The 144,179-nt window shown below is 40.8% G+C and overlaps 4 protein-coding genes and 1 long non-coding RNA gene across 12 annotated transcripts; all 5 read right to left on the bottom strand.

Annotated features, from left to right (window-relative positions):
- Positions 1–11,447: 11,447 nt before the first annotated feature.
- atf2 (activating transcription factor 2) lies at positions 11,448–28,337 on the bottom strand. 2 transcript variants are annotated; one of them, XM_086145716.1, is made up of 12 exons: positions 28,278–28,337; positions 27,627–27,697; positions 26,422–26,518; positions 26,229–26,347; positions 26,026–26,151; positions 25,066–25,244; positions 23,780–23,894; positions 21,844–21,936; positions 19,485–19,739; positions 18,353–18,559; positions 15,788–15,893; positions 11,448–13,372 (listed from the first exon to the last, which is right to left on the bottom strand). In XM_086145716.1, the coding sequence occupies exons 2-12, from the start codon at positions 27,672–27,674 to the stop codon at positions 13,152–13,154; spliced, it is 1,566 nt and encodes a 521-aa protein (XP_086001842.1). In that variant the 5' UTR covers positions 27,675–27,697; positions 28,278–28,337; the 3' UTR covers positions 11,448–13,151. The 2 variants fall into 2 exon arrangements, with proteins under 2 accessions (XP_086001842.1, XP_086001843.1); XM_086145717.1 differs by lacking the exon at positions 28,278–28,337 and adding an exon at positions 27,797–27,928.
- A 647-nt stretch (positions 28,338–28,984) lies between these two features.
- Positions 28,985–31,248, bottom strand: atp5mc3a (ATP synthase membrane subunit c locus 3a). 2 transcript variants are annotated; one of them, XM_086145714.1, is made up of 5 exons: positions 31,190–31,248; positions 30,896–30,991; positions 30,068–30,142; positions 29,608–29,798; positions 28,985–29,499 (listed from the first exon to the last, which is right to left on the bottom strand). In XM_086145714.1, the coding sequence occupies exons 2-5, from the start codon at positions 30,932–30,934 to the stop codon at positions 29,385–29,387; spliced, it is 420 nt and encodes a 139-aa protein (XP_086001840.1). In that variant the 5' UTR covers positions 30,935–30,991; positions 31,190–31,248; the 3' UTR covers positions 28,985–29,384. The 2 variants fall into 2 exon arrangements, with proteins under 2 accessions (XP_086001840.1, XP_086001841.1); XM_086145715.1 differs by having other exon boundaries at positions 31,102–31,190.
- An 18,066-nt stretch (positions 31,249–49,314) lies between these two features.
- Positions 49,315–115,159, bottom strand: LOC147234977 (uncharacterized). Of its 5 annotated transcripts, XR_015106063.1 has the most exons (4): positions 110,487–115,159; positions 91,461–91,550; positions 73,284–73,492; positions 70,127–72,435 (listed from the first exon to the last, which is right to left on the bottom strand). It is a non-coding gene; the product is annotated as an uncharacterized LOC147234977 (long non-coding RNA). The 5 variants fall into 5 exon arrangements; XR_015106067.1 differs by lacking the exons at positions 70,127–72,435; positions 73,284–73,492 and adding an exon at positions 49,315–50,379; XR_015106065.1 differs by lacking the exon at positions 91,461–91,550.
- A 1,554-nt stretch (positions 115,160–116,713) lies between these two features.
- On the bottom strand, positions 116,714–128,353 carry lnpa (limb and neural patterns a). 2 transcript variants are annotated; one of them, XM_086144661.1, is made up of 13 exons: positions 128,194–128,353; positions 127,449–127,537; positions 126,988–127,029; positions 123,068–123,255; positions 122,919–122,977; positions 122,787–122,827; positions 120,104–120,187; positions 119,940–119,997; positions 119,631–119,852; positions 118,492–118,597; positions 118,242–118,312; positions 117,769–117,924; positions 116,714–117,631 (listed from the first exon to the last, which is right to left on the bottom strand). In XM_086144661.1, the coding sequence occupies exons 2-13, from the start codon at positions 127,473–127,475 to the stop codon at positions 117,459–117,461; spliced, it is 1,227 nt and encodes a 408-aa protein (XP_086000787.1). In that variant the 5' UTR covers positions 127,476–127,537; positions 128,194–128,353; the 3' UTR covers positions 116,714–117,458. The 2 variants fall into 2 exon arrangements, with proteins under 2 accessions (XP_086000787.1, XP_086000788.1); XM_086144662.1 differs by having other exon boundaries at positions 119,946–119,997.
- Positions 128,354–137,399: 9,046 nt separating this feature from the next.
- On the bottom strand, positions 137,400–141,544 carry evx2 (even-skipped homeobox 2). Its single transcript, XM_086144659.1, has 3 exons — positions 140,793–141,544; positions 140,320–140,561; positions 137,400–139,807 (listed from the first exon to the last, which is right to left on the bottom strand). Exons 1-3 carry the CDS (start codon positions 141,208–141,210, stop codon positions 139,193–139,195), a joined length of 1,275 nt encoding a protein of 424 aa, XP_086000785.1. The 5' UTR covers positions 141,211–141,544; the 3' UTR covers positions 137,400–139,192.
- Positions 141,545–144,179: the final 2,635 nt, after the last annotated feature.

Below are 144,179 nucleotides of genomic sequence, written 5' to 3'. Positions count from 1 at the left end.
TCCTTTGAAATATTTATCCCTCTAGTTATTCTGGATACACAACTATGCAGCAGCACGTGATTGTTTCAAACTTTTACTTACATTTATTAAAAATGATTTTAATTTAAAGGATTTTCAATCAATATTGAATGTAGAAACTCCTTATTTTTGTTCTTTGGTTTAATTTTGTATGGTTGATTACGTACAAAATCATGTCTGTACATTTATGTGATCATTATTGGTTTTCAAGTTGAAATAAAATACCAAAAAATTTAAATATTTAAATTGCAATTTTCATTTTGTTCAATTTGCATGATGCGTCATTGACCCGCCCATAAAAATTATGTGGCCCGCCAGCCAAAATAATTGCCCGACGCCGCTGTATTGCTCATCCTGTCTGTGCTGCAGGGATTTTGGTGCGTTCGCTAGTCAACTTGTGACTCTTGTGATGCTACGTCATGTGATTTCTTTCTTAATATTTTAATCCCTTCATACTAATTATGTCAAACAAAAAAAAAAAGGTGAGTGGTCGGATGAATGTGTGCAATGTGGATTCACATGTATAACGTGATGGGAGTCGGCGTCCTAACTGCAATGCCAAGTTGAGCAATTCTAGTCTGGCACCAGCAAAACTAAGGGAACATGTCTTTAAGCTGCGTGGAGATGAGGAATATAAGAACACAACGCTTGCTGAAATTAAGGTGAAGTGAGACAGATTCGATGAAAAGGCAACTTTGCCTGTTCTCAGCTTTGCACCCAACAACAAACCCATCCTCGATCCAGTAAAGAAGGGTTCGGTGAACGTTCATATGAAAGTGGTGGGGTTCGGCGCTTCCAACAAGGTTAAGAGCCACTGCTCTAAACGCAGAACGAATGGCATCTAGAATAATAGCCTTCATGCAAACGATGAAAGAACAAAAAAAATGAATACATAAGTAAAACAAAAAAACAAATGAATCATAGCAGCGCGGTTTTAATCAGGAAGTACGGGTTGTATTTCATTTTTCAAAAGACAAAACGCTTGAAAAGCTATGTTTTCACTTCGGAACAAACAAAAGTGAATAAGAGCGAAGATGTTTTACACACATGGAACTGATGTGCTTGTTGAAAAAAGTTATTATATTAGTTAAATGATTATCTCCAAGAGCCTCAGTCACACATCTGGTTGTGATTGTGCCTTCCGACCTGCTGGTGTGTCTCCTTTTGAATTTCAAATCGGCAGATGAATATCAAACCGTTCAAGATTCAATCGGACTAAGTGAGTGGTGGGCCGGTAAAGCGGAGGTCTTCCGCCTCATAACAAGAAGATCTCTGGTTGGATACCCACAGAAGTTTGCATGTTGCCCAAAAACACACAGAAGTTTCAAAGGGGACCCTCAATTTCCCTATTTTGTGAATAATAGCGAATGAATGTGTGCCTTCATATGTGAATAAAGTGTTCAACTGGCGACCGGTCCTCTCGCTCAGTGACAGCTGGGACGGGTCCCGGCCCCCAGCGACCCCGCAAGATAAGCGGTACAGATAATGAACGAATGAATGCGTAAGAGATGAACATCTGGTCAAATGGCGTCTGAGGGGGTTGCTTTTCTGTTGCTTTGATACAAAGACAATGTAACAGTCATTGAGGAAAAATCTGAAAAACATTAAACACAGCTTTGGTTTAATATTGCCATCTCATCATTTAAGACTGCCCGGATAAAAATACCTTGACCTTACATAGCATCTTGAATAATACATAACACAAGCGGAGGGATAACGAATGATGTAATCTTCCTGGGTTTTCAAACAGTTACTCTTTGTTTGCGACTGAGGTTGAACTCTGCTGCCCCCCCCCTCCATCTCCACACCATTATTATCCAACCTTGTTTATGAGTTCTCCGCACAGTGAGAATAGATCACACGCCGCTGAATAATGGGAACGTTTTCTGTAGGAGTAATTCAGCAGAAAAGATTGCCCCGAACCATTCCCCATTCTTTGAATTCCAGCCGAGGCGACGTGAAATTGTCAGTTTCTTCATGATCTCTTCTTGGGCTGTTTGAGTGAGCGGGGACAATCTCACTCATTGTCCAGCCGCTGCCTCTGGCTCGCTGTCCAATCTCAGCGGGCTGTATTTTTCTCCGGAGACCCGTTTCTGCGAGGGTCCTGCCCAATTGACGACTCTTTTCGTATCATCGGACGGGTGCGCGTCTTCAGGTCGAACTCATAATGGAGCCGTGCTGAAGTTCAAGTCACTTTTATGTAAGCGATGTTTCGTTGTTATCTAACAGTTCCCTGTTTGGCTTTTGTTCTCAGTCGCACCGGACTTCTGTCTGGAGTTGCCGTTTTATGAATAAAAAGCACTTTCATTATGCAAACTGTGCAGCTCAACCTTTGGTGTAATAAAATTATACAGCGTCTGAACCTTTTAGTGGCTGATCAGGGGGTCGATCGCGTCATATGATCTTCATTATTGATGATCGATGAGAGTTGTCTAATTTGAATGAGTTCGCTTCAAAACTTGATTCCCGACTTAAGAAAAAACACCAGCTCTTGGAAATTGTGTGCAGTAATCTGTCTTTTTTTTTTTCCCCTGCTGTTAATCTGTGTCAACTTTGAACTTGATGATTACACGCATCGACATGATGAAAACGCAATCATGACTGATGAAAAGAAAAAGCTGGATAATAGGGTTTCACTAAGAGAAAAAGAAAAACACAATTCCCACAGAAGGGACACAAGATGGGGAAACAGACTTGCAGAAAGTCTAAGTCTAAGGGGAGTTTTGCCAACTGTTATTTAATCTTTCTGATGATTCATGCCTCTCTAGTCTGGATAGACCCTGCGGATGGCACTCTGATCATCTATCGACCGATCGGGAAAAAAGCTCTGGCTCTGACCTGATTGCAAATGTTAGCAAGCGAACACCAAGAGAAATGCAATAAAAAGGGGAAGTTGTGGTATGAAATGAACAATTCACTGAGCGGGAAGTCTTTGTCAGGGCTAATGATCTGAATGACTGTGAATAAAGTCTCCCTAATCCCATGTTATTGCTTTTCTGTCCAGGGAATAGTGCAGAAGTGCGATTTTTTGATATTTGTCCTGCTGAAGGCAATAAAGTTTGCTCTTTGAGGAGACATGTAATAAAAGGGCGAACATATTGCCACGCATCTCGACAAATCACGCTCATATGTCACGTGGACCAAAAGTGTGTGTGCATACACGACGGATGTTGTGTTAAGAAAACAGTGTCACCAGTAAGTGATAGCGATAGTCTGAAACAACTGCTAGAGAATCATCAATATTAAACTATTTGTCAATTAGCTTGACAAATCCTCACATTATATCAAAACTTAAACTTAAATTCTGTGAACTTTGCAGCTCAAACTTTCCTTTCGCAGTTCTGCGAAAATTCGATATTATCAATCTTAACTCAAATCCCTTTCAGCACGGACCCCCTCAAAACATGCTAATATAGGTGTAACACCAACCCAATTAAACATTTATGAAATCTCTACAGCATAAACAGTAATTAGCCGTCATTGGTTTAATAGGGGAACGTTAGAACGCTGATTAGCACGTCTTTGTCCTCCTGATTAATTCACATGCCACGGTGAAAATAAGCAGCTGCACGTCTGCTCATCAGCGGCACCAATCACCGCGTCACAATCTTTTCACATTTGGCTGATGTGAGAAAACGATGTTCCCAATCTATCGATCGTAAAAATCTGAGCAGGGACGTTTATTTCCATATGTATATAGCCATGATTATTATCATCGCTTTGTTGCATGCAAATTTAACCCACGGCTTCTGTGCCAGGAGTGGATTTGTGCTTCGCGTGAATCACATCGATCACGATGGCGTTCAACACAAAGGGACAAGATGAGTCATGCGGAATCTGATAAACAGTCAATGCGTGGAATATTATTTTTTTCAAAATCACATTAACGTATTCCTTGTTGTCACAAGATGGCCAAATTGTTCAAGAGTGTTCGGATTTTTCTTTTGTCTCAAAGGGAACAAAGAATGGACTGGTGGGCAACGATGGCACGCAAGCGTGGCTTCTCGGAGGCAATTCAGCAAAATGAAATGTTATTTACAAACAGAAATAAACGATGCATGATCGCTTATTAATGTCTCCGGGAAATAAGGTAATTTCCCACTTTGCTGCGGGTGACTCGATAATCAGGCTGAGACAGTCGCACTTATCAGCACGACAATATTGCGACGACAAAATCGCCGAGGGGAAATCCCCATGGAATGATGCCATGTAAATCCCGCATGCTGGAGTTACAAATAGAGCGAACATGACAGAAAGGATCAATTGATATTTCAAACCACATTGACCAAGCTGGAATTTTACACAATTCACACATCACACATACAAAGTTTTTAGGAGTTTACAAGAAACGTCAAAATACGGGAAGTTATAGGCCTTACAAGCTTTCTGTGGTGATTTTTTTTTTTTTTAATAGCGACGCATTTCACACCCGTGGCAGTAACTACTATAGCAATTCCGACAATAAGCTCTCAGACTGTGATGATGATGATGATGCGAGATGAATGATTAGAAGTTGGTCGTAAAAATAAAGATAAAAAAAAGTGCGCTTCTTGACCTTGAGGATCACAACCTCATGACCGTTAATCCTTCGATGACACTAGTCTTTAAAAAGTGTTAACAATACGTTAGTTTCATTTCGAGTGAATAGTCACGTCCTGAAGCAACCCTGTCCTGTGAACAGTCTGCGCTTGTCTGTTCCTCTCACAGCTTGGTGTCGAGCTTCAAAGCTTTGTCAACAGCAGAGCTGAGGGGTTTTACTGTCTAGCCAGACACATCAGACGCGCAGGGAGCGCAAAACCGTTCACGGGCACAATATGCACAGGACCGACTTTAACACAATAAAAGCGGTGACCTCACAGTCGTAACTGTCATCAGATAAACCGCGGTAATCGCACTCCTCTTCATGTGTGATGAGAAGTGGCCTCATTAGCTCGTGCCGCTCTGAAATGTTTGATAGTTAAATCCCGGGTTAGCGGCTTCTTCTGTAATCCCATTAACTTCATCAAGCCCGGGTCTGGTCTATCTGCGGGAGAAAAACGGGTGTGAGCCGGCGCGGTGGCTCACAGAAACAGAACTAATTGTGTCAAATTGCGTAAGTCCTGAACCCATTTTCAAAGTCCATGTGTTGTTTTTTTTTTTTTTTTTTTGGAAATCCTCATCAGGGCGATGCTGTTTTTAAACCAATTTGGAAGATTTAAAGAAATCCCATTAAAGGGTGACTGACTTGAGTTAGCGCTGTGAAAACTGGAAGATGCAGCTGCGGTGACGGATTTGGACTCGTTCTCATGTCCGGCGACATGAAAAGCAAAAGTGCAGTCGGAGACTCGGAGGGAAGAATGTAAGGAAGGATGTCTATTCATGTGACTCTTAGCAGATAGGGATTTATTTTTCATACGCTTCATACAGCAGATGGGGTCAGAGCAAGAGAAATGAAAGAAAATGTTTTTTTTTTACAGTAAACTATTTAGAATAGAATAGACAAAGATGTAGCTATGATCTGGTACAGAGCTTATAGCTATTACTAATTTATACAATATACAACAACAAAACATATGTGATCAATACGTCAATAGAATGCCATAAAAGACCAGAAAATACATACATGCAATTGTCACAATAGACCTTGAAATGACACACATACTAACACTATATTAAGTTAATCAAAATATACATTGAAAAAACTGCATTGCTCAATCCACTACACAATCCCTCATTGTCATTGTAATAGATTACTCTGAACGGTATTCTGGTTAAAATGTGGGAAACGGGAGATGAGCGGTCACATGAACTATCACCTTTAAATGCAAGAGAGAAAAGAAGAGCGTGTCTCTTCCATATCGGCGCCGGCCGTGCATTTAACCTTGAATTTGGTTTGCTGCAGCTTTGGATTGTGCGTTCTCCAATGAAACAGGCCACTCATGGATATTTGCAGATAATTTCTAAGCTGCTTACTCCCTCATCACGTGAAATTATAAATGAAAACCTCCCCCACTCAATATGATGCCCAGACAAACAATTACTGAATAAATATTGAGCAGGATTCACTCACAACTTTGATACACTTTTGCATTTTGACTATATCCAAAAGGCCAATCATTTGTAATGGATTGTCCACAAGTGAGAGCAACTTTTTTCCTTTAATGTAAAAGAACTTGCTTTTTAAAACAAAATGAATTTGATTAAAAAAAAAAAAATAACGGAGAGGAAAAAAACGCTTTTATTTATCACTAGCAACTCTCCGTTTGGAGGGTTTGAGAGCCGGCTCGATAAAACTCTACGTACAATATGTCCCACCATGAAATGATCGACGGGGTAATGAAGAAGCTAATGAGGGGGATCAAGACCGCAGCCGGTCCAATAAATCAACACAACTGTGCTTACAACGATACGGGGGCAATCAGTAACACTGGTCAGTGCACGGGGTGCACGAGGTGGGGGGCAACGGGGACTAAAGGGGGAGGGGGACAGACAAGGCGGTCGACATTGTTATGCAAGTCAATGTCACGAGCGCATTGATGATGTTTTATGGGCTCTGAAAGAGCACAGTTCATTTTATATGCAGAATATTAAATGAACCTTTAATTTGCGAGATATAATAATTTAATTAAAAATGTAATAATGAATGCATATAAATATGGTAATTACTGGAAGTCATACCAATCCCTGTTGACATTGCTCGGGAGAAAAATCAATCTTCACGTCCTCACCGTGGTGTCGTACAATCAATACGGCTTTATACTAATCAGCAGTAAGTGAGGAGTTTTCTCTGGTGTAAGCATGTCGAGGTGAGGTTAATCAACATTTAAGTCAAGAAACACCTAGGAGGTGCCAAGATGGGGAAAAAAATGACAATGATAGAAAAAAAAGCACGGTATAATGAGAAAATAGTCCCGTTTTGTCATCTGAGAGCCAGCGGGCAAGCGTCATGAAGCAGTTTTAATTAAACACTCGACGCCAGAAAAAGAAAACCTGGAGGAGAAGGCTCCAGTTTTGGTCTGAATCTTTAGAAAGCATACAGTAATTACGAGGCTAGAGTGTAAAAAAAAAACACAATTCCTTTAAATTTGTTTAAAAATACCACAAACATTTTGTGAAATCTTGGTTTATACTTTTATGATCTACTCACTTGCAGTAAAAAACCACTGTCATATCATTGTCAGTATTAATACACGGTGTAAATCTTATAACTACGGTTAATATTTGGCTTCATCTTGACTAAAAACAATAAATAAATTTGAAGCTGTGCATCATGGACCCCATCCTGGGGAGGGGGAGGGGGGTTAGAGCCACCAGTGGGAAGTCTGTGACACAGATTCATGGTGTTGATGGGGGGATTTTCACAAAGCACATAACAAAATATGAATCTAAAATTATAATCAAATAATAAAAAAAACAAAAAACAAACAAAAAAATAAAACGTGTGAAATTACATTTTTCCACAAATCACTCAACAGGGTTGGATCCTTATTGTTATTACATTAAGTGATAAAATAAATAATAAATGTGATAGAATCAAATAAATGTGAATAAAAGATATTCGACTCGCTGTGTTCAAAAGACATCGAATTCAATGAGCACTGATCTGAACACGACCAAGACGCTGCCTTAAAACCTGCTCATGTACGAACGAAAACACAGAGTAGATCAACTACTGACGAAAAACCATGACAACAGGAAATATTTAAAGACTGGAAAAAAACACAAACAAAAGACACCAATTTAATGATAAGCAAGTTTCCAAAAGATCAGTTTCCAAATAGAAAAAAATGCAGTAATTGCCAGAAAACCCTGGAAATCAAATGGTTTAAGACATTCTGCATTTAACACAAATGGGTCTTCTACAGTCTTGACTTTAGCCAGACACCCGGAATGAACTCAAATGCTATTCTCCATCTGGTTTTGAAGGCAGGACAATTGCCTGTTTTGGTTTTACTGGTGCTGCATTGCTAATTTGGTGAATAATCTGATCACTTTTTCTTTCAAGGGCAGAATGTAATTGCCCACTCGAAAGGGCAGCGCCTAATTTTTTCGCACAAAAAGCGCACACTTGTATTTTCACCCCGGACAGTAAATGGGCCATGGTACAATATTGATATCAATCTAGGAAACTCAACGTGGAGAAGAGAATTGAGTAATAGAACTACTATCCTGACAAGACCTTCATGAATACTAATGGAGAAGACGTCCCGGAGCGTCCGCAGAAGGATGAAGCTCAAGGGAGGGATTGGCGGAGTTGAGCTCCTTTATTACACGTACACATGCCCACGGGGTATTTGCCTCCACCGGTGCACTTGGCGATGGATGATATGATACCCCCACTATTAAATAGATGCCTAACACGGGTTGGAGAGCCAGATGCCACGCCAAGTCACTCTGCCATCAGGCGCAAGTGTGCGCTTCGCGATTGTGAGTGGAGGCTAGCGGCTGAACACAGTGACTGTTTATCAGTGTTTATAGAGAAACATGTTTCAACAACATTTTCTACAGACCATGTGCAAATGAAATCCTCTTTTCCCTAATATTTGCATAAGAATGGAGACCATCTTTACTGGGTGTTGTCTGCAGCTTGCATTGTGCCGGTTTGGACCCAACCCGTATATTTACATAATCTGAATTAAATGTAAATCACGCCGTTTCATCTCGGCCTCCCCGGATTTGAGAAGCTGAAGCACTGGAGTAAAATTGGCATCGCTCAGAAGGTTTTCATTGTTGAGAAATCTGGAAGTTAAAGGCCTGAAGCGTCTTCTTTTCAGCAACCTCTGCGTTTTTTTTTTTTTTTAATCTACCACTGCTGTTCCCCTGAAGGAGAAAGGGTAGCCAGTTTGTATTTATGATACAATTCACATAAATGAGGCTGTTTGGCCTTAATCTTCACCTAATTAAATGCCAGTCTGCTGAGGCAGACTGCTATGGGCCAAAGCATAATACCTGTCAAATTACGGGAACAGCTGGAGCAGCCCGCCTGTCAGCAGATTATTATCCTGCTCATTTAGAAAAGTGAAAACAACAGTTCACTGATAGTGTTGTTGTTTTTTAACAGCTTAAAAAAAAAAAGCTTCTTTCTGTTTGTCGACATTTCTCCCGCCACCGCGAGCCGAGACAGCTGCATCTGAACTGACGCATCAATTAACGAACACCCTATCAATATTTACATTCAAGAAGATAAATAATGAATAATACAGCGCTCGGCCGCCCCGAGGGGGAATTTATTTAATCAAACAATCGAAACGAATCCGCATGTGAATTGTTTGAAAGGGGGAAAAAAGTTAAACGCCACTTTAACTTCAAAGATGCCGTAAAGCGTCATTCGGTCCCAGCGTTGTGCAAACCCAGCATCAGAGCCAAAGTGATGTTATTGGTGAACGCTGTGACCTACATAGTCACATTTCCAGTCCTCCCCTCTGTGATCAACGGTTGATCAAACCTGGCCTAGTTAGTCCCAGTTAGGCAGTGACATGTTGTTGGGGAAAATTCAGCTTGTGAGAGATTTAAAAGGGGAAAAAAAAGGGGAATAGCGTTTCCTGATGAGAACATTTAACAGAAAACATGTGATATCAAACTGCAGTGACACACTTTTCTATAAGCTTGTTTTTGTTTTGTTTTGTTTTCTTTTAAACCTCAATGGAAACTCTACTTGATAATGACACTTGATAGACTCGGTTTAGAGCGGAAACGCTTCCTGTCTTCTAAAGAGAAAAACCCGCAAGATGCATTAAAAACCCCATCGGTGGCTCTGGAGCATCTCGTCCATGAAGACGTGCCACAGCAGAGCTGCTGAACTCGCCAACCGGAGTGTGGAGCTGCAGCTTTTATGTAAAAATCCCAGCAGAAGAGGCTGGGGGAAGGGGGGGGGGGTTGAACCCAACCATGAAACAAATAGCCAAATGGCAGTGAAAATAGTCCACTGCTCAATTATTCAACTCATGAACCCCCACCTTGTCTATGTTACGCTCAAGTTTGGATGTACTGCCACCCTGTGGATGCTCTGACTAGGCGCTTGCAGAGAGGCAGGAAAATACTGTACGTGAATACAGGGTCATTGGATTTTTTTTTTTAAAAAAGCAGAAATATAAAACCTGCCACAAGCACAGGTGCTGTGAGTGTAAACATCTGCACAAATGCCAAACTGACTCAATAATGGTCAGTATTACGTATTAATTTAACTTTTAAGCTGAAATGCTTTTGTTGACGAAAGAAAACTAAAGATTGCTTGATTGTTGTTTCACACCTGTCTACATTTACACCAAAAAGTTTCTACAATTTTATTCCTTATCCCCGCCATGGCTCAAGTCAGGACAATGGTCTTAGGACTGTCTGAAAAGCAGCTAAATATCGTACTTTAAAGGTACTTGTACTTTAAAGGCCCACTTGAATGAGCTAAAATATACTTAAAGCTGAAATAAGCTAAGATGCCTTGCTCTCTCTGGACCAGGGTGCTATGAACAGTTAAATATACATACATATACACTGCTCAAAAAAATAAAGGGAACACTTAAAAAACACATCCTAGATCTAAATGAATGAAATCTTCTTATGAAATACTTTGCTCTTTACACAGTTGAATGTGCTGACAACAAAATCACACAAAAATGATCAATGGAAATCAATTGTATCAACCCATGGAGGTCTGGATAAGAAACACACTCAAAATTAAAGTGTAAAAACAAACTCCAGGCTGATCCAACTTTGATGTAATGTCCTTAAAACAAGTCAAAATGAATCTGTGTTGCTTCCTGAGTGGACACTATGATTTCACAGAAGTGTGATTGACTTGGAGTTACATTGTGTTGTTCAAGTGTTCCCTTTATTTTTTTGAGCAGTATATATATATATATATATATATATTTCATGTTAAACAACCCAAAAGTGTGCAAAGTAGTCAAAATGACCTGGAACTTTAACATCCACGGCAGAAAAATGTAACATGATATGAACCCAGCAGTAATAATGATCCACACAAAGCATCAAATGCACCAGGTACTTTGCACCTGTTACTCTTGATGATAGTACCTTTTTACCTTTGCAATGAGCAAGAAAGCACGAAAGCACATTGATATGCAGTACCAACATATTTCATAGATGATCAAAAATATTCACAGTTTGCCTAAATGAATAATACATTCAGAAACTTTGCGATTATTAAATTATTACCCCAGTTATGCCAATGCAACTGAAAAAATCTGAAAACAGGATGTGCTCCACACTGTCCACAAGGTGGCACAACAGACCATAATAATTCTCGGCTGCCAGCAGCAGCAGCAGCTGTGATAGGTACAAGGTAACTTAGCCTCAGCGTTTAACTGGAGATCAATATGAAGTGCCTTTATCGTTGGATGTTAAGAGAAGAATTGAAAACAAAAACCTTGTTATAGGAGTTTGTTATGTTAATATTGACTGCAGAATTAAAGCAAAGCAGAGATGGGTTTTAAAGAGTTATTAAAAGGTTTATTACAACATCTTATCAGTTCAAATTTTATACAGAACTTTCACAAGTTACAAGTAACACATTCAACACAGTATCACACCCCCCTTTTAACAATTAAGCCAAAGAAAGAAATTAATCGAAGCTACAACTCAAGTTGAGACAACTTGTTAAATGATATCCATCTGACTGAGACATTATCCAATAAACAGTTAAAATTCTCGCAGAGAATTGTTATCTCATGCAGATAGCACATAACAGTTAAATAAACATTTTTTTTCAAAATAAAATCATAATTTAAGAAAACAATGTGTTAGCATCTTGTTAAACTACACAGTAGTAAGCCAGTACAGAATGAGAGAAAGGCAGAATTGACGTCTTGGGTGGGATTTGTGTCCTACAATTATTTTGGTGAGAAAATCTGGTAGCTCGTACAAGCGGTGTTATTCCAATATTCCAACCTTTTTAGGCAACTTGTTGAACGGCAGAGCAGCGTGTGATCCCAGGTCACATCTGAATACTCTGAAATGTGTCGTGGCAACATATCAGGGACAGGCCTACCCTTGTGAGTTAAGTGTTAAGCTGCAAATAGAGAGAATAAGAAAAAAAAAGGGCTCAGCTAAAGAAACCCAGACTGTTCTCTGAGAAACAAAGTGCATATCGCCTAGAAAGATCATGGCCAATGTGGAATTGATGTTGTTTACAATGTTCTCTAAAACTCTAGAATAGCAATCAATAAAAACAGCATTATGCCCTTACATGTTGTGCATTAAGCTCTACGGTCACTTGGAAAGCAGACATTTTTTCCCTACTGAGCAAATCTGGCCATGAGACCCTCAAACTGGGCGGACAGCAATTCAATGATCTGCATAAAAAAATGACCAATTTATACAAAAACAAGGAGGTGGATTGAATTAAGTGGTGGACATGATTGGGAAACACAGAATGTACCGCAATCCTACAATCACTGCTTCAGAAAGAATCAGACTACATGTGGAACGTTAATGAAACAACACGCATTTCTAAACAGTCGGCCTGCTTAAGACTATTTTACAAGCGGAGGAAAGCGCGAACATTCAAACAGCACAATGCGACTACAGCTGATCTCAGCCACAGAGAAGTTGGCAAATTTAAAATCTGATTTCAGCCATTTACAATTGTTATGACGGTATTCAAATCTACTCCTAAAAGCTGCCACTACTCAATTGGTGGACTGTAAAACTCTACAAAGGTACACCCGTCATCTCTCAAACTGTGCAAAATGGAGAAAGAAAACCTTAAAAAGAGGTGACTGCTCCTTAAGAGACCATAAAGATAGTGCTTCTTGTCAAAAAAAAAAACAAATTACAGATGAGCCACAGCACACTTTGGTCATTTCAAACAGCTCACTGATCAGCATTGGGCATCACTTTCCAACTAAAATTTGAAAAATATCTAAGGATCAATAAATAAACCACCAAACTATTAACATATCTTGAAACTATGTGTTTCTCGACGTAACACCTAAAGTGCCTTTTCTTTTGTCTTCATCACTTCCAGAGAAAACATTGCATTGCCTATGGAGGACAAAATGGACTAAACATAGATACAGAATCCGAGAATAAATTATCAAAAATCCTACAGTTCAAAATGAAGCTGAGAGAGAATCCCTTTCCTCTTGTTTGTCAGGGAGATTGATGAGGCCACGGAGCTGAAGGACAGTGCGGGATGATCAACTCCCCGAAGGCTGAGTCTGGGCGGCGCCCCTCCGAGGCTGGCTCTCCTCTGTGCTCTGGTTGGACGTGGCGGCGGCGCTGGACGGGGCGGAGACGGCCGGGGTCGTGGAGGAGGAGCTGACCCCGTTGGAGGTGCTGACGGAGCTGTGCTGGATGGCCTCGTTATGGGGACTGCTGGGGACGGACATCTCTTCGCAGCTCTCCTCTTTGTCGGAGACTGTGAGGGCGAGAGGGGAACTGCTGGAGACGCTCGGGGCACTCGAGTGCTCGGAATGTTTACGGTTTCCCACGGTTTTATTGAACACCATTTAGCCGCTGTACTACAGGAAAGCTCGTGTGAAGCCTAATCAGATGTAAAACTGCTACTTGCATGTGGTGTAAGCAAACCATTTCATTAATCCCCATTATGCCAATTCGGCAGCTCTTCCGTTAATTAAAGCTCCAATGTCAATTTAAGCCTACATCATGAGGGTACATTACATTCTGGGGCATGCGGCTGCATTTCCTGGCCCTAACTGTATTCTCATTTGTTTTTTGTTACCTTGCCAACTACTGCAGCGACAGATGATTACAGCACCTGATTTTAATGATGCTCACACTAGAGAGTAGGGAAGAGTTGGAGTCGAAATGCCACCAGCTGTTAGGCACTTGCACTGAATTAATTGGATCCGGATGGGAAAAAAAAAAGAGACTACTCTCATGGTCTGTTTCATGAAGGAATAAGGAGCACAAAGAAAATTAATATTGTTAATGATACAAAGTCGGGCTGTTATGGCATTTTGTAATTAACGACTGAGTTTAACGCTTTAAAATGTAAAAAAAAACACGGATTCCAAATGGGGGAGATTCATCTGAATTGGAATAAAAATGTTTTTCTTGACTGGACTGACCCCACTGCTTAACTCCCTCGCTGTTTCACTGGATCAGCTCGAGTTTGTTTCACGTTCAAGTGAGCATCATCACTCCTAGCAACGTAAAGGGGGTAGCCGGTTGATGGAATCACAATATTTAAAAATTCGGGCTCCCTCGGCAGCCACAGCCTCTTCCTGCTCTCTGGGTTTGCAGTGAGCAGATGGACTGCTTGATGTGCCAAGTGAAAGCATGTCCTGGCTTGTTTGCGGGACAGTCTGTGTAATTTCCTCCCACTTGTCACAACCATGCCTGGTGCACGACCATGAAGGGTATTAACCAGGTCTGGAGGGCGGTGTAGTCTTGTGGGACATGTATCTCAAAGAGGGCTTGTGAGACTTTTTCGTGAGCAAAAGCCACGGGTCAGTCAGAATATACTAGATCATATAACCAGATAACTTTGTCCTGTTTCTCTAAAATGGAATGAGTATGTGTCGTGCAAATCGATAACTACTTCTCATCACTGGCCAAACAAACTGGTTGTATTTTGAATAGTGTGAAATGTTCTATTTTTTTCGAAATAGAGTAGAAAATGCTCTGAATTTCATATTTTGTCCTTTAACAGATGACCTATTTTGTCTGTGGAGCTCATGAAAAGTCGGACAATAGCGAAAAACTTCTGGGTCATGCAGGCCTACTTAGTCTGGAAACCATCAGTTCAGTTCTATAGTTCTACGATCAGGCACGAGTCCGAAGAACCACTAGACAACCAGGAAGGATCACAGAGGAGGATTGACAGTTGTGTCCCGTTGTCTTGGCTCTGAGGGCCAAAAGTCGCTGCCATTCGCAATGCAAAAGAGGTTCAACCAGCAAATACATTTGCTTCTGTAGCGAAACATCCAGAGCGTAATTTTAGTCAGACGGCTCAGTAGCTGCAGTCCGATACACCCCCTCACCACGTAGCGGGGAGGCTAGTTGTGTTACTTTTCCTATGAGCAACAACCACCCGCGTTCGCGTTTATGCCGAGGAGACGGCTCTTCACCTGAAGAGGGCAATGATTCTAGCCTTTGTAGGTTAACCGAGAGGCAGCCGTCAATGTCCCACCCTCCGCTCACATGGAAATTAGTCATAAAACAGAAGCCATACACTCCTCAAAGAGTCCTTAAAGATAAAGATAAGAATCTGTGCCGTTATGTGGCCACAAGAAGAAAACTCACTTGACGAGCTTCTGTCCTTGCTGCACTCATCGGTGAGCAACGTTGAGTTATGACCTTAGGCCTAACTAAGGTAGCATGTACAGGCGAAAACCTGAAAGTTTTTATGGCATGGCAAAGATAATCCTTAAATATACATTTTGAAATAACAAAACTCCAAGCCAAGCATTTGTTCTCTGCAAATCAGCATCCTTCCAGCAGCTTACGGTTCACAATTCAGCTGCATCGAAGCACGTTTTTTAGTTGGGTGTCAAATCAGGAGAGAACAATTGTTTGCTGGTGGATACCACCTGTGGCCTCCTGAAGGATTCAGACATTACTGCCAGAGAGAATTTGTCTAAAACAAACTAAAAAAAAAACAAAACGAAACACCTGCCCATAAATATCCCAACTTTTGGAAAGTTTTTCACGTTCTGTTTTTGAGGGGAAAGAGGGAAAGCATCTGATTGTCCAATAGCTCTTTTTGTTTGGCCATAAGTTAGCCATGTACTGCTAGTGGTTAGCCAGAGCTCATTTCTGAGACATTTTACTGGAAGCCTCGGGCAGAGAATAATAGAGCATTACTCACTGTGATAACCAGACTTCTTCTGCATGGCGGTTACCGGGCAATCTTTATGAGCCAGGAGAAGCTGCTTCAGCTGAGCCACTTCATTTCTCAGCAGGGTGACTTCACTCTTTGGGAGAGAGAGAGGACGTGACACTCAATACAGTCATCACTCTCGATACATGCACTGTAGTAGATGATGATAAAATGGCATTTTGAGAAAACCAAACTCAATTTCTCAAAATCAAATGTAGATACAGTGGATAAGTAATCTTCAATCTTCAATTCAGTTGTTGTCGGGTAAGTTTTCTTGTGTTTGTTTTTTCTTTTTTGGTTAGTGTCTACATTTTTGGGTGAGGATTCTTAAATCAACCTTGTTATTTGTCCTGGTTTGTTCTGAAGAGGAATAGCTCACATTGACTATAACGATAATACCTGAAAGGTAAAACTACATACATTGTTTCTTTGGAAAACACTGGGGAATAAAGATGATGTATCAAAACAATAAAGGCCATATATCTGCAAATTTATAGATAAATACAGCTGTCAGGTAAACAGCTACCCATAAATGTACATATGTTCAGGGGAACAGAAAAAACAATAAAGGCTTGAATGTGACTTTGTGGCGTGTTTACATGCACCTTTTTTTCCAGTCGTTTTTTTTTTTTACTCCAGTGCCTGCAAACAGGTCAAAGCTCAGGACATTATTTGGACAGTTACCAGAAGAACGATGAAAAGCACTCAAGTCAAAGGGCAGCGATATAATGAAAGAACTTGGAATACAGCATTACGTAATTCTTCAATTTTGTTTTTTTCACACACAATAATTATAGGCCTTCACTCGCCAATAACCAGTAAACCAGTAAGTGGTTTACTGTTTGAATTGTCACAGCAACTTTGTCCAAGCTGCAAAGATTTACACCGGTGTGTTGTTACAGCACCCAGGGGAGCTAAGGATTTCTGCATGTCGTAAAAGAGAGCCATATTACGCTGAAGGTGACTTTAACTGGATTTAGAGTGGCCAAGGGCCCGCGGAACACCCAATGGCAGATTTAAGCTCCTTCTCGTCTCCTTTAAAGGACTATGGGTGGTTTAATCTATTAGTGTAAAAGCAGCCAATTTATTTGACTCCAGCTGTTTATTATTGCTGCTGTTGGCAGGACTGAGTCAAGCTAAGACAGATTTAAACACAGCTGGAAGGACCATATGTATCGCGTGCAGCCAACTTCATTTTCACAGCGCTTCCACCATGACTGCCGCTTTGTAAAGCCAATATGAACAGATATTTGTTTCAAAGACTCTCTCCAATGCAATCCAAACGGTACATTAAACTGACAAAAGTCTAAAATTTTCAATGTGTAGTTTCAATAAGCTAATGTGACTTCCCCCACAGTACAGGAGTGAGTGGGTGACTTACATGGAGAGAAAACCTGATTTTTTTCTCTCTCTAAAACAGCATCAAACAGCCGCTGCCATGTCAACATTTATTCCAAAATCTATGCCATCACTGGCAGAACAGCCGCTCTTCCGGCAGCGGTGATGTAATTGTGCATACCTGAATTTTTTTTTTTTTTGTGCAAAACTGAACTTCTAGGAGCTAAACTTGTTTCTAACTTTGGGAATTAATGGAAACTAAGCAAATGGGCCTTGGATGATGCTGGGAGCCCAGTGAGCCGCATGGTCTGACACCTCATTAAAAAGCCAGTTAAGGATGATGTTAAAATAATTGTGCATCATTAGAGGCAGTTTCACTGATCAGCTGGGCCATGTCAGCATGGTTTTTTTTTTTTTTTTACAAAATCTGCACTGCTGATTAATGCCTTCATATAACAACCACCTTTTATTCTCCCACATGTTGTTTCCTACTGTGCATTTAACAGAGATGCTCTTTCAGTTTATAACCCTTTTCTCTTATTCGCTTCTTCTCTTCTTTCATCCTCCTATTCAAAATAAAATCTCAGATAGTGCTTCTGTGACAAGTTATGAGAACTTGTTTTTGAACCAGATATTGACTGCATGAACCCATTTATTTCCACTCCTGTCGATCCAACTCTCCACATATTACTCAGCTTGCACAGAAAAATAAGACTGAATAATAAACACCACAGCCAATTTAATTGTCTGGAACACCAATGCGCTGCACCCCCAGCTCACACTTATCAAGAGAGACAGCAGATACATGAACTGTTTCGAACTTGTCAGCATCAGATCCTAATTGCTTCTAGCAAAATGAAGGTTCAAAACGACACCTTTCCCTCTGAGATTTTTGAGGCCATTCAGAAAACTGCTGAGACAGAAGCACAGACACGCTTGTGTGCGGCTGACATCTGGAGGATACATCTTTATTGACAGGGACATATCGATGGAAAGGGCTCGCACACCGCTGCCGTCACTTGGAATCTCATCTTAATGGGCTTTAATGACTTAATCACCGCAGGAGGAGGAAAAGTCTGTATATGCGCTTACATCCACTGCACTGGAACATTAATGGACACAGGACGATATGCATACATATGGGGAAAATAATCCAAAGATGGATCGGTTTAAAGATGTCACTCACAGTGGCTGAGGTGAAGAAGTGAAACTCACCTGAAGTTGCCCATTCATTGAACTTAGGTCATCTGCCTTCTTCTCCAGGGACTGGACCCACACTTTCCTCTTCTGCCGACAGCGGGAAGCTGCTGCCCTGTTACGCTCCAGGAACTTGCGCCGCTTTTCATCTGGGTCTTCACTCGTGGTTCTTCGCCGCCGACCCCCTGTACTTGGAGGGTTTTGTGCTGGGGGCACTGGGGATGCCTGTACAATGATGACAACTATCATAATTATGATAATAAACAACATAACCAGCAGGAATAAAACTATTCAATCAGTATGATCTACCTTCTGAATATTGCATTGGGAGAACTGAATAATAATAACAATAATAATTTGTTCATTTATTAACCCCACATGGGGAAATTCATTTTCTTCAATTAACCCATCATGGATGAACCATGAGCTGCCATCCACCAACGCCAGGGGAGCAGTCAGGGGTTCAGTGTCTTGCTCAAAAACACTTCGACAAACAAGGAGGAGCCAGGAATCAAATCAAGAATGTTCAGTTCCAAAGACGATTGCTCTACTTCTTGGGCTGGGCTGCCCGCAAATGTTTGTGGTATTACACGTGTAACATTGCACTTTATATTGTTGATCTAATTTTTTTTTTTTTACTTAGTTTAGTCGCATTTACATGAGCAGGGAAATTTTTCTAATCACTTATGAAGGTTGGTGTGACGCAAATTTTTTTTAAAATCATAACTAAAATCATCGAGATGATGAAAAGCTAAATGAAAAGCACTGACATTAATTTGTCTCAAATGAAAAAGTAGGGAATAGGAAAGTTTGACGATGATTAGCGTTTTGCGAGATACAGCAGTTAGCGATGACAAAACACCTCCATCACCAGGACATTAAGAAATTTTATTCAGGGTTCACAGTGATGTGACATCATATAATTTTTGAATGTCAGGGCAGATGCCCCTATTCAGCTAAATGACTAAAGGGAATAGAAATTACTTCATTGACTTCTCCAGAACAGAGTAATACCCACTTTCCAAAAGATTTGGATAAAACTTACCTTAACCTTACATTACCTTGAAACTTTATGGAAAAAAAAAATGATTCAAAGAAACAGTGATTTCTTCCATTCTACGATGAATGGGAAGGAAGTGTGAACTCTTACAGGTGTCTCTGTGGTGGAGGTTGCTGGCTGCTGAAGGGAATGTGGAGAGGGTTCCTCGGTCGTCGGTAGGTTAGGAGCCGCTGCTATATTCAGGGTTGCAGTTGGGGCTGGAGCTGGAGTTGGGGCTGGAGAAGCAGGAGCAGGAGCAGGAGGCAGAGGAGGAGGAGGAGCAGTATGGGAAACAGAGCTGCTCTGGACTTCACTCCCCTCACCATTGGTCTGGGGAAGCTGATGGCTTATGGTAGCTTTCAGTTTCTGAAGAGAGTTTACCGCAAAAAGCCAACATATATCAACAAATATCCGTTCAAGGGAGTGCTGAAAAATACCAGATTTTCTTGTTTGTTTGTTTTTTTTTAATTTTTAAAACTGTGCGCTCATTGTGTCCATATGTTCACCAAGTTTAACTTGAAATGTTAAGAGATTATAAATCTCAGGAGTAGAAGCAACCTGCTAGCCAGACATGTTACACAGATGGGGGAGCTGGATTAGAGTGACTACTATTTAATGTGCATCTCTCTAAAGGCCAGAATAGTAGAAGTCTCAACCTACAAATAAACAGTCATGCGAGAACTCATTTGATGGGAATAAGCTGATGAAATAATTTGCATCTCATTAAGCATCTCAATACTCTACAATATGAAACATAATATTAAAACAAAGGCCATTTTTTCCAGGAATACTCAAATGCACCTTTTTCATTGCATTTGCCTTTATGTTAATCATAATTATCATACATTTAATGTCTACTTTTAGCTACTGAATTTCAAGAAGCAGCCACAGTGACGGTATTACAAAGGGTGTGTACTTGCTTGTCTAGCCTCATCAAGTATTGTGACATTTGTTTGACTGTTTCTCTATAACTACTTAAAATAAAAAAACACAAATTGGTCAATAACAATAAAAAGTCAAGGAAATACCCAAGTCAGTTAAACTAAATCCTGACAGTAAAGAGAAACGATCATATGAATACACTTACAAGGACTTGCTTTGCAGGCATTTATGTTGTTAACTAGATATTTATGGTGGGAGGTATCCAGGCGACATAATGTGACAGGATTAAGTCAAAAGTGTTAATATCTGAACTTTGATGAGTGTTGAACATGATCCACAAATACAGCCCATTCACAGAAACTATTTCTCTGCAGATCGGAGTCCGTAATTCACAGGCCAATTCCTCTAGCATCAAACCCTGAATAAACAAGGTGAAAGTGAATGAGCCTTTCGAAGCAATAACAAAGTGCGGGGGAATACATTTACATGAGAAAACAGAGGACTGCATTATTCTAACAACTACCTTTGCCAGACCAATCTATCTACCAAATTAGTTTATCGTGTAATACCCTTCCAGAAGCTCTTCTGGCAGAAACAAGATATTATTCTCTTGGAATGGCTCATAGACAGAGGGAAAAGCCAGTCAGATTCATATTTCATCTCTGCCCGGAAACCTCATCAGTGTAATAACCCTCCCTCTCATGGGTGTTATTCAACCATCTGCTACTATATTACTTATCTTTATTTTGCAACTAATTAACAGTATAATCTTCTAAATTCAGCAAGTTAATTATCATTATTGTGGTCTTTGCAGCATCATCAGTCCTTGTAAAGTGCCGTCTCTTCGCCCCCTGAGATCTGGGTGGGGGTGGGGAGCAGGCAGGTTGAGTAGGGGTCTGTTTCCTTGACGTGGGCTCATTAGGTGTTTGCTGATGAGCTGAGTGCGGTGGGAGGCACCAGGAGTAAGAGGGGGATGCGGGTCAGGCAGGATTCTGCTGAACAAAAGGTTCCATGCAGGGTGAGGCAGATTTAATGTGCCTCACTGAGCCTGTGCCAGGATGCCCCCAGCTGGCTTTTGCTGGTAGCCCCCTCTGATTGGCCCCGGTGATGGCGTGCTGAGCACGGCGCTGTCTTTCTGTTTGTCATCTCTGCACCCCATGATCCCTAACAACACCCCCCATCCTCCCCCCCATCAACAGTCAGGATCAATTCGACCCTCCTACACACACGCGCCTCCTGTCCACAGTTTATCTGTTAATTTCCACAGGCGAAGCATGCTGTGAACACTTACAGGTTCCGTGATATGTGCTTCATCATATTGCCACAGAACCCCCTCCCCACACTTCATATCCCCTATCTTCAACAATCACTTTTCACACTGAAGGAATTTGTGAAGACCAAATGAAAGGTATAAAAAAATATAGCCCAGGGATAATTGTAAATGCAGCTTTACAGTAGCGCCCTCATCTGGTCACAAGAAACCAGTCACTCGCAAAATGATTTTCTCCTATGACTTGGATTCTGGTATCATAGAGACAAACATGATGACATTCAATGTATATTGCATGTAATATAAGATGATAAATACCAGCTTTGCTTCTGATTGGGCAGGCTGTGGCTGTGGTGAGGGGGGTCCTGGGATCCCAGGGACGTTAGGCACTACGGTGACAGGTCTGACAAGCTGACAGCAGAGACACATACAGATCAGCACAGAGAAAATTGGACTTCACCAATAAAAAGGCGGGCAATATACACTCACTATCCCAACAGACACACAGACACACAAACACACACACATACACACACACACACACACACACACACACACACACACACACACACACGGAGCAGGCTCTGAGAGTTGCCTCATATCTCAGCCTCATTAGGTTGGATGGCCTGTTATTTTGTGGAGGCAGCGCCACATGGAGATGCAGTGTGCACGCTAATGAACCTCTGCCTGCGTTAGAGCATATGGACAGGGAAGCTGGAGATAACATGAGAGACACAAGTTGAGGGGCCAGGACTCTTCTCACAGCCACTGACAATGAGACGGGGGAGGAAGGCAGGGACACAGGGAGGCGCTGGAGATGCAGAGAAACAAAGGAATCGGAAAGCATCGCAAAAGTGTTGCTTCTTATCTACACCTGCCGTCCTTTAGTTGGCAGTGGCTTTCCCAAGTGCAACAGACTGAGAAGATAGAGGGTTTTTCCCTGCTGTGCTGCTATCAGGAGGTAATCATCTGCTGCTCTGTGTTTCACAGAGACCAGCAAGACTGTGCTCAATGACACAAGCTTTCACATAGCAGCTTTAAAAAAGCTTAAACGGGATCATCATTTAATATATATGCATTTCTAATATAGTCACAGATAGTACTTAAACTTGATGTCCAAACCATTCTACCACTATATCCTATTTGCTCTGCCAGAAACCACAAGTATTGATTGTAATTATACAGGGACAAATGTCATTGAAGTATCCTGGAATGATGCCTGCTGTGCTTCAGCCAATTTCTATGTCTTTACCACAGAGATGCAGAGTCCATTACTTCCTTCAGTCTCTTCATATTTGAAATGACTGACAGTCAGTGATATCAATGCTGAGAATACTGCCATCCAATAAAATAAGACAGAGAAAACGACAATATGTGGCAAAAATAAATGCCCGGTGTCAGTGTTATGGTGATGCGAGAATGCCTTTGGGATTAAGGATGCACAACAATAATATGTATACAGTTTTAATACAACCTTAATTTGGATATTTTTGAAAAATCAGTCTCTTCTCAATGGAAGATGATAGTTTGCATGCTAGTTTTGACCAGCACATTGCCAGGATGCAAAGGTGCAAGTTGAAGAAAAAACAAAACAAATGAAATAAATGAATCCATGTGTCATGAAGAAGTTCCAGAGTTTTGTAATGTGGGCATTGCTCCATGCCAATGCTACATATTTGTATCATCACCAGCAACCTTTACATTATGAAAATTAAATGTCCAAAGAAATTTTTTTTGAAATATTTTAACTCACTAGTTGTCCAAAGTGACACAATATTCTTGTGGATTCCGTCTCTCACAGGTACATGACTAGAGTCAGCCTTTATAGTGACCAAAAATGTGCAATAACTACCTTCTCACCTCTAAATCAGCAAAATCACAATCGTCATTTTATTCAGAATCAGAATTCCTCTTTTCAACAGAGCTTGACAGATTATAGTGGTGTGTTTTTTTCGATGTTACTAAAATTTTGAATGGAAAGCAAGAATCATAAGCCACAAACGTCTATCACAGTTGAATAAACCCAAACAGTATGGTGAAGTAAAGCCACAAAAAAGAAGCTACTAAATCACTAATTTGGTGTCAAATATCTAATCTTTTAACGTGCTTATTTGTGGCATTCAAATTTGTAAAATTAGTTGCATCAGAGTTTCTTTTTCTAAGACTCAAATATGACAAATAGCAATTGTAGGTTACTAAAGCCGCATTCTGCTTTACCTCTTGCTCAGAAAAGAAAGTGGAACTGAAAACTCACAGGGATGGTAGTTGGAATATGTACACTTGAGGTTGTAATAGATGCAGGGATGGCAACAGGCATGGTCTGGCCATTAGGCAGCTGTAAGAGCACAGGGAAGGTACCTGACACTGGGCTGTGGAATGGAAAGGGAGAAATCGCAGTTATTAAATACAATCAAATTTCAGATTAACTTATAAAATAAAATCCTTGACAAACTTATGGCATGGGTAAGGTGGCAACTTATAAACAACATTTTGCTCAACCCAAGCAACAAATAATGGGAGCATGACAAAGCACCCAGAGATGCAACTTAGAACAAGACTAAATAAGGTAAAACACACCTTCTCGACTTTCAAAGCTGAATTATTAAAAGAACATATTTGTCTGTTGTCACAACAGACCACAGTATTGCCTGGATATGAATATCAGTTTACTGTGTGATTTCTCGAGTGGTTGGGCAGTCTGTCAGGCTTTTCAATTTAAATCGAATTAATACAATATATAAAGATCTCCTTCACCTTTGGGTGGCTTGTCAAAAGTAAACAACATTTTGAAGACTCTTATCTTAACTTTTTTTTGTTGTTGTTTTTTAATAGGACAGCTATTGTTCACAAAAGTAATCAGTGTTTTGATTTAATTAGTTTAGATGCTGAAGTAAAATGCTGTGGGAAATCTGTTTACCACAGATATAATGTATATCAAGACATAAAAAGATACCTGTATGCAATTGCTTATTTTTGACAAATTGCTTCTTCTGTGACTATGACACCAAATGTATCTCCTAGCGGTGTGCAGATCAACTTTAGTCAAAATTCTCAAGTATGTTTTTATAAAAATAAAGGCCAAATGAGGCCATAAGAATATGTCAGCTTTCCTGAATAGCAGAAGGAGGAACCTTAAGTTTAAATTCTCTAGGTTGAAATTCAGGTAAAAAAAAATTTTTTTCATTTCAGGATAAAACATTCAATCAGCTAGATTTCAATAACTATAGCATTGAAGCTTCCATGGAATTTAACATTTTGGGATGTTAAAGAACGTAAAGAGGGGAACTGTGCAAAAACATTCCTTTCTACCACTCAAATTCCTTCAAAGGGCTGTTTGAGCAAAGCTGATACTGTTTCACAGAAATCAATGAATGACATATACAGCAAAAAATTATATGAAACTGTGAAGTGCACTGAAAATCAAAATCAAAACAAGCACATGCCTCACTAACACAAAACCGCACATAATTATTAAAAAAAGCAGAAATGATGAGTTGATAAAACTATGATTTTTAAAAATGGACATTTTGAGTTACTTACACTATAGGCCTATTAGTGGATGGGACTTGGGTAATAACAGAGCTAGATGTTGGCGATGGGAGAGCTTGCTGTATTACAACATTAGCCTCTGAGGTTGCTAGGAGTACATTGGGAACTTGGAGGGATGCAGGATGGACTATAGTGGATGTTGGCAGTGAAGCTGGCTGCAAAGATAAGTCCTGAAAACATCACACAAGATCTTAGCTGCATGAAGTGTTTATTCAACACCGTTCTAAACTTATTTGTATGATAAAATGTACCCAGTTTCTTGGATTCTCTCAATTGTAGGGAGCTAAGAGCTATGGATGTGGGAAAAATTGGGTAAAAAAATCTGTCCAACAACTAATTCTTAAAAAATTATGATTTTGAATTTTCTTTTTTCATGGAATAAGAAACAAGTACCTTCTTTACCTGTTAACAAAAACAGGGTTCCCACTTTCGTCTAGGGATCATTTTCCAGAAACTTTCTAGCAGCAGAAAGTGATTTCTGGCTAAAGTCGTTTTTCTCATTGACCAACATTTTTTTAAACTACTATGTTGTTCTCAAGAAACATTCAGGAAACCTCATGTTTATTTACAAGTGATTTGCTTATTTTTGGGTACTCATGAAACATTTTCAAGGTGATCTCTTGTTTATTCTCTTTAAACCTACTTCTACTACTAGTCTTATGATTACTTGGCTGTTAACTGAAGCTAATTTTCAATCGGCTTCTTGTTTATTCAAAATGGGGGTTGAAATTCATTTCCAGGACAACACAAGATTTTCAGGCAATTTGCAGATTTTGCAGGACACGTGGGAACCCTCATAAGACCGTAACAAAATAACCACATTATTACTGATGAATATTAGTGATAGTGTGTCTGCATATTCAAGAGTTAATTTCCAATCAGTGGTAGAAGGCTCCGTAAGTCACATTTAGCAGATGCTCTGAGACACCAAATAAACATTTAAGTGTTTACCTTGTCATCATTTGTCGTAGATTCAGGGTGAGGCAGAGGGCTATCTCGATGTGCCTCTATTGCTGTGGGCTCCTCAATTTTGTTGCGTATGACAGGTGTGGCGAGAGGTGACAGATCCAGTGGTAACTACCGAAAAATAAAGAGGACACTCATTCATTAGAAACAATGACATTTGACAATCTGCTGTTTTTAAAAAGAGCAACCTTTTTAATGTCATCTTCAGTGACTTTTTTGAAGTCATGGTCGAAGGGGCTCGCAAGCTCATTGAAGAGTCCAACTTCCTCGCAGTTTTTCAAGAAGCGGGTAGGAGTAGGTGTTTGGTCTGCAATTCAGTAAAACATTAGTAAACACAATACTGGGATATAATCCATTAGGTTAAAATTAAACAACTCTTACCAGCAATAATGACACTGTCATTTCTTGCCGGGCCAAACTTTAGTGTCATCTCATGTTTGTGCTTGTGGACAGCCAAGTGGTCTTCATTTGTAAATCTCTGAGAGGTAAAAATGAAGCTGATTAGCTCGCAATAAGGTGAGACAAATAAAGCATGGACAAAAGGAATTTCATCTACTACTTCATACCTGTCAGTGTGAGGCCCTTAATGTCTACAGTGCCCTTTTGCCAAAGCGTATATAATGTAATTCCCTTTTTTTTGTTAAATTAGGGACTGACTATGGACCTTTTCAAGAGCATTTGATAAATAAAAAAATTAAATATGAACATTAGCGACAGTCACTTTATACCAAGATGGCCTTTCCTCTGAGGTGATTGCAAGTTAGTGGACCAGCACAGACAGATATTCCATGGTAGAAACATAATTGCGATTTCATTTCACAACTTCTCCTGCCTACAAGAGTGATTTTGAACAGCATTTTGCAAGTTGTCTGTCCTGTTATACAAAAAGGAGTGTTTGTTTACAGTACAAGCAGTTGTAACCCACCCGGCAAAAGAGATTTTTGCTGACAAAAAGTAACACGTGGGTCCGAGGAGAGCCTCCTGGTTAAATTGTATTTTTTTTTTTCATTTTATAATATAATATGTTACCTTGTATGATTCATCATTTTGAATTTTTTGTGCAGCACGTTCTAGCTTTTGCAAAATAAATTTTTCCCACTATTAGGATGCAATAAAATGCAAGCAAAACAAGAGAGTATTTGAGAAATAATCCAGGACATATTGGGGAACTTCTTTCGAGGTTTTCCCAAATGCATTGGTACCCTGAGTCTATTATTGATGACAGTTCTCAAATGGTACAATTAAAGTAGAAAGATAGGGTTGATAGCATCAGTGCCGCTGGGTGGAAACAGCAGGTCAGTTTTGCCTCTGAGTCTACATGTGCAGAAAAAGATCTCAGGCACATCTGGATATCTCTTATTGTCCATCACAATTGCACAAATAGTTTCAAATATTTTATAGAAAGGCTTGCCGTCCTCCTCATCCACGGACCATCAGGACAAGATGTGTTTGAATTAAATCATTACAAGAAGGTTAAAAGCAACCCTTGCTGAAGGTCTGAGGAGACCACCATAATATCAGAGGATCCTACTACTTTCTTTTTTCAATGTCACTCACAACATACAAACAGTGCATAATTCACTTACTTGTCCGCAGCCAGGAGCAGTACATTGAAAAGGTTTATCATCACTCATATTAAGGGAATCCTGTTGTCACCCTGAAGTAAAACACAAGCATACACGGGTCGACATTAACATTTAACGTGTTAAGTAACGTACACTTGAATTGAAATCGAAATATGTTCTGGTTCACCAACCCTAAACATTGAAATCGTGAGGTCCTGAAAAAAGGGACAACCAGAGATACGGACAAAGCATATGGATGATGGGCGGCTGCTTTGGTTGTTTACACCTTGGTCTCATCATAGAAACACGACATTCTCGGTATATTTATTTTTGCTTCAAGTCGCGATGGAAGCAGCCACCTGACACTTATAAATCCTATTTACATTGTTTCAATAAGTGTCCATGAAAAGAAAGATTTTACACAAAACCCAACATGTCATTGCGGAGGAAGCGAGCATCTGTTCCAGTCGATTCCATGATATAGCCCGAGCCCCTGCGTTAACAAACAACCGTCGCCATATTTAGGTCTTAATATCCCTATCAACAGAGGATTGTCGACGTTTATTTCGAGGTAAATTCATTGCACCGTCGCAAAAGTCTCTCGCCGACTCAGAAATAGCGTCTTATCCAATCGCTTAATACCAATTCCCCCCAGTTTATATGGACACTTACCCCCACAGCCACAACCCTTGATTTCCAAAATCCCACGTCTGTATCAAAACATCGCGAGAGTTGCATGGAGTCTTCCGTATGCTTTGAGCGTGAGTCTCTATTTACAGAGGGTGGAGACCCTTAAATCGCGATGATTTACCAATGGTTTACGCTGACCGTAGGTGGGAGGTCTGTGACATTGAACCGATGTCTGAGTATGTAATGCACATTATAAATATCTATGTGTATATAACTGTATGTGTGAGTGGAGAAGGGGCGATGCATAGATAGCTTTCAATCTTGCATGTTGTGCAGCAGTTAAACCCACTTCCTGTACGAGTCTTTGTCACATAAGACAAATAAGACTTTTTAAAGTCACCAGTTGAAATAAACCACAAAAAAAATCATTAACCAGTCTATACTAATTATGTCTCAAGTGCTTATTTTCAAAACAGTTATTTGATAGGCTGATCAAAATTCAGATGCTTCTCTGTGAGATTCCTTTGCAGTTTTAAGAAAATGAAAATTTAAAAAACAATTTTAGAGCATGGGGGAAAATCTCCTTTCTGCCAATCTCCTAGCAGAGACATGATGTGTTGGGGGAAAAAAAACATCTCCAAATAATAATTTAGTTTGATGTTCATCTAAGTTTATTCAGTTGTAATGAGCTGAAGTTTTGAAATAATCCAACATCATGACTCCAAAAATCCATCCCATTTTCAGGTCAATTTAACTGTCTAAGATTTATTCATTGCCATTTACAAAAACAAACACTCTTGCCACCTAATTACAGCTCTACAGCTTCAGCACAACCAAGAACTTATGGTGAACCCCAAAAAGCTGGTTCATGGCAAGTCTAAATCAGAAAGATGACATTCAAGAAAGCTTAACACTTTCTTTTGCATTATGAAAATACAGACAAATTGCTGAGATTGTTAAATAGTCAAATACATGTATTTTAATCACGTAATTTCTTACATTTGTACAATACATGTTTTGCTTATTTTGACAAGTGCCTGAAAGACTTGAAAATGTACATGTCCATGACACCAACACGGAACAATTTTGGTAGCCACAATAAAATATGTAGTCACATCTGTATTGAAAGTATTGTATGACAGGAGAGTTTCACATAGCAAACAGAATAAGGAAAGCGACCATCAAACAGAACAGTCCCATGGCTTCAGACAGGGCGAATCCCAGAATGGCGTAAGAGAAGAGCTGTTGTTTCAGGGATGGGTTTCTGCCAACAAGAACAAAAAAAAGTCACTTGCATCTCGCTCCTCAAAAGGACACATAAATTTCATCCATCCATGCAATTATATATTGTTTGCAATACACAAAAGCTAACCTGGCATAGCCAATAATGAGACTGCCAAAGACAGTTCCAATTCCAGCACCAGATCCAGCTACTCCAACTGTGGCAGCTCCAGCACCGATAAACTTGGCTGCAGTGTCAATGTCCCGGCTGACAGCACTGGTCTGGAAGCTCCTCAGTGTGACCTGGGTGAGGGGGCTCTGTGGCAACACAGCTACAGTGTTCTGCAACAAGATAAGCAAAAGATTTTACTTTAAAAGTCCCAACATGCTCATAGATTGTTGAGATGTACGAAAGATGATTGTTATAGCTGGTTGACTGACAAGTCTTCATAACAGTAATTCCTTTCATGAGAATTGAGAAATTCCCAAAAACAAAATCTCAGTAAAAGGGCAACATATTGAGTAGACCTCATTTCAAGGTCTGACTTTGCCATTTTCAAGTGTGATTAAATGTAACTCCACATATACCCCACCAGAGAGTGAGATCTTACCTCTGATTTAATGTCAGGCCTAGACAGCACTGAAGCAGAGAGGGGTCTGTAAAGAGCCCGGGATCCAGCACGGACCTGCAACAGTACATACAAAGAAGTATTAGTTAGAGCTTCTTTGTAGAAACCTTTGTAGACACGCTCAATGAAACTTGAAACAGAATTTTTTTTCAGCTGAGGCAGCAATTTAACTGTGTAAGGCACCTTGACTGTCAGTTTCTTTGACATTCACTGCAACGTACAGAAATAAATAGAGGCAGAATACCCTCTGTCACAGTGCAATTTGTGATCATGTTAAACATCAGATGTACAATTTGATTTGCTAATATATGGAACTAGTTTCTTATTAATGAGTCTTATACTCACAGTTTGAAATAACTTTTACCTGACCCCGTGGCCAGAGACATGACCTTAGAAACCAATTAAAAGCTCAGACTGAATTTAAGTAGCGCTCTACAACATCCTAATAAGCTGCGCTATCATAGTTAACTGTGTACAAGGCTGTTAGCTGTGAAAGACCGGTGCTAGCCTTAGCTAACAGTCTAGATGACCTTAGCTAGCAGCCGTCGTGGGAAATATAAGTAGCATGTTGAGAAAAATGAAAACGCAGCATTTCTGAGGCACATATAGAAAATCAATTTCTGTTGTACTACCAGTGCAGCGACTGTTTCTGTCGTTCTTTGCTTTAGCATTAGCTCGCCAGCCCGCGAATACCCTTGGCTCCCAGCTATAGTCAAGTTCACCGAAAGGCCCATTTGGATTTTAAGCTCACATTGTGCACGCAGGATTTAAACTGCCTGCACAGAAAACGAAAATACTACGTAGACTTACCAGCGCCGGTGTGGAGACGAACTTTGCACAGGCGTACATTTTGTAATTCAGGTAGTTTTAACCGGTTTTGGTCAATTCTGGTTGAAGCCCGGGTCTCTGAGAAGGAGAGAACAGAGAAGTAAGGTCAAACGGGCGTTAAAATGTCCCACAGAGAAAATATAAAAATCCAGATGCACATTAACATTAGTTCTGCACGTAGCCCTCACTTGCACGCCAAGACGTGCAGTTTAACAAAAGGATGAGAGGGGATTTGTTATTAGAGACTTCTCATACAATCTGCCATGATACACTTACCGGCTGCAGAGGTCGAACCACGGTGGGACACGGCGCATGCGCAAAGTGACGTACGTAGAACCCCGGATGACGACGGAAGGTCATTTCAACCAAACTTTATTTGCACGAACAAGAACCTGCTGCAGGAGGAAATGTGGGTTGCTTTCTTTACGAATATATAAATCAGCAATCAAAATCAATACAGGGATGTTATCCAGAGGACTCTAAACAGACTACTGTCAATGGACTTAAAGACTTAACAACACACTAATTCTTTTGTAAATCTACAGAAGACATTTGGGGACAATAGCTAAACTTTATCGAATGATACTGACAATTAAAGAAAATAAGTTAATGATTTGGGGTTTTATAGTAATTATCAAACAAAGTGAAAGGGAAACGAGGATGAACCAAGCTTTTTATTTAGCTAGTGATATAATCTATAGATATAACACAGCTGCTGTATCAAACAAACACTGTCAATACCGGTGTGGATTTCTGGAGGCACGACAGAGACGGGTGAATCACTGCAGCATCAGTAGAAGTCAAAGTGCCACAAAGTGCTTGTTAGTAAAGAATTTTCTGAGGTGGAAGCAGAAGTGTGGCTCAGGAAATAGAATCAGCCTAGACCCTTGGGGTATCTTGGAATTAGAGCCACTACCTTTTTGGATACAAAGTGGTTTTGTAAAATAGGACATACTGATGTCCTAACATAATTCATAAAACATTCAGGTAATGAGTTTAAAGTTTATCTAATTCATTGATAAATCGAACACTGGAAAATTCATTTTTGCGTTGTTTTATTTATTATGTATAAAAAACAAGTTAATGATATTGTTTGATGGATGCTCCTGATTACACGTTCTGCCTCAAAAATATATCACTATCATTCATAACAACATGCACATTGAGAAATTTTTAAAAAGTAAAAGTGCTATGAAATATTGTGTGACTTCTTCTAACCTTTTAACAGTAAACTGGGGTTTCTCCCAGTAGTTACTCATTTTCAAGGCTAGACATTCTTTTATGTGCCGGTCACGGGGCAAATCAGGAAATACGGACATTTAAGGTAAGAATTACCACAAAAGACAACATAGCTCTCATTACTTTATACATTCATACGCTTGTGAAAAACAGCAGTAACATTTTTAGAGAGTAGAAAAGCTTTCAACCTGAGGCAAAACTAGATCCTATTTCTAAAATATATACACATATATATATATATATATATATATATATATATATATATATATATATATATACACATGTGCTGGTAATGAGGAGTAAAAAACGCAAACGAACCCCTCAACCGGTCTTGTACGGTTTGATATCATTATTTTGTATTGATATTGGCACCAAAGTTACATTAGAACATCTGAAAGCATTTCACCTACCAGAGTAGATGTTGGGAGTCCAGCATGAAACACAGTTTCTGCTTTGTTCCACCGCCCCCTTTTCCCAACATATCCCCCCTCCCCCCATAACAAAGCCTCCTGTACACATCCCCTATACTCTTCCCTGTTATGGTGAGACTTTAACACCGTGTCTGTAGGGACTGATAGCTTGGGTCAGTATTTGTGCATTTCACAGGCTGATATTGGGGCTGTACAAATATCACCAGAAGACAGATTTAAAATTGTGATGAATGATTCCATGGCAGCTGCTCAGTGATGGAAAGGTAATAAGCGTGAAGAGCCTGCTTTTGCTGTATGTGGACTTTAAGGAAAGGTTTTCCCCACTGGCTCTTCAGGTAGGATCTTTACAGTTATAAAGTTGACCAGATTCCTGACCTCATGAGTCTGTAGTTTTTCAATCTAATAGTTACAGTTAATTAAAATAACCTTAAATATTTTTCATTGTGTAGACTCAAACACATCGAACACTCATATGATATACGGACTGCACTTACTTATTATCACACTCGTGCTTCCACAATGATTACACCTCTTTGCATACAATCTGGTGTCAATTGGTTTGGAATGACAAACTCTTTCCAGTAATGACCCAGCAGAGGGTGCAATAGGGTCTAATGTGCTCAAAGCCTTGGGTTGTAATGCTAACTGAATGACAGTGAGTTGCAAATTTACATTTGATGCAAAACCGACTTGCATTTTTATCATTAGAAACTAAATATATAACCAAAAGTAATCCTGAAGAAGACTGCTGTGATGCTCTTACTGTTCGTCATGTGTCAGGAACTTCAAGATCATCATGAATGTGTGTATTCAGAAGTGCAATTAAAACTTTATTCTCTAATTCCTATTGCTATGCTTGAATGTGTATTGGGGAAGTAATAGTTTTGTTGATGTAAATCTGCCTCATAGGGGTGCATCCGCTTATAGGTCAGAGCTCACCATATGATAAAACATGAAATTTACAATGAATTAATTGCAAGACGGCACATATCAAAGTGGCCGTTAACTACCTGGGGTCAGTGTCATACTGTCTAATTAACCAGGCAGTGGTTCTGTGGTCCTACATGGCTCTGGAAAGTAGAGAGAGGAGCCCATCCCACGACCCCCACCAACCTTTAGCCACCTTTTACTTCCTCCTATTCAGAATAAAGCACGCACTTGCTGTCTGAGTTCTTGCATAGAACACTCTGAGACATTCCATTTGCATGCCCGCCCCATCAAGCTGGATGCACTCAGACTGGTAATAAAAGGCATTGACCCCCTTAACCTTTATGAATTACAATTTGTGCCTGCAGCACGTCCTGTCAGAGGCCTCAGAAAAGCAGGCATCTCAGCCGGTGTGTGTGCGTGTTGTTTTGCAGTTGTTAAGGAGAGGGGAAAAGGTTTTTACAGCTCCTCGTCGGAGCTCCTGACAAGAAGGGAGGAGGCGGTCTGACAGCCGAAGCAGGGTAGGGAGGGACTGCAGCGCGGCTGATGGCTCCATGCTAATTTTCATCCGAGAATGGTGCATGAAACTACAGAGGCACTATTCTCTCTCAAGACCGCACTTATATTCCTGTTCATCTGCGTTCTACATCTGACTTCTTACTCTCCCTCAGATCACTTAGCAAATCGTTCACTTAAAACTATTAAGGGAAGCCATGATATCCTGTAATGGAAACATCTGGATGGGATAACCGATAGATGAAAGAAGGTTTCTAAACATAGTTAGATCTGTTTGTGGCTGTGAAATGAAATACCATAAATTCTATCCCCTGTAATATTTTGGATTGCTTTTGCCAACATACAAACAAAACTCAAAGACTGACATCATTGTCATCCAGATTATAATTTGCCTAACGGCTTGTATTTGCATGGTGCTAGTACACTTTATGAAGCATTGTGGCACACACACAAATTAGACCCTCCCACTTATGAATCATGACCTTGTTTTATTCATCCGGTTCCTCTCTCATGTAGATGAAAATTCCTGGCAACATATTTCAAACATGAAGCATCACAGCAAGACAGTCCACTGAAACCAATACTCCATCACACAGAGACACTAACTAAATGGATATGACTGAAAAAATCTGCAAAGAGAATTTCCTTCCCATTAGAAGAATCAATTGGTTTAAAGTGAGTATTTACGCCTATAAAGAACAAATTAGAGATGCTTCAAGGACCCCTTCCATTTGTATTCCACCACACCTTGAAAAAAGAATAAATTTTAGTTTCCCTTATCTGTCACCGCTTTTGTTCTCATTAAAAGACGAAATCTTGCATTCACCACAAACTTAAAACATCACAATAAACGTACTTGATTGTGATTTGTTGATTCACCTACTAAACCCTTTGTACACCTCAAGCAAATTAATGATAAATAAAACAGTTGCACTACAAAAAAGAAAAGATAACATGGCAATATAGTAAGTAGCTGTACAGTATTACTATACAGCTACCTTAATATGTCTTGCCATTTTCTGAACTAATCCATTCAATTGGAAAAAAACAAAAACAAAACAAAACAAAACAGTATGGAGATAGCTTAAGCCACATGGAAAGAATAATGTACTTTATAATATAATTATCCTGATCACATAGTTAGGTAACAGAGTTTCACAACAGAACCTTTATCTGTCGCAGAGTATGCAACATAATATTAACGTTTTACAGGTTTCTGGAGGGCTTTGATAAATGTAGTGTGTCATATATATGCAGAAAAGGCTGGTAATATTAAGGAGTAGAAGTGTCTTAGTTGTACAACATTAATATAAAAAATCAAATTGTGGCTCCGAAAAACAATTTAGAACAATAATAACACCACCATTTTGACAATGACTGTAACTATTACTCGTGTGTTATTTTGTATGAGCATAGTTCACATACAATGGATTCCTACAGTCATTAATCAGTAATTCAATGGTTACCAAGAAAAAAACACACAATTATTGTCCCTATTGTTGTAGAATATAGCCAGTTAAGCATTACTACTTCTTTATAATGACTAATAAAGAGCCAACATGTACATTCATCTAAACAAAAAGTTAATATTGAATATGTGTGCACTATAAGAGGTTCTTAGTAGTATCTATTTGAAAAAGTAAACTGGGATGTTGGTAAAATGCAAAGTTAAATCGCAAGTTCAAGGGCTGCAAAGCATTTTAAATTATTGGTATAATGTAATTGGAAATCAAGATTCTAAATCCCCTGTCAGTTGTACCAAGTGTCCAGGATCCTTTTCATTTCAAGTATAGACAATGTGGTCCGATAATCCGAAGAAAAAGGGGAGAATGAATCCCGTCCATTTTACCGGACATGGCCCTGCAAAAAACGCACCCTACACTCTTTTTAACTCAATAGATTTAAATCGCATTAGTATTCTCAGAATAGATTTTCAATAAAACATGGATCTCTGCACCACTGGTTAGCACAGCTGCTGCGAGTGTTCAAGAAACGCTGAGATTTGTATTTAGTATCATTAGTCTGCTTCCTGACTTGTTAGCTGAAGGTATATTGCATCCATGGCTGTGGGATATGTTTCTGCGGAGCTGCATCAAAAAAAAAAGAAGTGAGTTTTACATTAGATTATTTCTCATCAGCAGGGTTGCATTGCAAATATGAGCTGCTCTTGAAATGTTTAAAAACAAACATTGTAGCCATTAAAAGACGCAAAGTTTAGTCTTCTTTCCTGCCTCTGTTTAACATCAGGAAATTCAGGCAGTGACTGTGTGAACAAGAGCGTGGCTGACAGGGGCAGCTGTGCGATGATTGGTTTACGGATCTGTGCTTTCTCAGGAGTCTTCAAGGTCACCAAGATTTACAATCAAATGGCTTATGACACTTCGGTAAAAGCCACTGAAAGCTGATGACAGAATAAGAAAACAACACGATCACTTTAGGACAATCTTCTTGACCTCATCCTGAGCTCCCTAACTACAATGTAGTTGTTTTTCCCCGACAGAGATATGCATGTTAGTTTAAGCAGACAGAAGGTTGTTAAGGACAGCAGATGGAGAACGGTTTTGACGGACAGAGAGTATATGGTGCTCGTACTATCGTAGATTAAAAGAAAGACGTTCTTCGGTCTCTCGCTCAAATACAGCTTCAGTCTGCTACACAAAGGGGGCGTTTAAATATAGTTGCGATTCCAATCTGTGTCGTGCAACTTCCAGCCCCCTGTTGAAGATCACGTCCTTTTGTCTTCTTTTGCAATTTCAGACTTTCGTGTAAAATACAGCTTCTGATTATGCACTCTTAAGATCATATTTGGATTTAGAGGCCGTTAAAGCTTGATTCTGCCGCGCAATGAAACAAACCTGTTGTTAAGACTTTTATTGCGTTCAGACATTTACATTCCCATTCCTGTTTAAATATCACTCTTGAACTAATGAGACTATTTTCAAAAATAAGTAATTGACAAAGCCTAAATAAATAAAAGAGGAATTTGTTTTTACTCACTGACTAAATGACGTTAGCAGCTCCAGTTACATAAACTGATATTCAAGGCATGTTTACTCTGAGCTCATATGGAGGGCTGTTGATTTTTTTATGGGAGGCATATGGCCGCATTTTATCGTGCTCAATTAAATCACTTTAAACAAGGATTACATTTTTTAAGAGGCAATCTATATAATATCTCTTTACTTAGAGCAGCAAATATCTCCTAAGCACAGCTCAGTTCAGAATATCTAATATGCGGCTGCCCCATCAATATTTAGTGAAAGAGTCCTTCCTGCCTTTAATGGCCTGACCTACATCCCAGTTCAGAGAACTAATAAAGGCAGTCTGGTGTAGGTCCTGGAGCTGCACAATGTCACTCACAGATGCCCAACTCAGCAAGACCTGGAATGCTCTATTAGCTACTTTTATAGGCACCATTAATATGCATTAACCCTCCTTCCAATGTACACATGCGGAGCAACAGTCACTGCTTGTGACCTATTGGCCAGGTGACACAGACCGCTTTTTACTTATTGCCTGAATCGTGCAAGAACAACAAAAAAGAATGCACAAAATAGAATAAAAGTTTCTGTCAGGGAAGAGGTTTGGAATACAAACACGTGGAAATGAGAATTTGGGAAATAGCGTGATCGTATCATATTCTCCAATTTAGCAAAAGCTCGCCTTACCGCGACGCAAAAATGTTCAATTGCGTGCGAATGCAATCTCGTCATGTGACGTTAATACAACATCTATCCTCAAAATGAAATACACAGTCAATTTCATGATACATTCATGATCAAATTGATGTGACATTTTCAATAGCGTTACAAATATTTGAATAGCCATCGGCGGAAAAACACGTAAGCGCAACCAACGCACATTAAGACTCGAGATGCAAAGATCACTGTATTTACATAAAAGTCTATATTCCCAAGTCTGCTCTTGAAATAAGCTAACACATTGCTCACCACACAATGTGGTACCACTCCTCCCACACAATAAACTGATCTGGCACACAGCAAGCTGAATCAATCATGGCACTTTATTATCCTGTCACTAGCGAGCTTCCTGCAAGTGTGTTTACCCTGTCCATGGCCCGGCGATTGTGGCTGTTCAGTGTACATTAAGACAGACATAATTGAGATTGTGGGGGGCCGAAAGTGCAGGGCTCAACCTGTTGTCGTTAATCTGTCATATCGTCTTGAGTCACAGCAGCGGTCACCTATAGGAGGCTCCACCTTGAAGGCACGGCTGATGGCGCTTTGTTGTTCATGGCAGAGGGCCTCACCTATTTTAAGTTTATTGGTTTGCCACCAACGGAGAACCCAAAGAAAGTGTGATCTATTACTCAACCTTTGACTTCAATTTATTTGCTCTGGTTCTAATCCACGTTAGGTACTTTATGATTGGGAGTGACTCCCTTAAAACTCATCACCTTTTTATCATTTGCTGTTACTCATGATTTGAGATCTGAGTTAGGTTGCAAGACAAAAAAAAAAAAAAAAAAAAAAATCAAGTTGCAGAACCTCAAGTAAATGGGATCTAAGTGTTAAGGAAGCTTAACACTGCTTTTTGTAATCTACTAAATTATCCAGGCAATCAATTTGAATTAATTGGTAAGGCAACAGATAGCAGCGGTCGCTCTTTAAATTACATTAGTGATGGCTGTGCTGAAAATTCGTCTTCACCTTGTATAAATTAAAGCTTGAGGAAAGCATTTACAGAATCACAAGATATAAATGAATGCAATTGCTCTGCTGGATAAGGTGCTTTTTAGAATCACGCAACGTATCAGAAATAATAGCTAAATCTCGCCACAGCGGCTTGTTATTAATTACCTGGCAAATGGGACCTGTCTGTTTTCAAACCGAGTTATCATGGTGGCGAGAGATCACCGAGGAAAATTAAATAGCAATCAAAGTACTTTTCTGTCATCATAATTTGAATTGTCAGGATCACCTTTCCCCAGATGGCTCAAAGCAGAATCACAAATCTCGTATTTTTATTAAGTGGCTCAATTTGCAGCTGTTCACATTTCATATACACGAAATATTACAACAGTGTCACTCATGCATGCGATCGTCCGGTTATTCCTGGGATTCAAACTGATTTATTAGACATGGAAATATGAGACTCCTACCGGAACCTGAATTTAATTGATAGTTATAAGAAATATGGCTTCTAAATAGTAATCGTGCCTAATACAGCAGCATGGTATATTTACGCCACGCTACGGCAGAAACAACAGCAATAACACAGAGCCGCTGCTAAGTTTTTATCACACCTTTTATCAAGCCTTGATTTTGGGCTGCAAAAATTCACAAAGCAATGACTTAAATCTGAAAGAGGGTGTAAGTATCTGGCTCTGAGTCTTCAGAATGGAGCTTCTTTTATAGCAGGCGGTTATATCAGCCTGGAGACCCATAAGTTATGAAATGTCAGGATCCTATGCATTCTAATTGAGTGTGGAACAGTTAATGGCTGTGGAAATTCAGCCGCTTGACGTCTTACTCCCCTGTGTGCCGTTTCACAGCCTAGCCCATGAGCCTCAATTAAATGACAAAATGGGCCCATTCTTGAAAATAACAACAATAAAACAGTAGCCTGTATGGCAATAATACCAGGTCTCACCTTGAATCAACAATGGTCACAGCTTGCAAATGGCCAAATGGATAAACGCAGACATGATAGAAGAGGTAAAAGGGGGGAAGGAAATGTTTTGCCGGAGCCGGGTATATATAGTCGTTATTTATTGTACATAATGGCGGGTAAACAGCACGTTCGACTGTAAGAAATATGGGGGAATGATGCATACGAAGTTCAAACTGACATACATACAGCGGTTGAAACTTTAGTGCGCTTTTACCCACAGGAAAAGCTTGACTTTGTCTCAGTCAGGCCTAGTTTTACTATGAAAGTAGATCAAGTCCTGAAATACTGAACAGCCCTCTAAAACTTTAACTTACATATCTGTTACTCAGTAAAACTTTTCAAATTCAAAATCAATAAAGCCGAAACCATTTTTTCCATTTTCAGCAGATGTGCGCAATCTATAAATACACACGGAGCATGTCCTATTAAATCCTGTGATATGGTCGGGGGCTGAATATTGACCTGCTCCTTATTGGAGTAGATTTTTTCACACCCTTGCTTATTGTTTTTATGACTCTTTGACTTCAAACCCTTTACCGCTTCACTGATTTCATGCAAAAAAAAAAAAAAAAAATTGCTTTTCAATAATTCAATTTATAGCTTGCCATAAATGGAATTCAAAAGACAATGCGGTTGAAAATGAACACGGGAAAAATACTTGGCTCTAGCAACATTCCGGTAGCGAGAGTGGAAAGGAAAAAGTATTTATTTTACGGTTCCCTCACATTCCTATTAAAACGCTGAAGCTCCATATCCAAGATTTCGGTATAAATGTAATATACTGGGTTTAAAGAGACAGATGGTGGAGTGAAATTCTCATGCGGCAACAGAGTGCAATGGTACCAGTGTAACCAGTGCCAATGAAGAAATCCACCGACAACATCCAAGGCCAGATTAGATCTATTAATACATGTTCAAGCGCCTCTTCATATATATATGTTGATGGGGGTGTCTGATTCTGCGCCACACTTGGCCACATCTCATTCATCATTATTTCAATACACACACACACACACACCCACACACACAAAAAACAATGTGTGATAGATCTAAGACAGAAACACAGGAATGAATCACCATCCTATTTATTTATACAGGCCTTTCTGTCAATCACGGCAATAATCAGTATAACTGATTCAAATTCGGAGAAATTGAAGGACGCTTTCCCTCCAATTTTCAATTTGGAAGTGGCAACTATGGCCATGATGAATGTCTGAGTAGTCCATCTTCTTCCTCTCATTTCTCCTAACCTTTCCTGACAGTTTAGATATTGCCTACCTGGTAATTTGCTCGACAATAATTGTTACTGTGAGATTTCTCCGGGCTTTTAACAAGGATTCTTAACACCCTCTGTAGGTAAAAAAATGCAATTACAAACACAAGTGCCCTATCGTGACTGGTCATCAGCAGCTGCCACCCAATTCCCCAGCCCAAACTTGTTCCATTAATGAAAAAGCAAACGAGATGCAGACAGATTCGGCAAACATTTGCCGCAAATAAAACTTTAATTAAAATATATGAAGCTGTTTTATTGATTAACAACATCAGTGATTAAAGTGTACAGCTGACATTTTTTCCAGGCTTGCCGTTTTGTTCCCTCTCAGAGATCATTTATTGTTGCGCAGGCCTGTTTATTGATAAGTGTGTTTGATGAATGCAGATGCGGCCGCAAGCTTGCTGATGGAGCGATCATATTGTGCGAAACACCAGGCTTAAGCAAGAACAGCTGTTGCAGCTCGATCCACTGGGATACCACATTTCACCACCGGCCTGACTACACAAGCCGGCGTTGCTGTAAAGCTGCAACGAACATAATCACAGCGCAATCCAAACATCTCTATGAATTTTATGATACTTTGCGCACTCCCTCATCTCTGTCCAGCATTAAAACCTTAATTATTGGGCTAATTGCTATGGCTGTATTCATCTCTCCAGTAATCCTTTGGTGATTATATTTTGTGTTCAATAGTAGGCTTATCCCCTAATTAAAAAGATTATTAACCTTTAAAATGTGGGATTACGCTCAATGTTGGTGTCAGAAACCTCAAAAAAAAAAAAAAACAAGCTGAGAATTCAAGTAAATTATGTATTACTTCTATCATTGTCAAAAGACTATCGACCGGCCAGCTGGCTTATAGCTGGATGTACTTACAACGGCAATAAGCCATCATCCTTCCAATTATAATGTGCAAAATGCTGACGCATTAAACTGGGTGTGCTCGGAATCGCTGCAAATACATGGATAACGATACAGTTCTGACCAGAGAGTATCTTAACATGGTGAGCACGGGGCGAAACAGCCAAAGAGTCAATGTGAAGAAACTAATTATGATATAGATAGTCGGCGGTGTGGCAAGCATTCAAGGCCTTCAGAGCAAGCGAGTTGAAAGTTCAATGTCAGTCTAAGTGGAACGTGATTGAAAATCTTTGAGAATCTCGGACCAGTAAGTGCGTGTTTGGCGCGAAACGGGGGCGGGGGGTTATAATGACACCTCATTGATCCGTACGAGGCCTCGTCACGAACGCCTCCGTGAGAAACACAGGTGCTGATTAGTACATGAATTCATGAATATTAAAGATGTTTGGCCGATACTGTCAGTGTCACAAGGCGATGCCTCGGACACCGAGCTCAACATCATTTTATCCGATCAATACGGGCTCTCAAATAACCTAGTGGCAACCCTCGGGCAAACAAACGGGCCAAGAGCAGGAGCCCATGATGCTGAGGTCTGTCAGAAGAGTCTACCATTTAGAGTCAAGAGCTGTTTACCCATGCCAAAGCCACACTGCATTATCCAGAGCAAGTCTTCATTTGAATGTCCTAATTAGTTAATTAGTTGGTGGTTAAGGATGATATGAGAATCTCATCAATCTCTGGATCTCTAAAAATAAACACCCTGGGATGTAGCTGGTGAGTCATTAGAATACTGATGACTGTGGGAAGTGTCTGTGAAGATGAGAGCCCTGCTTGTGACACTCCATATATCCACTTGGCTCCATAAAGAAGAGCCACCGCTCTGAGAGGTGTATGGATGACAGACCAAGCATGGCATAATGAGTTTACAGACACTGAGGAGCTTGATTTATGTTTTATCATATGCGACTTCTGCCATCATTTTTCTAATCACTTATGGATGCAAAATTAGAATTAGATACGAGAACAAAGATTTTTCTCTCATAATGCATAATGCCTATCACAAGATGCGATGAAGACCTTTTTATTGCCGTTGCTTTCGCCGTCACGACGTTCCTGGGAGTCTGCGATCCTGTCACAGCAGCGGGGACAAAGAGCCTATTCTCTATTTCTGCAATCGAAGGCGCGAAGGAGGAGCAGAAGGAAGCGAAGACGGGGAGCAAATAACAGGTTAAAAATAGTTAGCGTGTGGCAACTTATGATTGAGTTTCCAGGGCTCCGGAAATTCACTGTAATTATTCAACGGTATCCCTCTGTCATCCGTCCCTATATGCGTTCTTTTTGTGCTGGAGAACGAGTGACTCCAACTAATATACATAATTCTGCTACTTAATTGGCACGGATCCGATAGAAGTGGGCTAGGGATTCTCCTCGGAGACTAATAGGGGCACATATCATTGGCTCCATCAGAACAGTGGTCCCATTGGTGATGGAAGTCAGCAAATATTTCATGAGCTGTACTATCAAAGCACCTCACCTCTGGAGTCCTCTGCACTCCTCCTGCAAAGTACATTTTGAAACTGCTCTGTTGTCAGGTGTATTTATAGCAGGCAGGCCGATGACTGATGCTAATGCCATGGAAATTATGCAGTGCACTATTGCTGTCATAACAATGTGTTAGACTTAAACTGAAAGGTTAACTAAACTAGTCATTTAAGTTATAAGTGGGCCACTTGCGTATACCTGCATGCACAGATATGGATCAAACCCGGTGCTGCCGCTACCCCTCCCGATTCTCATAGGCGTGGTCCTAGATTGAGCTTTAAAATGATTTAGATAAGTAGGAGCTTGGGATTCAGGGCGAAATGGAAGTTTAAATTGAATCACTGTTGACGAAGGTTATCTCTGTGCAGAAGGTGGATTAAATAATTACAACTGCCCGAATAATGCGGAAAGATAAATTGCACAAGAATTCAAAGGCAAATGTTACCATAGGGTAAAATTGAACCTTTAAGGTTTAATGGTGCTTGACACTGTAAACCTGTAACTTTAAAATGAATACAAATGCATCGTCGTGTTATTCTTGTTAAACAATAAACACTTTCTTCAGTGTACTTGCTGACACACACCTATGAATTACTTGATGTTCATATCATTCATTTAGTTATTTTTCCATTTTTTTGTACAGTATGTACAGTACAGTATGTAAAGAAAATCCTTTGCAATGGATTTTTTCGGTTTTTTTTTTAAATGGAAATTGGAAAACATACATATCTCTGAGATATTTTTTGAACTCACAAATGTACTTTTTGGATATTGAAAATTGGCTAAATCCGAGCACAGGGTGGGGGTGGTGCGAGCAGATTTTTTGTGGGAGTCATTATATCTCATAATTAGTGTTTTATGGTTAGAGGGGATATGAGGATGAGTTTCCCATCGGGTGTCAGCTCTGTCCTATAAAGATGCTTCTGTATGCAATTATGGTACGAAAATGCGCCCGTACATGCTGAGCGATAATAATACATTCAAGAATGTGTGGAAAATGGCCGGGATGATCGCCACAGCAGCCCATTACAGAGTTCAGGTTGTACACGACAGCGTCATAAGACAGCCGAGAGCACAAGCTTCTTATCCGGTGAGATTTTATGCCTTCCTGTTGAAAACATAAATCACGAGCCGTGAAGATTGTGAAGGCTATAATGATATCGGGAAAAAAGCTTTGCAAATGACGTGATGGAAGATGATGCACTTTTTAACCGTTTCCTTATTGTTTCACATCTTATTAGATCAGACATATTAATGTTTTTTAATGTTTCTGATTAGACAAGTTACATTAAACACAGCACGTGTTCTTTGCAAGTGCACAACCCGTACAAATCTAACCGAGAAAATTGATCTCTTGCTCAATACAAAAACAACAAAACAAAGTCATTAAGCAAGTAGATTTGTAATGCATTGACCTGTCTTTAACATTATTGTTGTCAGGGCTGAATAATGGACACATTATGATGTCCCATTTCTAAGCCTGTCACATATAATCTAGACATTTATAGTACATTTACTCCCGATCGCTGCGGCATATCTAGCTTGAGGTGCATGTTCTTGTTCACCCACTTTGAATGCACGAATGTTTTCATTAAGCGACCGATATTGAAAAAACCTGTTTATTGCTCAAGGACTAGACCTTTTCACCTTACTAAAAAAAAAAGAGCAAAGACTGCCGCGAAGATCTCGGTGATTGGTCACTTCCTCCTTGCCGCTTTGAGTCGATCAGTGAGGTCAGCGGTGTCTCCTTTAAAATCGGAATCGTCGGAAACGCGACGCTAAACATTAAAACGGCACCACAGTAAAACGGCAAACACTATATCAAATAGAATTGTGCCAACTACGGGAATCAATTTTTGACATTTCACCTCTATCTATGGAGAGTTCAGTGACCCTGGCCTCTAACTTTACAACGATGTACTGCCTCAATCAACGAATTTGTCAGCTACACATTTTGCCTTAAGTTTTAGTGTAACATACTGCACATCATGACATGTATGGATTTAATGGGCCCTTGAGCTGCCCTTACATATCTCATATCGTTCTCACTGGATACACATCTCGGCTCTGGGTGTAATAACACAAAAGGAGATTTGTGGATCAGACCCTCGATTCTAATCTCGAATCTATTAAAGTGCCTCTGAATGAATCATCAAAGCTATTGATGTCACTGTGGGCTTGTTAGCCGGATCTTGGAGTCAATAACAATTTCTGATGCGGCGTGCAGGAAGGGTTGCAATCAGGGAAATGCGTTTCTCTTGTATTTACATTTTGTCTGTCTTCCACCCAGACAAAAAGTCACATCGTGGCCGGCTTTTCGCGACGGTTTAAGGTGTTGTTCGCTTCTACGGCGCCTTTGGAAAAGCGAGGACAAACAAAGAGGAACGGGGGGGGGGGGGGACTGCAAATGTCATCCTGAGCTTGTTGTTTTTCTCCGTTCTGGAACAAACACAACCGACCGGCCCGGATTTCATCCGAGAATCAGAAAGAGGAGAATTACTCAAGCTGAGGATTCCCTCTAAGCAGCACAGATAACTTTCTCCACCGCGGTGAGAGGCTGTTCAGTTAGCCCGGGGAGAGGGATCATGAGTGCAATATTGACTTTAAATTACAGCAATAGCTGCTGTTCATGCTGTCTCAGGACCATGCGGCGGATCAAACACAAAGATCAGGCCTGGATTAGGAGAAAGCCACTGACAAGCACTCAGATGCCTCTTTGCTGCGGCAGCACGCACGCTCCAACTGCACCTCCCAAATCTCACACTAAGCCTTCCCCCGCCTCTGAACATGTATGACATGGATCCTTTACCGACATCTAATTTGTATTTCAAAGCCAAAATTGATTACAAAGTAAATTATTTCAGCGCAGGGGGTAAAGGCGGCAAGTTGTCCGTGTGGACGTTTTCAGAGGAGATCAGGCGAGACAGGAGGATGGAGGTATTTCCTGAAGGTGAGGAATCTCACATTTGCTTACAGGATACAGCCGTGTTTTTGCAACACCTTGTAACTGGGATTTTATTTTCCCTTTCCTGGCAGTTAAACACAAATAACTGTATGGATGATGTGCTGGGATTCGTCGTCTTTGCTCAGGGAGGGGTTCAGGATATGACTGGAGTGATGAATGATCATGCCTTCTGCCTGGCGTGACAAAGGCACTGCAGCACAATCTGCATGTGTTCCACCCCTTCACCATCATTAGGTGTAATTGGGACTCCTGGCGAGGCATGTTCTTTTTTTTTTTCCACCGTGGAAGTATCACGGAATGAAGGCGCTATTCCTGGTAGGACAAGCTACAGGAAGGGAAATGTCTTCTGGCCACGGCTACAGCAACCTGATATCACACTGCTGGCCTGAATGCGAGCTCAACAGATATGTGCTTGTGTCACACCGGCTATACTAAACCCTAATGTCACCCCTGCTCTATTATCACGTCAAGCCCGTATATATCTCTGATGCTGACCTTCCCGGATATATTTGCACACGCGTGCACGCGCGCCCACCATAATGGTAATTGGCATGTGTCTGAGGAAGCCGCACATGTCCCATAATGCCGCGATACAGCAAAGGAAGAACGAGAGAGGAAATAAGAGAAAAAACACACCTGGTCAGGCTCTTTTAATGCTCACCGGTTATAATGGGAATGCATGTGGAATTTTACCGAGTTGCGTAACGAGGTTTAAAACGGACTCATGAATCCTAGTATTCCTGCAACTTATTCCTGCAGCACTATTTTTCATCATTAAGACATGGCTACTCACACAGGGCAGAGAATAAACAGGCAAATAGTAAACTGGTATGGATGCAGAGCTCGCGAGTTGCCCCCGCTTGTCGGCCAAATACTCAACTACCCATATGCGCTCTTTTAAATACAGAAGAGTTAAGCTCTTAACAACAGCAGAAACACAAAGTCTTTGTTTCATGACCTCTGTCTGTGTATCCTTTCCCCACCTTTATATCAAAGACCTCGCACCATCTTTAGCATTTAGAATTAATTGCACAGTTATCCTCAAATTAATTCCTAACTGTTTTACAACACACAGAGAGAAAAGGGCAACCCAATTATTATTCTGTTTTCACCTTACAGAGGGGGATATTATGCAAATGATCTTCTCTACATGAGGAGAAAAGGGGGCTTTATTTTCCTTAGCAGATGCTGCCTAGACAGTCTCGCATTCTGTGGGGGACAGGAAGCGGGAACGTTGCGAAGATCTGATCACCCCACCTGGCTTCCTACTGACTCCTCACCCAGGCAATAATAGAAAACACACCGATTCATTATTTATCTATCTGGGGAAAAAAAACAAAAAACAACAACAACAACAACAACATACATTTTTCCCCGTATTTCATTCTGGACAACTAAGGTTAAAAGGAATGTTCCAAACGCTGCCTGGAACTATTTTTACAACTTCGCTTACGAGCCGGAGGTGTTTCTTGATGGAAGGCAAAGTCTCTTGGCTATGCAGCCCTACAAAATATTTTATTTGCTACTTTCCCAGGAAGAGAATAGGTACTAAGAGCGAGCAGTGAGCCTGCGAGCCAGACATCAAGATGTGGCTGACAGGAAGGCAACGGGCAACGCCGAGTTTCAAGGGAGGACGGGGGGCATCTCACCTCCCTCGGCTACCGTGCACTTCTGACCACTGCAAGTGTTTATTAATCTGAGACCTTGAGACCAAAGGGAAGTTTCTAAATGAAAAACCAAGACGCGGAAGTTCCAACTTGGCGATCAACAGATAAAACACTTTGTTCGCAACAAGCTGATTTAAAGCGTCTTCCGCCAAAGTGGAACAAACAAAAGCTTTAATGAGCTGTAATGATGAGTTGAGGTCAAAGCACTTATCATCTTTACAAATCAGGAGAAGATGTGCTCATGGAAATAAGCTCCCTTGAGTATCCATCATCTGCTCAAAAAACTGCACGCAGTGGCACAGCTCCAGGTGCTGGAGCAAATTGGGCTCTTGATGTGGAATGGATCAAACGCCGGCTCAATATTCATTATTTTCTCCGACTGTGATCCGCTGCAGTTCTGCGAGTGGGTGAGGGTAATTGTGTGCCTCTTTGTGTGTGTATTTGGACCAAACTTAATCATGATGTCAGGCTGTTAATAAAAGGTTATTAAAGGAACAAAGATCCAGGTTTTACATATGTTAGGCAGGGGAGGTCTTGGGAACTCCTGTCTCTGAGGTAAACATTGGCCTTCATGACAAATGATGCTCACGCTGAGATCAGATAGTTAACAAGAGATCCCCTTATTAACCAGGTCTGCATAGATAATTGGCACTTGAGTCTCAGGTTTTTGAATCCGGCTTGAGCAGTGTCATTTATCAAGAACCCGAGCGAGCTGTCAGGATTCCATAATAAGCCTCGGTAACTGATGAATCAAGATTAAGCAGATAGATGGAGAATGAAGGAGAAGAAAATGGGCCACAGCTACATTGCAGGGGGGCTTAGCTTGATATTCACAACGTTAAAGTGGTATTATTCCTTGCAGGGAGGGATGTTTTCTGCATTAGGGAGCTGGAGCTGTGAAATAGCTCCGGCTCGCCAGCATTATGATGAAGAGTCTCACTGTAGATTGCAACGCTTTGCACTAATCTGCATATAGTGTGTGCAAGCTGTTTGTCCTGCAGAAAGAGAGTTTGAGCTCTGGCGGCTTTTGTTTATCTTATTCAGATTGTTTTACTCCTTCTGAGTAGAGAAAGCATATGATAATGTGTAATGAGTATATAGAAAACAAAAAGCCATAAACTCAAGACGACCGGCCCGTAGCTTGAGCAGAACGAAAAATTCACAAAGTCGTACAATTTCATCATTTTTCTAAAAACAAAATACCATACGGCCTTCGGATTCAGCTTCGTAAGTGAGGGTATTTACTGCTTTATTTGTCCAAAATAATGGAGAATAGTGAGTATTTCAGTAAATCTTGCATGACAAAGTCTTGTTTGACAAAGTAATAACGCGAACATGTTGCTTTGGACTCCGGGATCTCCAAATAAAGCTTTTTCGATATTATATGACTATATGACTTAAAAAAACACAGCTCCTTAATGAATTAATCACGATAACAACTGAAATATAAATCAATATTGAAAACAATGTATAGTTAAAGCCCTCTATTAATTCATCTTTAATGTGACAGACATAAGTATGATTTATATGTTAGAGGATTGGATCTCAGGCTGTGTCTCGGCCAATCGTTTACTATTTGTGCAAATCCTCGCTGTTACACAACGTAATTGGAATTAGAGAAACAGTATAGACACATGTTATGCCTAGTAATGGCTATCCCAAACAATAACTGGAAATAGCATTTCCTCATGAGAGCAACATCATGATAATCGATTCATTCCAAACTCAAAGGACCATTTTTTTCCCATTGGTTTGTATTATGTCGGTATAATGTGTATTCGTGTCATTCTTGATGCGTGCGCACGTGTGTCTCCACCTTACTTCCTTCTGTCTCGCTATATAAGTGTAGATAATTACAGTTGATCAGCTGCAGGTATGGGAGCCACCTCAGGCCTCGCCCAGCCTTGCACTTCCAGCTCTCCCCTGGTCTGTCAGGCATGTTTGGCAGCAATTCATTTCCCTAAGTCTCCAGCTGTCCAGTGGGGTGCGCCAAGTCACAGCAGGAGTGCTTGCCTCTCCATCTATGGCCTTTCTTTTTCTAGGAGTGCAAGATTCGGGCGAGCGTGCACGCGTGTGTCTCTGTGTGTGTGGGCTTGTGCTCGTGCGCGTTGGGGGTCGTCTGCACTTCCATTACTCACTAGCAGACGGAGCGCACAGCCAGCACCAGCATGTCCACCCACACGCCCCTGCCCTGCCGCTTAGACCTCACGGTTGGAGGAGATGATGGAGAGAATCTGGGATCCATGAGGGGGGTGGATCCAGAGGAATCTGAGAGACAGAGAAAGACAGAGAGAAGTCCAGATGCTTTCCTCCATCCCACAGGCCGAGCCTTGGACAGCCGGACTCGATATGGTAGTCTGAAGTCTCCTTGTTGGGGTTCTTTGGGGGAAAGCGGCGAACTGATATGTCTGAATTGGAAGAAAAAAAAATAACCTTCCCTTATTATCGATTATGGAAATACAAATTCTGCTCATATCGTGCGGTACAGGAGATGTATTCCGGTGTTGAAAATGCGATTCTAGTTAATTCTCTTTTGTGATATGACTTATCATTTATTATTCATTGGAGCAACTAGGTAGTGGAGTGATTAAATCAAGTACAAGGACAAAGGATTTGATGACATAATGAGACATGAGGAAAATCTGATGAAATGTAAAAGGTTGAATGAGCATCGCTGTATAGTAAATACGTGTCTCAAGCATCAGAGCAGAGTGAGTGCTTTGCAGAGCGCAAATAAAACTAGATCCAGTTGAGAGGGTTTTTATCTTGACCATTAGTCACATGTTGAACATGCAGACAGAAGAGTGGATTGCTGCAGAATTTGGATTAGAGTGGCTCTTCAAACAATTACAGCGACAAACATGATGTTACTCATAAACATTTGGACAAATGTTCAACCCCTCACCAGGGCTCAATGCGACCAGGCCAGCATTACCTCCAGGAGCCCAAAGGGGGCTCTAGTGTACCACAGATTTTACTGCCCAGAGTGGCGGCTGCTGCTCAGACACCAAGGTACTGATTGTGTTAAGGGTAGACCTTTTGAACTGCACTGCTGTACGATTGATGCCGGCATTAACCAGACTTACACAAAAATCACAACATATGGATGGGGATGAAAAAAAAAACAACAAAATAAAACAGGGAAGTTCAGGCTTAACAGTTCGACTTAGACGGAGAGGCACTCGGGTTGTGGTACGATATTTCGTCAAAGTGGCAGAAAAAAGTAAAAACTTGAAAAAACCCGCATGAATACACACCTTATCTGGTTCCCGATAGTTCTGACTTGGCGCGTGTGTGTGTGTGTGTGTGTGTGTGTGTGCGCCTCTGTGTGTGTATATATGCATGTGTATTTGTGTGTGTGTGTGTGTGTGTGTGTGTGTGCATGAAATTTCCAAGGTGGTGAACAGTACTTGATGAGCTAGCTCTGGAGACCTCTGAATTTTAATGATGTTGGAGATGATATTGTGTGTCCTTCAGCTTGTTATACTGACACAAGCACTCCATAAATCATCATACCTAGCTATCGTAAAATCAATACCAAACTGCTACCTCAGCGCTAACCCGTAATAAGTTTTTCAGCCATCTAACAGCTTAAACTTTGCTGTAATGCCGTTCGACCTATAGGTTAAGATCAGAGCATGCTTAATTTGTTTTGTAATAGAGACTTTCTAATCCTTAATGAACCCCCTATTAGGGAGGCTTTTGTTGGCACATTGGTGATCAGTTGGTGGAACAGCCACTGCAATTAAGTTTGAATCTTTGTCCTGGAGCAAAAGAAAGGCAAAAGAAAATTTGAAAAAGAAAAAAAAAAGAAAAAAAGAGGAGGGGGTGTTAAGAAAAGAGGAAAGCTCGAGCAGTCAATAAATGTTAATCCAGTCAGAACTTGTCTGTGCCTTTGAACAGGACTCACGCTGTGTTTTTTTTCACATGCACTTGCTTCATCCTTCCCTAAGAGAGGCCATCCCTTAAGGATACTGCCGCTGATCCTGAGACCAGACTTCCACTCGCTAATAAGAGCCCAGGTGTAAGCAATGTTGTCCACATTAAACACATTATTACCCGTCTTTGTGCGGAACATAAGCCGTAAATACATTTGTTTAAATTGCACGATAAGAAAACAAAACATTGAAGATAAGATGTAATTGAAAGTGGCAACATAAAAAAAAAATGACCGTGACAATTTTCCATTTAATGGATCAAATTATGCACACATCTATTGTTGGTAAAATTGTTGAAAAAAAAAATTATTTTTTTTTTCGGCAACGCAAGTATTTTTTGATGCCTTATCGAAAGACCTGACTAAATGCAAATAACAAACGAACATATAAAATGACAAGCCTCATGTAACTCCTTTTTTTTTTTTTTTTTTTTCCCAGAATGATAGCTATAACTGGGGCAGCAATTCTGAGACACACAACATATGTAAACGCCTTTGCACAAGAGAGAAGCCATTGCCACGATTTCTGAAGCGTAAACACCTTATGAAAGTCAAATGGATGTGTGGCATAATCTGACACAGAGACTTGCTGCTTCAAAAACATCCCTAACAAACCACGATGCCAGACAACAGCGACAATAGCTGCGTTTTGTTTTAAATGCTCCACAGGTGAGCCTAACTACGATATCAACCCTTCACAAGTTGGCAGAACACATTAACCAGGTGTCTGGTCTGAAAATACGAGTTTGTCATGAATAAAAATCAGCATGTACACAAATGCGTATGTATGAATAAATATGCGTGCGGGCTTACAGTAATTTTTTTTCCCTGATATTTATCAAGCAAGAAAAAGCTGACATGAGTTGTAACCTCATATTTCCAGGTTCCAAAGAGTGTCACAGCCCTACCCTCAGCTTGTAACCATTTTTTTTTCTTTTTTACAAAGGGATCACCCATAGAGCCAGAGTGTTTTTTGTTTTTTGTTTTTTTTTAATGGGGGGGGCTGACTGATTTACACACAGTGAGAGGTGGCGACCAATTGTCAGGGGTCTCGCTGGCTGACCTGGAAACATCTGTGTTTAGGGTCTGTTGCTTTATTACAGCGAAGAAGAAGCTGCTGTGGTCTAACAGAGGAGCAATCAGGGGCTCCTCTAAATAATATTTCAATTACAATGTAAAAATAATTATATATGAGACCAATGCACAGGATCATTTCTTTGAGGCGTACAAGCTGAATTCCAGAGCAAACTACTCTATCATTTGACAGAAGGCGGAGCGTGGTTGGAGTTAACAGCTGCTAAATAAAGAGGAATCATTGAAGTTCACTCTTTCTCTTTGACAATGGTCCTCTTTGTTCTCTCGACACTTTTTTTTTGCCATGCAGAAATATAAATCGCCAAGCAACGGCAATAGTCACATGTTTCCTGACGCCGGAGGGTGAGTTCATCTCACCCACACTTACATTTCATTAACTTTTGCTACTTAAATGCCAGTGTGTAAGAATTTTCTTTTCTCTGTTAATTAACATTATTCATTTTTGGGTTTCAAACCAGACATAAAATTAAATTGATGTAATCTCATATTGACTTCAGGGAATCAAAATCCTTAAAATTAACCAATTAAAAAAATAATGTAAAAAACAATTGATTATAAAATTAAAAAGGGTGGAAAAAAAACCCTGAAACAACGAGTGACTATCTGTTTGTTCTATTGTTTAGTAAAATATTTTAATCCCCATAAAACTCTTTTTCCTTCCGGTTTATTTTTGTCAGTTATCTCAACTGCTTGATTTTTCACACAGCATCTTTTTTTTTTATATTTCTAATAAATTAGACTTCAAAGTTGTATCTTAATTAAGTAAAAGATCGCAGGAAGCGTCTCGGCTAACTGATGTGTGTGTGTGTTTTTTAATTTATTTATTTCATTTTGGCAGTGTCAATGCCTCTGCATATTCTTTCATGCACTCCGTCTGTGGCGCACTCGATTTAAATAAAATAATTGCATAGGTGTCCAGTTAATGAAAATATACTGCATCTATCTGCTGTGAGAATCTTCTCTCCCGTTTTTGAGGGAGAACATAAATTTCTAAGCCTACATACATGAATAGGAATAAGAAACACATTTTCTTTTTTTTTTTTTGCAGCATCCTACGGTCAGTACAGATTCTTTAAAATGTGTCCAGATGAATTTGTTCCTTATTATAAATGTTTGTTTGGAGGGCTGCCTGATAAGGAAATGGAAGAGTCCATAGCATGTATTGCACCAAGTAGGACCGCAAAGGAATGATCCATGTCTTATCTGAAGTTTAGATCTTGCAGCATCAGTAGTTTGCGTGGAGTCATGAACTTACAAGACAGGGAAATAGCGTTCTTACAGATAGGTTATTTGAATATGGGCATCGTTCTGTGCAGCTTGGTATCTTGCATGTCTGTCACAGGTCTCCCATGTGGCTCTGATGGGGCTCTAAGGGGCCGGCGGGGCCAAAGTGGAGTGGAGTGGGGGAGGGGAGGAATTACTGCGAAGGCTCGAGCTGGAACCCGTCAGTGTGGGCGGGTCAGATCTTCTTCTGCGTGACCTGCCACCTCTGACAGAGATCTGAAAAGTCCATTCTGACCCTAACGCTGAGCAGTCGTCCCTCACTGTCACCAGCTTGCGTCATCCGAGTGTCACCCGCATTGATTGCTGAAATATATAAATTGTAATTTCAAACTACCGGGGTTTTCATTTTCTTAATTAAGGCTACAAAAGCAGCTGCAAATTAAAAAAAAAAAAAAAAAAACACAATTTCCCACTGCAAAAGGCAGCAAGCTAAACCCGCTCTTCCATCTGCATCAAACACGCTGCAATTAAACTTTCCGAGTCGCAGCCACTCCTTCACTACGCACGGATGCAGTTTTTCACAATTGTATGATCTGCCAAAAAGTCCCGTCTCGCCCTTTGTTGAGCATCTAGAAACACGGATAATAAAGGTCTCTTTATGATGAGGCTCCAGCACATAGAGCCGCGCAAAAAAAAAAAAAAACTTAAAGCAAAAAGATCTATCAGGAGGTGGGAATTACATTGCCCTGTGTTGGGTTGGGAAAAATGAAGCAGGCATTTCTGAAGTAGCTGGCAACATAACCTTCAGAAACATCCTATTTTTCATTAGAGTTGTGTCAGACAGCTATGCCTTTAATAACATTCATCCCCGCACCAAGGAGAGGATAACTCAAGCTTTAGGCACATAATGAATGGGAGAATGGGTCCTGGTGCTCTTCAGAATAGGAGGGCTTACCAGACAGGCAGAACTGCACTGCTGCACTTAGAGCAAGCGTTTTCCTGCACAACATCCCCTTGTCTTAATGCCATGCAAATGAACAGTCAGATGCTTCTCGAGGTGGCTCTCTAATGTGGCCCTGTTAATTACCGTCATTAGAGCAGGGACCGGGAGAAAAAAAAACAACCTGCCACGGCGCTCACGATTCCTGCGTTCGAACGCCATTTTTCGACTCTTAAGACCCTGTCAGGACCCTGCTAAGAACATCCCAAATTGCCAAAATTGCTGACAGAGTGGAAACATTTCTGCTGACTCCGAGCGGCCGGTGATGGATGTATTCTTGACACAAGTCTCGATGTTTAGACTTAATAAATAATGAGTATCAATGTCCCCGGCGGTGAAATATGCAGGGAATGAAGGGGCGCCGTGTGCGTTTAATTAAGGGAAGCGGTGGCAGGAGCTGCTTTCAAACAGACTGACCCGACATGATCGGGTTCTTATCGCTGAGATTTCTGCACTGAAATATGGCCATTAAGGTGCAGGCAGCGCTTTAATAGGACCGACGTTATATCAGCGCGAGCGAGCCGGAGCCCGAGACGACACCGCGGACGCCGCCCAGAGACGTTTTCATCCGGCACGTCTCTCAGGTTTACATGCGAAAACGTCAACTAGACGCCGCGCGGAAACTGAACGGGTTGCAGTTTGGTTTTTATCACAAGAAGTGGCTTCCACTGCATCATTACAAGCACCGGGGCTGCGGGCATTCATTGTTTCCACAGTCAAGTGAAGGAATTTTGTTTTACAAATGCCCTCCAGCAGTTCCCGCTCCTTGCATCAGGGGGGGAAATGTTTCTCATACTTCAGAGAGCAAACGAAAATATCCCCCATTATGTCTGTGATGCATTAAATCCCTTGTGGGACCTTAAATTTAGTTTCCACCCAAAACACTGTAGGGTGACACGTTCAATATATTCAACAAACGAGGCCACGTCCGGGCAAGGAGACTTTCTCGCGTCTTCTCTTTCTTCGTTTTCCTCTATTTCACTTCCTGGCTTCCATTCCCTTTTGTTTTTCAAACTGTCCGTGCTGTTGAGGACAAATCAAAGGCTCTATTTTACTAATGTAACACTGAGCAGACTGTGAGATGGCTGTGGGGAATAATGAGGGACTGCAGAGATGTGAAACAGACAGGCTGAAATGGATAATTAGGACAGAAAGTTTCTGTGATGCCGATGAGACTTTACAGGAAATGGGATCATTAAATTCTATATAAAATCCCTCTATGTACAGCCTATCTATATGAACGTGTTCATCTTTCTCATTCTTTCATTATATTTGAGCTCGGTTTAACCACCGTTCGAGGGCTGCCTCACGACGCAGTGGCCTCAACTACCTGCGAATATATTTAGCGTAACGTCCGCGTCGGCCTGCCAAATAAATTCATGATTACTCCTGTTCCCACAGCAAGACTGTCCATTTGAGTTATTTTGAACAGGAAATGCAGGAGGATTACAGAGCTTTATGGGAGCACGGACCTTTGAGGACACCACTCACTGGTCTGCGGAGCTCAGGAGTATTTCGGTCTGTACCGGAGCGTCTGGCCCTGCGATCGCTGTTAAAAGGCGTTTGAGGGAGATATCATGCTATGTTGCTCTATTATGATTAGATTTCTCCTTGACAATATGAAAAGATCAAATCAATATCTACTGAGATTTGATGATCCACCAGCCACCCCCATCTAGTTCCCCCTCCCCAGGCTCTACTGAAAGAGCATGATTTGACACCAACGGTAACACCAGCCTTCTCTTTTCTCGTGCATAGATGTGCAACTTCAATTAGTGCACCGCTGAACAAGATGATCTGTGATTTGGGCTCCCTCCCAAATGTTGCTGTCTGGGTTCTGATGACAGGACCTATTGTGTTTCACTTTAGCGCAATTCAATTAGGAGTCATTAGTCCTCTGAGTGATTACCAGTGGCCTATCGATAGTGTGGAAGGACACACTAATTAAAGGGCATTTAAATGTTTCTCGGTGCAGAGTAATGGGGAGTAACACAGCATTTAAAATGCAGTTTGAAGGAAAATATCCTTGCGCAGCAAATGACCGACATAACATGTTCACATTGCTCTCTGCAAATTCCCTTTATAGACGCATATACGTGAATGGACCCCGGAGGAATACTAAAACGTGGTCACGCAGCAGTCGCCAAGAAGCTATCCGCCCTGCTAAAATGCAGGTAAATATTCAGATGTTATGCTTTTCCATTAAAAAAACATAAACGAGACAAGCAAAACTGATGTAGAATAATGGCAGGTATTTATAGCGCATATGTGAAATTAAATATAAGCATTGCACTTACAAAAAAAAAAAAAAAGCAAGGGGGTGGATTATTTCAATTTTTAATTGGCTGTCAGTGTATAAGAGATGAATAGCGACTTTCACCGGCTATCATGGAGTTTACTTCATTCTCAGATGAATGGTAGCGATTATGTTGAAGGAGGGGGGACTCTTAAATCCGCCTTTCTTGCTATAATAGCTCGCTTGCTTTTTTCAGTGCAATCACATCATATACAGCAGAAACTGTCAAGAGCCAATTCTGTACATCAATAGTTTACCGATTGCGTTCAGAAAGATTGAATATAATCATACATTATTCACATCGAATAAGCTCTTCGGCATGTCACAAATCATATCTGTTTTCACAAAAATTTGACTATACCTATCATCCGTGGTACAAGGACACAGTACCTTGGTGCTGAGAGGCCTGCTTTGTGTTAACATAGTGAGAAAAATATTGACGTAGGAATGATATGAAGAAGCCCCAGTCCCAGGACAGAGCCCTATAGGTATGATTAAATATGCAGCACTGAAGAATATCTCAGAGAGGAACAGCACCACGCATTAATGCATGTACAGCAAATTATCGCCTACAACAGCATCATATCTGATAAGGATTAATATCAATAATCACTGTAACACAGTGACAACTTTTGGCCTACGGAATAAATCAATTTTCCTGTGCTTATTTTAGTATTTCGTCCGATTTCTTTAATTAATAGCCTTCCAATTAGATAAGTAGATGAGCAAACGCTGATTCCAGTGATCTCACGTGAGATTTACCTTGTAGACTTGGAGAGCTTTTTAAAACAGAGATGGAATATGCTTAAATAAAATAGATCTGATTCATAAAAGCAATTTAAATGACCAATGTTTTCGCTTCCTGATTGAAAAACTGAAAGTCTGTGTCAATTAATGTAAGGTCTGATTGCCAGTCATATTTGTCTAAGTTGCACAATCATCACAAAAAGGTTTATATAACTTAACTGAATAAGTTGTCACTTATCAAAGGGTAGCAAAGACAAACTGCCCCTTTAAGCTGAATATCGGCGATTGTTTTAGTCATTTTTTTCCAAGGTTTACAGAAAACACAAAAAATTAGGATGTTGATTTAGGGGAAAAAAGTTGAAAAATGACAGGGGCAATTATTTTGGGAAGGTGATGATATGTGAACAGCCTATCAGCATAACATACAACAGAGGCATTGTTCTGCAAACTGCAGCTTAAACATGAAAACTAAAACAAGATAAGATAGTTGAATCCGGGCCAGTCGGCAAATTAAGTCTGGAGATAATCAAAACTATGGCCTTGAGAATTGTGAAATAAAACACCAGGAGACATATGACAAAATGCGTTTTTCTTTCCTCTTTTTTGGGGGTGGGGGTGATGTATAAATAAATACAATATACTAAATAATAAATAAAAATAGAAAAATCATATATATATATTGCTTTTGTTTTCATAATTAAACCAACAATCTTAATCTTCCATATGAATTTATAAATTTAATTTTAGTTAAAAGTTAGAAGGGTTATGGTTTTTAAATTATAAATTAAAATACTAGAGAGTAACTCAAAGGCCGCATTGAAAAGTTGTGCAGTCTGCATCAAGGTAAGAAGCCTTGTTGTTTAAACGCGAAGCTCATTAGCTATTTTTCCTTACAAACAACACGACCCGAACACTGCACGCTTTCTATATTCCGGGCTTTAGCCATGCAGCCGAGACGACTGTGAGAAATGTCCCCTTGGTCTGACTTTTATTCCTCACCTTATTCCCAATGTCATTCATTTGCCACTGAAGGTAACAAGCCTTTTCCACTCGCTGCTCTGTAACGGCAGACCTTTAATAGCCATTTCCCGGTGTGGCGATGGGAGAGAGGAGGAACATGTTTATTTGTGCATCTACACATGCCTCTCCAGTGATTCTCTCTGCTCCACTCACCCAGCTGCTGGCTGGAGGAGTGATTCATGGGCCTGACAGATGCCTGGTGCAGCTGGATCTGTCCTTGATCATCCCAAAAGCCTGGACAGCACTGTCATTCACCATTGCCCAAATTATCTCTGTATTGACTGCAGAACCCTCTGTGACAGCACCGTAATGGCTAATTACCCAGGATGCTTTGGGTACTTTTAAACCCCAGAGCGTTCTCTTGCTGTCTTGCCATACAGCTGCTGCTGCTACCACATGGCATTGGGAGGGACACCATTTTCTCCAGCCCCACCTGAGTACAACAGCCTAAGAATCCTGCGGCAAGACGCCCCGACAAGAAGAAATACAGGTGAAACCGTCACACAGACATAACAAAGTACAACAAAGTACTTTTCTCGCCTTCAAAGTGACATTTGTCAGCCAGACTTTTGGCCAAATCTCAAGTATTTCATAATGCTTCACTCTGTCCAACTTGAATATGTCTTTTGAATTGAATAGTATAAAAGTAAAGTAAATAGAAATAGCATATTTGAAAAAAAAAAATCCCACTTTTGAAAGGAATAAAGATGACAGAAAATGGTTTTCCATTATACTCAAAAATTCCAACACAATCACACATGTTTACAGCTCTCATGCTGAAATGCCACTTAAGACTTCCTAATGCATTTCAGGACAAGGGTGACAGAGGGAAGTGAAAGGAAATGAGGAGAGAGACAGAAAGAAGGAGGAAGAAGGTGAGGGAATAGAGGGTACAAAATCCCATCCTGACTGTTAGAGAAGATGATGAGCTCCCCAGAGAATGGACAGAGCAGAGAGGGAGCAGCTTTTCCTCACAAAGACTCCAGTAATTTGCTTCATCCTGTCCGCACACACGGCATGGAAGCCACTCTGTCCTTAATTACCAGGATAACAAACCCATCCCCTCCCCGCTTCCCCGGTCCTGCCCCCGCGTCGCCGCCGCCCAGGTTCCCTTTGCTCCGCCTTCCCATCGGCGTCGGGCCCGAAATGGATGGCCTCAACCGGCGACCGCAGACCGGGGAAAGGATGGACACCAAATAAAGTGATAAAAGGTGAGAGAATGGAGGCGCCTCGGGTAGCGGGTCTGATCTTGATGGACGGGGAGCTATAATGACAGGGAGGCCTCACCTGACAGCCCTGTTAGCCGTTTACACCAGGGACACGCTTCAAACCGGCCCTCTAATGCTAACGGTCTCTCAGTAATAATAAAATATGTTGATTGCTCTGCTTGTAATAAAATACATTTTCTCAATCAAATCCCATCAATCTTTAAATGCCTTCTGTTTTCCATTAACAAATTGTAAGCGAGCATATAAATATACGTCATTAAAATTACAAACCTTATGGCTTGTTGTGACATTTCTGTCGTGAGACAACCAGAGTATAGGGGCCGTGGCCTTTTCGTCTGGCCGTCGTCTGTCATCTCCAAGATGGCGCCGTCTCAGCCTCTGCTTTATTTGCATCGGCTCTTGCGTGCATCTGTGTTGCCGCGAGCAGCCCGAGCCCACAGGCGCAAAACAAAAGAGAGGCGGGAGTGACAGTACAGTGTATATATTCAGCTCGCGGGGAATGACCGGGCTGAATTAGTGCCGTGTTTGTATGCCTTTTACACCGAGCAGGCAGTGGGAGGGTCTGATATTCCCCGGGGGTGAAGGGGTTATAGGGGTGTGTGTGTGTGTGTTACCAGTCACCTGCTGCTAAATCCTATTAGCAAGGCCTGGGGGTTAAACCAACCATCACCATTAAAGGCCTGTCAGGGGAAAGCCCACAAATAATAGGGCTGATCGCTACAACTCACAAATAATAAGGTGCTTTGATAGAGGATAATCAATTAGTGATAATAGAAAGCGGCTTGACATTCTCGGGATCGCAGACAGGAAATAGAGTGAGATAGCGACAACAATTACAAAAAGGTCCCGGAGAAATCAAAAGGAGACATGCGTGTAGACTCTAAACATTATTTTTGAAGATTAAAAAAAAAAAATCTCAAAATATAAGATTGTGATGTGTGTCATTCTCACACTTTTTCTCATACTGCCGGAAAAATGGCATTTGCATTAGTCGGTTTATTAAGCAGAATCACCGCTAATATTCAGTTGCGTTATCAAATAGCGAGGTAAAGGAAAGAAGTCCGAGTTGCCCTTAACGTTCGATAAAGAATTAGATCTTTTTAAACCTACTATTAAAGTGTGCACGGGGCCAAGACTATAATCTTAAGTCTTTGAGCACAAAACAGGAACCGACTTGAGTTTTCTTTTATGCTTCACGAACAGCAGAACAGTCCATAGTTCACGGGCCTAATAACCTTGAAAGAACATGGTGTGCGACCAAATCACAAAGCAGATATTGTTGGTCAAGGATTAACGTGTCAGCCTACACATTACCATATGTTTTCCAAAGTGGTGGAAACGTTTGGGAAGACAATTTGGCTAAGCAAGTGTTAAATGAGATGAGAAGTGACAGTTTACATCTCCAGCCACAATTAACACATTGATGGCGTTTTTCGCCGGGCCCCTCACAGTGATAATGCCTGTTGTCAAATCTGTTTAGCACGCCAAATCTCCTGGAGCCTTCAACTAGGCAGCAAGCTTTTGACAGATTGAAGGTTCAGAGATAGGCTATCATGACAGATGGAAGCTGGCATCGATGTTCAGCTCTCGCCAATCACAGGGGACCTGCCCCCCTTATTCTGCGGGGCGCAGCTCCACAACCTTCCCCCCTCTGATGGGAGCAGGGGATGGCATTGTTAAGCAGTGCATCTGTGAGACTCAGTCTCCTCTGATGGAAGCATAAGGCAAGGAGCTCTCAAGCAAAAGACGGCCACTGCTGTAAGTGCATTTCAGATATGATGGGAGGCTAGCTCATGGGAATTGTGGGAGAGGAAAAAGTTTGAAACATTTTGAAGAGCAGAGAAGGGCCCAGGAGAGGAAAAAAGAGGGATTGCGGCAAGTCTCGGCCATTCAGTATTGTCAATACGTTTGATTATCACCTAAACGCTTGCCAGAGCAGTCACAGCGAGGTGGAGTGTGAGAGCAGCATTTACATGATCGTTCTTTCGCTTTGATTTTTCAAATGACATTTTCCCCTGACCAGCAGACTCTCACCTGTTATCCTCAATACTGAGGGAGAAAAAAAAAAAAAAATCAATTTAGATAGCTTTGGCTTGCGTATTTAAAATCCTCCTTATAACTCTTACTACGGCATAATTACCCCTAATGAGATCCATCTCAGACGGCGGCACAGGAGAAACTCATTAAACTGAGCCTGTTCTAATCAGGCATCAGAAATTGTTATGAAAAAGAAAAATACACTGGGTCCTCTGAAACAGAAGAGGGAATCCGATAATTAAGTATCTGCCATGTGCTGATGATATCACAAGCGTTAATGATCACTATAATGACAGTTCACACAGCACACAGTTGATTTACAATAGACCTACTGTGAGCCACCGCTGAGACAAACACAGCAAATAACATGCCCGAGTAAACACTTTTTAGCGGAGAACGTAAAGGCGTAGCTCGAGCAAAACCGGCAATTTCGAGCTTTTCGGGTATTAGATGCTTATTTCCGCTAAAAATGTCCGCGGACAGATAACTTTGAGATGCAGCTTTGTTGGTTTACTTGCTGGCAGACAGCTCTCTAAGTTGTTTGGTCTCTCTCTCCCTGTTTAGGCGAACACATTGTTGATTCAGACCCATCATGTTGAGGTTTGAGGTCACCCTGTCTCAGGCTTGGCTAGTTAGCAGCAGCCCACCTGATGGCCCAGAGGAAATCACAGCAGCCGCACTCGCAGGAGAGGGCCTGACAGCCAGGCCCTGTACCAGAGAGAGGGGTCCAGCCAGGGGGGTGGATCGTGGAGGGTCAGCGTGGGGGGGGAGGGGGGTTAATGTCTAAAGAGGACAGGGAGACGAGTGTTGTGTTATGATCATGGCCGTTGTTTCCGAGTCTGCTTATTATAAGCAAATGTGAGCCGTTTTTAATGCGATGCCGACATCGATGTCGCTGTAAAATATCCGCAGTTGACGGCTGCAGTGTTTAAGGCTTGTTTTTTTTTTCCAGTTTAGATGCTTATTTTAACTTGCTCTGTATGTTTTCTGTCTCTCGCTTTACCTCATTAAAGCAAAAATACCTTGAAAATGGTCTTTAAAAGCCCTGTCGCAGAACCTGATCAGAACCCCGCTTACCCATAAACACACCGGTGACAGTCGTAGAGCAGAACGTTTACACTGAAATGCGAGCGTTCTTTCACAACTGAATATCTTGAGTGCAATTTGGAGCAACACCAGAATTTACAGATTTGATATATATATATGAAAAAGGCAAACAATAACTGTGTGCCAAAAAGAGAGTGGATCGTGAGCCCAGCAGTGTGAGATACATGCACACAATGCAGATTTTCTTCAAGTTACGAGCCCTGATAATCATAAAAGAAATGCAGGTGAGGTAAAACGAGGCAGTTTCTTCTTAACGGTCAAAACGGGGGTTAAAAAAAAAAAAAAAAAAAGCAAAATTACATTTGAGTGTTTTTGAAAAGGTTATTTATGCAAGTCAAAATAACTTCATACACATGCATATATTGATCCCGTTATCAAACTGCATAAGTTCACGGATCACGGCTGCATTAAGTGTAAGTTCCTGAATTCCTGAGTGGGAAGGCCCCGCCAGTTCACAAGGGTGATGAGCAAAGTCTTTCAAATTAGTGGATGTTGCTCGAAATTTGGGGGCTGAGGAGGGATGGAATACACAGATCTATACGTCGGGCTGGTCCAGTGATCCGCTCGTCTGTTTTCTTCCACACCTAACAGCAGTTTCTGTTTGAGCAGAAACAAAACTGCACTGTGTAAATGAAGTGAGGCATCAGTGTAAGTTATCCTGGGGCACTGATGCTATTCTTGCAGAGAAAACGTTGGCTGTAAAATGCTGTGATGAACAGTAGACATTTCCAGTTCACAAGTCTCCCAGTCTCTCCTGAGAGTCTGCTTCATCCCTATTATAGCCAATAATAGCCCATTGTAGTCAAATGCTCTTTCTCTTCACTGTGACTGAATGAGGACACATTATTTACTGAGAGGAGACAATGCTAATACACCACTGCAGAAAACTGCTGACAGGAAGAGGGCAAAAATCATTTCCCTCCTAGAGGACATAGTCTTTCCATATATTTATGGTATGCTTAAAAAATCCAGAGATCTGCCAATACACTGCAAGAAATTCTCCACAATTGCTCTCACAGCACATTGGCAGCCTGAAGAGCACTATATATACACATAGAAATGGAAAGATTTTTGAACATGTAACATAAATATCAACCTTTGAAATAGGACACTGCGTTCATAATTGCTAATTGAATTATGGGTGCAGGTTTGAGTGATATTATCCGTTTTTTAACTGAAATCCTTCAGATTCAGATCCAATTTCACAGCATGCAGCGTAAAATGGCGCATCTCATCACAATTTGTAACCATCATGAGCAACATCCAACTGAAAATAAAAGAAAGCAATTAATTATATGTAAATGAGACCTTTAATTCTCATTAATCTTGTCAATAAATAAAGGCGTCTTCCTCCGTAGCAAGTCAACGGGCCCATAATCGAAAAATACGAATCAACCTTAAAAAAACCCAAACCACTGAACGCAGAATCTTTTAATTTTGTACTGATGTCCAAAGGCATCCGGAGACAAATGCCTCTCAACAAAGTCATACACCATTAATGGAGCCAGCGGTGCTGCAGCCTCAGAATCTTATTATCTAAGTTGGTTCAGCCTCATTAGCTGTTCTATGCATATTAATGGAGGGGAATGTACAACTATACCCCATTTAAGAACAAAACATGCTCATAGTACTGACTGTGTTGACGTTATGGGACATAACTCACTCTGCAAATTGCTATCATCGAGCTCCAGACAGAACCCCGCTGCTTTCTTTACCCAAAAGCCCCTGGTTTCCTTGCAGAGGCAGAGTTTCATTAACCTGCGCTGCATTCAGATGCCATTATGGCTCTAATTATGGCACAAGCTCTTGTGAGGAACTGCCCGGGCTCTCGAAGACTTTTATGTCCAGCTGTCCTGCTGCCAAGGCCGGGGTCATCGCCGCTGCCGCCCGAGTCTCGGGCGGAGGAGATGTGCTAATCTCAGATGCATTGAAGCCGGCTTTGTAGACTTATGCCGGCTTATCTATCATGGTCACGACTGCATTACATATAAGACCTTAAGTTTGTAGACACTGAAATAGGAAGGAGAGCAAATTAAAGTCTTCTCATCTACCTCGTCAGCTGTGTCCAGATTTTACCAGTCAAAGTGGGGGGGACTTTTAACTCCTCTGTATATTACTAAGGTTTAACTCTCTTTCAGAAAGACAGTGGAACAACTCTGCATTTATCAATGGTTTTTTTGGGGGGGGGGTTTTGTCCCATGCAGTATTAAGCTTCCCATCAGGAAAGGTAACATTTTAAGAAGTATTTTCTGATGAATTTACTTCAAGAAAAGGTAAGAAAAACTTTTTCAAACGTATCAAGTTCAGAGATGAGCCACAATAAATTCGGAGAAGAAAACAGAAAAGTACATGTAGTTCATTCTACTTGTTTCATAGTTGGCAAGTAATATTTCAAGGTTTAGTGGCACCATCAACTTATCTCAAATAACCAACCGCTTCATAACACAACAGAAATGCTCGTAAAGTTGTTGTTTATTTGCACACTTATATTAACTGGACTTTTTTTTTCATGTCTTGAAGGAACCTCAACTCCTGTCAGTGTTTTTTTTTTTCTTCCTTATTTTAGACTCAAGATGTCTGCCAAAAGCCCAAGTGAGACCTTAACTTGGGGGAACAAATCAAACCTCTGTCTGGTGTCTCATTATCCATGAAAGTATCTCCTTGGCTTCCTTTGTCTAATCAAAGAGAAAGGAAACATGGGAACAAGCTGAGAAAATTCACACACACGGGGAGAGTGAACCATCTCCCTCAGCCTTGAGCATTGCTCACTCACTGCTGAGAGTGAAGGTAAGAAGATCCTTTGGCAGGTGCTGCGGGCTGTCAGAGCTGGAGATGAGCTCTGCTGCAGGATAACATCTTCCAAAGCTTGTCAGTTAACCATCTGCCAGAGAAAAGGAAGACGACTACTAACCTCCCTGAGAAAAGATGAAGACTTAAGTTCCAAACCATGAAAAGAAAGTTTCCAAGATACAGTTACTCCATCGCCCTGACATCACTGGTGTTTTGATGCATTTTCCGTCAAGGAGAAGATGCGCTGAAATTAGGGCCCGGTGACATTTCTGAGGTGGTTAAACTCTGGAAGAAACGGTGGTGTTATCGGTCAGAAAGGGATTTCACCCCCCGTTTGGCCAGAGCTTCAAATCTATGCAGTTGACGACCATTAAAAACAATATAGTGAGCTAATGCACACCTGCACCCCCCCAGATACGATATGTATCCAGCCCATATTAGCCAACTATACATCCACATGTCTTGTGAAAAAAAGCAAAGCCGACTAAATGTCTGGAGAAATAATTAGTTCAGCATCTCACAAACATGACAGGCCACCATGCTTCTCTTGGTTGCCGGTCAACCGAAGCAAACTCACAGTCAGGAATCGGGAATGTTGCGTCGTTTTTACACTTACAGATCTGTAAAAGTCCAGCTGCTAAATAATAATTACATATATAGATGCAAAAATAGGGGGAAGCCGGAATGATGGCACAGCCCCGTCCAAACACTAACGCTATTCTGCGAACTGCGTCTGACATCGGGCCACGTAACACTGCCACGTAACATGCAAAAATGTTTATGGCTGCGTTGCCAAATCTCTGCTGAAAATCACCCCGGAACATTTCCTTCCGTACTTCCCGTTGTTATTTGTAACGTTATTTATCCAAAGACATACTCACTGATACATTTTTAATGACAATTATATTTAGAACTACTACACTCTTGGGTTGGAAGACCGAGAAACTAATATAATGTTTTATTAATAGGTGGGGTACTCAATTGTAAAAAACAATCCAATTAATTAGAGGTTTTTGATTAAGGTTGAAATGAATTGAATCCTAATCAATTTTCAAAATTTACCAGAAGAAAAAACTGATTTAAGTTGTTTGATTTCTGATATATATTCATGAATATTCCTGGGCTTAAACTTCGAAATCTTCAGTCTCATATTAGCAATGCTGTTACATTTTGTAGTAAAGTTAACACAACCAGCCCGAGTACTTGCACAAGGCTAATATTACTGACCTGCGTGATCGCATTGAGGTGGTAACACAGGATGGAATTGCTCCCGTGATTCTTAAATTACCCGCATGAAATGCAAAGAACGGCATTTTCGTAAATACTTCCATTTTGTGAGTTTCTTTTTTCTTATCTCAGCTACCTTGACCATCATGACCATCATGACATCACAGCGTCCGTCGGTGTAATCCGTCCCCCCTGGAACTCGTGTGCTGAGAAACATTCGGCGATGCAAATCAAAGCGCGATTAGAAGGCATTTATTTTCTTAACGTGTTATTTTTTTTGGAATTAATCATTTGAAATTAAGGCGTTAAAGTACCGGCCCTCTTAATTCATCTTGAGTTTCTCTCATGTTTTTCGGCAGTTCAACACACCTGATCCGTGATCACAGAGCACCCAAGAAATGACCTATGACCTCTCAACATTCAGCTGGCAATCGTGTAGCTTTGGCTGCAGTTTAATTGAGACTGACGCTTACTATTTAAACAAATTCTTTTTTTCATAATGGCGACAATTTTTGGGGGCTTATCGGTGAAGAATGGAATTAAGGTTAAGGGGACTTGAATTACATCTTGTAAAATAGATCTTAATTTGCAAATTCGGCAAGAGGAGTTTTTCCACAGCCTTTCAATCCATCTGTGACTTGGCATTCAAAAAGCTCTGGCCTCAATCTTTTTTTTTTTTGGTAGTTTTTTTTTTAATTTTTGTTTGATATTTATGTTGTTTTTTGTTGTTCCTTTTGCTTTTTAGGATAAAGATTCCAATATCTCAATTTCAATGTACTTAAAACAATTCAAGTATTTAGTTTAATGTAGTTTGTAAGCCGAAGTAAACCCAAACACCTGGTTCTGTGTTATAAATCAGCAGGTTGCGAATTATCTTAGGGAAAGCTATACAGCCCTTAAAGTCGCTAAACGCTGAAAACATTGTTTTCATCTGAAAGAAAGAATTCCTCCCACGTAAGGTAAAATCTCTTGCCTATTCTTACTTATAAAGCTGGAATAATAACATGTAACCAGAGGTGGTTTCAAGCTCTAAACTTGCCTAAGGATCTTCACATTGTCTTTATTTAAGTGATTTACGTTTCTTTTTTTTTTATTTGCCCATCAGACAAAATAAGGAATGCTAATTTGCAGTTTTGGGAGTTATTCTTTTCCCATTTGAAACACAATGTAACGAATGGATTCGTCAATATGGAAATAATCTTCATTAACATTCAAACCTAAAGCCAACAACGCTACACAAATTCTGTCTGAATAATGCACCGTGTTTCCTGTGACTACAGCAATGAATCCTACTTATTGAACAATTCTAATATGACAAGTGAAGGGATCTCAAGGGCATTTCATATAGAATATAGTGGTATTACTGATCATTCAATAGGACCAGGAGGATCCAGCTTTAAATCACCGCAGCCATTCATGTGCGATGACACTCAATGCTTCTTGGGTTGGAGACAGGGTTTATGAGATGAACCGTAGTAAGCGAGAAATCTTTCTTTTCATATTCTTTTCTGAGACAACTAAACATTTGGGATCAAAAACAACGTCATCATTTAAGACGGAGTTGGAGTGTACACACATACGGTGTCTGCAACTCTAATTCCAAGAAATCCTTTTTGTATCTAAATAATTTTTGCTTTAATTACAAGAACCATAACAATGAGGCAGAAAGATAAATAAATAACTTCTTCTCCGCCCTCTCTGGAATTGTGCTGATGCAGAGGCCTGCCTAAGCATTATAAACCTAATTAGCAGAAGATTACTATGCAGTGTGCAAGGCTGTGGTCCAGAAAGACATCATTAGGTCTTCTGATGGGGATATGCCTTCAGCACATTGATTCTTTTTTGCTCCAAGAACAATGCAGATTGCAGAATTTATAATTGGGCTTTCAGGTCACTTGTGACTTCACTACCACTACGTGTAGCTGCTTGATCTTCATTCGAACAATAAAAGAAACTAAAATGCATTCCAGCAGTTCAAGAGTGAAGGGGCGATCAATGCTTGACCCTCCCAAAATGATCACTGACAATAACAATAACAAAAGGAATGCAAATAAGAATAACAACAACAACAACACAATACTACTACTACTACTATTAATAATGATGATAATAATAACCATGAAATGATAATAAAAAAAAGACCTTACTGTTTCCCAATTGGAGGAACATACTGAATGAAGCAGAGAATTTTCATCAATATATTTTTAAATAATTTATACTTTTTGGCCATTACACATTCATGATAGTCATCGGAACGTCCTCAAAAGAATTCTGTATTTAATGGCAGTACATGCACTAACCAGACACTGATATTTGTTCAAAGCACAATTTTAACCGGAATACTAATCAGTCATTCATCACGATCGGCTTTTGTTTAGGCTTTTTTATTTGTCAAATGTTTACAAAGAAAAATAGGCGTGTTACCTAACTGTTACACATCGGTATTTTCCCCCATAAAATGTACAGGTTGCATCTCTAACCAGTTTTCACATGTTTTCCGTTTTGGCACATCTGCAATTAAGACCAATCATAGTAATTGTTTGGATTAAAAATAATCTTTTCATTGTGCATCCCCGGTTTTGTGTGTCTTCGCATTCCTCAGCCTCAGTCATTGTAAACTCCCTGTGTCTCTGAGGCCTACTTCCAATATACATGCAATAAAATCGCTCCCAAAATATTTCCCACAATGTCTGTCACTTTGCCACTACTGTCAGTGACAGTAGTTACTGCATTTAAATCAAACCCCGCAGAAACAAACATTAACTACAATTGAAATTAACATCATCTACAAAATAATCAAATCAAAATAACGTTCGCAGTGACCGAGCCACCAGGTGATCCCCGCCTGAAAATTGTCTTCGGCTTAGCACGCAATTTTGTGTGTTTATTTTGAGCAGAACGTGTTCACATCTCAAATGGAGGGAAATCAACAATGAAGCCAACAAAACAACATCTTCAGAAAAACAAAAGATGAGCCCCCTGAGTCCTCTGTACCACAAGATCCTGACCATGAAAATCACAAATAGAATCGCTGCCAAGGCAGAAACACCCATGAGGCCATCACCCATGAATGAGTTTGACTTCTAAAGCTCAGCTCCATTATAGGGTAAAAAAAAATGATTGTCCTACGCTTCAAGTTGTTTAAAGAAATAAACAAAAGCTTTAAAGTTATTTATTGTTATCCATAAACGGCCGCGATACCGTTAAACTGGAAACAAAATACTACATGAGAAATGACAACATGACAAAGGTTCCCAACCTTGATGGTCTATCCCAACAACCCTTTCACCCTGTTTTGTCGCCGTGTCACCGAGATGACACGGGCTTTCAGAAGAATCCGCAAAATCCATAGATTTTCTGATCCCCGCTTGTAAATCACAAATCACGGCCTTCATAATCGTCCGCAATTATCCGGCCGCGCCAGAAGCCGAAAGAATTCGAAGCACCTTGCAGTATTTCGGGAAGACACTAGACGGGATTTTGCGCGAAAAGAACGTCCGGTTTTAAATTGGATCTTTGTCCTCAACCGCCTTTTCAAACCATCGGGTTTTTACATTTCTGCATTTGGTCGCCCGTTTAAGCATTTAAGATGTTTGTGGCACCTTTCGCCTCAATCATTCATGACACAAGTCACGACAAGCATCGGGGTCTAATATCAAACAAAAGTTCCTGGAGGGATTTTCTATCAGACCCCTCTGGTGGTCTTTCAAATATAACATCATGAAAGTCAATCTTATTAATTATTTTTACTTGATTAAAGCCCATCTGATACCTGATTTGTTATTGGCACCAGTATGAGTTGAAAAACATGCAAATCAATATCATAAACATAAAATGTTTGACACTGATGCTCTAAATTAATTAATATCCAATTCAGATCTTTGAGGATCTCCTTAAGGAATGTGCAGTGCATTTCTGTTTTATTTAGTTCCCTTTATTTATTTTGATAAAGGAATATTTATGGTATCACAGCAGGATGTCACATGTACACTTGTGGCTCATAGGCTAGGAATTAAAAATAATGATAAGCATATATATTCCAGTGCTCTCTTGGGTTTGCCCGGTGCACCGCTAGCATGTCTTTGCTTACTTTGCATTCCCCGATGCGCTTTCAAGAGAGTTTGGCTAATCAAATTTGTTCGCCGCCTGCCTATCTGGGCTCGTCCTATGCTCGTCTCCTGAACCTCGTTCTCCGGTGATTGTAACACAGCACCGCGGCCCTGTTTGAGGTATGATAATCAGCTGATTAGCCAGCGAAGTCATTTTCCCAGAGGCTCCTTTGTGTGCAAAATCCTCACACTCAATTGACATGTGGACATCATCAAGCTGATGAAATGCAATTGTAATGAACAAGTGAGGCAGAGCATCTGCAGTGGGACCCTGGAAGAAAAGGACCCTTCCCTCCTGACATGCTAATGCTGAAAGCTGCACTCTGCCTGTTCTCCCCATGGGTCCCTCATGGAAATGTGAAGAGATGCATATTCAAACCGGTGCCTTCTGAGGGGGCTAGATGTACGGTAAAGAGATGGGAGGGAAAAAAAAAACACCCTGTGTGGACTTGGCCAAATGCTAATTCTGAGACAGATTATATTGCATCACGCGCAGTAATGATCTGACAGTTCATTTGTGAGGAGAGTTCAGGATCTGAGGTTTAATGCTTGGGTGGACGCAGGTGCTGAGCCCTCGCTCCTCAGAGCTGTCAGAGGAAGGCAGGGGGCTGCTGTCAAATTATCCCAGTTAAAAAGGCTGAGGCGCCTGCAAATATGAAAGACATTTAAGAAATTAATGCATTCGTATTCAACACATATTTGCAACAGTGTTTCATTAGAGGTGCGCTAGTTATATTAAAACTGACATGTGACCTTTCACATTTCTCTAAGGCACCCAGGAACATTCTTATTACATACATGCAAGAGTCAAAGAGAAGGTAATTGTGATAACTAGCAATAATTAAATAAACTGGCATGATACCACCGGCATTTCCCTCGTAAATTTTGGTCTTTTGACGTTGAATGATTTGTGGGATGAGCGGGATAATTGCAAAGGGAGGCTTGAACCTATGACCGAGTGCCATCTTGCCCCGCTCGTTTCTTTTCATGCCTACAACGGTTGGCGCCACCAAGGAGACTTATTTTACCATCATCATCACACGTGTTCATTATAGAGAGATATTCCATGCAATAATTGTTCCATCACATCAACCTTTTTCAATAAACAAAGAGGAATTCTGCACAAACTGTGGCGCAGATTTCGTGAAATAAAGGCGGATGTATTTGCCTTTGCATGCAGCCGTGCTGTCTGAGTGCACCGCACATTAAAAATATCGGCATTCACACGAAGAGAGAGCGATTTTCGTAACAGTTGGCAGGTCAAAGCGAATAAACAGGCCGATGATGCCATACATATTGTTCTATATGGATAGATGTAGGTCATTACACTTATGGCCTACAGCTGAGCTGCGATGTGGTGACAGGACCTCTGGGCTCGGACCTCGGAGACAGAGCAAATGGGCAGTCAGCAGGCCCCCTGCTTTCTGAGTCTTTTGGGTCATTAAGGTGTCAGGGGCTGATAGGGTCAAAGACCCTGAAAACTACCTTACTCACCTCAACGCTATCCCTAGCCCAATGTAAGCGCAAGTAGACGCCAGGCTCTAAGGCGGGCTCCCTCCCACCAGGTGTTCAGGATGGCATACATGTCTTCAGGGTATGGAGTGCCGCTGGCCACCCAGGACTACACGTGGTGCTGGGGGTCAAACATGGAGCCACGCTGGACCAGCTGTCGCTGTGCTGTTCACCTCAGCACCGAGCCAGACCTGCAGAAGAGGGCCAGATGCGCACACGCAGTCACTCCTCCGCCGCTTCCTTCGACACAAGTCCGCGGATCCGACTTGAAATGCTTGACTAAATGTCGCCAAGATCACCGCGAGGAAGTCAGCGGGTCAGCCGTGATCATGAAAGAAAAGTGGACCGTGCAGGAGCGAGGAAAGTGTTTTGTTCTATCCCCTCAATAGGGTCACTACTTTCCTTTATATTCAGCATACAAGGGTAACCATTAATCTGAGAGAGTCGAGCCTCCACGCTCACACGTGTACGCGCACAGATCACAGACTCCGCGTTCCTTTGGAAGCAGCAGCACTCCATCTTCTGTCTAACTGTAGCTAAAAGCATGAAAGCAGCAGTGAGATTTCATTTGGCTAACTGACTGAAGGCACCCAGGGAGTAAAGCTCACTGGAGAGATTTATACACCCAGCCTGATGCCTCCTGCTCCCTATAATAGAACAAAAGCTTGTTGTCTCTTCCAATTATAGATGTCAAAACACTTATTTTGAGGGTTGTGATCTTTTTCCCTTTTAATCTGCAAAGATAAAAGGTCTCAGCTTCATTAGCATGCGTTTTCTCCCCCAAGACTCACATTCCCTGCAAGCACCCAGCTCAGCCTTACAGCCTATTACCCACTCCTGGGGCCATTAAGGTCTAACATTAATGATGTGTAATTAGCATATGATGACAAATAATAACAATGCACTCCCACTCAATATAATGGGGGCGGGGGGGTGGAGGGCGTGGAGTAATAACACGGAGTCCCACTGTTCCCCCCCTCCCCACATAAAGCTCACAATATCTATTTTTTATTGCCCGCCCCGTTGTTCGGAGCTATAATAAAGTGGCACGTAGTATTTGTACATAAATTATTCAAATTAATTTGTTTATCGAGAAACATCACTATCGTAATACATCACTAAGTCAAAATGCTTAATCTGCACAAAAAAGACCGCAGCTTAATGATACTCAAGGCTCAGGGAGAAAAAAAAAGGATGTGGTTGCAGAAGAGATTTCCACGCGTTAATTTGAAATAAGATTGTGCGCTTGTATCGCAGAAATCTCCGAAATTAAGTGATGACCCAAGTTGATGGCAGCAAATAGAAACGTGAAATTATTCTACTATAAATAAAATGACGTTGCACTCATTAAATTAATCAAAGGGGCTAAGGGGGGGTGGTAATATGTTCTGATGAATTACTCATTTTAAGTTAATGACCGGAGGAACTCCAGTTAAAAGTAGGGATATGAGTAGACAGGTGATCGATTATGTTATAGGACAGAGGCAGAGCAATCAGAAGTGACAGCCGGTCTTCAAACAGCTCTTCTCTTCTATTAAAAAAACAGGGCTGCCTGTTTAAGTCAGCTGCGGGTCTGGAAGAAAACCATACAATTAAAGAGACCCCACATGTTTACACACGCATTCATATGCAGCTCCAACATGGAGTATTTTCCATTGTGCTCTGAGTAATGCGGCGCACCCCACGTTTTTTTTTTTTTTTTTTTTTGTTATTTCTCACATCTGTCACAAAACAACCCATCACCAATTATACTGAAGCACAAACATGGTCAGTTTCAAATTTGTTAGTTACCTCCTGTAAAGAAGATGGTGGGGCATCTTGGAATCAAACTAATCAAAGCACCTCAAAAGTGGAAGCAAGATAAACATATTGACAAACACAAAAGTGAGGTGCTGTTGAAATAAACAATTGTGTCTGTGTGTGTCTGCTCATGTGAGTGGTAAAACTGTGTTTGTCAGACAAAAGGAAAGGAGAAGGACTTTCAATTTGTTAAGTGTTTATAAATGTGGAGCTGTTGCTTTGCTGGTTGCCTTTGCAGATGTTGAAAAGGCATCGCATACTGATAATAACAAGTATTTGTGATATAATGTATTTATCTGTCCCCAGAAATATCTCTCTGAATGAGGCAGAAAAACATAAAATTGTGGTCCTGGATGAAGTGCAAATAGCAAACATTCGCTTTCAAATTCAATTTGCACTCCGGAAAACACAGACGTTCTCCTTATTTCTTTTTTTTTTTTTTTTTTTCTTCAAACCAGCAAAGCAGGGCTATTTGAAACCCTGTTTACAGCAGCCAGATCTCAAATTGACTTGCTAATGTTAACTTTTATTCTGTTGCCATGGGTTACCATGTCGCATGATTTGACACCGAGCTACAGACACTGCTGATTAGTAGCATCCAGTTCTGTCCATCTCTGTGCATCACTGAACCATCTGGTCATTTATTCACTAATAAGCCCCTAATGGCCCAAATATTCAGGGGCCTGTCATTGTGACATGGCAGAAAATGCCTACATCTTTCAACTTGCGTTGACATGTTGCTTGTTTCACATCAAAACTCGTCATTTACAGGAGAGGAACTCAGAGGGGTAAAAACTTGACCTAATCTACAGTGTTAACACCGAGCCAAGGAGCTTTGTTATCCGCTAGACTGACAGAAAAGATGTTAATGCATTCATCCTTCCCCATTTCAAGATCTTCTTTTCTGCCACAGCGAGAAGGATATGAGTGCTGTCAATAGGAATTTGATTATGCACACATTGATTCTACACTCAAAAGGGAGAGATTATGCACAGAGCAGACTGTGAGATGCTGCGAGAGATTGCAACATCCAGCTCATGGTTCTGCAATGTGTTCATGTCGGATCTGTCATTTGTCGCCAAAACATTGACTTTTTTCGCCATCGGATGTTTCCAGATGAACAAAGCCAGCTGGGACTGTAATTGCTGACATGTAACCATAAATTTAACCTTTCCTGGGACACTGGTGGCAACCAATTAACTATCCACTGAGTAAAAAAATAAAAGGATAAAAAAAATCCACAATTATCTGTCTCATTATGGCTTTGTTGGCCCTCGTGTTCAAAGAGCAAAGAGCAAAGGAGATGAGTTTCATAAACAAATTTCTGCTGATTTTTTTTTTTTTTCTTTTTTTTGTCCACTTCTCGTTCCGAATTTCTAAATTCACATCAGCGTCCGACAGAAATGCATCACAGTCGGGTCGGGTACGAAAACGTGTGATGATGTCATTATGATTTGTACGCTTCGGAAGCGCGGAGGAATACGAATACCCCGTACGTAAAAAAAATAAAATAAAATAAACACTTTAATACAGAACTCCAAATGAAATCCCTTAACAGCCGGTCTCTATCATGGGTCTGACCGAAGTGTGAATGAGCTTCATGTTGGCCGACTGGTTGCAGAACCTCTCTGTCAACTTAACTAGCAGCCCAGGATGGTGTGAATGTATACTTAACTCCCTGTCACTTAGCGAGGCATGCACCCTGAGTCTCCATCAAGACGAGCTAAGTAAGATGGAAGACGAGCTGGCTTTGGCTGGAAGGGAGAGGGGAAATGCCACCTTTCGTGAACTCGCCAGGGACCAATATGTCTAAGACTTATTTGAATGTTGTGCTGAGGGTGAGGGGATTCAAAGCAAAATGTATCTTTCATACCGTTAATATAATTTCTACTGTAGACTGTTGAAAGGAATCGCTTCATAGATCAAACATTAATAGGGAAATCTATCTGTGTATCTCTGCATGTATGTATGTATCTATCCAAAATCATGAATCATGTTTGCAGGGAGTGAAATGTTTAATGCGCAGACGCGGGGCGAGGGGGGGGGGGGGGGGGGGGGGGTCAAATATGAAGCGGAGCGTATATTTGGGGTCCACTTTTTAGCACTGCTAATTAGCCGAAGAATTCCAATACAAACATTCTGGCCTGTCTGAAGAAACGGCAGCTCTGCGGTCTAATTTATGTAAACTTGTTCCATTATATAGGCTGCTGAGAGTATCATTAAGGTTTGCTTGGTTTTGAGAATTTTAAAAGCAAACCTACAATAAAGCGCAGTCGGCTCATCTCATTTGCTCGCCGCGTCGCAAGTGTATCCTAATGAACGGCTTACACAATGCGACCTGCCGGGGCAAATAATTAACCTTAAGTGAAACCAATTACATATTTTCCTGCCATGGCGGACGGCTCAAAAATCTATCACATATGGCTCTTTCGAGGAAAGCGCTGGTAATAAAAGAGGATTCCGGGCAAATGCGTTACAGCAAATGAACACTGAGAAGTGTCTTTATGCGAAGAGTGATATCTAAAGAGGAGGAAGATAAACAACAATTATCCTGCTCTCCCTGTCAGCACAGCATGCCTCGGGTCAGTCCATTAGAGATCACTGTTTGGTGCACTCTTGTGCCGGAATAAGAAGTGCACCCGTTTATGGCCAGGATTTTGACTGGCAGTTGGGACCTGGAGACCGTGTGTGTTGTGAGCTGCCTGTGAATGCAGTGGTGAGGAGGGGTGGGTCGGGGTGGTGTTGGGTGGGTGGGTGGGTGGGGTGGGGTTGGGGGGGGGGGCGCTATCCAGACATAAACTTCCGCTGTCAGCATGGGCAATCATGGCACTTCATTGTCCAGCAGCATCATTACAATATGGTTATCATCTGAGCTTGAGTCTGACACCTTCTCCAGGACCTCTCCAATCACCCCCATAGTCGGCTTCAGTACAAGGCAGTCAGGGCAAATCTCTGCTTTGTGCTTGTCTGCCTTAATAGACTGGATGTCACTTCTGCCTGTGGAATGTGCCTGGTCTTCAGCTGTCAGTCAGAGGCACGGGTGTCAGGCCGGAGCGTGGCTGGAGCCGTCTGGATTAGAGGGTAGTTACCATAGCTGTCAGATTACTGACAGCCTGACACCCCCTCTCCCAACTTCCTCTTATTGTTTCTTTGTTTCTCTCAAACATCCTCCAGATGGGAGAATTACCAATCGAGAGTGAGTGAGAGAGACAGAGAGAGAGAGAGAGAGAGAGAGAGAGAGAGAGAGAGAGAGAGAGAAAGAGATGTAGCGAGGTAGGAGAAAGATACAACAGCTGAGGTAGGGTTTTAAAAGTTCGATGCCACGTTAGATTTGTGATGAAGTAAAGCGTGCTTGGTAGCTTCCCATAGAGAGCCAAGTGAGGGAAGAGTGAGGATGAAAGAGAGAGCATTACACCTATTCCCACCTCTCCTTGTTATCTGTGATATTCGTGTCAAGATAGGTGATTGTGTTGGTCATTAGTGTTCCTATACCCAACAGAGTGTCTTAGTTAGTACCTTTGAGGGAAGCTTCATCTTCATTGAATATTCACCTCTACGGCTGCACCTGTCTCATTCATCAGAAGAAATGTCGGAAATGTTCTTAAAATTTTCCCTTTTTTTCCAAGACAAATGAGCTGGCTTAATGTAGATATGGAGACAGGCATGATGAAAATCACTTATATCCTATAACCCATAATGAATAATGGAATCGTCCGTGGTTCCTGAAAGTATTTTAATGATTGAAGAAACTGTGGGTAGGCTACGGGTCAGCACTTGTCTTTACATTTTTCATCCCTCTCATTTATGTGACCCTGTACGGTTGACACTGTCACTCTCCCGTCTCTAAATGAGCACCGGGCTATCTGCAAGCTCTTATATTAGAGAGAAAGATGACCACGGACGAGAAAATGTAAATTCCATCGTCCGCTCAGACTTTTTTTTTTTTTTTTTTTTAAAGGACAACATGGGTCGTCCCCGTAATATTCAATAAAAAAAATCTGTTTTGAGTTTAATTTCACCAAAAAACATATTTCAACTTTATCAATGGGTATCAATCATTTTGAAGAGTATAATAATTTCTATTCTTTTTTTTTTTTTTGAGCCAAAATTAGGGACCGATTTTATTCTTACTCCTAGGTTAATATACCGTAGGTACAGCGGTAAATCAACTGGTTGGACTCCGTCACAAGCTATATCAGCGTTCAGTTAATAACTCTGATTGATTTTCGCGGAAAGGAAAAAGTTCTCACTGCAATATGTTTGGGTTTTTCTAATTTCCATTTCATTACTTTGCATTATTGTATTCAAAATCTACATTGTAGGATTTTTGATAATCAACAAAAAAAAAAAATTCCCTTAATGTATTCCTGCAATTTAAAATATATGTGTATTTATTTATTCTTATATATTTTTTGGGGTGATAGTCATTCTAAATCCCACTTCGAAACAGATAGATAATTTTCATGTGTTAAAGGTTTTTTTGAAAAATAAAAGTTTCAAAAAGCTGCCCGGATCTGCCTCAGAGATTCTCTCCTCAGCTCAAGCTCCACCTTTCCCAAGTCACATGAATGCTAGTCAGATAGTCGCTTATTCGTGCACGCGAGCGGACCAAGTGACACTGACATGAAAACGAAGCCATTTTGGCCGGTGAAAAAAAAGAAAAAAAAAGAAAAAGACAAACAATACATTAAAAGAAAAAAGAAAAAATGGATTCTCGACCTGCCCCTTCTTTCAATGGCCTCAAGCAGTGAACTTTAGAAACAATTACATGGCTGTAAAATGAAAGGAAATGAGGTGTTATGTTTGTAAAATACAGTGATACACCTCTTCAGCCCCTGGCCTTGGAATTCTACCATGAAAATAACCGAAGGCAGATTACAGTTTGCCCTGACCTCCAATCCCCTCTAACAAGCACGGCTACTAAAATCAGTTGCGCTGTCATGTACGGGTAAAGATAATGAGGATGGCCGTCTGAGGAGAGACCGAATGCAAAACAATTATAGTTAGTTACAGGAGCACAGGTTAATATTCTCTCATGTCCCTCTTCTCACACGTTCCCTTTTGTCCGACATCAATCTTAATGAAAGTTATGAGGCCTGTCCGCAATGATAAGCAGCAACTCAGGCGTGCTCGATGTCAAGGCTTCCACATTATGGCTCCCCTTCAGCCTATGTTTTGCATAGCCTAAAGCATCTATTAAAATCCCCTTGTAAAATTCATAAAACAAAAATGTAGTGGGTCAAGTCTAGAGGGAGCCAAAGTAAGCTGCTTATTAGCAAGGAGTCGAAAACACAGATCCAATTACAGATCCTGAACAAGGAGCACTAAGAATCAGCATTGGGGAATAAGTATTTTCCTTTTCTCTCCCCTTCAATTGGCCTAGGTGCAGAGGAGAGAGAGAGGTATCAGAGAGCAGGATCCACGAATGGTAATTACAGTGGGAGTGTTTAGTGCATGAAGCTAGAGTTGGAGCCATTCAAGTACAAACTCATGTAAATCTTCACTTTGCCTCAGATAGTAAATTGGTCGGGTTTAAGAGGAATCCCACAAGGAGAGGAGGAGAGGGGCTACGCCGAGAGGAGCCATGAGCTCCAGAGATATGTAAAGAATCTCTGTCTGGAATTTAAAGGGCTACAAATTAGACCAGACATTAGCCTTTTTCTTTTACAGAGCCAGCAGAATGTGAATGAAACAGAATAAATAACTATAAGACGGCTTTCCCCTCCCTTCTTATAAGATGACATTAATCCTTTCATGTGCAATGACAGCTTACAGGGTTTGACCCTCTCCCCAGACAGCCCTATAAAACCAGGGGATTTCTTAAGATCCCACCAAGAACACGCTTCCGTTAATAAGAGGTCTTGATAGAGGTCTACACCCCACATATAATACTCCAGTTTACATCAACTTAGCCTATTCAACGCGCTCATCAAACGGCTCCTATCAAAGCAATTGTACCACATGGTGAAATTCCATCCCCATTTGCACATTTATTTTCAATTGGAATCGGCGCCGTCCGTAACAAGCGGGCAGCGCTTGTAAATTTTTTTTTTTTTTTTTTTTTTTTTTTCATCCTGGGTAGTGGAGGCTGAAGTGTCTCTCAAGCGTACAATAGTGTGAGCGTTTGAGCCCTTGGAAAGAAACAGATCAAAGGCGGCAAGTCTTCCCGCCGCCGCAGGGTTTAAGCTGTAACCAGAGCCCGCTCGCTCTCCACATCTCGGATAGCGCATAGTGGTGGGTGGCGAGCTGACTGATTGCCAGGAGTGTACTGTCAGCATCACTCTCTCCACAGAGGACCATGATGGGGGACAGTGTGCCGGCAATCTATGAGGGCCCCCGCACACCAATAGCGACGGCGCTTCGGAGACGGCGGCGGCCTGCATCTCCCATAATGACCTCTGTGGGTAATGTGTTACACTAATATGTGGACGGGGTAATTCATTTGTGCAAATGGACAATCCATCATTTTTTGATTTTATTTATTTTTTTTCCCCCACCGATAGTGAATTCTGCACAAATCTAAATGGATGTCGTATTAAGTTTTCAATAGGTTCGTGAAAAATAAATGGGCATTTTCAAGTAGGAATCAATAGGAAAACACAATACATTTCTAGAAGTGATATCTAACTGAATGCCATGTTAATGCATTTCCTGCATGGGAAAAATTTCATTTTGGGTTTTTGAAAAATTTCAATTTTGATGAGAAAATCTCGTTTTATCATGCGGATTAATCCTGATATCGGCGATCAGTCGGAAATGTGCAATTACGTACTTTTATATGAACACACCGGTTTGTTTAGTAACCATATCGGGTGCCATTTAAAGAATTCGATTTTTGTGTTTTCTTGTAATTGCTACATGCGGCAGTGGGCTATGAGGAGACCCACCATGTCCTTGCATTATTGTGGTTTCAGGTCTGGCTTATGGGCTACGTTGTCCACCTGACATTCTCTCGTTTACTCTCTCTCTCTCCTTCCCTCTCGAGCCTCGTCGTACTCTTTGGGATATTACTGTAAAGTAGTACAGTGTCATATATTTTGTCATTTCCGTCTCCATAATGTATTAAATGCATTATGAGTGGACACACTGGAGTTATGAAAGGGACTGAGGTAAGTGCTAGGTCCTCGCCCCCTTAAATGAACACTTACACAGTTGTAGGAGTTAACAGACACTTGAACAATTACCAGCAAATGTTACAAGGCTGACATTATCAGCGGGGAGCCTACATTACAAAAACGCTCTTCAACGCGATGGCAGTGGAGAAGTGGCCTCTTTGTATCGCATCACCTTGCTTTTTTTTTTTCTTCCCCCCACCGGCCCTTATTTTTCCCTCTCCCTATTCAGCCTCATCTGTTGCAAGTGGACCGATACGCATGGATTTCTATTTGCGGAAAAAGAATCATGCACAAAGCAAATAAAATCTGCAAGATATGCAGTTCACAACATCTGCTAGTCAGTTTATGCGGATTAATTGGAAGTCTTTGTGCTGTGATTTGAGTTGAGTGCAGTTTGACTAACATCTTAACCTACTTAGTGCAATTAGTGCTTCATTAGAGAGGCTAACTAACTATTGCTTCTCTCCATAATGATGTGCAAGAGTGTAGACATAAAAGTACATAATCAATGGTTTCCAATTACTCCACAAGTGCAACCACTATTTCAAATAAACTGGGTAATAATATAATAATATGGAGCCATTACAAAGTCTAAGGTAGCAGAACCATTTAATTGCAGTGTTCTTCTGAGCTCCAGGATTTTTTTTTTTCCCACTAATGAAGTGTCATACAAAAAAGGCTGTATTGATTTTTTTTTCACCACACAGCCTCCACCACAAATATGTAATTATCCTTTTTATATCTGGCAGGGGATTAAAGTAATCTATAGCATCTAGCCTTTGCGCTTCCCTGACAGGGTTGTGGGGCTTTTACCCTTTTCAAAATATGCAGCCTTTTGATGAATGAACTTTAAACAAAATGCTGTTCTGTTCTATATTGTTTTGTCTAAAAACCTGTATCCTGAAGACATCATGCTGCATGTACAGCTGCCTGAGCTTTCAGTACACAATCATGGCATTTCAAGCCCTGTCATCCATGAGCCGGGCAGTTAGAGCTAGCCATCAGCAGAGGCACTCACTTACACACACACACACACACACACACACATACACACACACACAGAAACAGGCTGGGCAAACACACACACAAATGAAAACAGCCACGCACTCACACAGTTTCTTTGGAGATCTTTGTGAGCGGTGAGCTCAATAGAATTCATCACAGCTGGTTAATAAGGTTAATTTCATCCAATAATGTGCCCATGAAAATCACTACTTCCTCTGGAGCAGCACACAAAAGCTCCCCGCTGTTCACTGTCAAACATCCACACTCATCCTCGGGCTTCACATAATAGCAGCGCAGCCCATTTAAACTTGAAGCGAGCTACTTCTCTCATCTCTCACTCGCTTCCTCTCCCTCCTCTGTCTGTCTCCGCGTCTACAGACCTGAGATGGACGAGCAACCTTAAGACTACCCCACGCTGGGCTGCCCTTCACGATAATAAAAAGCCATTACCTTGACCACTGACACAAGGCCAAGTGTGAGGGTCAGAGTGATATTTATTGATGAAACTCTGAGCTCCCAATCTGCTGCACTCAGTGCGCATCATACAGCTGTCAGCACAGACAGGGATCAGGCAGCATGATGGCCCTCGACATGGCCCATCTATAATTTATGAACTACACAGAAAACAACCAGGAGACAACAGAGAGGCCCCGGCTGTCCAGGGATTACCCTCCAGCCCAGCTAAAGAGATCTGAACGAGAACCATCCAAGGGCCACTCTGAGCCACGTTGTTATGGGGCAGCAGGTAAGCACAATAGCTGGCATTCCATATTCAGGAGGGTCTCACCGGGATCCATCTCTCCTGAGGACACTGTTGTGAATAATATAATAGACAGTGTTTACAGGAGGGATGTAAAGTGGGTGCGCTGGTGCATCACACACCCCAGCACACTTCAGCTGAGCCCTGTAAATGAGCTAACAGAGGGGCAGAAGATGTAAAGTTTCACACTGTATTCTGCACAAAGCACTGGGCCAGCCCCGGTGGCAACGGCAGGGAAAGATGAACACAGGTGAATATTTTTTCAGGGATCATCAATATTATCATTTGCTGCTAAAATAGCTCAAATTCAGGATTCAATCTAGACCTGAAACCAAACCACTGTTTTGACTTTTTTTTTCATGCTATTTTGCAGGATTTTTCAGTTGAACTACATTCTCTTTTGCTTTGCTTTGCTTTGCTTTGTTTTGCTTTGCTTTGCTTTGCGTTGCGTTGCTTTGCTTTGCTTTGCTTTGCTTTGCTTTTTCTGTTCTGATATGACTTGTTTTGTTTGGTTTGGTTTGCTGATTTCTTTTGTATTGATTTGTAAAATTGGTTTGGATTTGTTTTGTTTTGTTAATTTTCATAAAATTAATTTCAAAAATTGTTTTGTTTTCTTCTGTCTATTTGCATTAAATTTCTATAAAAATGTTTTGTTATGTTATGTTATGTTATGTTATGTTATGTTATGTTATGTTATGTTATGTTATGTTATGTTATGTTTTTTTTGTTTTGTTTCGTTTCTTTTATTTCTGGTTGATTTTTTTTTTTTCATTGGTATAATTATGTTTTGTTTCATTTAAATCCATTGTAATTCACCTGTAATTGCAGATACATTGCCAAGCCACTTGTGAACACAGGGGTCCTTTATCTCTATTCTGGAATTCTCAGCCAGATCAAATGCAATCCTTCATGAGCCAATTTCCCTGACACTTTATTTTTATCCTCTGAATTCATCTTTACATGCTGCAGACAGACATACATTGTTTTTGATCAATAAATAACCACATAATTGAATACCACTGCATCCCAAATGAAGCCTTCATTTACCAAGCTTCAGTAAACAGGCTAGATTCTTTGCCTATCTAATGCTGACATTTCAGATTTCAAACACATTTAAGGCCGTGTCGGCACACAGAGCTTCTGAATCTTCCGTATTAGGCTCTTGTTTCAATGTGGCACCGTCTCCACCCAATAAATTATTCCGGGCATCTCCAAAGTCATTACACATTTATTTTGATCTCACATCATAATTCACAGCTTGGCGCACAATGCATTTTCTCAAAATACATGGTAATTCCTTGGTGCAGTGCAAAGTTATGATTCATTTATACTGGAGTGACAGCATAATGCAGAGATGTCAAAATCCATTAAATTGTTCAATGTCTTGGGGTTTATTTTTAGATCCAATTGAGATTTAACTGATGGTGAAAAATATACAGTCAGGTGTGTTTACCTCACCTTTAGAGGGAATGTGTTATGGTTCCAATTAATTTGTTATTCCTGTCACTGAAGGCATTGTTTATGTCAAAACTGTCACAGCATACTGGGCTTTGTTTTCCTGAGAATGGCATTTAATTTCACAGCACAATTTCATAACTATACTCATTTAAGATATTTGCATTTTGTTTAGAGTCACTTAGGCTAAACACATGCTGATTCAACTGCTCATCACAGTGGCAGATTGCAAAAAATTGCTGTCTGCTGCCTTGACCATGGAGCTGGCTAAATGATCATCCACAGTTTAAAAGACATTCAATTATCTTACGGGTGCCTCCGGAGATGGCTGTTGAGAGGGGATTTCTGCAGTCTGAGTGGATGCTAAGTTTCATTACCGTGGACATAATTCTTCTATTTAACACTGTTACCTTCATGAATGCATTCCGGTGCACGCCGTCATAGTCGTAGCCGTCACGGTGCTTTAAACACATATTTCACTGTTGCACATTTCTGGGATATCAGGCTAAAAAGCTGCATCCAACCAATGAGGTGTCATCAAAATATGCTGAGAAGATCACAACACATTTTGAAGGTGTATTCCATGATATTTTCAATCATGTTGAATAAATCGAAGCAGAACTGAGAACACATCTAGGGTTTGAAAAAGGAAAGGACACATGCGTCTACTTGTTATTACTTGTGAAAATTACTACGTGCTGGTGTGGATAATCGTAGTTCTATGGTTTATTTGTAGGAAAGCCCAAAGGTGTGCTGAATATGGCTAGCTGCTTGCTGTCTGAGACGGAGAAAGGCAGGCAAGGGGAGGTGGTGGTGGGGGTTCCCTTTTCTTCTACAAGGTTTTTTTGTGTGCAGTTATGGTCCATCATTATTAAATGTCTCTTGTTGGATGGGAGAGGCGCTTTATCAAAAACAGCCATTCATCAGGCGCTGTGCGAGACAGCTCACGTCTGACCTCTGCGGCAATAATGCCGCATCAAGTAGGCCAACTACCTAGTTTAGCGGCAGAGCAGGGAGCAGGGGCCGGCTCCAAGATTAAGTGTGCTGTTTCAGGTTTTCATTCCCAGGGGCTCCGCTGGCTGATGTTGTATTGATTGCAAAAGTTTACCAGTAAGTATCACAAACAACAATAGCCAGGTCAACGATCGGTGATGCCTGAACCGCTATTCCCCCAGCGGGGGGGCCTACACGTTCAGTGGTAAAGCACTGCCATCATCATAGCAGTGTGGTGCAGGGAAGGCTCTCCTGAGCTGGAGGAAGAGAAGTGCAGTGGTTGTTCCTACTGACATTTAGGAAAGCGATATGTCAGAGTGAAATGAGCGGGCGTGAGATAATTATAAGGCTTTGCATTATAAAAGGCTGCATCGACAAACTGTCCCTCCACAGAGGCACCGAGCCCTGTTAGATACTCCTGCATAGGCTACTCTTTATCCCATTTAATGGTGTGGTAATTCTTTAACGTCTAGTGTAAAGACCTCTGTTGTGCCTTGTACAAGGCAAATAATTGCATGGCCTATTTCCAAATGACTCACCGACCATGTTTATGATAGGATCCCCGCAAAAAGAACTGTTACCATTGAGCAATATTTCCAGGAAGGAAACTGCAGCGCTACACTCTCACAAACATGAGCAGTAAAGAACAAGATTCACCCTGAGGCCATCTACGGCAGGTTGAATGATGGTGCATCCTTGGCCCTGCATGGAGGACAGCACACAACCCTCCATCACAGTGCCACCGGACCATTACCAAGAGACCGCAGCCACCGGTCGTACCAAGCAGGCCTCCTCCACTGCCCCATGAAGCTAATCATGTGATTTGATGCGGTGACAGAGTAATGACACAGATTGGTGGTGTGTTCAGCTTTTCCCTGCTGGAGGCTGCAGAGGAGATGGTAAACACACAAGACTGCCAGACTCCGAGATACAACATCACAGAGCAAGTTACAGAAGATATCCAATTACTCTCACAAGTGAAATCAAGATTAATTGTGCTGTTGAGGGATTCTTTTATGTCCTTGAGTAACTATATTTCACTTAATGAGGGACATTAGCCATCATAAAACTACTCAGAAGTACAAGCCGCTAATTAATGCCTCCACATTACCAGTGAATGATAATAACTGAGTTGTTGGACCCATTGGACCAAATATTAAAGGTGCAATCTGCAGGCTCATAACTTGCAGTGCTCGGTGCCAGTTCATCATATCAGACAACATGTCCCAGGACTGAAAAAGAAAAAAAAAAGAAAGAGGAAAGAAAACAGTACGTTAAAACTTTGATTGTTGTACTGAACTTTACTCCCTATTAGACACAAGCTGTCGGCTGAAAGGTTTTTAAACAGCATGTTTTGTTTATCTCCTATTATTCTGTATGTTTGCAGCATCACAATTATGTTAATGCTATTTTTTTTAATTTGCTGAATATTGTACGAACCTGATGGCAAATAAATCCACCGGTCACAACATTTTTCGTGAAAAATGAAACGGAAGACACAAGTGATAAACACAATAAATTCACACAGGACTCATTTTCCGCCCGGTGGAAGTCACCCTAATGGGAAGTGGCTGTCATTGCGAGTTTGCTAGTAGAACCATATATTTTGGTTTTCCTGTCATTATTGTTTATTATTAACTCTTCAAAGATGAATAATGGATCGCAGCTGATCAGCTCTTTGGAAGTATCACCGTGTATCTATTGTATGCGGACATCTATTTTGCTCATGCCAAAGCTGTGCCCCGGATCATGGGATTCGATGAAGGGACTCAGGGTCACCCCTCTGAACCATGTGATCGGTGCACCGGTGTTTGTTGAATTCATAAAATAGTAGAAGGTGATTTGGCCACGCATTAAATTGATTAGAATGCACTGTCCTGTGCAGACTAGACTGTGTTATACAGCTCATTAAACCAAAAACCAGGGTATCGATATGTTTTAAGTTGATACATCCACCATGTTAGCAACAATTTAGGTATTATACACTCCCGGAGTGGGAAGGGAGGCAGAGGTCCAATGCCGGCTCTCTTGCAAAGCCCTTTGTGGCATCCAAAACACCTGATAGGGACATATCTGCCCATAGCTGCAGATATTCATCTATTGACATTTATCCATTACGTGGTAGCACCTAGATTCACTTCACTTTGAGTTCCAAACAACAGTTTCCACTGCAGTTTTAGAACCTGTGCAATGTAAAAAAACTACTAAGGCATCACTTTCAACATAAGAATACATATATTTTATTTATTTCAGAATAAGTTCCCTATTTTTACACTGATTAATTATTTGAAAAAGCAAAGCCGATCGCAACTTCGTCATTATTTGAATATGAGTTTAGCATAATGTCTTTTGCTGGTAAAAGGTCAGATCAGCGGGAGGGCAAACGTGCCACATTCCTGAATATCTTATCCAATAAGTAGCTCCTCAGAAATAATAAGCAGAGCACATGGTATCCTCGCAATGACATATATGTCTGATGAGTTTAATCACAGAGGTTTCACCTAGTCAAGATTGTTTTTTTTTTAAATCAGTAGCATCAGACAGCCTGACTTTTAGGGCCTGGTAGTCAACCGGCATTAATGACAGCCTGAACCTGAGCAATATTATGTTAAAGCTGGTACTCGGAAAGTGGGACCAGAGGCTCCCAAACTTTCCTCAGCTGCAGATGGGCCCTGCTGCTCCTGCTGCTCCTCCGCCGCTTCTCTCCTCAATCAAGAAGAGAATGCAAATGGATCCAAAAAAAAGGAGAGTGGCTGGTCCGGCTTTTCCAGGCAGCAGCACCATCTAATTCTACCACTCAAGCATGATTGGCGAGTAGGACAATCCAATGAAAACAAATACTGTGTTATGATATGCACCGAATATTGAATGAACAAATGCGTGTTCTTTCCAATGGGAGAGGGGCTGTTTCAAACGAAACCACAACCTGATAATTGCTCATAAAGGGGATTCTCACCCACACCATCGAAAATAGATGATGGAAGTCTCTAAGGCCGACAAGTTGTTTATGATTCTTATACGCTTTGTGTAAGATAGAAAATAACAGCCTGCCGTGACAGGAGTCAGTCCCTGTTGTTTATCACAAGGGACTGTTCCATCATGTGCAACGTTGTTATTGTAAAAGGGAGAAGAAAAAATTCACAATAAAAAATGGTATTATTTAGAATATTCTGCAAAAATATCACTCGGGGTGTATTTTCCCGTATCTTGTCTCACTTCAACATCGCAGAAATACATCTCACTAACCTCCCGCTAAGAGCACCTTGATCGTGGCCATAATCCCAACTGTAATGTGCTCTCGTTAGGAAAACACTGCTGGCCCACACCGGCAGCAACACAGGGAAGGCCTCGGGCACCACTGGAATTAATTATAGACAAAAGCAATGGTGTTTGCAATTGTCATGCCAAATTTATCACTCGCCACTTAACGTGCCTCATCTGAACTGATCCAAACTAGCTGAATTGCCCCAGGGTATCTATTCTTCCCCCTGCAAGGGTGGGGTAGAAGTAAGGGGAGCATGTCTGTACATCTGTGTGTGTGTGTGTGTGTGTGTGTGTGTGTGTGTAGGGGGCAGTTTGCATCTACTGGGGGCCTGCCCAAATCCAGGGCTGGAGGCGGTGTGTGCTAACAATGCCCCCAGCACATACAGCATGTTGGAGTCTATAACAAATGTTAACACCCAACTCCACCCCCTCATTCTCCACACACCCAGCTCCGTCCCCAGAGAGAGGTTTAAAGGCAGCCTTGACAATCTTAATTCTGTCATTTTTGTGATGATAATCCTTGATGTTGTCGGATGTGGTGTCAGTAGTCATTTGCTCCGCACAAAAGTATATCTTTACACTGGCTGAATTAATGAAGAAAGCTTTCTGTCCTGATGATTTCACATTTGTTTGCTTTTGTTTTCCCTAAGAAGTTTAGTTTTCTATAATATGAGTTGAACAGAACTGAAAAATTTAGAGGTTGGATATATAACCAGTAACTTTATTTATTTCCCTACCAGTAATGGATTATTTTTTTTAACAGGACATAATTTGATGATAATGTAGAGACATGTGTCAATGCTTGTATCACCCTGAATGCTAAAAATGCTATTATTAAATCATAAGTAGATTTTAGAAAAGATTGCTGTTTTGTTTAATAGTGTCAGTTACGCAGCTTTTTTTTTTTTTTTATTTGTTTTTTTTTTTTTTTCAAACAGTCAAAGGATGTCCCAAACGTGCACTTCCACATAAGCTACTATTATCTTTCTGCTTGTGCGGCCGGAAACCTAATACCTTAGTTCAATAATAATGCAGAGGGGACAGCTCATTGGTAGCCCAGTGGCACAACAGAATAATAGCTCCAAAGCACTTCTGCCTCTCAAAAACAAATATGCAGGTGCTTTAGTTCAACTTAGGAAAAATGCAGCAAAACATTGTATCCACAAGTGCATAATGTCCCATCAGCACTGATCGGTTATCAATTAAAGCAAAACCATCTCATTATATTAATGAATGGCTTCAGCTTGTAATAGTCTGTCTTATTGATGTTTGAACAAGGTAAGCACAAAGGCCCTTACACAGCAGAGAAGCTTGGTATAAGCAGCTGCGAACACATTTGCAAGGATGAAGCAAGCAACTAGAAAAAAAAAAAAAAAGGAAAAGCGTGGAGAAAATGAAGGACACGCCAGGCAAGTCTCACTGGGACCACATTTATTCCAGCAATTGTCATGCAAGCCTTGTTGTAAGTAATAATGTGGCCTTTAATGACGGAATGATGGACCTGCCAAACACTGCCTCTGCTATATACTGTCTGCATGTCCCCACCGTCCGCTTCTCACATACCCATCTGGGACAAATTAGCATACCCTCGTCAATTCACAGCTCACTTTAACATAATCCATATTTGTTGGGTAAAGTCCACAGCAAGCCTCCCGTACAGCGGTCATATGATGCTATGACACACTTCAAGTGCCCGGCCCACCTTACGCATGCTTGGGCAGCTAAGCAATTCAGAAATGCAAAATAGCAGGGCACACCGTTCCTTACCTTGTACCTAGAGGGACAAATCCCTTTTGGCCAGACATCTCCAGACTGTTACCTTGGTATTCCTCCGCAACAGCACTTGTGATTTTTATTCTAAGTGTTCAAGAAAAAGGAGGAAAAAGAACAAAAAGGAGTCTGCTGTCATGGCTGGCAGTGAGTGTGTAGAATACATTGAGTTGCTGAGGCATGTCAAAGTATGTATGCTTCACCTATCAGGGAATAATGCCATATTTTGATTCACATTTGCTTGGTAAATATTTTTATCCTCGCTTTTGAGAAACGGGCAGATGTCAAAAACACCTAGCTTAAAGAAGGCTTTTAAAGATACATTTGAGCTGTTATTATACGATAATATCAAATGCGTATGTTATGTAATATTACGTTTGATTTCCATTGTCAAAATTACAAATTGTTTTTTCCACAATGAGACCTGCATTATAAAACTGCGCATTAAATTAAATGAGATGAATAGCATCACAGTAAATAAAGGGATCTTTTTTCCTTGGAAGGAACAGGAATGGCTGATTTAGTGAGTCATTTCTTAAGAGCTAGACAATCATTATTTGAGAGAGGAGAAATGTCCTGACATTTATTGGTACTGTAATGTGACTGTAGATTTTATTGAGTCTGAAACAGAGAAGAGGAAAAACAAACCTCAATTTTAAACAGTCAGAAATCCATTCAGAGGTTGTCGAGATTTACGTAAAAAAAAAAAGAAGAAAAAAGCAACAGCAACAGCCATAAAATACAAATAATGATTAAATATCCCTATAATTGCAATTCTCAAATGTACGCATGAAAATGTGATTTTAATTGATGCAAGTGCTGAAAGTTTTGTAAAGCAAAGAAGCGCAGCAGAAATCCTTTACCCCATTGGAAGCAATACCTGTCATGACATATCATCACAAACGCCTTCAGAGATATAATCTCAAAGAACTTTTAACCTAGGAATTCCAAACACTCCTGTCAAAGAGAAAGCCGAGATTTCGAGATCATGACACTCAGCAGTCAGCAGTCAACAGTCAGCAGCAGTCACACAGCTCCGGGCCGGCTGCTTCTCCAGTGCCGGACTTATTTGGCAGCCGGCAGGGCCGGCGTCTGAACTTCACAAGCATCACTTAAACACTCGTCCGTTGGAATCCGCTCACCGTACCACATGGACCTATGTGTAAATGCAACGCGTGCCGTTTTTCATTAAATCCCAATACCAAATAAAATAAATAATCCAACACCAATGCCGGGAGGTAAACAGAGAGGGGTGAATATTTTCAGCCCTATCAGTAGCCAGAACCCACCTAGCGTTCAGACCCGACATATCTAGTTATGGATGGATTTCAACTGTGGTTGACTTATGATAAATGAATGAGATTCATTCACAGCACGGTCTTCGCGATTGCGTACAGATGCTTTCTCTCTAATTTTGCAAAGTATAAGGAAGTTTTTGGTTTGGTTCCTGACTGTCTTTGAGACCGAGCAGTCTGAGAGGGATATCCGCTTCCGCTGGAATATCGCGTAAAAAATTAAAGGCCGCGAGTCCACCTCTCTCCCCTCATAAATCACATGAAAGCAACTCAGTTTGAGAGCTGCTCCTAGGAGGTCAGCATGAGACCGTATGCTCAGCTCCCCTCCTCCGAACCCCGCGACGAAGCTGCTAACGGGACGCTTCTTCTCCGAGGGATGTCATGCTGCATGTCATCAGCCTGGTTAAATTGCACCACCAGTGGGCAAGCAGCAGGGGTCACATGAGGCTCAGTGTGGACTGCAACATGCAACGCATGGTAGAACACACTCTTAGGAGTGGCCAGTAATGACCCCCAAACACCCCTATAAAGATTGAGGGGCGGCTGTTTTCATCCAAAACATGTCATTTCAGACACACTTGGACAAAGCAGCTCGTAAAGCACTGCGGTGAAACCGTAAAAATACCTTTAAATGATTCGGTCATTCGCAACCTGAAGTCGATAAATAGTTATTTTGTCAATATAATGCATCAATACTGTTGTCTGTGCTTGAGGAGGGCGGTCTTTAAAAGTGGATAATTCACATTTAAGGAATGATTAATCCTCCCTGTTAGAGGGGAGTATCTGTGGTGGGAGCCGGTCCAAGCATTTGCCCTTGTAAACACAAAGCCCACATGTGACTGGGAGAGGCCTCAGTTGGGAAGACAGCAGAGGGAGTTAACAAAGCTAATTAGGAGAGGCTGACATGTTAAAGTGAGCTGCTGCTCGGGAGTCAGCTATGTCACATATGTTTCCTTTGTGGCGGATGAAGTGGCTCCTTTGTTTGTGAATTGATAGCGTTTCGCTCCGCCATCCCTTTGGGTAGAGGCACTGACCTGCGGAGGCCCCGACAGCGAGAGGAGGCTCATTCTCTGTCTACCCGATGCCTGCTGCTCCAGCTGTCCCACTTCCACCCAAATCCAAACCTTCCCAGGGCTTTGGATGCAGAGTGAGACGGGCAACACCTGTAAAAAAAAGAGCGAATACCCCCTCTGCCCCAACAACTCAAAGCAGCCTGCCCACCTGCTACTGAGCTCTCTGGGCCCTGCAGCTTAAACGCTCATTTTGTGCCTCTCAGCACGGGACTTATTGATATAAATAGCTGTGCACAAAGTGCACACTCTGTTTTCTCTTGGTCTCATGCAGTAGGTGTGTGTGTGATCATACTCAATGGCAGCCTCTTTCAGGTGGGGATGAAATATGAGCAGTTCGGACACTGGGTAAATGTCAATCTCTGCTAGATTCACTAAAAATTATCATAGTGCAATTGACATGTATTGAAAAAGACAACATGATTCTGGCGCCCGTCTTAAATAAGGATTCGATATCTAATATGTAGACAGAATATACCGCGGATTAAGCGTCACAGGTACCGCGATAGATTTAATGATGACCTTACCATTTGTCTTGATATAGCATGTCCTTCCCTCTACACTGAAACAAAACGTTTGTCCTTGAGCAAAACACCCTGTGCTTATAATGAAAAGAGAAAATCCATACCGTGCAAGCCACTCACTTATTATGGTATGTTAATTGTAACTTCACACCTAATGTCGGTTTAAGATGAAGTCAATTACATTTGCGTCTCGTTGATGAGGAAGGAAACAACAAAAAGCACATCCCGGATCCGGCGTCCCAAAAGCAAGGACGTTCGGGGATTAACTCGCTCGATGGGACCATAAACAAAGTTTGGGAAATATAGTCAATCTCTTTCATTCACCTGAGCCTGCACAGCAACAGATTAATTGTCACCCATTAAGATGACAAGACAATTTGTGGAGTAGTTGAGTGTAAATAAATACGCTGAGGAGGAGATAATATATTAGGCTGCTGACCGGGCTTTTCCATTACAGCAGCACATTTGTTTCCATACAGGGAGGGAGCCATTCAGCGGATGGTGCCTTTCCTTCATGAGGTGAAAGTGGAATCTCGCCTCTGAGAGGAAAATAAGGACATCAGGACTCCCAAACATTAACTTTCATCACAAAAGTCATCTCGCCCGCCAGGAAAAGAGAATCTCTCCAGCTCAGTCATAAAACGGAAAAGATGTAATACACAGCCTTCAGTTTAACAGGTAACAATAGTTTTGTCTCCATTACGTGTTGTAAAATAACTGCAAAGAAAAGCGCCTTGCTATTTCAGATACTGTAAAAAACTGCCCCGCGACGATTTGGCGGCAAAGCAAAACAACCCCGAAAAAAACGTATTTTTGATGTTTATATGCATCTTTGAGATTTATGGGCTGATTTGCCATCCCAGGTGCTCGTTCTGCGGGAAGAAAGGCAGCAGAACAAGCCAAGTGGCGGCATCGATTTTGCAGTAATTGATCTAATGGTTCCTTGTGATAATTGACAATTATCCCTGATTACCAGACAGGGGTTTAAAATCAGTTTAAGAAAATGACCAGCATTATGGGATGGCGAGCAATGGCGAGGCAGAGATAAATCAATACAACTCCGAATCCGGCTTAAAAAAACAAAAAAAAACAAAAAAAACACACGAGACAAAAGAATGTCACCCCGGAACACGTGCTACCCTGCCTCCGACACTCGCCGGTTCCTTTCTGTGTGAGTTAATGTAATTAACTCCAAACTGGAACCTCAATACAACAGCCACCAAACAGCGTGCAAACATGCACATCTGAATCGTGCATGTGTGTGTGTGTGTGTGTGTGTGTGTCTTTATTAAGCATGTGTCCGTGTGTGGCTACATGTCTATATTTCCTCGTTACTATATCCCTGACCTCGTCTGATTGGTCCTCTCGATCCACCCAGACAGAAGCAACTCATTGTGGCTTAATAAATATAGGGACCCTTGGGATCCGTGCTAAACAGTTCTATTAAGTTAGAAACATGTCAGCCCATATAAAAGCAGCCTGACCCCGAGAAAGGTCAACTGTGACACGCATGTTTACTCAGGAAAACAACTCGAGGCTGGAAGGTCTTGTTTTATCGTATGTCTTCAAAAACGAGAGAGTGAGAGAGAATGTGTTCAGGTGCGAAATCGTTGGATTTGTTTTTGTTTTTACACGATTTGGGGACTTTGAACCCACAAACATGAGCTCTTTGTCCCCCCTAAAAATAGATAGATAGATAGATAGATAGATAGATAGATAGATAGATAGATAGATAGATAGATAGATAGATAGATAGATAGATAGATAGATAGATAGATAGATAGATAGATAGATAGATAGATAGATAGATAGATAGATAGATAGATAGATAGATAGATAGATAGATAGATAGATAGATAGATAGATCTCTTATGTCTCAGTGCCCATTAAAAGAGAATAAATGGAGTCAGGCGACGAACCCCCCGGTGCTGGAAGGGGTCCTGACAAGCTCCCGTCCAACAGCACACTGAAGCCTGTCGCTTAGGAACAGCAGAGGTGAGAAGGCCCGAGTTCCTTTCTTCGCTAATCTGCCGCTGCAATGTTTAATCAGCACATCAGAACATTGAGGGAGAGGAATTTCCCTGCTTGGTGAGCATATTAGGGATGCAGTCACAGCATTAACAAGCATTGATGAACTGTTTGCTTACGCAGTAATAATTAACTTCCATTACATTACTTTGTGTGATTACTTTCTTAATTGCCTGAATTATGCATCAATTTAATATCTAATAAGCAGTCTCAGACATTAGACACTGTTCAGACACAAATTGCATGTAGTTTCCTTGCTTTAATTAAACACACTAGAATAAATGAAACGATGTAGGATGGATGTCTCGCAGTGATTTCCTGGGTGCTTAAATATGCTATTTATTATAAAAGCATATAAAATTCACTTTCTCCTCAGGAAGGCAAACCACAAGATGCCAATTACAGTATGCAAGTTGCTTTGCCATGGCTTTTTCAGAATCTAGACTAATAAATTTGTTGAGTGGGACTCATTATTATATTATGCAAATGCATTACTGTGCCATTTTTTAAGCTTCAATTTTTTTTTTTTTTTTTTTTGTGCAAAGCAAAACATGTCCCCAAAGATGATTTTAATTATATAGCAGAATGGGCGCTTATTTTGCATTGTTTTTCTAAGGAGTCAGTGAGCTGGCACAATAAATGAGGGTTTATGCACACAGTCAAATTATTTTTCCTATTACTTAAACGCTGCATATCACAAACATATTCTCTGCATGACGTGGTCAACTGGCCATTGACTTGATATTTAAATGGAGGGGAGCCATAAAACAATTATAAGAATGTTATTAAAGGTGCTGCAGGTTGTGTGAATCATTGTGAAGAACGGCCCTTTGAACGGTGCTCATCTCTTGCCAAGAAACAGACAAATATACATTTTAGAATTAAAGCCATCTTTCATAATTGTCCCTTCTGGAACCTGATCCAAATTTGATTTACAAGTAGTGGCCCTACTGTATGTCATATGAATAGAATATAATTAAAAAGCACCAGGTCATTCAATGAATTGATATTAACTTTTAGTCCTCCTGTATCATCATTTTAGCCTCCCTCAAAAAGTGACATACCCACTTAAAGAGAAAAATGAATCCTATTTACCTCATGAACAGCAGTTTGGCAAACATACATGAAACACGAGCGCCAAACGCCTTCTCCTCTCAAACGCTGCAAGAAAACACATGTGAATGATGGTATGAAAACACACGCATTTGAAATTATTTACAGAAAATTATGCACGGGTTGACGAATAAATGTAAAAAGAAGAGAATCGACTAGCGCAGAAATAAATCCGCCCAGCCGATCTAAAGCGAATGCAAATTTTTAAGAGACCGGTGTTTGGTCTGGCAGCGTCGTTAGTCTGCTTTTAAATGATCTCCGGAGCTGTTGAGCTGCTGGCAATGCAAGGTTAGACAGAAAATGATGGCAGCACGCGGATGCTTCACAGACCTCATGATGGTTTCCGTCTGTCATTATTTACGTCTGACTAGTCGCGTCATGTCAGCTACCTAGAGAGACACTTTTAATGTGAACCCCCACCCCTTCCTTTCTCCTATTGCTTTTCACAGACAACGTGGTGTACCATTATTTCTTTGCTTCAGTACCTTTAGGTGATGCTTGCCCTCCCATCAGCCAGAATCAAAGAGATCCTCCGCCTGGCATGATGTATGCCCATGTGCAGAACCTGGCAAGGATGCTACATACCATAGTCGAAAGACAATTCTTGTTTAATGACATGCATTTAAGAAAAAAGATCATCCGGGGATATAAAATGCAGCAGATATTAAAAAGAACCATTACTTTGGTGACAAAAAAATATCACACGTTCACTTTAAATCGTAAGGTCCAGTGAAAACTGTAATCTTAGTTGTACTGAACAGTAAAGCGCATTAATGTTAAGCATTTAAGCCAAATCCCTCCCCGCCCTAATGAGTTTTCTTACACAACATACAAATTTATTTCACAAAAGTTACCTCCAGGCTCAATAACATGGCCATTTATCACAGCACCAGCAATGAATCAAGTCACGCTGTAAAATCAATCATTGATTCACCTTATTCCCTTGTTTTTCTATCTGAGCCGCATAATGATCATTAAACTGACCACAGCATGTCAAAAAAATGGATTTATAATACGCCGAGCTCAGCCTGAAACTTCTCAAGAATGGTATCCTGAGGAAAGGATGACACGGATATCGCGAACGAAACAATGCGGGTTTACTGTTTCTTACTGTTTCAACTTTCTGTTGTGCACAGTGGACTAGAACAAGAAACCACGTACTCGGGACCTCTTGGCTAGAGTCCATCCCGATGCTTTGTGCACGTGATCCCGGCCTAGATGAGCATGCTTTAATGGGGCTGCTTAGCCCCATCATGACCCAATGAGTGCCGTCTGTGGAGTGGACGTGTTGTGTATGTGTGTGTGTGTGTCTCTCTCTGTCTGTGTGTTCCCAGCAGGGAGACAGTGTCTTATGAAGGTCACAACTGTAGCAGTCTGGGGCTCTCTAAGTGAACTCTAGAGAGGATAACAAGCCACGTCTAACGCTTTCTCTTTGTGCTCTCACAGCCAATGATCCACCTGAGAATAGGACGAGCTAAAATACAGTTAGCTCACAAAGCACAATTCTGAAGGCGGACACTACACAAACACATCACTGCTCAGTTGAACGAATAAGCCGCTTCCAATTACGACAGAGAATTATTATCTCCGCATTGGTCGGTGACATATCAGCGGCGACTCAAAATGTGAAATGCGATAGTTTGCAAAGCAATTTTTGCAGAGCCTGTGTAGAAAAATGGCAAAATGAAGAACACCCTTGCCCCCGAGGGAATTTCCGTCCAACCTGAGTGTGTGACAGTATTGCCCCGTGTTATGGCCGCCTAATGGACAATGTAGCATTAATTCAGCTTCAGATGAACAGGCAGGACAGCCGAATCACAAATGAGGAGGGGGCCCTAGGTGTATGAATTATGCATATTACATTATCATAACCCTACAATACACTGCGCGACAAAACATCGCAGAGAAAATTGGGCTTCGACTGAGATATTGAGCAATTTCCGACATGGCTCTTGCTAACCTTAGAAGTGAAATTGTATTTAGCGCGCTCAACAGCAGCCGAGCCCATATGAGATTTATATGTTCACATCGAGTCCAGTGTGCGAAATACAATGTAAACAAGTCAGGGATAATTGAAAAGAAAGTCTCAGGACAGGCTTTCCCTGGGACTTATCATTCAGGTAGATGGGAATTTGGTTAAATGGCAGGAGAGAAATTACCTTTTTCATTGATTTTTCTTTCGACATCAAAGGTAGATAAATGAAATGGACCAAATCCAGCTCAGGAACTGTATTCAAGCAAAACATGTCAGAAACTATTATTTGCAATCATGTTGCTCTTATTAATCCTGGGGAAAATTGATGAATGAAAATGCACAAAGGGATTTGCTGGGCGGCGGCGCTTTCTCACTTTGCATTAGGCCACACAGCGGAGAGAGCTGTATTAATTCGCACCGAGTCAAATTGAAACTGTAACTTTTTTACAAACTTTATACCCAAACATCATTTGAAACTTCAATGAGGATTATAAGTGATTTCATTTAGCTGCGTCTAGTCTGGAGGGTTTTTTTTTTATTTATTCATTTATTTCTTTTTAATACGCACCAAACGTTTTCCTATTAGGCTGGCATTAGAAGCAGTTTGGAAAAGGAAAAACAAAAAAAAAAAAAAAAAAAAAAAACACATCAAATATCACGCCGTGCCAAGTGAGTTCCAAACACTTTAAAAAAAAAAAAAAAAAAAAAAAAAGGTTTATTTTGATTTTTTATCTCCAAACATTCAAGGCGTGTCTGATGCACAGATGGTGCCAGCAGAGGACGCAGCCTTTGAAAACACACGTCGGCCAGCGCTCTGCGTAAAACAGTATGTGGCATCGGTAACTGCTTCTTTTCAAGCCTTGTAATCATTACCTGGCATCTCATTGGCTCTGCGGATTTTAAAGCTCTTGTCTCACCACTAGAAAACAGCAGATCTTTTATTAAAACTTTAGGAGAGCGTCCCCCTCCGGAGGGGGTAGGAGAGGGAGTGGGACAAATTAGTGTTGACAGTAGACACTTAAACCAGGAAAATCACAGGCCCACTGGGAGGCAGCAACCACATGGGGCTCCCCGCCTGTGTAAAGAACACTCCAGATTTCACTTGAGATGCAGTCACCTTTTAACGGGGCAGGGGAAATGTCAAAAGACCCTCTTGAATGAACTAATAAAGCCACTTAAAGGGGAGGATTAACCAGCTGATATCAAGGACGGCGATTTGTTTTGAATAAAGCCCGCGTCTTTCCTCTGAAACGTCTCTCCGCTTAGCATGCTCCTACAAGGCCACAATCGCGTTAAATCGGGTGAATGCCACACTGCGGTCACGGCGGTGTCGCCGGAATTATTCTATTGCGACACCGCTACCGCCAGAGTATAAAAAACATTACTTCGTTTTCATTTTTTAAATCCTCCTCACCGCAACTTTCGACGTAAAAGGAGCCATTGCCCTCTTAACACTTTTGCATAGTAGGTGCTTTATTACTTTTATTGCCCATTTTTCAGAAAGTGCTGCTATTTTAAGTGAGGCTACACAACATGAACCAGTAATTACAAGACATCAGGGGCTTTCAATCTCTGCCTAATTTTCCAACAGCTGTGATGAAAAAACCCTTAGTCCAATTAATGTGTCAAAATATGACCCGGCAATGTCACGGCCTTCTCGCGACCCCATAAACATCAGAAAAAAGATGAGGCTTAAAATAGACATATACCTGCTGACCGTCGTCGATGTCTACGACCCACCAAATAAGCAGGAGTTTGACAGTTAGCCCTTTTTTTCGGCTCCTATGTTTAACTTGTGGTATCAGCCAAAGTTAAATGAGGCAGGTAAAAGTTAGAAACTACATAAGAGGACAACCGATACGAGGATATATTTATCTTGGAGGCGTACGAGGCGCAAAAGTTAAGGTATGTAAAGTGAGAGTCTTGCGTATATGCTGCAACATGAGAGGACTGTGGTAAATATAGGTCATGCTGGGCTGAACATTGCCTGAAGCTTCACAACAAGCCCTCACCGACACGTCCATGCTCCTGGATAATGCAAAAAAAAAAAGTAAATAGATTAATTAATTTCACATCATTCCTTCATTTTCCAGTTAAAGGGGGAAACCATTTAAGTAAAAGGAAAGCAGGTCTTAAGGGAGAATATGTTTAATCTTGCCAAAATGGGAACCTGAAATATCAAGAATGAAATCGTGCATCTTTTTTACCGGTAATCCTCATGAGGTAAATGATCTGTGATTTTATCTTGTTAATGAAACTTGATGCAATCATCAGCGGCTAATTCACTGGTTAATATCCGAGCTAGAGAACTTTCTGTCACGCACCGAGGACCTGTAAACACACCATCCCATGCATGTGAGCATCGCAGAACATTTTTGTCCCCCTTTCCAAACGTCTGCCGAGAACGTATTTCATACCAGTTTATTGATCCTGTCGCCTCCTCGCACTTAAGCATGTAATTCATTTAGACGTGAGCAAACATCATGTCGAATTTTAGTATTGGAGGGAATATGGAGATTTGAATTGATGCATTCCGTGTTATTTGCACACAAATAAATAAATAAACAAATAACTGTTTCACTCATCATGTTGTCAAAACGTCTCAGTTTGCATTTAAAGGGGACACATGATATATTCAGAGGATAGAGTGAGTTTAAAGGCTGCTGAACCGATGTTTATGACGATTTCATGACAAATATCTGAAGTCAAAGAAAAATAGAGATATGTGTCTTCCATAAATATGCAATGTGTAATTTACCTCCTTTTTTTTTTTCGTATATAACCCCTTTGCTACAGGAAATAATAAAAACATTTTTTTCTATGTCAAGCTGGGAAATGTGAGATGAATTTCGGCATTTGCAATGTGCATCTGATTTATTATGGAGAAGGTGAGGTTAAAACATTGAAGGGTTTCCCTTTAATCAGATCTCTTAGGAGTGCACGTAGTGGACCAATACCCCAATGAGTTCCCTTTTAAAAAGCAGGGAATATTAGATCGACCGCATGCTGCCTCAATCGCGGGGAATTGGGTAGGATTTTGTTAAATCTAAAAGCCTTTTACGTTTGCTGAAAAGTTAATTTCTGTTCATATATTAACTCCGAGTAAGAACCAACCATCATGTATGTGTTTGTCCATTTAGAAACCTTCAAGCTCATGAGCCGGTGATCTAAGCCCAAATTTTTTACTTACGGGTGACCAATCACAGAAGTGCGTGGCTCAAAGCGGCGCCACAAATGGATCTTTCACAGCATTGTAAATCAGGACCTCAAAGAGTATTATTTAGCCTCAAGCAAAGAGTGCTTGTTTATCAAATGGTGCCTGAGCCCAGGATAAAAAAAACCCTCCCATAAATCTGGGTACCTTTTATGTGCTCATGGAGACCGGCTGGCTCATTCTCAGTTTAAAGCTTTCAAGAATGAGGAGGTAAGCATGCCATTCATGTCAGAGAGCACAGATTGTATGATAAGTGCCCGAAGACTCCTTCTAATGGAGGAGCTTTATGAGATGTCGGAGCGTATGATAATTGATTTTAATGCGCTTTCAGTGAGACTTGTGCCTGCAGTTTAGCAAGTTATAACCTCGTCATTTGTATCAAGTGCAGGGGATGATATAAAACTCTTTTACTGTATTTAATTACTGTAAAGCAGCGATAAATGGCCATATATGACGATGTCACTATAAAGCACTTTTGGCTCATTACATCAGGTTATAGCTTTGAGAACTAGGCAAACAAGATCACTTAATCCCGACCATTTCAAATAAAATACTATAGTGGAGCACATGCGGAAATAGCAGATCTTACAAAAATATTACACACATAAATTTATGTACTGGACTTCCTACTGGGTTAAAATTATAGCAGTATTTCATTGTATTCCATATCTTGACATCCAAACAATTTATTTTTGATTATTATTGTGATAATTAGGACTGCCATTATTATTATCATTATTATTATTATTGTGTAATTATTACTATTATTATCATCATAATCTTTATAAGCAGTTGTGGTTGTAATATGATTACGATTATTACTATTATTGTAGCAGAATGTAATGTATGTAATGTAATGTAAAAAATGTAATCTCCAATTCCCATTTGTGCCTGACAGAAAAGCAGAAAATCTGGAATAAGAATCTGATTCACCAATCAAAATTCCACTATACATGCTGGGGAAAAAAATCTCTGCTGACAGTATTCATAATCAAGTGGAGAGAAAAACAAACTGAAATCCCTTTTCTTTGTAAACGTGCAAATACTGTTTAAAAAGCCAACAGCTCAATATTGATATGATGAACAGTTCTCATCATAGACAACAAGCATGGACCAAAATAGCATAATAGAATGAAAGGCAAAAAAAAATCATGCAGACTAATTTGGCTCAAAACTTTGCATTTGTTATTTTTTTTTCTTTCCACTCAACAATTCTATCACAAATGTTTTCCGCCTCCACAGTCAGGACCTTTCCCACTGCATCTGACAGCGCCGTAGATTGAAGCCAACACGGCTGCGGCGCCACGGCGGATAATTTTCAGAGCATTTTATTTTGTTGTTTGATATACTGCTGCTCAGCAATGGCAATGCTAAACCCCAGGTGATAAATCAACCGTGCAGTGGCTGCCTCTGATAACTCAATAAGCACCTGGACTCCTCCTAACATGTCACACCTGCAGTTGTTCGTATACCATCCGCATTCTCGGGGCTCACTGGGGGACTCAATACACCTGTCTGGTGAATTTCAGAAGCCTAGCAGCTGGGAGAGTAACATTATGCATGCTTAATTAGGAGGAGCAGGAACCATGGGAAGTGGTTGGTAATATTCAATGCACACTTAATATTCTTGGTTATGTGGAAATCCATCCATTTGCACCGTGCACGGGAAAACACGATTTCATTCGCACTTATTTTACCGGGTTTATAACATTTTTAACGTTCTCTGAATCTGCACTCAACCTTCCGGAATGGAAATTCGCCCGTGATATTTTTTAACAAAGACATGAAAACATTTTATCCACAGCAGAGTATTAAACAGACTTGATTTAATGAGCATATTTAACAAGACAACACCAAAGGGATACTTTATCAGTCAATATTATTGTGTACTGTATGCAATCAATTTACTGTCTTTCTTAGCAGCCATTATCAAGTGGAATAAACAGAAGTTTGTTTAAGAAAATGATAATACACCGATTCCTGAAACCCTTAGCCATTTGTGAGAAAATATGGGGAAATATTAGACGGCATATTGAATCCAGGGGCCAAGAAGGTTTTACAGGCATTAAAACTACAAAGATGGTCAACACAACGATGCCCGGCGCGTTGAGGAGATGCTACCTGAAGTTCCTTTCACGAATGGACCACGACTTGCTCAGGAATGTGAGTATAAAGAAATAACTTTGCCAAGACACACCCGCGATGAGGTTGAAAATGGTGTCTCATAGGCCTTTACAACACGGTGGTGGGGAGGGGGGGTTAATTCCCTTCGTGTTTTACAAGGCCAGTCTTTCAGCCGCTGTGAGTGTATGGCTTATGGCGCAACGCTCTTATCAACATGTTTATTACTGTATACGAGTCATAAGTCTATTTCTCGTCTAGCATTTCTTCAGAGACTATAAATCCTATAGGGGAATGAGAGGGGAGAAGCGGTTTGATAACTCGGGGTGTCCTGCTGTAATTATAGTATTCATGAAAAGATGAAATAGAGTGCAGTCCAAATCTTTAGCTTCAGGCAAAATCAACAGATTGGCATTACACAGTGACCCCTGCCTATCCTGAGGATACAGCAAACATACCAAAACTTTAGTTTCTTGCAACAGTCAGGAGTGAGGGAATGAAGTGCATCGATTGCTTGTGATTATTAACTAGACTGAGATAAGCCCTCTCCTTATTATGCAGATTACTGAGGCTCCTCGCTCCAGCATATTGTACAGATGCAAGGGAGCAGCTGCTCTTACAGATGGTGGGTACACAGATCTATCATTATGCCTCCATTGTCTCCACTTCAATTGTTTGGGGGACAACAGAACTGCATCAAAGAGGAATCCGACTGCAATGAATTAAGAAAGGGAAACGAAGACAATCAACTAAATTTATACACCGGAGGCCACAAAATGGAAGGGAGCGTAAAAACGAAAGCTACCTCGTATATAAAACCGTTGAGTCGCCCAGTCATGTATACTGTACGAAAATCTGTCGGATGCAGTGCCGTGCACCAGGCATATGTTGCTTCTGATGAAAAAAAAAGAAGAAATTCAGGACAAAGATGTTAATTCAACAAATATGAAAGTATGAATAGCAAGGAAACAAGCGAATGGATAAATTAGAAAACTTAAATGCTTTAAATACTGCAGCTTGTACATTTTTTAACACAGTGTCTTGGGATTCCAGAGACGCCGCTATGTTTGTGCCACCGAGACAGTATGTCAAACAACAGGATGAGTATTTGGCCCCCAAATGCAACACAGTTATGACAGCAAATGATAATGTCTCAAGAATAATCAGCTCTGTTTGAATTCAAGATAGCACAGCCACGATGGGGAAAATACAATGCAAGCATTAAAAGAGCCACGTCTGCACATTAGCACATTTAACCATGTGCTCTTTCTATCCTGCACTCCTGAGATCAGGGGGCTCCTCCGGTTATACATGCCACGGCATTGTGGGGAATTACATGTTCAGATTATAGAGGAGAAGGTCATGCACAGGTGTAAATCGTGACATTATTTCACAGACAGTTAAAGTAATGAGAATTGTTGCAGCAGCATTAAACCCAAGTGTGATACCATATTGCCACCCAGTTAGCAAAGTTAAACTTGAAAATTCTTTGACAGTTATATATATATATGTATATATATATATATATATGTAAGGTGACAAGCTCCCTATTTTTCATGTTGGAAATTGTTGAAAATGTTGCTATGAACACTTAAAAATAAGTCCAATATTTTTAATGACCCTTAAATTATATTTTTTAAATTTATATTTCTCAACAGCATGTTTTTTTTTCTGTTTTCAATGTTCAAAACAGATAAATACCAATTTTGCAAATGTATTCTTAACTATATATGTATTTATCCATCTATCTAGTCATTTACTTGTTTTTATCAGCTGTAGCTTCATATCATGTTAGTTTACACTGAATATTAGAGAACACAGAATTCCTTCTACAGATTGAGAATTAGCATGTTAAGGGGTAGTAAAAGGGAGCATAACAAAATATTCACAAACCTATAAATGCCTTTTATTTGTATTCCTGAGACAGATGGAAGAATAAGACTCATGACGTCCACCAGTCTTCATTTTCCGTTTTTTTTTTTTTGTTTGTTTTTTTTAAAGCAAGGTCAGTGTGAAGGGGTTACACTAAATCCTACAGATACAAGGCAACTCAATAACGCCAATAAGAAAACTGGATTCAATTTCTAACAGCAGCGTGTGCAACTATAAAGCATATATCTTCTTAGCTGCATTGTATTTATATTGTAAAATATCAAGCGTTGATAACGAACGAGGCGGTCCCTCAACAACGAACACAGAAATCCCATCGCATCCGTAGCAGCTGTAATTCCCATCAGGTAAAGAGAACTAACATTATTTTCCTCCAAATAGAAAATTGATCTTTCAGCAGAATGTTTTCGGTTTCCAATACACCAAACGAGCTCCTGCATTCGGATGACCTCAATATGAACGCAGAAATCCCTGTCTGCCGTCCCCTTAAAGCTTACGGCGTGCATTTTATCATTACGGAGAGAGAAATCAAGGCTTAAATACAATTAGTAAAAATATCTCAGCGCCGCCAAAGACCCATGTGGGTAAAGCCACACCGTGGTGAGCAGGGAGATAATGATCCGTGTCGGGTAGGTCATATTTCAACATTAATTCTTTGACTCGAATCTGCTGTATTCAAATAAATAACAGTTTTCCTTTCTTCAGTCATGTGTCATGGGCGGATACATTGAGCTCCTGTCACAACACAAAGCTACCCTCAGAAGTCGGCGCTGCCCTCTCTGTTGTTAGGACCCGGTCCACATGGGGCCCAATTTGATTGGAAAGCCCAGAGGGAGGAGTTCCACCAGTCACACGGGCATTGTTAGCACCTCCAAAATGGCCTGAGAAGAATGACTGATTATGCAATCCCAGCCAGGGTTACTAATAGGAATTCTATTTGAATTTCCAACATAACAGATGTTTGCTGGGCACCTCGGCGGAGTGTGCACACACAGTTATGCTAATTCGCTAGTGTTTCCCTTCAACTTAGCTCACGATCATTAGAACACACAACTAGCTTGAATCCCTCTGTCAAACTAATAATTGGCCATTATTGATATTAATTAACATTTTTGCTCTCTATGTCCTTTTTGACCTGCTATCTGTTAGTAAATCCGGTTACTGAGTCCTATTAGGGCATAAAAACCGCGGGACTCTATAGTTGTGGCAAGCCATTTATCAGAAACAGAACATAAAGCCAATTAGGAGCGGGTGCAAGCAGTTGTCTTCATTCTCCACTGACTACTTCTTGATCTCCATTATAAATTGCTAATAGGACAGATACTGGTTTGCAAGGGTGGGAGAGTTGGGGGTTACCATTGCTCACTCCCACCCGTGATGACAGGTGAAAGAGACCGGCGATAGTATTTCTGTTCGATGAGGCTGCGCCATCATCTGCAGTTTTTGTTTTCTGTTTTTTTTTTTTTGCTTTCTTAGTAGAACATCTTGGTGCGCCATCCCTTGTTTTAATGCTTGTCAATCACATTAATTGTCCTAAAAATGTCGGAATCCACCTCCAAATGCAGATGGTTGATCTTCCATACGTAATAGCTTTCGGTCTCCCCTCTATTATGATGCAATCAGCATCGGAAACACGGTACAGCTTAGGTTTATGGGCCCGGATCAAGAAATCCTAATAGGTGTGTATTGACTGGTTTATTTTCCACAAAACTCCAAAGGGATTGGTGCTTGAAAGAAAATATATCAAAAAGGCTATCAACAACGCCGTGGTCTTTGGTGTAAAATCAATAGTGAGCCATAGATGGCTCGAGTTTTCACAGTTCTCTCTCGTCATTTAAAAAGACCGTGGGCTGCATGACGCCTGAAAAGACCCATGGGATTTTAGTTTTTTTTTTTTTCTCCACATCTGCCTTATGCCAGAGAGACACAAATTGCTAATATCCTTATCTGGTTTTGCCAGGGGTGAAAATACTGTTTGTTTTGAACTTGATCACGGGTTATTTCTGCTCTTGCTCCTCACCTGCTGGAAATGAACGGTCAACGTTTCTGGAACAAAACAGTGAAATGACGGATCGCGTGTTGGAGCGGGTTGCCCGACATAACATATGCGAATTACAACTTGTGTTACCGCTCCCTGAACTCAGTTGCTGCAGTGACAGCTCAGGTTTATGACAAGAGATATAGCGGCCCCTTAAATGAGCACTCTTTAATAGCCTGGATTCAAGTGTAAAGGCTTTCTCCCCTGTGCATTACTCCAAGAACCTAATTATAACTTTCATCATCAATCATGAGCATTATTTATTCAGCAAAATGAATTTCTAATTAATAACTGATGAGCATTATGGCCTTGAAGACTGTAAAGCAATTAATTATGTTGGGCAACAGGGAATATCCCTGTAAAGAACTATCTGGCGCACAGTCATAGCACAGTGGTGCCAACAGGCTAATGTCCACAAAGAGGAAGCTGTGGATTGTTTTTGTGCCGAGGCTTTATTGAGATAATTACTTTCATGAATGTTGTCAAGGGGGATGTCATACTGTTGGCAAACTAATAAACGGAAAAAAATGTAGTTTATTTCGGGGTTGTTTTGAACTGGCAACCTCCAAGCTCACGAGCGCTCTTATGTTGTTTTCGGGGTTTTTTTCGTACTGCGAGAAGCATCTTCGGTGAGACGCTGTGAAAGTCCTATATATCTCAGTGACATTTGTGGTGAGCATCACATGTTAAAACATCAAGGACGCGGGCAGCCGTTCCCATTCTATGGCTTCTTAGTGAATTTCTCCTTGAAGTATAAAAACGTGCTATCGCTAGATTGCTTGTTTTATTTTTGATTTTAAAGCATAAAATCTAAACTGAATGATTGCCATTTATTGACTCAGACAATACGTGAACCTGTTTGCTGCTAAAAACAGCATTCCATATATCAAGTCTGCATAAAATACAAATATATATATATATATATATATATATATATATAAACCTTCATGTTTGCTCATTTTTAGCACAGCTAGTGAAAGTGGTCAATAAAGCATGTTAAACGCTATATTAAATCAACGCGCACTTTGGCCTAGACTTTACTTCTCTACCATGTTTCAAGAAAATGGGGTACTTCTTGCATATTCATATTATCCACAAAAGTTATTAATTACTCTTCTTAATGTGATTAATAAGGAATTTTGGATATCTATAACGTCTAAATAAGCAAGGTACCTGACATCTAGTGAGCCACTGGGATTGCTAAAGGATATATATACAACTTAAATGATGGGGAGACATTATTACATCCTAAAAGTGTACAAAATACACTTTACTGTCTATTCTGGTGCTTGATTGAAGTATTTTTCAATAATCATAGAGGAGAGGTTGCAAGGGTATCATAAATATGGATTTTCGTGCACCCTCAGCTGCCATCGCATTGTGGAAAACACTCAACATGATGATAAAGAACCATAAGCTGCTGTAATTCTTTAATTTGGAAAACGGAAATCAACAAAGCAGCTGGAAAATGTAACCGTTGCCACAATTCAGCACAAATTCCTCCACGGCTCTTTTTGTATTTACTCATCTCGCATACAACAGGATGCGCACAAACCAGAGATGAATGAAGTCATGCATGGTTGTTTGAGCCATCCAGAGTAAACATAATAAATGGAATGACTGCAGCGGTGTCTTAATGTGTAATTGCTTTCTGCTTCCATATGGACTTGAAAAATACTCCTGTATTTGTGCAGGTATCTTAATTTTGCTTGAGTTTAGTTTACTTATTACAGGGATATACCAGCATATACTTACATGTCACGTGTGACAGGTCGCATGTCTTGTATGTCACTTTTGAGGTATTAGACATCAGAGGCTACGGCCAAAAGAGAATGCTGAATAGACATCATTTCATTATGCATAAATCAAATTGATTCATTTCACTTGATAGTCATTCAAATGAACTTGACTTGTGAATTTTAATGTATGTATTTCATTTTTAATTCAGTAAAAAAAAGTTGGCTAAAAAAAGCAAGGGGCTACACACTTGTTGAACAATAAACTATAAACAATGTTGTGGTCACAGGAGTTGATGACAGTATTTTGTATAGCAGTATCATATTTGGCACTTATCCTTTAAAACAATCTTTGTTATTTAATCTTTGACACAAAAGGTTAATCATAAATAAATACACCCTGGTTTCCTGTCTATGAAGCCAGGCTCATTTGGCAGTAAGGAAAAAACAAACTTACTGTAGAATTCACAGTTCTTCTCATACATATTTCTATTTGATCACTGGCTAACATTACAGGACTGAAACGAACTAAGAAACAACTCCACCTCTACCAGTGTCTCTCATAGAAGAGGAAGAAGGAACAGCTCCACTCGAGATCTCTGAGGCAGATTCTGCTTGAGGCGGCCGTTGGTTTGAGTACCTCTGCGCTGCTTGTCATGTCGAACAGCATTGAGAAACTAAATACATCACAGAGTGAGTGAGACCTGCACATCATGACGGCTGGAGCCAACCACTTTAAATGTTGTTTTCTATTTGTCCCCAGCAAGTAAAAGTCACAGCAGCGTCATGCCTTCCCCTCTAATCCAAAATTAGCTTTTCCAACCTGCAATATCTAAAGTATTCAAAGTCACCCCCCTCCCCCCGCTAGCAGGGAATAACAGTCTCTGTTCACCATGCTGGCTCTGATTTTGGAATGTGCATTTCACATTTGTTCTCTCTGACTTTTCACAAAATAAAGAGTTTTAACCCAGGAAGCAAGCCAAGCAGCTAGCAGATGAATCGTAACCATAAAATGTTTGAGTCGAGGCAAAAAAAGACTCTAAAAATGACAAAGGTACAAGTCTGTGTATATAAACAATTTAAGGGTGAACTACTATCCCATAAACCACTGAGAATCCCTGAATCAGAGCCAGAATCAATTGCAAATTTCCACTTTCAAGCCTCTTATTCTCATCTGTCTGACAAATGCACCCTTTCAGAGAGGGACAGCCTGGTCACTATGTGCGTGTAAACACAACACTGAGCAGAGTGTAGTGGGGGTGCTGCAGCTCACCCCGGCCATCGGCGGGCGAGAGGCGGGGTTCGCCTTGGACCGCACACTAGTCGATCACCGGGCCACATATAGAGACATGCAACTATTCGCTCTCTCATTCACAAGTCTGGACAAAATTTAGTGTTTTCGGACCGCATGAGGAAACTGGAGAACGGAAAGACCCCCCTGTCAGAATCAAGCCAGGGACCTTCTTACTGTTTGCTTGTTTCTAAAACAGCAGGGTTGTAAACATAAGGACCTCATGAAACCAATAATGCATTGCAGCGCAACCTGACACAGAGACATCATCCACTGACATGTGTGCCTTTTCTCAAACACGACGGAAGAACATTTCTCAGCCCGCCATAAGGTATACAACGAAACTACCTGCTCCAGAGATCAGGTCACGGTTTCTCAAGATAATTCTCAGAATTTGTTTTGAGCAACTTGTGAGTTTTGTCAAAAGTAATTTACTATACTATGCTCGAGTAACCAGATCATGACTAATTGCAGAGGGATCTGCGGTTGAGATTCTTCAGTGTCATTTTGGGGTTTTTCGGCCACCAAAATACAAACCCATTCAGTTCCTCTGCATTGGAGAACACATGCCTACAAAAAATATTGTCTTGTGTTTCTGTTTTTGGATGCACAACTAAAGCCTATTCACCCCGTCTTGGAAAAGGCATAGAGCAACGTGACCAGATTGTCCCATTGCATTTGATTTTTATGACCTCACCACCAATGATGTCTTATCTTCATCTACAGGATATTAACTGTACGGCTCAATATTCTTGTGTTATCACATGTGAAAAGAATCAAGTTTTAATCAACTGGAGTTCATGCACTCCATCTTTCAATGTGAGTACGCGGTGCCTGATGGGTGAAATAATTGTATTTCAATTTCATGTTAATGGCTTACACATGATTGGCTGAATGAACTTGTTGAATCAACGAGCCAGAAGTCAGTGGGTCAGTTCAATATGCATTATTCCTCTCTTGCAGCTCTGCCAGCTCGCCACAGAAAGTAACTACTCCCTGTTATCCCTCAAGATGAGTGAGACGCATTACAGAGACAAGACAGTGCACAGTCCTATAGCTGTCCTTGTCTGCAGGTCTTCAACACACACACACACAAACACACACACACACACACACACAAGCGCACGGACTGAAAGCTTTCGTCTTTCCATCTGGTAAAGTGTGCTGTTGTGATTGATTTGTGGATTTGCTCCCTCTGTTTTTTTTTCCTTTCCATTTAAGTGAAATAATGTATGGAAGCAATCTGCCGACAGACATTTTGGAAAATCTATTTGAAATCATTTCAGCTGAAGCCATGGCAGTTTGTCTTCTTATGGGAAAGGAGCAAAGTATAATTGTCTGCAGTCTAGTAAAACACAGTATAACTGCCATCACACTTGACTGAGCTTATAGCCAGCTAGTCCCATGGCCTCTAGAAGATAGAGCAGTTAATGTTCCCTTTTATTTTAGAGGATATGTCACTTGTATCACAGATTTATACCATGATACAGCAATTTTGTCCAAACAGATGGATAATGGTGTCACCAGCAAAAAGCCCTGTTTTTATTGAGTTTGGAGCATGTTGTTTAGATAGGAGGCTGTGCTGAACAGCTCTGCCAGCGCTTTCTCTCTTTATCTCTCTAATCTCGCCAGTATTAGATTTGATCATTTTTGTTTGAAGGAGGAAAATGCGGCTGTAATGGCTTCCTAATAGCAAACACAGGGGATACAAATCCAGGGACCCTGTTCAGTAGTGCTTCCATAAGCACCACTGATTTATAGAGGTCTTTATGACAGAAAGGAAAATGATCTGCTGCAGGTATAAATCAGGTGAGGAGTGGGAAATTGAACTTAGATATCATCTTGTCAGATGCTTAATGCTCTTCCTCCTGTCACATTCGATAGGACCAATTTAGAGAATCCTGCAGAGGTAAAAAGAAGACAATTAACAATGACAGTGTGGTAATAGATGAAGCTATAAAATGAACCTGCTGCCAGCAGGATGCTTTGTATGATTTCCACATGAGCTAGTGGCAGGGGTGTGTTGTCCTATCCTTCCATTTCTTCTTCCATGCTTCGAATTTTCCCCGTCCACACGACCTAGTATCTAATAAGCAAAGCTGGACAATACACACTTCCATTTTCCCACACAGACTCTGCCCTCTGATCGAATTATAACACCGCATTTTTTTAACTGGTCTTGTAAGCGTAGGTTGACTCTGTGTTACTGTTCGCAAGTAATAAATGAATCAATCATTAAAATCCATTTTCAGGCTCGGCCCGTATGTATGTGCAGCGATATTAAGAGCACGAACCGTCAAAATAGATTCCATTAGTGCCGCAGAATCTATTTCCTGTCACTGAATTTTGAATTAGGCAATAGTTAAAATACATATACATGATTCTTTTTAAAGGTGTGGACTCAGTACAGCAGACAATTAGGGCACAGCAATATAATGTTCGCTGCAATAATTGTCAACCGTGTCAGTGCTCACAGATGTCATCTCTCAGCGTTACGACTCCAAGATAGGACAGAGAATGACAATGCTCTCTGATCCCTGAATGTCATTCTGGTATAAACTACAGTGCAGTGGTTTATTGCCAGCATCATGCATTCTGCTGCATGCGTTTAAGATTTGACAGATAGAATGGGCCAAAAAATAAATAAATAAATAAATAGATAGATAGATAAATTGGGGGGGCACCCATTTATCTGGGCATGGAGGTTTCAAATGACTTGAATTTTAAAAACTCATTTCATGGAAGCTGATGACCTTTTGTGAAAAGAAGCTTAACTTTTGTCAAGTGGCAATTCAAGCCCAGAGAGATACAGGCAACGGTAATAAGCAGAGATCGGTACAATCGCCCCTCAGAGCTCATCAAGCCAAGCTCTTGTATAATCTAATTTGATTTTAATGCTTCTCTGAAGGAGATTCTGCTCTTATTACTGTGTAATGATGCTGTTGTCAAGAGCCAATGGTGATGTCTAATATCACAACCATGTTAAGTGCTTCTGTGACACTCATCTCGGCATTTAGCACATTGTCTCCAATGCACACAAGTCTGTTGTATTATTATGACTTTGTTGTTCTTCGTGTCACATTCTACTTCATGATTGACAGAAACATAGTAAATCTTTAAAACCCCCTTCCTTATTACCATTGTCTGATATGGTACTTTTTCTGTATTCAGTACAGTAGATAGAGCATAACGATGAAGGTCTCCGTTGAGATGAGAATTTGAAGTGCTCATACTCGGGGGCAGCAAATGGAAAAGTGACAAGGCTGGTGCACTTGTCTATTTTACTTATTCTGTGCCTCTGTTTCATATTCCGCCTCGCACCGTGGGGTTATTTTCCTCCAGGGTTCAGGAGGGCGCGCTCTTTCATTTCTTCAGAAAATTGTTTCGCAGGATTTCAATCTTTGGCTGCAAGATATGACAGAACACAATATCAAGAACACTTATGTTTCTTATCTGCCATTTTTTCTGGGTATAAATAAAAGATCAGTATAAATTTGAGTCAAGTGGCCTCGAATGCACATGTGAGAGATGAGTCTGAAAAGAGCCACGAACCTTGGGACGGCTCCCCCGTACATTTTCATCACTTGCACAAAATTACCTTGGAACCGGGGCTTTGTATGTCATTTGTCAACATTGAAAATCAATTAGCGTTGCCATGATAGCAATTCTGATGTATTCCCTGAGGCGCTAATACACATGAAAGGGCTGAGTCCTCTGTTTTAACTTCATGTTTTTGTTTTCTGATTGTTCAAATGTCATTTTTTTGATGTTACGGGCATTCGAGTATAAATTTTTACATTTTGAAACGACTGAAGTCAGATGACCATTGTGTTCATTGATCAGGCTTCCAAAAAGTCGTATTTACCTTGTATGATGGCAACAAATACCTACTGTAATGCCTTCATGGGGTCCCAACATCTAACAGCTTTCATTTTCTGTGCAACCTTCAAATCCCCTTTCATCTTTTCTATCTAAAGAAGTTACAGATGGAGGAGCAAAAGAAAACAAAATGCTCCGCGGTTGAAAATCTTCCACACAATTTTCCGCCACACATAGTGCAAACTGACATATATTACTTAAGATGATGCACATTTGAACAGTCTGTGTATACTGAACAACATCCCAAAGGTGTGTAAACATCCAAACATTGTCCTATTGATGTCCCATTTTTTTTCCTGTTCAGCTCTTGTCAGAGGTCAACCTCAAACAGCATGCGGTGGAATCAGGCGTTACTGTGGATGTCACATTGATGCATTACAAGGCCCCGGAGGTCACGTCTCTGTAAACATACATTATCAAAACCCATAGAAGATGTGGGGTGTTGACCTCTCCAATAGTTTACAGTGGATGTTCGGAGGAAGAGGGTCACATGACGGCAGAGAACAACTTTGTAGCCGCAATGACTTTCTTGTTGCAAATGAAGAGGGTCAAGTAATCAGGACTGGTCGAGCTCTGTGTCAGCACCATTATGTTATGCTGTCTGAAATGATCAATGAGCTAAAATAAAATGATCACAAGCTAAAATTGGCCCACTAATGAAAATAGACTGCTTAGACATTCTTGGTGAGAAGCTATCCAAACAAACAAGGCAGCAATTTAAAAGGCACTGATGTATATACAGAGTATATTTTCACATTTATATCTCATACTAACCTTGTTTTGATGCGTTCATGCAAAACGACAGTTGATAGGGATTAATTATTGAATGCGGATATTTCATTGTATCTCCTTTATGGTAAATGTTTAAATTATGGAATAAAAATATAATAAACACATTTTGCAATCCTGAATACTAAAGAAAATACCACTTGGGTTCGGGGGGGAGTAAAGATGTTTCTTTACTTTGCGAACATGTGATTCCTGACTACTTTGCATCAATTGCTACCAACAACAGGATATTCCTATAAAGTATATGAATAAATTAGTTCTGATTAACCCAGACCTACAGATTAATATGTTCTCAAATGTTTATTTAGTATTGTTTACACAGAACATGAATCCAGGCATTCAGCAAATACTGTCTCTTAAGACTGAAATCAGTTAAATAACAGTCTATATGTAAATAAGTCGTTTTAACAATCCTATGTAGCAGAGATTTAAAATGTAAAAGGCACTTGCGGCAGGTGCACAGTGCTGGCATAAATCTCCTTTCCTCCTTAGTAATAAATACATACTGTAGGTGCTTTCCTTTTATGTTACTATGGTTGTGTAAACATGTTGGTAGTAATGCTGTGCTCCATCGTACCCCAGTCATGTAAGGCACAACATTATAGAAAAATATTCATAAATAATTTCCCATAAATAAAATTGTACCCCCCCAAATATTCTTAATTTCACATTAGCAGTCTCTTAATACCAAATATAAAGAGATAAACAGTATTCAGTCCAACGAGAAGAAACTAGAGAAATATACTGTGCTTCACAGCTACAAACAATTAATTCAGGGTACGGATATAGGCAAGAATATACAGTCATTCTAGAAGAGAGGTACCTGATCTGAATATTGATACGATAGGCTACTACTAAGCACTAAACTGTATGGTTAGTACTGCAACTATAAAAACAATTCTCAAAACAAAGATGTTCTGTATGTTGAAAATCACCAAAACTTCTGGTTGCTGTGCATTCTAACATACGGCTTTTACTTTCAAACTAACCTAAAATTGGAGTTCCAGCTGGTTTGATCGATACTCCGCTGTTTTATTCTACTTCCATGGCAGACACATCGTGCTCGCCATCAGATTTCTCAAAGGGCAGGTCAAGTGACTCTGGGGTGCTCTGGTTGTCTGATGCTGAACTGAGCTCTGTGGTTGTTGGCGTCCCTGGCTCCTGGGTGTTCATCGTAGCAGACTCATCATCATGCTTGGTCTTTTCTGTTAAAAAGACGATTTTGTGTTTGAGTCTCAGAAAAAAAAGAAAAAAGTAGCCATCATAGATTACTACATGTAACAGCAAATAACCAATCACTATTTGCAAACAGTAACTACATGAAAAACCATAGGATTATCACCTGAAACAGACTTGTCGTCATGAACGTCGGCATCGGGCAATGTGGTTGGAGCCTCTGGTGACATCTTGACTTCACTGTCGACCTCGGGAAGTCTGGGTGCTTGAGGTCTTGTCTTTCTCGCGGGGTTTAAGAAATAACAGTATGCACATCGGAAGCCTGAAACAACACAAATACAAACACTATATATCCACGTCTACTCGCTAACACTTTTTCAGACACAGATTAATATACATGAATATGAAACAACTTGGATTGAAAAAAAAAATGCTCAAAATGCATAACCATTTCAGATTGATGTACAGCATCACTTAGCATATTCAATCTTGATGTGAATTTGCTTACAGGGGTCGGGAGAAGTGGAGGCATTTAAGAGCCACATGATATACAATGCTGCCAAATACTGGAGGGCAAATAAAGGCAGAGGATTTGATGGGGGACTGACAGAGGGCTGTTTTATTTTCTGTAAGTCTTACCTATATATTCAAATTCCTCTTTTAATGCCATGCCATTGTGGGACAGACACTGCTGACATATCAGAGCAAATCTACGAGAGGGAAGAGATCACAACAAAGGGAGCGTTCATTGTTCGAAATGAAATGTGTATTTTCACCCTGAGCTCAACAAAAACATCTATTTGTTTGGCAGACACTGTATGCGCCTGCAAAACAGCTACACAGACACTACCCCTTCAGATATTGCATGACAAATGCTGTGGGTATGTACCTGTTCTGTGGGCCATCTCCTACAAGATATTCAATGACTCTGTCCATAGCGCCTCTTTCTCTTGGGAGCACAGGTCTGGCCAGGGGCGGGCCTGGGGGGTGCATACCTTTAAAAGCAAAACATCTTTTCCTGTTAGACGTCGTTAACGGCAATAAATATTATGAACCGCCACAAAGAGAGAGGTTCACTAGAAGAAGCAAGCCAGAAATTCACGGTTTGCTGAAAAAAAATGATGAATTCTATAAAATCCCTGCTCCTTTTTCCTAAACAACTTAACACTGGATCTCTCTTGCAAAGCACGTTCAGATTCCCTGCTGTGTTGGAGAGTAGTAATTAATATAATCCAACATCAAGAGCAATCATAGGAAGATGACTGGTCATTTCTGTGAGACTTGGCAGAGTCTCAGTATCCTGCTGGTTATTAATTTACCAACATATGGAAACTCTGTGGTGACTCTTTGTATCAAATTGCTTTTCACTTTCAATTTTCAACAGAAGCAGGTGATATCAAGTCATGTAAACCATTTGTGAGATGTTACCAATGCCAAAGGCAATTTCACCAAGCATTAAAGGACATTTAGTGAGATTCCACCACCATTGCCCAGAGAACAAATGCAGGTCTGGCTAATTAATCATAGTTAATGTAATCCTGCTTCGGGCATACCTCACAGTTGGCATTCCACATGGCAATTACTGCTTGTAGCTTCCTTTAGGAACACAGTTCCTTTACTGTTTGGGCCCATTTGCATCTTCTATTGAACGTTCATAGTCCAGAAAAAAATTATATTGAATATTCAATACTTCTACACAACACAGATGTGATCAACACAGAATTGCTCAATGGAAAGTTGGCTGTGTGTTGACTTGCTGGCTCTGAATATCTCACAAGTTTTCCCACTGTATGTTGTGCAAACATGCACCATCGATTGTTAATGAATATGTTTTACTCACAAATACCCAATGTTTGAGAATGAGTTAACCTTTTATCAAGGGAAGCTACATTCATACATCTATAACGTATGCCCTGCTCACAACGCCCTCCATAGAGCCGGGAGCAACCGGGAAGTAGCCAGGGAAGAGTAAATCACACCTTAATCGACCACATTATGATCCGGTCCCCCTGTGTGCAGGTAACCTACCAACTCCTGGAACAGGTGTTCCAGGGGTCACGGGCCTCCTCATCAAGTTCTGCTGAGCAGCTACAGCCGACAGGCTCCTCTCTGGGGGTCCACCTGGAGCAGAGTGGGAGGCTCGTCCAGGACCGCTGGGCCCAGTGGCAAGAGGAGGGCGGGCTGCAGCATCGCTTGCAAGATTCACTGCCGCTGTTGTGGTCTTTAGAGGGACGCTGCGCTGACGAAGCTCTTACATAAAAAAATAAATAATAACGCAATTCGCCTAAAGTTGGCAAAGGAAAATACCAAAAGAGTTCTGCCATTTCGATGACTGACCGGTACCTTGTCCAGCTTTCGGCGTCATCTGAGGTCCCATAGGTGTAGATTCTAGCTCCTTCATAAAGACAACATTAAGAAAGGGTTTTGCGGGTGAAATTATCTAATACAACATTTACTGACTGTTCCACAATAGCTAAGGAAATGAATGAAAAAACACTCACAATTTTCTTCTTAGAATCCGGATCAAATCTCTCCAGAATCATTTTGGCATTTTTATAGGTTTCAGTTTCCATAACTTCTTCAAGCTGGGAAAGCAAACCATTTAAAAAGGGATTGCAGCATTATTACAAGTATTTTCCAAAAGACATTAATCCTTTAGAAATAGAGCAAATGCTGTGTAATAATTAAATAATGATGGATTTAATAGATGTTATCAACACATTTAGATCATTACAAAGACCGACAGTGACTGAGAAAGTACAATGAACTGTGCATCTTCATTTTAAAGTATCAAACACTTGTTATGTTTACATGTAATATGAAGAATAATTACATTCACTATTTCGATAATGGAGAGTGTGAAAATCCATCAGCTCTAATTATTGAAAGTTATTAGACATGGCAGAGGATGACAAGCAATTTCTCAGATTTATTCCTTTACGGCACTAAATGCTATTAATTAAAGTGACATTAGCAGAGCGTTTCGCTGGGTTAAGTCACTGTACCAATCAAACACCATCTGCACACATCTTAACTTAGCAAATATGATAAAAACTGCTAAAAAGATCAAAAAGGAAATAAAGTAAATAAAATGAAAATAATGCAATGATTTCAACATGAAGTTAAAAAATTCATTTAGTAAGTCACTTCAGTCAATTATGTACACCAAATATGATACGCTAAACAAATGCTGTGTGACACTCGGTCCCTCTGTTTACTAGTATAACATGATTTTTTTCGATTACATGATCACACTGAAATCTTAAATCAACCACTAAAAATATACAGGGTAAGTTGGTAGATCACTGTTACACTATATATGAGTGATAACTCGTTTCTGAAAATTTAAATACTTATTTTATGGAGTGATGACAGGCTACTATTAACTAGATGCTCGAGTGCAATATCAAATCACAAAAAATAAATTTTTGAAAAAAAAAATTTTAAGTGTTATATTTTCCCCTCTTAATTGCAGCAGAAGATATTGTGGCCACATCATTAGCATGCAGTATTTCAGGTTGACATAATAAACTTGTCATTTTTTTTACCCCGACATTCAGCAGTAGCAAAGGCAATGATATTCAACTGATTGGAATATTTGTTATGTTTTTTAACCTTAATCATTTCTGGTCTCTGACGAATCCTAGGGAAAATCCATAGCAATCTGGCTCACTTCTTTATCATGTTGCTAACTCTGTCCGTTTGGTGCAGAGCAGATAGCATTCAGTGGGTTTTCATATCTTTTTCACTACAAAGCAAAGCCTGCTGCATCTGTGTATGATGGTGTGGGAGCAGTTACCTGACCCAAAATGGAAAATGCAGAGACGGATTTACAAAGCTCACAAGAGCAAGAGTGTTAGAAATTATATCATCAGGTTCAATAAAGGTGACTGCTGAAGCACTACCATCCTGGGCATTATTATAACAGTGCCAAACATCTTACAAAGCTGATTAACAGGTTGTCCAAAATTCCCCAATTTCCTTGTAATGCTACATTTCATCCACTTAATCTTAATGTGATGATGCAACAATGTGTGAAAATCACATGGTACTGTTAATAGTACTTTGGTCATTTTGTGTTGTGAAAACACATGTTGGCAATGGACACAATTATTGATGGTTTTATAAATCTTGAAGAATAAAGAGAAAAAAAAACTATAGCTATAGCGCCAACTTATTCAACACTTTAAGCACATCTTAACTTGTGAGTCAATCTCATGGCTAAACCTAAGAGCATTCAGGGATGGAGATGCAGGCAAGAAGATCTGCCCAAATTTAACCATCAACAGGAAAAGAAAGTTGTTTGAAAATGGCATGGTTTCTGGTGCCAGACAGATGGGCTTCTGTGTTTGGGAAAACTACTAATCTGCTGGGATTTGAACAGAATAGTGTGAGAACATAAAACATTCAGAGAGCAGTGGCATTTTTAAAGCCAAAAAATGTAGTATATTTTAGGGGCAGATAGTGATATGTGTGAGTAAATTATAAGCGATACATTTATCGAAGGCTTTTTAGTGGCTAAGATGAAATTCCAGAGAGGTTTGAGATGACAGATGGGCAAGATTTAGGCAAATAAACCAGTCGTTACACACAAGGTATTTATAAGAATACACAGCATGTTGATGGTGGGCTCCTTTCAGCAAGGGCCTTAAAGTAAAGATACAGAAAGGCTTGACAGAGCTCGACAATGGAAGACTGCACAGTCAGATAACTCATAAATTATTGTCCAATGATTTGGCCAAATTTTGGTGGAAACAACATAACACCCCTGAATCACCTGGCCCTAAATCAGCAAGTCAGGTTGGACATGTTAATGAAAATGTTGTAAGGGATATTTTCTCAAAACATATTTCTTCAAATACTACAACTAGTACTATACTTCTCGTAAACAAATGAGTCCAGTCCAATGAGATGGCCTCTACAGTATCCAGATATCAAGTCAATAGAAAAACTGGAGGATGTTAGGAAACAGGACATTAGCATCAAGAGCATTTTTTACAGATTCTGCAATCCTGCCACATCAATGAGCATCTCCACTGGGACACTCTGTTGATTTAATGTATGAAATTACTAAATTTGTATGAATGTATGACAGGCAAAAACAGAGGTAGTGACTTCAGTTTAAACAGACCTCGATTCAGGAGAACGACTTACTAATAAGACAAAATACAAAATGTTACTTACTATCTTCCTTTTTTGTGCCTTGAGATCTTCTAATTTTTCATCTGAAACAAAAACAGATTAAATTAACCCCTATATGAATCAAACATTAAACATTAAAATTGGATGTTTTCTTTTCTTTTCTCTAGACCTTACTGTTTTTTTCTGTTCGCCGTGAAAAAATGATGATGACTAATTTTCGGACTAGCCACACCCTAAAAAAAACGTGATATATCAAATGCAAAGTTATTTTTTATCACTATAGTTGAAGAATAGACAATGTGACTGTTCTTACTAATACTTACAATAATGGAAATACTATAAAGGGAAGACACAAGATGAGGCGTCCCATTAACTGCTCAGGCAGGTACCACAAATAAACTACAATACATGTGATCAGGTAGAGAAGAGACGAGTACATAAGCAGTCTCCCAAGCCAAATCTTCAGCTGCCTTTGATACTTTTCACCATACTCTTCAAGAGTCTGTATATCCTGTGGAAAAACAATAACATTATAACAGCACAGATAAAAAAAAAAAAATAATACAACTTCCATTTACATGGCAGCAACTGTGGTTAGGTCTTTGGTCAAAGGGCAAGATCCCATTACACTGAGAATAACTGTACAAAACCCATATAAACACTACATTTCCTGCAAGGGGAACACTTGGGGTGTTGATTTTTTTTCTTTATAAGATAAGTTTTTGATAATCAACTTTGTAAACATTGAATAAAATGTGGTTAACTTTAACTACTTGATTAATTCCGATTGTTCTCTTTTTGTCCAATCATCAAACATGATATGATTCAACTTTACCTTGGATAACATCATAAGTACTATTGGATTTGTTGTTGTTGTCACAATTTTCTTCAATTCACTGAAACAATGAACATGTACTTTCTTTTGAAGACAACAATATTGTCGATACTGAGCAGCTCGGGCAACGGTAGGTGAATTCAGAAAATAGTTACCATGCGATAAAAGCACGTTATGTTGTTCTAAGGATTTTGTTGTCTTTTAACAGCTGTAAAGACCAAGAAGAAGTGTGCACTTATATATTGACTTATTGCCATACAAAGTATGTAGGAGTCACTTTTTGCATCAAGACTTTGTTGCTGTTTTACTCTCACCCTTCCAAAGACTTCATGCCTACTCCCTTTCTCCATGCCCTTTACGGTCTCTTGCAGGTGTAAAATAAGCACTATCAACGAGATGGAAGACAGTACTCAAAAACATCTATGCCTAACATGTCAGGCAGCAGTAACAAAGCAGTAACAAGAACCTACTAATCTCTCCACCCACATCCAGAGTCAGTCACTATGGGAGAGTGAGCAGCAATGTATCTCGTGTCGAAAAAAATAAAACATGGCCTCAAAATATTCTCACACTGCCCACTTCCTCTGTACCATCATATATTCTATCAGACTGAAACAAACTACTGCGTCATCTCACCAACAATTTTTTTACTAACAGCTGTGTACTGTTTGTGCATTCCTAATAAGGTCTTAAAATCATTGTTTATTTCTCTCTGTCACTACTTTAGCCCACAAACAGAAACACAGTGACTGAGTGTGTAGTTTTATCCATGGGCGTATTCTTAGACATTTGGGTCAACTGATTGCACCATGGTGAGGAGTTGGATCATGTGCTCAGCAGCTCTGACATGGTAAACCCAAATGTGTAATTCAGGTGAACAAGAAACACCTGATGAACATCCCCATCATCCCTTGAAGATTTTTTTTCTGCTTCCTATTATGGAAGTAGTTGACCTGTGGTAAGAAAGACAGACCCTTTTTTCGATAAGAGGGTAAGGAGCGAAAATGAATCCTCCAAAGTCCGAGACCATGGTTTTCTGCCAGTGATGGTTGGGTTACTCAGTTAAGGCTAAAAATGGGTTGCTTCAAGTGAAAGGGGTTAAGTGGTTTTTTTGGTCTTGTTCACAACTGAGGGGAAGATATCGGCTGTGTTAGAGAAACTTCAGTGACAGCGTTAATTTTTGCACTGCATGGGGTCTTGTGGGGAATAGGTTGCTGAAGGAAAAGACAGGGCTCTCAATTTCCCAGTATGTTTGTATTCCCACTCTTATCAATGGTCACAAGCTCAGAGTAATGACAAAACGAATTAGACTACAGTTACAAGCAGCTGAGTCTTATCTGCAGCATGACTGGGCTTGCTGGGCCTCAGAGATAGGGGTGGAGCTAGAACATCCAGAGGGAGCTTGAACTGGAGCTGCTCATCTTTAGTGTAGAAGAATCAGCTGAGTTGGTTCATGTATCTGAAGGGTTGCCTCCTGGGCGCCTCCCTTCAGAGGTGTTTCAGGCCCTTCCAACTGACAGAAAGAGCCTTGATCGACCCAGAACAGACTGGAGGGATTACATTTCTTGTCTTTGCTGAGAAAGTCTTAGGATCCCCAAGAATAGCTGGGGTACATGACCTGGGACAGGGAAGTTTGAGTTAACCATATCTACTGTGACTGCAACCTGGCACAACATGACTAAATTGAAATTGATGGCTTGAAGGAATTCATCTGACTGCATTTCTGGATTCAATAATACTTTATGCACCACCCAGTTAAAATTAATTTGAGGCTCTTAATTACATTCACTGTGGAATTCTCATGAGGAGCAACTGCATCCTCGAGCACTCCCACACTTGGAACAGTACGTTGAGTCTCCAATCCATGTTCAAAATGTACTCACAAAGCCACATCCACCTGTGACAAATGTTTTCATAATAACATGCATACGTTACTCTTACTACTAATCTCACAGAATTCACCAATATTGTACATTCATAGTGTGATCAAGTACTTGATAAAAAAAAAGACAAAAACATCCTTATATGACTATGGATGGGACCTTTCAAGAAAAGATGAGCCAAGACCTATCTTTCCTTGCTCAAGTGCCATCTGACCTCTTTAGAATATTTGTAGTCTCAATTGCTCCAAGGACAGGGGCTGAAAATAGCCCAACACCAGCTCAACTAGAGGAACACTAAAGCCCAATGAGTCATCAAATCAGGAACCGATTTGGCACTCAATACCACATCTGCCTGTCATCCAAAGAAGTCAATTTTCATATGCATTATTTCTTCATCAAGAAATGGTTGGCATATCTTGGCAATGCGGATCATATTGCACAATAATGACTAAGACCCAATAGTTCTTCTCTAAATGTGTCAGGTTTTTTCTAGGGCAATTAATAAACAAAACTCTTCAGGCACTTGGACTAACTACTCAACAGATGACAAAACTCCTTCAGCAGGTGTGCCTTCTGAATGTCCTGTCTGACAAAGATTGATGCATATTAATTTCACTATTTGTTTGGGCTAAATGGTCTGCCAGGTGATGTATTGAAATAATACTCAATGGATTACGAACTCCATTTCTGAAATATGTGTACCAAAATATAACTATATCTTGGGAGTTAGGAGAGAAGAGTGTTGAGCGGTGTCAAATACTGTCCCTCTTGTATCTTCAGAAGGGGCTGTGATTTGTGAATTTGCAAGAGACAATTTGACAGCAAAATTCTGACAACCCAAAACAAAGCTATAACTTGAGAGTAGTTAGGAGAGAAGAGTATTAAGTGGTGTCAAATACTGTTCCTCTTGTATCTTCAGAAGGGGCCATGATTGTGTATTTACAAGAAAAAAATTGACAGCAAAATTCTGACAATCTAAAAGTACTCATTTTCAATGGTACTGCTCATACCAAATGTGTCATGGCTATGTGAGACACTAGATAACAACAACAACATGTGTGGGAGACAAGGACAGCAACAGGTGCGCGGGGGGGGGGGGGGGGGGGGGGGGGGGGGGGCAAGAGTCTATGGAGACAGCAGAGCTTAAAGCCTGTATAGTACAGCATTAGTGAGAGGTCACAACAGCTTGTGTCAGACAGTGAGCATTTATAAATTCTGTAAGATCAAAAACAAACCATTTATCGATAGAAACCAGCGTTTTTGATTTGTCTGCTTGCTTTTTCAATTTTTCAGTCATGCCTTATGGCTTACCATATTGTGCAGTAGTCCCACAATAGGCAACAGAACATTTAGAGCATCAATTTGCCACTGGTTAAATCGCTTTATAGCTTGCTATCGAATAGAAAATGCAGAAAGAAGAAGACACCTCTAAACATAAAGCATGCGGTTCAAGTGAAATGTGTCAGAAAAATTTAAATTAACACTTTTGGAATCTACCAATAGTTCTGAAAAGAGGTGAACATACCTTATCTATCCCTTCCAAAACCTCCACGGTGGAGGGTTTAGCCTGCAAGTAAAAAAACAAAACAAATGAGTAATATAATAACATTCTCCATTATAACACCCATGGACCCTCTTTAAAACAAACCTCTCATTTCACCTTCACATTTTAACGCATTATATAGTTCTGTAACTGAGATCATGCCAATGTGATAAAAGCAGGAGTCAATTGAAAACAATACGGTGTCACTTATATAAAATATCTGTGCTGTTTATAGCACACGCCTACAGCGCAGAGCAGTGAAAACATTTTGTATGAGAGCTAAATGAAATTAACTATAAATCTCCAGACAAAAAAAGAATGCTATAAGCCTTTAAGCATGACAAGGGAAAACTTAAGTCTCATCATGCGCATTATATAACTGTTTTGAGAGTAGCAGCTGGAAGCTGTAATGCATTCCCAGTAAAAATCCAGAGAATACTAACCCTCCACCGCGACACCACACCACCCATGATGGTGATGGACAGTAGTCTAGTCTGTTCCTGGGACCTTTCTCTTCAGTTTCCAAATATACCTGTTGATGAAAGTGATATACGGAGCCACCGCTTTTAATATGTGCCTCCATACAACACCATGCAGTCCAGCAATAACATCATCAGCCCGGCTGTTGGATGAATAAAATGAATGAAAATCATACATTTACTGCACAGCAAATGCGAGGGACTGATGCGAATGTTACTTTCAATAGACCTCGCTGACGGGCAACAGTGTCGAATTTTTTTAATGGTGCGTGAAAGACATGTTTAAATATATATATAAAATATATGTATAGCTTCTCCCGTTCACATTCACAGCGGCTTGGACTAAACTGACATTGTCTTTGCTAACTTGTGCTAGCAATCTGAAGTGGTCCTCTCCGCGCATGCAGAGGAAACATGCATTTCGCAACAACTTGAGTTAAACTATAAACAGCGTTGACCGACGTCGGTTATCTTGACTGGAGGCTCGACGCTTCGCAGGTTTCCAAAACAGCTTTTTTAGCACAGTGGAACCATGCAATAAAATGTTAGCACTAACGTAATTTAGGGAAGCTAGCTACTGGGGCTAACATAGCTACCGTCCGCTATCCCTCACTCCACTGCTCGCCATGAAAGAGTGCGAGAAAATAAATAAAAGTTGATGGAAAGTGCAGAATTACGACATTTGGACACCGGATAGAACCAGACATACCGTGAAAAGTGAGTTGAAGCTGTAGGCGGCTTGTCACTCGGAACAAACGGTACTTCTGTCTTCCTGCAAGAACAGCGTGAACCAAGATGGGGGAGTGTCCGCTGGCAGGGGGGGAGCGGGCGGCCACAGCAGCGCCTCTGTCCCCGCCGTGACTTCACTCATGACCAGGAGGAACTGCAACCTGACTCTACTGCACCGTTAAGAGCTGAAACATGCAAACCCATTCAACATGATATTAAACAAAAATAAGAAATAATTAATTGCACAACATGTCAGATATCTCCGCAAATTTATATAGATATATATTCAAAATACTGATTCTGAACAGAACATTGATGAGTAATATTGGCATGTACTCCACAAACATACTGCTCCTCAGGGTTCAAATCTGCTGTAACATAGAGGTACTATATCTCTACCCAGCGCTGCAGCAAAAAGGTTAAGCTCCTTCAAGATGTATGGATAGAAGATAATATTATGTTTTAATGTGAGTCCTGACTTAAGTGTTTAGGGCCCCTGTTGGTTATGACCACATAGATCCCCGTCCAAACTTCCCACAAGTTGCATAACAACTTGCCCTAGATGTAAGATATTTGATGTTTTGCGGCAATTTCAGACGGACTGCTGAGTGGACCTTTCAGGTTTGAAAAACACCATGTCACTTCGGCCAATGACATGAACCTTAGCTACCATAAATACTCGGATATGTCAGCATTAGTGGAAGGAGGGTTTCTGTCACTGTGGTAACAGGCCCATTTTTCACATCAATCAGTCCACTAATTAATATTGTCCATCCAGTTTATACCATATGTTGGCTGGTAATTGCAAAGTTAGTGGTTAGAGTCCAGAGCTCCATCTTTTACCCTATCAAACGTGTGTATACTTTACATGTGTGCATTAAAGAGCATTTATTGAAATGAAATTATTTGCAAAATGGGTTCGTAAGAATCTTTTGCATTGCCATTTACTCTTTTCCCTTTAGATACAGTACAATTTTGTCTTAACTTTCTGTGTTCCACCCTAGAGTTTTTGTAAAGGTTGTAAGAGACCTCATTCTGTCTCGGTCAAGTGACAAGTACATGGCCTTGTTTGCAAATACTGCAAGACTGAAATATTTAATGAGCAAGCCAGTAACTTTAAAAAAAAAGGGGGAGTGGGGGGCTTTATTCATAGCGGACATGGACATGGACAGGAAACATGAGAAAAGAGGGAGGCAATATGCGATGAAGGTCCTGGTCGAAGCAAAGGTCCTGGTCAAAGCAAAATCAAAGCAGAGACATGATATGTATCACAGCAGGCCACAGGAGACATTGCAAGAAAAAAGGCACATCTTATGGAATCCTGAAAATAAACCATGCAAACATATGTTATCCTCCTGATAATCATCTCTAAATGACATTTGTATGACACTTGCCTCTTCCCTCCCCTGAGATAGCCAATCATTTGTCTTCTCTATCAAGGAATGTTTCAGTCAATGGCACTTTTGCAATTTACAATTGCCTTTACAGTTTGAATACCAAGTTATGATACCAAGAAGAACCAGGTGCAGATTTAAAAAAAATCTGTGTGTGTGAGTGTGGTTGTGTGTATGTGTGTGTGTGTGTGTGTGTGTGTGTATGTGTGTGTGTGTGTATGCACATATATCTACATATATATTCATATGTATACATATATGTGTGTGTGTGTGTGTGTGCACATATATATATGATAAGCCAATCCATGATATATATATATATGTATATGTGTATATATATATATATGTATGTATACATATATACACACACACACACACACACACACACACATATATATATATATATATATATATATATATATATACACATACACACATATAGTACATATAATACACATGTCAAACAAGGAATCCCTGACTAATATATGCGTCATATTAACTTAGCAATTTAAGCTGGGAGGGCTTCAGTGAAACAAAAACTACTTCCTGCAGAGACCATGCAAACTGCCTCATGTTGGTGGTCAGTGGTCGGCCCCAACCTTTTTTTTTCATTCTCACACTTCCCACCTTGAGACCAATATATTGTTTAGAGTTGCCCATCTTGATGGAGTTATTGGAGCACTAGTCTGTGCCTTTGACTAAAACAGTAGGATTTTTGAGACCTTCTGAGATTTTGAATCATTCTGCACTCCGCATGTGTTAATTTTGTTAAAAAATCAAATTAATAATGCAAATGAATCAATCTGGATTAACACATTAATTGACAACACAGATATATATACTGTACATATATATCAGAAAGTGAAAAAAATGCAAAATTTGGGATGTTCAAATATCAATCAGTGATTTTACTTCTCTAATTCAGCAGTTGTGGGGGGAACCCTATTTAACTGACACCAAATAACTGAAGGGACATTTACCAAACTTCATGTGTGAGCCCCTTGAAAATCTCTCCATCCATCTGTCCAGTTCCTCTCAAGTAAAATTTCTCATCTCCTCCAGGTGCATCACTTGGCTTTCTCTGCTGTCAGATGGTTTTATGGGTATACAAGCTTTGAAAGTCCCTCCACTTTGCACCTCTAAAAGCAGATGAATTCTAGAAAGCACCATAACTCGGCCTGTTTAGTTGTTTTAAATACACCTTGGCATCAAGGAGCATCACAGTACTGTCCTCAGACTCATATTGACCATTTAGTTCCACATCAAACCAAACTTCTCAAACCTGAAGGATGATCTTCTCGAGCCCACTGGCAAAACAGGGCCTAGGAAACTTGAAAATGCTCTCTTTGCACAGAAAAGTAAAACATACAAGTTGGAGTTTTGAAGGAGGGGCATGAACTTTGGTTTTGATTATGAAATATACATCAATGTTTTATGATCCTGATGGGTAAAAAACACAAATACATACCAGTGAATCTATTTCTACTCTACAGAAACTGCTCATATAACTGCGGTGACAGTTTTCAATACTGTAGATAATTAATATCTCAAGTGCTTTCATTCTAAGTGGGTGCACTGATTCCAGTGGAATGCTACTGAGAGAGGCTTGACCGAGGGTCATGTCGCCCCCAAAGAAGTTATTACATATGCTATTTTATTTAAAAAAGAGCATTTTGAATCCATAAATCAATTTTCTTCTGGTTACCTGGTGATGGCATGCAGTGGCAGATGACTGTAGAAGTCAAGCCAGATATCCAGTCACCCAAGGTGATTCCAGGCCAAATGAGATATAGAATCCTTGTAATATCTTCTGTGTTCAAAACAGGATCCTTGGAAGTGCCTCACAAAACTCAAATGGGAGGCATCCAGGAGGTACTCATACTAGTTATCAGAATCACCTAAGCTGACTTCATAATAAAGGAACAGCAGTTTTATGGTAAGATACCTCTGACTCACTGAGTCCCACACCCCAACTGCTTGCATTTATAATCCCATTCTGACTCTCTGCCTATGGCTCATTATCGAAAATGAGGATTGCACTGTAAACAGACTGGTGAAGTGTAAATGCAGCATTCTGACAAACTCCCATGCAGTGTCCATATAAATGCTGACACTCTGAAGATCCATGTATCTTCCCCTATTACTCTCCATCTTACCTTCACTTGTGAACAAGGTCAAATAGTTTAACCCCATCACTTTAAGCAGCATCTCTCACCCAACTCAAAATGAACATTCCAGCATTTATCAGCAGAAAATTATAGCTTCTGACAATCATCCCAACAGCTTTACATTCAGTTGCAAACCATCAAAAGGTTACATCATCCATAAAAGCAAAGATGCATTTTAAACACTATGCTTTCGACAACATCATTCCTAAACAGGGATTGAGATTCATCACACCTTCTAAATTTACTACAGTGGTCTGATAGCATGGATTGGTTTATCAAATGCACATGTTTGCACAGTGTTTTGGGTATAAGCCTGCCTGAGCCTTCCGTTCCACTTTCCACATTTCTTCCAGGAAACAACCACCACTAATTCAAAGTTAATCACCTGCATGCCAAAATTTGCACACTTGAGTGAAAACTTTGATCAGATAATAAGCCAAGCCTGCCTAGATAGTTTGTTAGATGGTAGATGGTAGTAAACAACTTGTAAATGTTCCTTTGGAAAGACTTTTGTCCCTCGTGTTGCTCCATTTTCCGACCTGCTCATCTTGTCTATCGGACCATTGTGGGTATCCTTCAGCTTGGGCCGTGCCATGTAGCTGTGTGTGGCTGTATCTATAGATGTGGCCTCTTTCTCTTTCCTTGATCGTTCTTGCTTGGAGGCTTCTTGGGGCTCATTGTGTTATTTTCTCTGATTTTCAAGTGATTCCTTGTGTTTGTTTAAATGTTTGACAATGAGTCTATTAATTCACATAATTTATACCACATTGGGACAATTGGTATATTTTTGGGAAGCAACTTGCTATCCTATTACCACCTTAATTTTACAGTAAAGATTAATATTGTGAACAGGGCTGTCTCCCTATGAAACCCCTGCAAGGGAGTAAATTCACTGGCTTCACAGTAATAAACCATCCAGTAGTAATGGATCACCAGGCACAAATCCTGAGCTGAATTGGAGTAATATAGATGTGATGGATCAAACGTTCCCAAAGAAAGAGCTAAATGAGGTTTGTGTCATGTGATTCCTGGGCTGGAGTGGAACACCATGGCTATGGATCTTAAATTGTCACTTGCTTCAAGCCTGTTCCAGTTCTTGAGCAGTGCCAACCCGGGTGGCTCCCAGTATTTACCGCCAGAACCAGACTTCTGTTGGACCCTTTCTGATTAACCTTGATCAGTTAGAAAACCTTATTGGCTATAAAAGATTGTCATGGCGATGATAACTGCTTTTTTGCTACTGAAGGAGACAATGACCCAGCTAAGAAAGACCACTAATGCTCTGGTTTATGGGTTGAAATAAAAAACCAGTACAGCCATGATTTATTAATTTGTTTATTTATTTATTTTCTTATTTATCTTAGTTATTTCCAAGACCAGAGACTCTACTGAGTGCAATGATAATTAAAATAATGATTATTATTCATCCCAGGTATCAAAATACATGGATCTTTGTGTGTGCAAACACAAATCTACCCATAGTCTGACGAAAACCTGTTGAGAAAAGAGATTTTGACAATGAGTACAAGAGAAACAAGATTTCTGAAGGCTGTCTAACTTCACCATCTTCCTCTTTGCGTGTGTGTGGCTGCAGCCTGTGAGCATTCCTTCCGTTGAATCCCTCCGTTTTTCCATTACAATGTAAAGTTATGAACAGCATTCAAATCTAAATCACCACCAAAATATCATGGGCCCCTGTTCATGGGCCTATGTTCTAACCAAGCCTCAAAACTCAAGAAAATTTATCCTGTCTGTTGTCTGTAATCCTGCCGAAGGACAGACAGAGAAGCAACACGAGACGCTAAACTGGCAAGAGAAAAGATCAGTCCTCTAATGGAGACCTCAAACCCAAATCCTTTGTCTGTTCACATGGTGTCCTTCAGCCCATCATTGCATGCAGCCATTATAACAAGCTTAATACAAATGAAAGACTGCACAAGGCTATAAAGGTACAACAAATGAATGAATGTATTGACAAACTGATGAATCCAGATAAAAGACAAGCCTTGTGTAGCTGCGTAATTATACAGATGTTTTCAGTATTTCACATCCATAATGAATAGAGTAAATTCAAAACCACGTCCAAACAATATAATAAATATCTAATTGTGATTGTTTTGACTGTTCAAATGTGACATGATGGAAATTTTTATTATAATAATTATCATATGGCTATTGTTGCTGTTATGACATCCTAGTCTTAATTTGACTTGAAAAAGAGATAATATTGTAACCTTTTGTGAAACTGTACATGTTTCTTTGTGTCTGTAGGATCAAATGTGTACGCAGGACTTTTCTGTGGCTATATAACATCTACTTTCAAATTACAACACCTACTTTCAAATCACAATCCCAACATACTATGTGCCTCTGTGAATTCAAAATGAAAGTAGGCCATATTTCTATTGAATTAGTTTCTAATCTTTATTTTGTTTTATTTACTGAAAAGAATTATCCCAAACCTTCATGTTCCATCTCTAAAACTCCAAATTGTTGATTTTTTTGTTTTGGCCTTTTTGCCATGTCAGTATCAGTTCATTGCCATCTGTGCCAACTTTAGCATTAGACAACAACTCGGCTTAAAATGTGCCGACATAAGGAGAAATTCTCTCCCTCTCTCTCTGTCAAGAGCACGTGGTAAAACACTCTTTAATAAAACAATAGCAACTTTAAGCGCCCTTAATTTGACGGGGAAACACTGTCTAAAAGTGAACATTACATTCGGGAAAAAAGAGTCATTGAGGAATTATAAGACACAATGTTGACTGTAACTACAAAAACTACATGGCCAATATATCCGCGTAAATGTTTTCTTACAATAGAAGACGACCCTCTGAAGCATTGACTTTTAATCTTGATCAATTTGACAATGAAATGATGATGAGCTAAAACCCCAAATCACTCCAGACTTTTTTACTGACACCTGCAGAGTGGCAACCAAATGTGTTCAGACGAGTTCCGATGGGACAGGTTCTCTGACTGAAAGTCCTGCCACGTGTGACACATTTTTAATTTAAACCTGTCAGATTTTCAGACAGAGCCACATGTCTACAATTCCAAGGAGAAGGAGTTTTGGTTAATTCAGATGAGGCCAAGAAGTTTTTGGACCTGAAAGGTTAGAAATTGGAGCACAGCTGATGAAGTAATACGTGTGTATTGCCTCTATAAAATATGCCTATGGGGAAAAAATACAAACAATTGAATTAATCAATGGCCACTTGGTTATTTCAAATGTGTCTTTCATTAGCAATTTATTTTCCAGATAGTAATAAATTGAGAAAAAAGTAACCTCGTCCCCAGTTATAAAAAGAGAGTATAATAGTGGTTGTCAAATGAAAGTATAAATATTTTCAGTGTTAACGTTATAAAGGAAATATCTGTTTCAAAGATTAATTTTGCTTACGTTGCCAAAACTGGTATTTATTTTGTTACCAGCTTTAGCTAGGCTGATACATGAAGAAAAAAAAAAACATTCAAACAAAACCAAACTTAGTATTCAACAAATAATAATAGCATCTTGTATTGTTTTCTGGCAGACCAAGGGACCACTGGCAAAATTGTGGTATTTGAACCAATAAAAGCAATTTTCTAACATAATTGAGAACATGTTTCGATACATATGCATGAAAAAAAATCTTCCATACAAGCTCAAACTCATGTAACTGATTGAGGCGGTGACCCTTTTTATTAAATGTTATTTGAGAACCATCAAAAAAAGGCGTAAAATTGCAAATTGGCCAGCTTGTATCTGAATTAATACCCCATTCATCACAATTACGGGTTGATAAGTCATTTTAACCGTTTCGTTCTGTCTTAATGAGCTATAGTTGAATTAATGCCATGTAATATATGAAAGTAACATTTGAACGGAGGCAATGATTTGAGACAAACAGAGCAGAAAGTACTTTGGAGGCATAATGGAGGTATAAATCTCATCAAGCAGAGGCTTGCAATGCATGCTTTTGCTTTGGATTTGGAAGAATACTGTGTACTGCATATGCTTGATGAAGATGATCGGTCAAAAAGAGGCTGCTTAAAATGTCTACACAATTCGGAAATAGCGTTGCAGGCTAACAAAAATTACTCCCTGAAAAAAAATACGATAGAGGATAAAATCAAATAAAAAATAAAAATAAAATAAGATAATTATTTTCTCCCAGCCGCAGCGCAGCCACTCGGTCGGTCCGTATCGCCCGGCATCGGGCAAAGCAAGCGCGTCTGACCACGCGTCTCCGTCCGCGCTGTCATCTAGTCCCACTAAAAAAAATAAATAAATAAAATAAAAAAAAATAAAAAAAAATCATTTTGGCCCCGCTTGCTCCCTGTAGTTTAGTTGCCCCCCCCTCCTTCCCCATCCCTCCACCCCCTTCTTCCCTTGTCCTCCCGCAGCAGCTGTCACCCCGCATTACTCGCAGTCAGCTAAATGAAACATTATTCTAAACATATGCATCGTAATCAGTCCGGTCACACTTACAAGAACACGCGTTAATAAGGCAATCAATCACGGCGGAACAAGCCGGGCTCTCAGTAACAGCTCATAAACAGTGCGTAATGGAGAAGTGGAGGTTGGCATGACACGGCGCTGATCAGATAATCAATGTCAAAGATGCGATGAATGTCAGTAAGCGCACTTTTCGCGTCGTTTCTATAAAAATCCTCAATTTACAACAAGCGGTTCAATTACCCTGAAAATACAGTCAATTAAATCGGGGTGATTGGACAGTAGGGGCCGGATCATCGATCTTTGCATTTCTATCTCGCTGCTGGACATTTAATTTGCTTTTTTTTTCTTTTTTCTATTAGTGCCGAAATAAAGAAAATATAAAATGCATTAAAACGACCCACCACCCCCCCTCCCCCGCCAGAGATTTATTCTCTCGTCACAGGCAGTGACAGACAGTCTTTGTGCGTTATGATGAATTCTTTGCGGGAGTGTTGCGCGTCGGGTACCGCGGTTGCCGGCGCCACCGCGGCCTCCTGTCTCCTCCTCTCCGCGCCTCCATCCGTCTCCGCGGGTTGCAACCTCTCGCTTTAGTAAAAGAGCAAAGGAAACACCGGTGATATATCACAGCCGTGTTTGCGGCTCCTAATCCTGTTTCTTTAATGGGGACGATCAGGGAGGGGGGGCGGGGGGCGAGTTATCCTACGGTCCCCAGGGGCCGCTCTGGTCTGGGCTATATTTTAACCAAGTGCAATTAACGACAGTATCAGCTTGTATCATTTAGAGGTAATGTAAAAATAATGGTAAATTATAGGGCCGGAGTGACCCGTGATGGCAGGCCCCAGTCCCCTATGTATTTCTAATTAATGCTGCAGGACATCCTGTCATATATTATAAATAATCTGGATTTTATTTTACACCTCCATGTGCAACTCGAGCTAGAAACTAAACGTTTGCAAAAAAAAAAAATTACATCCCTTTTAAAATTACTGATTAATTAATTACTAATAATAATAATAATATCATCATTGTAGCTGCCATTCACGTAAAGAGATGGAAATGTGTAAAGATTTTTTTTATTTTATTTTCCAAGAACAAACACGATCAATAAATAACATGATTTACATTTCATATTGCACATTTTTTTCAAGTTAAAATATTTAAATTCATACAGTCATTGATATTTTTTTAAATACAGAGAGAGTTATAATAGAGACCCCGCAAGGACAAAAAAGGAGGAGACAAAAAAGGCCAATGCTATTTTCGCCATTGAATTTCAGTGCTTATGTATCAGCCCTTTTTCCAAAAAAGGGGCTTTTTTGAAGGAATCGTAACAAAAATGAGCTGCTCCTTTAATAATAACAATAATAACAATAATATCAATAATAATAATCCACTCTGAATTTAGCCACGAAATGCAAATTATCAAGCCGGATTATTGGTGCGTTCAAAGGCCAGACTGTTTGTAGTGGGCCCATCGATGTTTATATCCAGTGCTCCAACATAAACAAAAAAAGAACAAAAAGAACATTCAGCACGTCACACGAAATTAAAAAAAGGAGAGGGGAAAAAAGGCGAAATAAAAATCCAACCGTACAAAAAAAAAATCATGAAGCGATTATTTCCAGGTTGATCGATAATTCAGCTTCCAAACGATCAGCAGGACTATTGGCAAAATATCTCACGACTTTGTACAATTCACATGTTTGATAAAGAACATATCGCTGGGCCAATTCATAGCACAGAGCCGTTCTCTCCCTCTTATTTTTTTTTTTTTAATTTTTTTCTCCCTCACCCTCTCTTATCGTTGGGTTTGTTTACAGGCTTGGATTACCGGGAGGATCTGTGGCGGCTCGGCGCGCCGCGGCATCGAGCCGCCGTAGTGCGTGGTAACCGGGGGAAGATCGGCCACGCCGCTCGGCTGGAAGAAACAAAGAAAAAACAAAAAAAAAACAAATCGCCTTGTGGACGTTTGTTTTACACTACCGGCAGACAGATTAGGTTGTGGGTGGGTGGAGGGGGGTGTTATTACCAGGTCTCTCACATTCGGGCCCCTGATGTTTTCCCTAAAAGCCTCCTAATAGGATCCGGATCCGACGCGCGGCGCGACCCGCGTCTCTTCACTTCCCTCCGCGGGTTGTTAGCGTGACAGCGGAGGAACTTCTCTTGCGTGGGGGTGTGCGTGTGTGTGTGTGTGTGTAGGGGGGGGTGGTATTCAAAGCAGGCCCTATCTGGGTACATGATTGGCAATTTTTGTCATGATCCTCTCATTATTAACATAAAAATTGACACGAAAGGCGAGCCGCGGAGGTGGTGTGCGCCTCCCGGCTGATTAGGCGCGTCCCCGCGGAGCTGCGGAGCCGCGGCTGCCAAAACATGGAGTCCATTAGGCCCGTAGTGAAGAAGGATACGCCGCTTTGTGGACGGAGAGCGGGGAGGGGTATAAATGTGTGTGTGTGTGTGTGTGTGTGTGTGTGTGTGTGTGTGGAGAGAAAGAGAGAGAGAGCATCATTACACCTGCCCGGTGCCTCCTGCCTCCGGGAGAGTCTGTCACCTTCATTGCCGGACACCCGTGAGGCGTTCACGTGTAACTGAAAAGTCCAGGATTTTTTAGTGAAACGACGCGGGCTTGGCGAGAATGGGGGGGTGTTTCCTGTATGTGTGTGTTTTTTTGTTCTGTTTTTTTTTGTCCCAGCAAATAACTTATCAACGAATGAAATTCGAAAAGTGTCACAAAAACATTTTTTTTCAGGATCATGAAATGAAAAATCGCTCCTCAGTTTTCCTTTCTTATAGTGTCCTTCGCACTGCCTCTTGAAGAAATGTGTGTGTGTGTGTGAGTTTGTGTGTGTGTACGCGCACGCGCATGACTGTTTTTTGTTGTTGTTTTTTTGTTTTGTTTTTTTACAGCAGCGCCCGGATGCACAAAGGGGCCGCTGCGTGGTCGTGGAGAGGAGCCGGCGGCCCCGCGTCGAGTTATCTGTTAAGGGACGTTTCCTCCCGCTGGTCCGGCGACGGGACGGACGTCTTACTGAGAACCGCCGCGGAATACGGCAAAAATCCACTCTCGGACCTCTGACCGGAGGCCGTGCAGGTAAAGTCCGCGCCTGCGCTCCGGGAGCCCAACGCGCTCGCCGCCTGGCTGCTGTGGCAGCTGAGACAAGAACACGGCCCGGTAGCCGACGGCGCGCTAACCGCCGCCGCAGCGGCCGCCGCCGCCGCCGCCGCCGACGCGGCCGCGGAGCTGTTGAGGCCCGCGGGCGACTGGTAGAGTCCCGGGTGCCGGAAGCTGCACAGGAGCTCCGGGCGGGAGTACGGGTGGGACAGGGCACGGAAGGTGTCGAGCGGGCGGATGGAGGTGGCGAAGGGAGACGAGGCGGCGCCGGTGGCCGCGGCGGCGGCCGCTGCAGCCGTTACGCCCACGTGTGGGTAGTAATGCAGGGGCATGTGAGAGTGGAACGGGTACGGTAGACTTCCGGTGGCCGCGGCGTGCGTCATCATGTAGGTGTAGAAGCTTGGATCCGCCGGGTGCGGCCATGACATCGCCAGCCGCTGCCGCTTGTCCTTCATCCGCCGGTTCTGGAACCAGACCTGCGCGGCGGCGACGACACACGGGGGCCAGGTGGGTTTCCGTTTCCGGTCAGCGTCAATACCCGGCGGATTTTAGTGACACACGCACGCGCACACACACACACTGATGCCCCCCCCCAACACACACACAAACACACACGCCAATATACTGAAATATGTGTCTGTTTGCAGGACATGAAAATATATCAGTTGTTTTAATCATTGGCGAGAAAATTCTTAATTTTAAATTTCACGTCAATTCAGCTGTGGTAAATAAAAAATAATTTGATATAATTATTGTATTTTTATAAATGAAGCTGGCGGTATGACAGAGATGCGGCCTGTTGAATTTATCCGTTTGCTACATGCCATTTTGCAGTAGATAAACACACACACATACATACACGCTCTCTCTCTCTCTCTCTCGCTCTCTCTCTCTCTCTCTCTCTCTCTCACACACACACACACACACACACACACACACACACACAAGAAAGAATAACAACAACAACAACAATAAAAAAGGACTCTACCTTGATGGTTGTTTCCGGGAGATTTAAAGCCGCAGCAAGTTCACACCTCCTCGGTCTCGAAACATAATTCTCCCGGTAAAACTCCTTCTCCAGCCGGCCGATCTGCTCCCGGGTGAAAGCCGTCCGGTACCGTCTGACCTGGTCGGCGTTGGAGTTGTTCGACCCCGCCGCCGAATTGCCGTTCATACCGGGGAGGGAGCCGGAGCTCGAGTTGGAAGATCCCGAGTTGCTGTCTGAAAAACCTGTAGAAAAAAATAAAGTAAAATAATACGAATTAGATAAAAAGAGAGAAAAAAAATAGAACTGTGATAATAATCTAATTATTATCCGATGAGCAGCTTTATATATTACAATTTAATTAGAATAAGGTTAGTACAATATTACATTTTTGCACAATAATAATAATAGTAATTTCTTCTATATTCATAAATCCTCTGTGTGTGTGTAAGTGGGTGAGGAGGAGCAGGCAGGACCTTTGCTGTTCTCCTTGTGCTGGCTGGGGGAGCGGTGTGCGGGGCAGCCCACCTCCACATCACTGTTGATGTCGGATTCTTGGGAAACTTCCGAGTACAGGCTCATCTTCTTCCGGCTCTCCGACGATGAGATCTCCGCCGAGGACGTGTTGTCGCCGCCGCCGCCGCCTCCGCCGCCGCCACCGTGATGGGAGGCGAACAGACTGTCGATCTCGAATTTGCCTTTGGCCGGCATGTCTGCCAGCCCGCCGTGCAGGGACGCGGAGGTGATCCTCGGGCTGAGTCGCCCGCCGTGCTGGGAGTTCTCCAGGGCCTCCAGCACCGAGTTCCCCGGCGCGTCCGAGAGGCGCTTGGCCGCCACCGGGCTGTGCAGACCCCGCTCCATCAGAATCATCTCCTTTCTTATCCTCTCCATCATCGAGCCGCGCCACGACACGACGCAGGTCCGAGGAGGGGTAGGGGGGGTTCGGGGTGGGGTGGGGGGGATGGTGGAGGTGGTAGAGAGGGGGGGGGAGGAGAGGAGAACGCTGGAGCGCCGGGCGGTTTGCGTGTGTCTCAATATCCGCCCACGAAGCTTTTTATAAGCAAGACGCGGTGAAAGCGGAGAAACGCGAAGGCGACGAGCAGCCGGGAGCGTGGAGCGCGTCCTCCCCACGGCGCGCAACTGTCATTCATCCGAAAGTGGCCCCGACCGCTCCTGGAGGAAGCAAAAAAAAAAAAAAAAAAAAAAAAAAAAAACAACAAAAAAAAAAACGCCCGGGCTGACGTCGCTCCAATGATCATTTATTGTAACAGGTTTATAAGCAAATAAACAGGAGAGGGCTGTCACTTGATGATGGAGGCGGCCTCCGGTCAGACGAATAATATCCAAGTGGAGAGGAAGAGGAAGAGGAGCGAGGTGTAGATGCTCGTCCCTTGCTCGGTGTGTGTGTGAGTGTGAGAGTGTGTGTGAGTGTGAGTTAGTTCGCTCCTGGGTTTGGCCTCTTGGGTGAAATTGACAGTCTGATTAATAAAATGAGCGCTGCAACATTTCCCTCTTCATTTAGGAGTATTATTATGCTTTGATTCTCTGTTGTTTCCCTCCTCCCATCCCCCCTCCCCCGTTTTAATCCCTTATATCGCTCCCCCTCATACACACACCTTTTTTTTTCTTTACATATCGCCTTTTTGGTGCTATTCCGGCACCTTGTGTGAAACGCATTTACATGAAGATTCAAGATTGTTGCCAAAATAATAACAATAATAATCATAAAAAAAGCCCTGCAGTGATAATTTATTTTTCCGGGCTTTTTCTTGTTTGTTTTTCCTTCAATCGAGTAACTTCGGTTTCTTATTTTCACGTTATTATTCGTTCACAGAGAATTTCGATGGATCGATCATGACTGAATTATTACACATTTACATATATTTATTAATACACAGAGGCTAAAACCAATCAATTGTGATATTAATTTTTATAATTACACAATCATAACAACAATAAAAAATATAATGCTACAATTTCATTTGATGCTGTTATCACCATTTGTCTATCTTTTTTACTGATATTTTAAAGTGATTTAATATATGAAAAACTCGTTTTTTGGCGCAGCATCATCAGTTTAGAAGAAAAAAAAAGGTCAACAGGATGTTATTTGGTCCAAATTACTGTGTATTTTTTAAAGGATTTGATCGTGTGGAAACTGGGAGCATCCTTCTATCAGCAGAGGCCGGACGTGTGAAGACATGGAAGTCGTGCACGGATCTCCTGCTTCCTCCACGTGAAATGACCATGAAGGCATCATCAGATTATCTTCTGCGCGTCCTCTGGCGCCTCCTGCGGGTCCAAATATGAACTACTTTAACTGAAACTTGGAGGCTAGGCGGGCCTTGTCAAATCCGTCCTGACCCCCCCCCATACAACACAAATACACACACACACACACACACACACACACACACACACATACACATGCATGCATCCATACATACACGCACACTGGACTAAAGACTGATACATAAGTACAAGTGGTAAAGAAATAACATGTTTTGCATTGGTGCATACAAACTATTTAGATAGGATGCCAATTTAATCATTTTTCATTTTTTTAAATCTGAAATAATCCAATGGGATGAAGAAAAACTGCCCCACCGTGTGGGACATCTCTGAATTATCTCCAGGGACCCTCCTGGGGAAAAAAAACAACTGACTACTTATCAATAATTTGGATTAGGTAGAAATTTATGAATATTCTAATCGGCCACTGAAGACGTCCTCAATCCTCTCGACCCAATTAAAAGGAAAAAAATAAATAAGGATTAATTTTGATAATCATTCACATGATGCCATTCATTTACTTTGACAACAGGGTTTAATTAAAGTGGTAATATTTGACTAATTCCGTTAAATAATGGCAGATGTTGTAATGAAACCATCACTTTGGACGAAAAGCGTTTTGTCCAGGAAAATACCAGGATTCATTCTTTTAGAGGTTTTGGAATTTACATTTCATAAAACCAGGTGGAATTTGATCCGCTGCATCTTCCCTGCTGTTGATGAGCTCTCCAGGGACAAGATTTAAAAGTGATGACATGTTCTAACTTTGGAGGAAAAAAAAAGGTTTTAATTTATGTAATGTTTCCACCCCCAACTTTGTTATTCATTTTATATTATTGCTGTCAAAGAAAAAGAGATGTAATACTCAGACCAGCCAACAAGGACTACAAGTCAAATATCATGATTTGACGTTCATCAGCAAAGGCAATCGCCATTGGTAGTCCAGTTTAATTTTACTCTAATTTGCTGTAAAATAGAGGTTTGGCATTTTCTCTTCCACTGTAGTTGTAAGTCAATGCTGTCTGTGGGGAAATATGTGTAATAAAATACATAAAAATAAAGTTGTTTTCAAAAAATTGAGAAAGAACAATTGCACCATCCCATCATATCTGAATGTCAAAGACGCACCATTTGGTTTCTGAAAATGGTGGCAACGATGATGATACGGTGAACTTATCAAAGTCTAACTTCTTCAACATCCAACAGTTAAATGTCCACACAACATCATAATTGGTTTATTGGGACTCTGATGTTTAAGGCCAAATTTGAACGTAAAATGTCAATGTAATTTTAATTTGTGACAGAAACGTAACAGCTCTTTGCTGTCTTTTGACGCTTAACTGATGTCGGGTACAGCTGGATGCCACAGACTGTTTGGCGGCATTGTGTCTCCACCGCAGCCGTTCGAGGTTAATGTAGAATTATGCCACTCATTTCTCTCTTCGGTAAAACTAGAAAATGACTGGAAATCCTGGCTGAATGGAACAGAGATGGAGATGAGGCAAAAACAAAGGAAGGAGGAGGTCAAGCTTTGAAAGGGTGAGATACTTGTTTGTTAACAAGCCAAACCG

This window comes from Fistularia commersonii, chromosome 4 (assembly GCF_037954325.1).
Source record: "Fistularia commersonii isolate RoL2024-O1a breed Wild chromosome 4, RoL_Fcom_v1.0, whole genome shotgun sequence".
Classification (NCBI taxonomy): Eukaryota; Metazoa; Chordata; class Actinopteri; order Syngnathiformes; family Fistulariidae; genus Fistularia; species Fistularia commersonii.
This window is presented reverse-complemented; position numbering and strand designations above follow the sequence as displayed.

Coding starts and splice junctions, on each gene's coding strand:
- evx2 (XM_086144659.1), bottom strand. CDS start 141,210: ATGATGGAGAGGATAAGAAAGGAGATGATTCTGATGGAGCGGGGTCTG. Junction 140,562..140,792: donor GCACAAGGAGAACAGCAAAG/GTCCTGCCTGCT, acceptor TTTTTTCTACAG/GTTTTTCAGACAGCAACTCG. Junction 139,808..140,319: donor TCCCGGAAACAACCATCAAG/GTAGAGTCCTTT, acceptor GCCGCCGCGCAG/GTCTGGTTCCAGAACCGGCG.
- lnpa (XM_086144661.1), bottom strand. CDS start 127,475: ATGGGTGGTGTGGTGTCGCGGTGGAGG. Junction 119,853..119,939: donor GAAAGCTGGACAAGGTACCG/GTCAGTCATCGA, acceptor TTTTTATGTAAG/AGCTTCGTCAGCGCAGCGTC. Junction 118,313..118,491: donor GGAGATGGCCCACAGAACAG/GTACATACCCAC, acceptor TCCCTCTCGTAG/ATTTGCTCTGATATGTCAGC.
- atf2 (XM_086145716.1), bottom strand. CDS start 27,674: ATGAGTGATGATAAACCTTTTCAATGTACTGCTCCTGGCTGCGGACAA. Junction 19,740..21,843: donor CCCAATCAGAAGCAAAGCTG/GTATTTATCATC, acceptor AACTCTCTTCAG/AAACTGAAAGCTACCATAAG. Junction 13,373..15,787: donor GAAGAAGTCTGGTTATCACA/GTGAGTAATGCT, acceptor TCGCCCTCACAG/TCTCCGACAAAGAGGAGAGC.
- atp5mc3a (XM_086145714.1), bottom strand. CDS start 30,934: ATGTACGCCTGTGCAAAGTTCGTCTCCACACCGGCGCTG. Junction 30,143..30,895: donor TCGTCTCCACACCGGCGCTG/GTAAGTCTACGT, acceptor GTACTGTTGCAG/GTCCGTGCTGGATCCCGGGC. Junction 29,500..29,607: donor CTCATTATTGGCTATGCCAG/GTTAGCTTTTGT, acceptor TCTTGTTGGCAG/AAACCCATCCCTGAAACAAC.